Below are 142,505 nucleotides of genomic sequence, written 5' to 3'. Positions count from 1 at the left end.
TTGGAAGGCATCAATTAGATAAGGTGTGATTCCATTCCCATAGTCAGAGTTGTCGTAGACAATGACGACTTCCCTCCATTTGAAAGCTTGTATGATGGAAGTAATTGCATTTACTTGAGCAGAGTCATTTTGAGTTGCTCGGATAAAATAAGGTGATCTGGAAGACACGGATAGACTTGTAGCAGAGAAAGAAATGATGGGCACATGTGCTTTGTCTCCAAGATCTATCACAATATCTGCCTCGGATGATTTTTGAATGCCAATTAAGGCTTGTACCTCTACATTCTGTAACAAGTCTATAACTGCATTGACAATTTATAAAAAAAATCAAAATCAAAATTCATCATTCAATAGAAAAAATCTGCAGTTTCTAGTGATTATACAATATTACGTACAAATAAAAGTGCCAGAAGTCGTGCACTGCAATTGGATTGGCTTTAGAACTTTATTTACTTGATGCACTAACCAGAATTTATTGATGGACGAGAAACTAAACACAGTGGACACATGCTAGTTCCAACATTTTGCTAATCATTTCAAACTAATGGATGTGATTTCTGAATTTCAAAGGACCCTATATTCGCGAGATCATTTTTGTCACAGGCCGGGGTCAGGGCCTTTAAGTTTTATGGTGCTATGTTAGATACTAGATACAGAAAGGCTCACGACTCTTATTGCAGAATCTCTGCGGAGATATCATATACCAAAAATCCAAAATACAAAAACTAACTATATATTAAGTCAGGAAAATAAATGGATACCAGAAAGCACAGCTTTGACATTGTCTCCTTGAGAATCTCTCAAATGAAGGGACAGCCTAGTTCTGTAGTCAGCATTTGTGGTATAGAAATCGGAGAGTGCCATTTCCATGCAGTTCCACCCAACTCTGCCAATGGTTGAATCCATATCAAGAACCACACCAACGTGGAAATCAGATACTCCTCCGCCGTGACTAATATTCCTACCTGCTACGAAATTAGCAAGCAGAGAACAGAAAATAGAGAAGATATAGAGAGTTTGAAGGGTCATCTCTGGTTGTATTATTGAGTAATTTGGACTGCCATGTTATTATAGGAGAACTGAGGCATGGTAAGGAAGTTTACAAGATTGAAGAATCTCTGACCAAGTATCAGAAAACTGTTCTATGCTTTCTGGAGGTTATCTTAGGTTTATCCTAGTACATATACTGCAAGTCAGCCAGTGAATGAGTCCGTCATATGGTATTTTAATCGAGATTATTCAGAACGATGGATGAGTTTTCTCCCGATATATTAGTGAGTTAAGAGTTAACTATTTCTCTACTTGTCTAAAATGTGCCCAACTAGCTGATAACTGACAGCTTTGCAGACTTTGTGCATGACTGGGTGTGGTTGACTACGTGCGTGTGTAATTTAAGGTGTTTGAGTCCATCTTTGTGCGAGGTTGTTTGTTCATGTGTGTGCCAATTTTCATGTGTCTATCTGCAAGTGATTCAGATTTTTTTGTAATGCCAAAGTCAGCACATCAGAAGCTGAATACATTTATATCATTTTTAAAACATTGGCGATCTCATCTATTGACTTCTCGACTATTTGAATACACTCTTCAATAGAAAGCCAAATCCGTAATATTTTTTGGACACAGGATCCGGAATCCGTATACATGCCATATTCCCAGGAAACATGCAGACTAAACAATTTGATCCTTAGGAATTGATATTGTAAGAGTAATCGTTACATCTTTCATTAATATTGCAATCTGCAGCTTAAAATTGCAATCAGTCACATGGATACATTGAACGATCGTAGTGAGAAAAACAAATAAAAAAATTGAAATACCCGTTGAGCCTGTATACCAAAGTTTAGATATAGTTAAGGAAAGAAGTACAATTGTGCAACCTCATTTTTTTCCCCTACCATACTGGAATGAAATCTAATTTACCCAGTCAATCAAGCACAACAGACGGCGGTCGTTCAGTTATACACTTATACATGTGATGGTGAATTTTCTTTTCAGGCATCATCAAATTGCAAAAGTAAATGGTATTGCTTCTAAACTTCAAATTAATGTCAACCCGATCTAATGACGTACTGTATTTAAAATGCTAACGAATATTAAAATATTTCTATTGTCTATTTCTTATAAATGTTATAATATTAATAAATTATAATATATATATATAGAGAGAGAAATGCTCTAGTCAAGACCAGTCCGCACAAAATAAAGTCAGGACCTAAAAACAACACGTGACTCCTCCTATTTTCTCTCTTATTTTTTCTCTCCTATTCTCTCTCCACTAAAAAATAGCCAAACTCCCACTTTCTCTCTCTCTTTGCTATTCTGTACTTTCAGGGGGATTAGAGGATACTGATAAGCACCTCTTGATACTTCACTTCTACTTAACCACTTAAAGTCATAACCAACATAATTTTCTTTTCCAGAGTAATGGGGCGTTGCAATGATATGTTATATGGTCATTTCAGGATGCTTTGTGTTATTATACTGGATCAATGTGAAGTTTTTTGAAAGCATGGATGACGATGGAAGTAGTGAGTCCTTTGGGATCCTCAATGGTTTATTCAGTCCTTGTGTTGGATAATGATATTTGTATTTTCCTCTTCTTTGGACACTTATATCTTGCTTTGTGGATGTTGCTGTAGATCTTAGAAACTGTGGTGAATTCAACATGACCAGTGAGAATGAGAGAAAAGCCACATTGCAAAACCAAACATTTCCCACGAGAATGATGCAACCCAATCATGAAGTCATTGGCAGCAAGGAGAACGAAAGACAAGATATGAGGAAACTGGAATCAGTGAATTGAATAAGCAAACTATGATTATGAACACTGATGTGATAGAGACTAGTACGACCTCCAAAACCAGTACCAAGACCCAAAGTCATGGATGGAACAACATTGCGACAAGAACTGGATACGTACAGTCAATGCTCAAAAGCTTACAAGGTCTGCTCAACAAGATGCAAGTACCTAGGGTTAAAAAGGTTCCAGACCTTGTACTTCAACCCAAAGTCAATTTCTTATGTACTTCACTTTTTGCTTTCAGAAGTTGAAGTGTTTGGATGGAGAAAACTGCACAAAGGATATCAACAAGCTGAGGATGGTCTGTATAGTTCCTTTTATCCTCAAATCATTCTTGGCTTTCAATTAAGCTATATGCCTTCATGTAGATTTAATACAAAATGTTTTTTTTTTTTTTTTTTTTTTTTTTTGAAAACAAAAGAAAAGGACAATACAATTGATAGAGATGCATGAACTTCCTAGGCAGGGCCTTGGGCCAGTAATTCTTCGATCGAGACTGGGGACCCACCATTGAAATGTTCTAGCTGGATGGCGCTAGTTGTTCCAAACAAAAAGAGAAAGTGGGAGTTTGGCTATTTTTTAGTGGAGAGAGAATAGGAGAGAGAAAACAAGAGAGAAAATAGGGGGAGTCACGTGTTGTTTTTAGGTCCTGACTGTGAGTGATTGTACTCTATTTGTTTATCTCTTGATTAGTAAAATTCTCCTTTTTTGCTTGGTGGATTAGGCTAACGCCAAACCACGTAAATCTCGTCTCCACTTCTATTGGTTATTCGGCCAGACGGTAAGTGTTTTAATTGATTTGTTTTTTGTCGATTTCTATCACTACATTCAATCTTCTTTGTCCAATTGTCAAGCTTCCGTGATTCGCTTTTGAACAAATTGGTATCGGAGCCAAAGTTCTACCTGTGGTTTCTTTTGTTGGTTTATTGATTGTTTTGTGGTATATGAAAGTTTGAGAAAGTATGGCGACGGATCCTCCATCTGTACTACTTCTACACATCTAAAGAGAAATCACCTCCTACGACTTTGAATATTAACCATGCAAGATTGATGTGGAGAAATTCATGGATCTAACAATTTTAGTATGTGGCGCTGTGAAGTTATAGATGCACTATGCCAACAAGACTTGATGATGTGTTAGACTTAAAACCATCTGATATAGAGGAGAGTGTTTGGGTTAAGAAAAATAGGCGAGCTTGTGGTATCATAAGATCGTGTTTGGCTAGGGATGTGAAGTACTTTGTTCTCAATGAGACTTCTTGCCAAGGAAATCTGGAGAATCCTTTGAAGAGAAGTACTTAGATAAGACAATAGAAGGTCGTGTCTTTATGAAATCAAAGTTGTATGATATGAGAAAGAAAGAAGGTATTTCATTGTCCCAAAGATATGAACGAAGTTTAACAAGTTACTTACCAATTTATTGAACATTGAAGAAGAAACGGCGGATGAAGACAAAGTTTTCCATTTGTTGAGATCTCTTCCCAAGGAGGAGTATGGGCATATAAAACCACCATTATGTTCTGAAGAAAGCTTTGAACTATTCCGAGGTGCGGCCATATGGCGTGACAAGTCGGGATATGATGAACAACAATGAAAAGGAGTCAAGAGAGTCGACGAAAGCCTTTCGCTTTTGTGGTAAAGAGGGAGGTCTAATGACCGCCCAAACTCCTCGTGGTGGAAGAAGTAAATCTCGCTCCAAGTCGAGAGGCTTAAATCTAGCCCGCGGATGAGTGTGCTTTTTGTCATGAGGTCGACGAAGAAGAAGGATCGCAAGAAGTTGAAACACAAGCGTAAAGATACCGAAAGCGTAAAAAATTAATGTCAACATTGCTCAAGGAGGTAATGATTCCGATAGTTCAAATTTCTTTTCCTATTACATCGAAAGCATTTGTTTCATTGATTCCAACCATTGATTTTGGATACCTGGTGCTACCTATCATGTTTGTCCCATAAGGGAGTGGTTTACAAGTTTCAAGGAGCTTGAAAGTGGTGATGTGTTGATGGGGAATGATCAACCCCGGCCGATTATGGGGATAGGTAATATTCGCCTCAAGATGTATGATGAAACGGTTAAGGAAATCAAGGATGTTCGCTATGTTCCCGCTTTGAAGAAGAATCTTATCTCTCGGCTTGGTACTTTAGAAGCTAAGCGGCTACAAGGTAGTCATCGACAAATGGTGTTCTAAAGATAGTTTCGAGCAATGGTTATCATGAAAGGCATACGCCGTAATAACTTGTACTATTTGAAGGGTAGTACACGCTTAGTGGAGAAGTATTCATCGAAAGCATTCGAGACAAATGCTAAGGAGGCCACCAGATTATGGCATATCGTCTTGCACATGCAGGAGAAGTCCATGCAAACATTAATAAAACAAGGACTGCTGAAAGGTGCTAAGACCTCGAAGTTGGATTTTGTGAGCATTGTGGTTCGGCAAGCGCATGCGGTAAAGTTTGGCACCGCTTATCCACCGTGACGCGCGGAACCCTTGATTATGTTCATTCGGATGTTTGGGGTCCTTCTAGGAATGCATCTCTTGGAGGAACAAACATTATTATGTGACCTTTGTCGATGATTACTCTAGGCGCTTGTGGGTATATACCATGAGAAACAAGGATGAAGTCCTAGATATCTTTGTGAAGTGGAAGAAGTTGATTGAAACTCGACCGCGTAAAAGATCAAAAGACTCGAACCGATAATGGTGGTGAATATACGAGTGATCCATTCTTGCAAGTATGTCGAATGGGGAATAGAGAGGCACTTCACGCTGAAAGGTACGCGCACAAAATGGGGTAGCCGAACGTATGAACCGTGACTCTAATGGAGAAAGTGTGGTGTATGTTGTCCAATCGCCGGATCGGGCAAAGCGCTTTGGTCCGAGGTATGAGTTATGCATGCTACCTTGTTAACAGGTTGCCTTCGGCCGCAATTGAGGTAAAACTCCTATGGAGGTTTGGTCCGTAAACCCGCCAGATTATGATTCCCTTCGTGTGTTTGGGTGTCTTGCTTACTTTCATGTCAAAGATGGTAAGTTGGATCCTAGAGCAAAGAAAGCTATCTTTGTAGGTCTGAAAAGTGGAGTTAAAGGTTATAAGCTATGGGATCCGAAAGATAAGAAATTTGTTTTGAAAGCGAGATGTGACATTTGATGAGGCTTCTATGTTGAAGTCTCCACCGACTCTCAACAGTGGAGAGTATGGCCAAAGAGGTATTGCAGCAGTGGAGATTGATGCGCCTTTCACCTAGTCCGATGGTTCTCAGATTCTAGTAGATTGGCAACCATGGGTAGTCAATCGGTTGATGTTCCAAATAAGACACGAAATAGTGATTACGGTGATGGAACAAATGATGATGCAGATGATATGGCTCCATTAGAGGAGCATATGAATGTTGGTCCTTTGGCTCCGGTTCATGAGCCTATCAGCAACCGGTAAATCTATGAGAAATGTTCCCCATTGTATTGGCTAAACGATTACGCTACCTATGCACTTCCCGTTATTGAAAGTCTTGATGAAGATGTTCCTTCCTCATATTATGGAGCAATCCAAAGGCTCCAAGTCAAAAAGGTGGAAGATGGTATGGATGAGGAGATGCAATCTCTTCATAAGAATGATACCGGTGCTTGTAAAGTTACCTAAGGGTAAGAAGGCGATTGGCGGAAATGGGTGTTTGCATTGAAAGAAGGATCTCTAAGAAACGAAGTTACGCTTATAAAGGCAAGATGGGTAGCTAAAGGCTACGCCGAGGGAGGGGATTGACTATAATGAGGTGTTTTCTCCAAATGTGAAGCACTCCTCCATACGCGATCCTTTGGCCTTGGTAGCTCAAGATGATTTGGAGCTAGCTCTAACCTCGATGTAAAAACCGCTTTTACATGGTGATTTAGAAGAGGAGATCTATATGACTCGACCAAGTGGGTTTAAAGTTGCAAGCAAAGAGGATTTGGTGTGTAAACCGAAAAATCGCTATATGGTTTGAAACAGCCTCCCGTGCAAAGGGTACAAGCGGTTTTGATCGGTTTATGCTAGGGCTCAAGCACACAAGAAGTCACTACGATCATTGGTGTCTATTTTCGCGAAACTACATGATGGTTCTTTCATCTACTTGCTCTTGTATGTTGATGATATGCTTATAGCCTCAAGAAGCAAGATCGAGATTGATAAGCTTAAACGCCTTTTGTCCTCCCGATTTGAGATGAAGGACTTGGGTGAAGCTAAGAAGATTCTTGGCATGGAGATTCGAGAGAGATAGAGCAAAAGGCATAGTTTGTTTGTCTCAAAAGACATATTTGAAGAAGGTACTACGAAGTTTGGTATTGATGGGAACACTAAGTCCCAGAAGTACACCTCTTGCCCTTCATTTTAAACTTAGTGCTACTATGTCTCCGAAGTTCCAATGAGGAGCGTGAGTACATGACTCATGTTCCATATGCAAGTGTTGTTGGTAGTTTGATGTATCGCGATGGTGTGTACTAGGCCGACATTTCACAAGCTCGTTAGTGTTGTTAGTAGATATATGCATAACCCCGGGAAGAAACATTGGCAAGTCAGTGAAATAGATTCTACTTACACATTCTTGGTAATCGTAGATGTTGGTTTGATGTTTGAGAGGGATACTAGTAAGCTTTGTGGGGTTATGTGGACTCGACTATGCAGTGATTTGATAAGCGCCGGTCCACCACTACCGGGTATGTATTTACTTTAGCCGGTGCTCCGGTAAGTTGGAGGTCTATTTTGCGCTCTATTGCATTGTTTCACACGAGGCAGAATATATGGCGTGACCGAGGGCTATGAAAGAGGCTATTTGGTTGCGGTTTGTTAGATGACTTGGGTATTGTGCGGGTCAACTCGAGATTCACCGCGATAGCATGAGTGCTATATATTTGGCCAAGAACCAAGTTCATCATGCCCGCATTTAAGCACATTGATGTGCTTTCACTTTGTCGAGAAAATTTTAAAGGAGGGTGATATCTTACTCACTAAGATAGACACCAAGGAGAACCCAGCTGATATGTTAACCAAAGTGGTTTCTGGAATCAAGTTTCAACATTGTTTGAATTTGATTAATATCCTTCATTTGAGATGATTTGGCTCTTAAGGGCATTGGTGAACTACGGTCGGCTTGATCCTTTAATAAGGGTATCGAGGCAGCCACCATGTGGTACGGTCGTGTTTTGGTCCTTCGGACATTTGTTATTTATTTGGTCCTTCGGACATTTGTGCTTTGAAGAGGGGATTTGCTATTCGGTTGATCGGCTCAGATTTGGATAAATCTTCACCGAGGTGGAGAATTGTTGGTATACGGTTACCCACGGTTACCAAATTCATATTGGTTTTGGTTTCCTATTCTAAATAGGATTCCAATTTGATGCCCACGACCTCTATAAATACGAGACCAGTTGGTGGGATTTGTAAGGCTAAAATTTGTGAGAGAGAGTTTGTGAATTCTTCGGGATTCGTTTGTGAGTGATTGTACTCTATTTGTTTATCTCTTGATTAGTAAAATTCTCCTCTTTTGCTTGGTGGATTAGGCTAACGCCAAACCACGTAAATCTCGTCTCCACTTCTATTGGTTATTCGCTTTGCATTGGTAAGTGTTTTAATTGATTTGTTTTTTGTCGATTTCTATCACTACATTCAATCTTCTTTGTCCAATTGTCACGCTTCCGCATTCGTTTTGTCTAACACTGACTTCATTTTGTGCGGACTGGTCCTGACTAGAGCATTTCTGTATATATATATATATATTATAGCTGTACCCTCTTGACTCTATTTTTTTAGCATTCACAGAATCTCCAATATTTGTAAAACTCTTTGGCTAATTACGAAAAAGTATGAGACTAATATAGAAAAATCAGACAATTGGAGCACTCATACAGACTTCAGTTTTTTCTAAACTCTATTACTAATTACGAAAAAATATGATATAAAGAAGGAAACAATCCTATCTAGAGTTTCACAAATTCTTCAACTTTTCCTAAATACTATAGCTAATTACGAAAAAAAATAGGAAACAAAAAAACTAAATTGCTAAAAATAATAGTTTCCACCAAAAACAATTTGCCTAAAACTCTTACGCCACAAAGAATAGTTTCCGCACTAATTTTAGGTAAAGTTTAACATAACAAAGTTTCTTTCTAGAAAATGACAATGAAATAACGAAAGAAAAAATGAATTAAGTTGCCTGAACATTTACTTTCTACATTTGTTAACCTCACATGTGACTGAGACAAAAAATGAAAAATAAAAGTCAACTAATCATAAGCAATTAAATCTACATAGTGCAATTATTTCAATGAAATCACATCTCACAATTAAAAATTGCTTCTTGGAATTGTAGAAGCAGCAAGAAGGCCTCTACAGTGCAATATATTCTTAAACAACATAGTATATATAAGCTTGACGTACGTTTCATAATGGAAACTAAAGCCTCGATCAGTTGAAGATAGTTAATGGAGTACCTTTAAAATGCCTTTCATTCACAAATCTTTTCTTCCCTCACTTAGTCTAAGTGGAGGACTTTGGCTTACGTGGAATTCAAATTAAAATTAACTTAACCATCATTTTCTCATCCCAAAACATTATTCATGCAGAGATTTCCTTACCTAATCAACCTCAAATTATCTTCTTTTCTCCCATACTAGTTTTCGAACCCGTTCTATGAACGGGTGCCATTATATTAAATTATTATAAAAATTATAATATCTATGTGGATCTATGAGGTATAAATATTATATTGGTTTTTACTTTATTTTGTATGTGTGTTGTTCTTTGTCTTTTTCAGTTCGTTTGTGTAATTGTTATCCACATATTCTATGTAGAGCTATGAGATATACATATTATATTTTCTTTTGAGCTATGAGATATGAATATTATATTGGGTTTCACAATATTTTTGATGTGATTCCTATGAATATCATTAATTAGTATATCTCGCTGTCACGTTAGATAATGATACTTGGCTACACTATTAATAAATTATGATTGAGCATTTAGTAATGGTTTCTTGCTTTCTATGAAAAAAGTGTTAATTTTTTCAAGTTTACATCCATTATCAGTTATATTTTGTGTGTTTATGTAAATCAATTGAGAAATAATTGATTATGGACAGAGTAGAGGTGTCAATTAAAGGTGGGCGAAAACTGTAGGATTTAAGGAGAAAAGTTATTCTGGGTTGTATTATCCCACAACTCTTTCGTTGTACATAGAACTTGTTGTTGATTGGAAATGATGTTATTTTTCAGTTTTTTAATGTAAATGGTGTAAATTTATAAAATTTTGTAATGGCTGAAAGTAAGAGTAATGAACAGCAGCTGCACAGAAGAAATGTTATCAATGCATCTCTGTTGCTATTTCTGATTATGTAATAGCTAGATTCCTTCGTGTATAACAAATGATATTGACCACTTCCATGCAATACATACATGTCCGGATTAACAACAAGACTTGTAAAAGCATTACACGCATTGTATGACCGAATGTGCTCACGCGAAATGACCTCGATTGGCATTAGATCCTTCATACAATGATTTAAAGGCAAGGGCAGCCTCAGAAAGCAAAGGCAATTTGATCTTTCCTTGTAAACAAAGACATCCCAAATAGAGGTCTGTTTTTTGTTGACTTTGATACTTGTTGATCTTTCCAATGTAGGGCAGAAACGTAATCCACATTGCACATCCATTCAACCAAGATAATGTTGCCCTTTCTATGGAGTAGGTACATCTACATCTATTGGAGAGGTGAATACTCATTGCATACGATTTTTTCTTTGCGAGCGCGTTGAGCCAATTACTGCCGAAAGTAGCGTAGGTACTACCCCTGGTGAGATAGTATGTTGAGAAAGAGTTGAAGAAACAAACATATACTTTATAATATAAGGAATAAGATGAAGAATATTTTTAGGAAAAAAAAAAAAAAAAAAAAAAAAAAAAAAACAACAACAACAACATGAATGCTAATATTAATACATGCATATTAAAATTGTCAAAAACTGCTTTAAACATTATTAATAGTTTAACCAACAACTTACAAATGAGATAACTACAAAACAAACATAGAATATCAATTCTTTGTTTCACAATATATAGAATAAGAATTAAGCAATGCATCTTCATACTATTAAAAATTGATAGCATGACATGTCCAATAGCAATTACCTCTCAATTATACCTCAATATTCTCAGCATTTTGAACGCGGAATTGTTCCCAAAGTCTTGCTTTATGAATTTCTACTTTCGTTTGCTGTACTAATCCTTATGAGATGGAATGTTGAGAAAGAGCTGAAGAAGTTGAATTATGAGAAACATTGTAATCGTTTTTGTTGTTATTTCTTTTCCTTCTTGAATGCTAATAATAATACATTCGTCCAAAAAGTGTCAAAATTTGATTTAAACAAACAATATAAGGAATAAGATAAATAATATAAAAAATAACAACTCATAATAAGTTTGTTATTTTTAGACTCAGAGATGCTAACAAAAAAAGTACGTAAGAACCGAGAAGTCGTGCTATGATTAAAAAAATATACCTCAATATTCTCAACATTTTGAGCGCGCAATTGGTCCCGAAGTCTTGCTCTATGAATTTCTACTTCTGTTTGTTGTTCAATGATGATTATACCTTTAACTTAAAAAATAAATGGTAATCATACCTCAATTGATTAAAGAGATGTAGTGAAGAGAAGCTAGAAAATTATTGCTATTCACATATTGCTTCAAAATTACTTGCTCTGCTCAGTCACAATGCGGTTGAGTTACTATCTAATTATCTATGATTAAAGAACTACTATAATCAATTGAGAACAAAGAGGGTACCTGTTTTGTCCATTGTTTGAAGACGTTTACTGAAAAAGAGTTGAACTTGGAGTGCTTTTATGGGAGTGTTTCTCTTTTACGTATTCGTGAAAGGAAAAATAGGATTTTTTAAATTATTCTAAAAAATATTGGTACTTTATGTTTAATTTTTTTTTTTCGGTTTATTTTGTTTATTTCATTTTTCATTGTTTTTTAAGTCTAACGAATGGTGGGTTGTTTGAATTATTAGGATTAACAACTATCTTAACTTTGATGTATAAATTTGTACTTATTAGGAGTTCTGATACATTAGTAGATTTAAATAGTAGGTTAAAATGTTAAATAAGTTTCTCGGTGTAAATTTACTGCTTTGAAAATAAGACATATTGTAAACATTTGTCTATAAGCTTTCAAATGGGCTTTGAAGTAGGTTATGCTATCTTGGTTTGGTCTTTGGTTATTTGTTTCAGGCATGAACTTAAGTGAAATCAGAAGACTTCTTTTGTAATGCTGTATTTCGAATAGCACATTAACTACGAATATATTTCAAAACAACATTATTTTGCTACAAATGAAGCAAATAAATGAAATTAATGCATATCTAAAGTTTAAAATAAGTGTTTAACAGAAAAAAAAATACTATGTGACCAACATAATAAAATTTTGGTATTCAAGTACTAATCCTCATGGTTTTATTTTCTTTATTATGGAACTCTCCATGCCCTTCATTCTTTTAATTTTTTCTTCGAGATACTATATTTTATCTTTGTTGTGTTTATCATCAACCAAACAATTTAGCATAATATTTTTGAGGATGTCGAGTTGATTATGTTTTTCTTCAACTTCTGTTCTTTTCTTCATAAGTTTTTTGAAATTGAAGTCTTCAATTTCCATACCACATTTATCCTTTATAAATTGTATTGCGTGAAAAGCTGCTGAATCCTTTGCTTTTGCAACAGAATATGTGGTGCTTCCATCAATTTCTTTAACTATGATGTCTTCATTGTTAAAGAATAAGTATTTCGGTACCTTTAATGTTATAGTGCTTTTGAATCGTCCGCTATCTAATTTTGTGTTGTAGACCGGATCTTGTTGAATGTTAAGTCCTGCTTCTAGAATTTCCTTTAGCATTTTTTTTTTACATAAGCTGTAATTTTCATACGCCATTATCTGCAATAGACATAATAAAATGAAGTCAATAAATAATTGAAAATAATGGAGAAAAGGAAGAAAATAGGCTACTTGGTTTTTCGATATGTGTAGTTCAATTGTTTTTTTTAGGTTAATAGATTATGTTTTACTAAGTGATTGAAAGTTCACTCTATTAGGACCCAAGATTATGACATGTGTTGGGTAATTTGAAATGTGGATTTTTAGTTTTATGGTGTGGGCACGTGTAAAACGTGTGAGTGGTAGTTGTGGCATTTTGAAAGGGCATAACACCAGACACACTACAATAGACGGTCAAACTTGGTAAATGATGGTTAACTAACGATTGGGTTACCTAAAGCTAAAAAATGTAAAAATGTGGGTCTAACGCAAATACCCATATTATTGGGACGACCTAAAGCTAAATCACCTTATTTTAAATTAGATTTTATTTTTTAATTAGGTAGAAGCTTTTGGGTTTTAGAAACCTCTAAGTTTACTATTACTGTTGGGCCTTGGCCCATCAAATTTGGTAACATATGTTTTAAGCGGGTATTGTATTTCAAATTCTATTCAAATTTGACCTGCTACACTACACTACCACTCGATTACTTGAAATCGATAAAAACTTGAGACCAAAGAAATCCTATCCATGAAAATTCATTCTCTATTTTTTGAAACGTCATGACTCTTTAAGTTTCAACATTCATGGCATTTCAAGCTTAAGCTAATGTATCATTTCCTTCTCCATTCGTTCGACATTCTAGATTCTCAGCTTATCCATTGAAATTCAATTTTGAGAGGAAAAAGGCCACACTGAATTCTAAAGCGAAAAAAGAAGACAAAGAGGTATTGGTTTTCACTCATTTTCATTATTACTGCTGTTGAAACTGAAATTGCTAATGATTTTTTGCTAGGATTATTTGATTGATGCACTTGTTTCTATTGGTGATTGCTTTTCTTTCAGTGGATGTATTGCTTATCTTCATGAGGACTGTAAGCATCGTTTTTCTAATTTATAAGTTTTAATTAGTTAACCCAGAAACTTGTGGTTGTTTATACTTTATAATCCATAGGTGGAAGCCTTCACGACCTGATCCTTGGACATGGTTATTTGAACACAGTTTTGTTCAGTTCATTATATCCATACACATTGTACTGACACAAATTAAAAAGATGGAGCATAAGAGTTATACGGTCATATGACCCAATCCTGAATGTGCAATACTTCTTACATTTCCGTGATCTGTGTTTGGTAAAAATAGTTTAAGAGCTGTGTTGCACGGGTACGGCTGAGACACACCGGGGACACTCCAGAGATATGACATTTTCAGTTAAAATATGGAGTGTTTGACTCGAGTACGGCTTCCATTTTGCAAGCATGCAAATGCAACAACACGTTTAAGAGTATGTCTGGGACTCTGGCCTACGTCTCTAGTGATTGCATCTAAAATAGAAACTTATTTTTGTTGTAAAAGTAAATGCAAATGTAGAGAAAAATAAATATTTCATTAAGTTAGGATGAGTATAGATAATTCAAATTGAAAAAAACAAAAACATAAATTTGATGAATCTAACACTGTGCTAATTCTCATCCAATATAGAATTCAGCTTGAAAACACTACACTAATCTTCATCCAAATTTGATGAATTATTTGGGATGCTCAGGTAGTCCATTTCCTAATTTGGTGCTCCTATAAGCAATGCTTCATTTATTGACTTCAAAGAGGCGTATTCTTTTCTCAAGTTTTCAATATATTGATGAAGTTTTTTGTTTCTCTAGTATTTGCTTCATGTAGCTGTTCAGGTTTAGTAATGACTTCTTTCTGGTTGACGTCTAAAACCTCAAATTATTAAATAAGATATCTTGAAAAAATAGTTGACCTTATCCATATTTGTTAACTATTTCTAAAGCTTTGATTGAATATCTTCTATTGTATGGAATGAAGAAAAGAAAAAGAACTTCGCTTATATATGTAAAACTAATGTATCGAATTCAACATGTAAATCGGGAATAAAAAGAAAAAACTGAAAGTTTATCTGTGTTTTTTGTTTTGTGTTAGGAGGATCGTTGGTTTTTTATATATATAGGTTTGTTTAGGTTAATTGATTAGGTTTTCTTATGTCATTAGAAGTTTAGTATTAATAGGATTCTTATTTTTTATATATCCCTAATTAGTGTTTTTGTTTTGTGTTTATATAGATAGGTTTGTTTAGGAAGTTAAGTATTAATAGGATTCTTTTTAGTAGAGTTAGATTATTTTCTGGGAACAGACTAACTCGGTAGGCAAGGGTTTTTATTATACAATATTAAATACCACTTTGTTGTCCTGGGAACCTTGCGGTCTGCAACCTTTTGCCCAACCTCTTCTATTGTTCAAGTATATGGTGCCAAATATAGAATGTATCAAATAGAAACATCGACCGTTCAAGGGATAAATTTCAACCACTTGGCTTAATGTCATAATTGGTTAAGACTCTCTGTAGTCTTAATAGACTATTTGCTACATAGTTATTATAGTATATTGACTGATAGGAATTGGAGCACTACAAAGCGGTAAGAACTCTCTACTTGGGCACACCCAAGGGGAGTCCTCTACTTTCTCTCAAGCTTTGAGTTTGTCCTTGTGCATCCCATTCAGCGATTGTTAATTATAACAGATCACTATACTTATTTATTGAGCTATATCAAAGTATGAAGTATTCCCATCTAAAGTCTGAACTAAAGTTGACATGAATCCCATTTTGGATTGAGTATCCTGCTTCAACCAACCAAATGGTGGTGTTGCTGCATTGTTATGTGCTCTATTGGTGGTCTCAGAACTCAAGGAAGTGTTAGCTCCGTCTGCGTGTGGAAAAAGGTGGATCAATAATCTGGCAAGAGCTCAAGGCCTCACGCTATGTCACTTTGATAAAATTGGTACTGATAGTTACACTTCAAGCAATCGAGGTCTTAGTCAATAGAATATCTAATACGTTGCCAACATTTCTCCAAAACAAAGACAAAAAAAGAAATGAAAGTAAAAAAAAAAGGGGGAAATGTACTAATTTATGCTTGGACTTTAGAGTCGAATCTTTTTAGTCCATTTTGAAGTTGTGAAAGTGTGAAACCGTTGTTTCCACTTTCCAGTTTTAAGTCTTTGTTTTTTTTTTTCTTTGATGAAATTTACTTTGGCTTCATTGCTTGCAACATTTTCAGCAGCTTGTATCTATTTATTTTGCCTTTGAAGGATCTTATAGGGTTGCCAAGTTTTATGTTTTCTTTTATGCATCCAGCTCCTGTCCAGTTGTCCGTCCATCTGTGTAAAAATTGTTTTGTTTTGAGGCACTTCCTCGCTTCACGCCAAACATGCCCTCAAGAAACGGAAAAAAAAAACCGAGATTAAGGCATGTTTTGTCGCAGGCTCGTTAATTGACTGTCTCTTTGGAAAGAGTAGGCACGGAGTTGACTATTTAAGATAAGGTGCTTGTACCTTTTTTTACTTTTGTTTGTGTTCCCCCCACCCCCTGCAAATGCCAGTTTTATAAATTTCATGGCCTCCATTGAATTTATTAGGAGCACCAACAAACAAAAAAAAATAAGAGGAAAGTAGTATCTTTGAAATAAATTGTAGAAAGGGGGAGCATCAGTTGAAAAATTAAAATGAGGAAACTAATATTTTATTTCTAGCTGTTTCCAAAAGAACACATATATCAAATTACGTCCAGAGTTACTGGTAATTCCAACTTCATGGGGGTCACAACAAATAAGTATTTTTGTTAAAGATGATTCCATTGGAGCAGGCAACTATAGTGTACGGCTCGATACTGGGTCACTGGGTGTAAGGATCACCTTTGTGGTAGTCGTCTAGAAGTAGATCCAGGTGGCAGGTTGGCTTCATATAGGAAAGTCTTAAGCTAATTGGTGAATACTGGAATTTTCATCAAGACAGAATGTACGCCCTCTGTAAGCTTTTTAGCTTAACCCACTCAAACTGAATGTGATTCAGCTTAAAGACTTCGAATTCAATAGTGAAGTAGTTCTGACTCATCATCTGCGCTGGTGAGTAACTTCCACCTTGCGATCTAGTGGAGTCCCCGTTTTTCTCAGGACATTAAATAGGCCAATCTTCTATGTCCACCATAGATTGCTCAAGTATAGTGCGAAAGATTGAAGAGAATTTTGATCAAACAGTTGAGAAGTTATACATGTATCGATCTCTTGATAGATGGTGGAGTGATGCACCAAACTTTGTGACAATCTTGTAGACTTGCGTTTTAACAGAAGGGAAAGGAAGAAAATAGGCTACTTGGTTTTTCGATATGTGTAGTTCAATTGTTTTTTTTTAGGTTAATAGATTATGTTTTACTAAGTGATTGAAAGTTCACTTTTCGTAGGGTTCTAGTTTTGTATATGTCTTAAATTTTTTTATATTTTGGAACAGCGAGCTTCTCTTTAAATTAGATTTTTTAAATTATTTTTCTAATTTAAAAAATAAAAAATCTAAATCACCTTATTTTAAATTAGATTTTTTATTTTTTAATTAGGTAGAAGCTTTTGGGTTTAGAAACCCATAAGTATACTATTACTGTTGGGCCTGGGCTGAACAACTTAACATTGACGATTCCTTTGAAAAATTTGAATAGTCAACTTAACAAATTTGAATTGCTACTTCTTTTTCCCCCTGCAGCTTCCTTTGAACTAAATTGCTCCAATTGACTCTCTGATTATACCATTACTCATTTCAAGTACGGAAAGTGGATGTTGTAGCTAAAGCCGAAGGCTAATCTTCAAGAACGTTGTTCTATTTCTATAGTGAAAACACATTGGTTCACTCGCTCACTTCCTCTCAATGTATTCCTTCCTTCGCCTTTTTGATGTGTTCTCAATAATTGTATCTTTAGCTTTTATCTTAATTTTGTCATTTACATTTTTCAGGCTAGGGGAGTCCTGTTATTGAATGGGGAACCACGTCTAAAGTTGCTGTTGTTCAGCTCGTGGAATTGTTTATCTTCATGAGAACTATAAGCATCGTTTTTCTGAGAGGTGGTAAAAAGCTAATGAAACCGTTTGTGAGGTGTCAGTTTCAAATGTTACCTATTTGTTTTTTTTGCTGATGATATAACTATGCTATTTCTTCTCATATTGAGTTGTTTCCGTTTTCTGTGTTGTGATTCCTCTGAGTATTGTTTGAACTGTGTAGCTCGTGCAATGTCTTTCCCCAACCCCTTAGCTGAAACTTCTGTGGTTGCAGGATATGTATTTGTGACAATTGAAACCCACTTAACAAAATGCATATGCCTTAACTATAGGTTTCCTTTCAATTTGGTCTTACTCTCGATCTATACTTGAGAGAGTGAGTGTGTTCCTTTACAAATTTACCTAGCCGTGTTCGAAGAGAGTGCTTGCTTTCTGTTGAGAAAGGTTTGCCGTTAGGGAGTGGTTTGGGTTCGAGTGTTACGAGTGCTGCTGTTGCAGCTGTAGCAGTCAATGAGATTTTTGGTGGGAGAGTTTTTGGAAAGAGAGTGGTTTAGGGTAGAGTGTGGCGAGTGCTGCTGCTGCAGCTGTAGCCGTTAATGAGATTTTTGGTGGAAGAGTTGTTTGGTGTCTAGTGGGGCGAAGTGTCTTTGCTTTGCATACCGTGAAATGTGGAATAAGATTTTTGGTTGGAGAGTGGTTTGGGGTCGAGTGCTGCGGTTGCTACTACTGCAGCTGTAGCTGTGAATGAGATTATAGGTGGGAGGTTAACTGTTCCCGATCTTGTTCATGCTGGGTTGGATTGGAAGCGAAGGTTTCGGGTTATCATGCGGATAATGTTTGCATTTTTAATTCCATTATCTGTAAAACTGTCATGCTACCAATACATACATAAAACTGGCAATTATGTATCTATGATTGCAAAGACCAACTTAGGGTGTCATACATAAGGGGGTAGGCTAACACGGGAAGAGCAAAAGGTTTTGTTTCAGATGACCTTAGGTAGATTCAAGCCAAAACAGGTTCTTAATGTCATCAAAAGAAAATTCTGAACGACTCTGTATATGTCCTAAAATAAATATTTCATTAAGTTATGATGAACTATAGATAATTCAAATTGAAAAAAAAAAAATATAAATTTGATGGATCTAACACTGTGCTAATCCTCATCCAATATATAATTCAGCTTGAAAAACACTACGTTAATCCTCATCCAAATCTGATGAATTATTTGGGATGCTTAGGTAGTCCATATCCCAATTTGGTCCTCCTATAAGCAATGCTTCATTTATTGACTTCAAATAGGCATTTTCTTTTCTCAAGTTTTCAATATCTTGATGAAGTTGTTTTTCTCTAGTATTTGCTTCATGCAGCTCTTCACGCTTAGTAATGACTTCTTTGTGGTTGACGCCTAAAACCTCAAATTTGTATATCTCGCCGTAGAAAGCGGATAAGCGTTTCCTCGCAGCCGCATTTTCTCGAGTCCACTTTCTTAGTTTGATACGTCCCCGAAATAATTGGCTTATAGGATAATTCGGATTTTGAAGATTTCTCTCATTATCGGCAAATCTATTATGACATCTGCGAAGCAGATCGGTTGTTTTCAATCTTTGATATGTAAACCGGTTCTCACCGAAATTTTTTCCTTCATTAGAATTTCTCTCAACGCCTGTCTTGAGTGAAATTTTGTGTTTGGTTTCATACTCCATGAGCTGCATTTTAAAAAATTACATTAGTTTATATTATCCAGAAATATACAAATCTCACCATTGTCGGGGCATATTGTAATTTGGTATTTTTAGAACATGTAAATTTTAGGTTTTGTTTTATTGATGGATCTTTTACTGTTACAGAGGCTTTGTGGGAGGATACCAAATGTGTGTCAAAGTGGGCTATAGTGAATAAGTGCAGGTATATATATACCACTAAACTTGGTTCCAGCATTACATAATTTTGATATAAAAACATGCATTTTGTTATACTCTAGTTACATATATATACTATATCGTACCTTATACACACACACCTTTCCCCTTTGAAATAAATTTTTAAGCATATGGATGATTTGAAAGTTGATATGTTCTCCTTTGGTCTGCTCTTATATTTCATATAATTTCATCAATAATTGTCGTGTTGGATTGATTAACTCAATAGCTTTAACTCGAGACTTGTCTATCCCACAGTCCCACTGATTTCACAATATTGAAAAGCTTACTTTTGAATCAAAACTCTAATTAATGAGCTTCATAGTATCTCCTTCTTCTGGATTGAATCCTGGATAATAGAATCGGAGGCCTGCCCAATTATGCATCTAAATCTCTTTGGTTGTGAGACTCCTAGTATAAGTCTGATTTACCCTATCGGCCGGTGCCTTTAGGTAAGGATAGCTGAAAAAGAAAGTGATTACTATTTCAGCCTTTGGCGCCTATACTCTAAGCGTAGTGATCGGTCCTGCCCATGGTAACATGAAATCCAGAGATGACTAAGAAGCTGTACCGATGGACGCAGAAAGAACTACATAAGTCTAGTCTAGCTAAGAGCACTAAGCCCATCAAATGCGGTCCTCCCTGGCTTATGTTCATAGGCGTTGGGAACTTTACTTCCTTAAGAGGGGGGCTCATGTGACATACCGGAACATCTTTCTTTGAGTATCGAAGTCGTCCATGAGTGAAGGATCAATCTCCGGAGATCCGTCCCCACGCAAACAGTTAATAGTGAGTGGTTGTTACACTAATATAGGTCTTAAGTTCAATATAGTTCAATATAATTTTGAATTAAAAGACGTTAATATCTCATGTGTTTAAACTTTAATATTATCATCAGTTGAATCATAAAAGAGAAATACTGGAAAAGAAATTGTTTACCTTATCCATTTTGTTAACTCTTTCTGAAGCCTTGATTGAATATTTTCTATTGCATGCAATGAAAAAAAGAAAAAAACCTCAGTTATATATGTAAAACTAATGTAAATCAGACTAAAAGAAAAAACTGAAAGTTTACCTTTGTTTTTTGTTTTGTGTTAGGAGGATCGTGGGTTTTTTTTTTATATATAGGTTTGTTTAGGTTTTATTATGTTATTAGAAGTTTAGTATTAATAGGATTCTTATTAGATATGTTTGTTTAGGAAGTTAAGTATAAATAGGATTCTTTTGGTAGAAGAAGTCGTTATGTAGGCCTTGGAATTAGACCGTATACTTCCTTGCTAGTTCAGGATATCTTACTCAGGCAGTGAAGTTCGAGTACAATAATGAATCCAAACTCAAGATGCTTCTTGAAGTAGGATCCAGCTCCACAAATTGGGCCCAGGAAATACACCCATAACCCTTTATAACGTCCATACACCAATGCTCGCCCCAAGCTCCTCGCCGATTCATCGACGCACCAAAATTGGTCATGTCAGAGAATATACATTGGTCATGATTTCATTTAAGTAGTATTGATTCGCATAAGCGGTCAAGATTCAATTCCTGCGACTTGGACTTGAGAAAATCCTCTATAGTGACATACACCAATGCCGCCCCAAGCTCCTCGCCGGATTCATCGACGCTTTTTCAAATTGGTATGTCAGGAGAATATACATTGGTCATGATTTCATTTAAGTAGTATTGGATTCGCATAAGCAGTCAGTATTCGAATTCCTGCGACTTGGACTTGAGAAAATCCTCTATAGTGACATCTGATGCAGAAGCAATATCTCGAACTAATCAGACTTTGTTGTACATTGTCCAACCAGTAATATAAATCAAGCGCCTTCAGTAAATAAGATGTCATTGCAGTTCCAACCTCAGTAGTTCCAAAAATATGAGGGTACTGCTACCTTCACTGCGTGAGATACAGCTCTTGCTGTTGTTATTACCTTGCATTCTTGTAACTGTTGAAATGACACGAAAAAGATGGAAGGCTGATTGCACTGACAGGAAAAAAAACCACTATTGTAGATTGTAACTGTGAAAGTATATGATCGACGGAGGATAATTAAATGTTTTAGAGTTATTGACTTATTGCCATTGAGGTTCCTTGTCTTTTTTGGTTGTATATTTTAACTCTGAAAGTAAAGTATGGAATACGGATATAGTTAAAACGTTCCCTAATTTTTATTTTTATATTTATTTCTTTCCTGGTTATGCTTTTCAACCTTCCAGAACGGTTTTGCTAGCCTCTGTCCCTTTTTCTGCTAGCATTTGTGCGATATAAGTTGATACCAAGAGTATCAAATAAAGGTGGGGATGACTTTAACTTGAAATTTCAGTTAAGCCATCGGTGACACCTCAGGGATTCATCTGAGAGTAAGCTTTAGGCATCTAAAAGACGAAGTATGATGAACGACTCTTATGTTCCTTTGCGTTCTGTAGTCTAAAAACTGTTCTTCTTCAATATTGTGGGAGTGTTCAACATAGTATAGTTTTGTCCGGTGAAGAGAAATCCATTATCCATGACTTTGTTTGACATTTCTTCAGTGAGTAACAAATAAAAGTTTAATAGCCAGATAGTCGAAAACTTATTGGTATTTTTTTTTAGCTTACCCCACCTTTGTATAGTCTTAGTCCATGGAGTGCCTTCTGTCCTTTTCATATGAGAAATCTAAGGATTCCACAATGTTTAGCGTGAGAAGAATGTCAGGACACTGCTTAGAGTTGGTTGAATTTGTTGAGTTACTCACACTTATCCAATGTGTCCGAAAAATACCTACGCTCATATTGCACAAAACAATTAACCGGGAGTTTCTCGTTTAAGCCTAGTTTATCAAATAAAAGTGAGATAGAGTAAAATCCCCTTGAGACTTATTCTCTGTGATTCACTGATTTATACTTTATGCCCCTTTCCATTCTTTTTCTTGTCTAGCAATCATACTCATTCTCTCGATTTCTACCGGAAAAAGATAAAATAAAAAAATCATACACCGAGCTCTAACATGAGTGCTCATCCATCCCTCGCTTTTGCGCTTTAGTTTTCGCATAGAAAATGCAGTCATACTTGTTATCTTTATTGCCTTAGCTTAGAAAGCCAGAGGATGCAACATAGGCAATGTTGGATATGCAGAAAATGTATAATGAAAGTGGTAATCATCCCTCTGTCTAGAAAATAAATTAAAATTTATCATCTCTTCCAAACTTTTTGCCTTGGTTTGTTAACATGTTTATGTGGAAAATTGAATGGAAAGTCATTCCATACCACAATCATTCTTGACATGATATATCTGACATAGGTCTTTTATTCTCATTGGAACAATCATGTACCACCTAACTTTTCCAAGTCTTCTAATAGTTCAATAGGTTATTTCCCTAAGAAGTTTTAATGTTGTCTCTGTAAAAATGTGCAACCAGTTAGATTTAGCTGCCATTTTGCAATGGAGAAAATATTTCCTTCATGACGGTGTAGTGATGCAATACATTGGTAGAGAAGAGTTGAAGAAGGAGAGGGATTAATAGGGGTGCATGCCCATGGCAACTCTTGACTCGGAGGGAAATATGGGTCCGTCGGTGAAGTCAGATAATATTTTGCAGGGCCGACTATTTTGAGGATCGATTCATATATTTCATGCCGAGGTGATTTTTGGAACTCTTTTCGTCATTATTAATGAAACTTAGTAGTGTTCAATTGCCGAGATTTCCATGAATATAGAGAGGAAACCGAGGTTGGCCCGGTGATCACTTGGTTGAATAGTTGAGGTATATGTTGGCCATACATGTGATTGAAATGGTGGGTTGAATATAAAGATGTTAATTCCCATATAAGTAGAATTCGACGCGTTTAGATTGGGAATATTGAAGGCATTGAAGGCTCAATAAATTCTGATGGTGATGATATGGGCCATTCATTAGGCAATGGAGGAATTAGAATTAAGATGGAGGTCCAAGAGCAAGAATAATATTTGACATCTTCGCCATAATTACGTCCTTGTTCTTCCCCGACATACCCGGTGGAGCAGAGTCATTTGAACCGGCTGCCAAGTTTTTATGGGATAAACTTCAAATAAGTACGGATAACATTGCCATGCCTTTGTGCGTGGCGAATATCTCTAGATGACGTAAGACTATGCAGTCGGTGAATGAAGTAGCGATGAATAGCCTTTCGTAAGGCGCCTTCCGTGTTGCATCTATCGAAAGTCTCCTTCCCATGGCGGGGTAGGTGAAACCGATGTGGTCGTTGAATAGACGCCATAAGCGCATATAGCCCGCAAGGATAGTGAATTCTATTTGCCTAGCAGGATTGACAATAACAATGAGAAATATAAACCTATGGACAATCTATTCACCTTCACACCTTGGTAAAGTACATCAATAAGGGGCCATAACCCTCTGTATTGAAAAAATGTAACAACCTTATGAAGTGGCAAGCTGTAAATAATTTAAAATTTGTATATTGAATTCACTCACTACTCTGTGTTGTACTTTTGTAACTTAGAAAAGCATTCCTTTTGAAGGAGATATATACCACACTTTTCAAACTTCTCAGGATACTCTACTAAAACACAATAAAGAAACTCAGAAATCACTGTTTGTTGATGCTTAGATAAAAACCATAAAATCCTACTAAATTTTAGAAAATGTAGGGTAAAAATTAAAAAATAGTACCTCCCCTGCTTCTCCCCTACGGCGTTTACTTTGTGGGACATATTCTTCGCCATAGTTTCCAAGCTCAACCACCGACCGCTCTTTTGTGGCCCGCTCCCTCCCCGGCAACCTACGATCGGGCTTCTTTGGCTTGGCCTCAAAATACTCGGCCCACCATCTCGTGTCCTTTTGTCTTTTTCTTCTTCCCCGGCTTTCGGACGGTCTTCTTCATCTTTCCACATGGCTTCTTTCTCTTTTAAGTTCAGCTAATCTTTGTTGCTCGCTTTGCATCCTTTGTTCCTCGTTTAGCCTCTCGCTTTGCCTTCTAAGTTCAAATTTATCCTTCTCTTTGTCTTCCTCTTCCCACAATCGCCTCTCCTCATTAGCTTTTCTTTTGTTTCCTTCTTTCTTCGGACAACCGCTTGCCTTCCTTTTTTTTTCGAAGCTTCTCACCGCCGACACACAAATCTCTCATCGCCTTAGTCTTCCTATAATTTTCTTGCGCACCCGGAACTACTTTCTTCTTGAACCTAGTCCACACTAATGTTCCCCTTTGGCTGCTTAATTATGAGTTTCTTGTGAGGTGGTCTCTATCTACCTCTGCAGTGGCTTTATAACTAACTTTGGTGGTTCAACCCGAGTATCTTCGTGTTTTAACTTGTTTGAGAAGACGATTCTACTAATCCTATTAACAGATCTAGTCCCAGTTTCAGAATCAACAAAGAACTTGTTTATTGGAATTCTGGGATTCCTCTGGTGCAATTTTCTCACTAATCTTTTCTGCAGGCCCACATTTAACCTTAACCTTGGTTTTGGATCCGGCTTTCTCGGAGTTTTCAGTGCAGATGCTCCTCTCTCAGCTCCAGCAGGGTTTATGCTTATACCGATCATCCGGTCCTCTATCTCCAATGTGTGTAGACCACTCATTCAGTGGCCTTCCTCCTACAGTATGATGAGCTGAATCACCTACTTCATTACTCCCTTTCGGACCTCGTCCGGACTTATTCTAATAACCGAAACTATTCTCGCTTTTACATCTGCGCAGACCTTCTTTTTGTAGTACGTCATTCGCAGCTTCATCATCCCAAGTCGAAAACAACCGGTTTATAGTTATACCTCTGATCACCCCATCTATTACCCTGGACACGGTCAGATCCGTCTAGTGAACTTCCTTCTACATTACCACGTGTGGTGACAGGTGCTTCGTCACCCTATTTTGGACCTCCCCATGATTTATTCTCATCACCCAAATTATGGCTCCGCTGGTCTGCAGACCTTCCTTCGGGTTTATTAAGAACTTCACCTTCATGAGAAAACTTGCAACTTATCCCCTTACGGCAATTTCCAGAATCAAAAATTTTTCAAAGAGTGATGTTGTTCCTGGGTGGGTCACGCGTATGGTCACGTCCTGAGTATACATCTGTGTCCCTCTCATGGATCCTTTCACCTGGTAATAAAAGAGAGAAAAAGATGATACGGCCTTACTTGGTTGAACCACCATGTACATGGGAAGTTGACCAACCTGTAATAGAACCAGTGTTACAGTCATTCACATTTTTGCCTGCAAGAACCTTTTTTCAGCGTTGATTTATAAAATGCTTACTGGCGTTCCTTTGCTCACAGAGGATCCAGAAGTATTTCAAATCCGCGTGTGAAAATAAACTGGAAAGTGATGGTATTTAAGAATACACTTGAAGGATATCAAAAGGACACAGTGTGGTGTTCTACAGTTATACCAAGCTTCACACATTGCACTCCCGGATGAACTGCTTTTTGAAAAACTGAAATCCTACTCCCATCAATATCCGAAACAGAATTGTCTTATCGCCAATGCATGCTTTTACGAAGACTTATGAATCACAATCACAAAAATTCTAAACATATAAGAAACATAAACATGCCATTTACAAGAAAAGAGTTCCTTCGGATTTCACCCCCACCACAGGGCATGGTACTTTATGTACATAGATACATCCCAAATCTAATTGAGTCTAAGTGTGTCGATGCATTTTCATATGTATATTCAAGTCGTCGAATTGGGGATGAGGCACTTGATATTTGTACAGGTGAGGCCCCAAGTCTTGCTTCCGCTCAACTTCCAAAGGCAATCGATTCGACGGTAAATGGAGGATTGTACCGCAAAATGGCATTCTCATCATAAATATGATAATATACATAGTTTGACATGAGGGGCGTGGATCTTACTTCCAGTGCAACCTCCACCGGGCACCCTCTTTTACTTTGAATTGCATATCACTTCTTAAAGCATCCCTTAACTTTACTTCTCGACGCTTAACTTCTCTCATGCGTAACAAAACCTCAGAAGTAATCGGAAAAGGAGATCTGTCACACTCTAAAATTACAGTAATTCAAAATAGCATTTCTTAACTTTACTTCTTGACTTATCTTGTATGGAATGTTTCTCATGTGTAGAGTACAAAATTCTTCAGAGTGGTTTTTGATTCTTGAAGACAACATCAGTGTCATCATAAGAAAATGTTAGTGTTCTCTATGCATATCTAAATTATAAATTATACAGGAACTATACATGAAGATAAGTAAATATCATTGGATATATATTCTGAATTTATAATGTCCAAGTTCTGCTGCACACTAATGACCTTACAATGAATCAGACTAAATCAAGCATTTGAATTGTAAGTTTCGATAAGAACAAACATTTGTTAGAAGTTGCACACTAAAAACTTGTGGCAGGAATTACATGAGACAAACTTTATTTCTCTTATATATATTCTGGTTCTTTTATCAATTAAATGGAAAGATAGGGGAGAATGTTTCTCGTAGATACTGAGCATGAAGGGTTAGGATGTAGATCTGTTTCCAGGGTGGTATTTATGCAAACGAAGAAGAACAACAAACCCGAAAATGCAGCCACTGCAACAATTTTCTTGGGGACTTCTTGAATCCTCACAGAGGGATCCTTGGGCAACGGCAAGTTGGCGCCATACTTGGAAGGCATGACAAATGACATCTTCCACTGCTTCACCCCTCAGTTCCTCCAGCTGATCTTTATTCATACAAAGCATCCCTTGCCCATCCGCATCAGTTAAAACCAAATCGTTAAAGGCCTCGATGCTCAAAGAATTATAGGTCAGAAAATAAATAATGTCCAGTCTAGCAAAGAATCAAAGAGCTAATAGTCCAAACCACTCGCAATTTCAAAACCCCCATTTGTATAAAACGATTCAGAATACTCCCATTATTATCCGAACTATTACCAACAGCCCCAACATTATTCTCCTTAGGAATAACCCGACGACGCCCTAAAATGAAACGATGGATGAACCAAAATCCACTCGCCATTTCAATAAAACAAAGATCGCTTATCCCCAATTCCCAATTCAAGACTACTTAATCTCGTTAAAATTCTTCAACACCTGTGGTGGGTGTTTTACCATTAGTTGGTTTGATAGAACACCTAGTTGATGAAAAAATTGTCAGTTTTTCTGACACTCGATTAATCACTGGTTTGTTATCTAGAGCCTGTGTAAAGCGAAACTTTGTCAAATCCTAGTTAGGCAGAGAGTTATTATTTTTGAAATACAGCCCTGGGTGCAGATTTTTGTTTTACTTTTAGATAAGTTCAGTTGGTTACAAATTGACTTTTCTGTTACCACTTTAGTTAGAGTATGTATTCAAGTATGTTATATTGCTTGGATTGTGGCTTACTGTTAGTTTCTATAAATGCAGAATCGGCATCGAAATTTGGCTCAGGAATGTTTCTGCTTGTTCAAGTTGTTCTCTTGTTGGATTTCATTCACGGATGGAGCGACGCATGGTTTAAAAAAGATGAGCAATTCTGGTTAGTGGAGTTTCTTTATACTGTTGATATGTCTGTAAACCATAAAACGTTTTAATTCTGCTTGATTCTTAAGTTATTATGCTTTAATATTTGCATAGTGAAATGGACAGATTCCAAGTTTTTACTTCTATTTCATGTTTGCAACGTGATTTAAGTATTTATTCTAAATATTACATAAACGTACAACAAAGTCTGATTAGTTCGAGATATTGCTTCTGCATCAGATGTCACTATAGAGGATTTTCTCAAGTCCAAGTCGCAGGAATTGGAATACTGACTGCTTAATGTGAACCCAATCATCTAGTCAAGGTGTAATAATAGTTAATCCTATAAATTATACTCACTTCAAGCATACACTTTGAAATATCCTAGCTGATGGTTCGCCCAGCCAGCCAGAGTAGCGTCCCTATTAAAGTCTCTACTCACGCATCTAAAAAGACTAAAATTATTGAAACTAAATACTGAATGGAGTTTTTAAGGGCTTCTAGTGCCCATTTACATCTTGGTTCATTAAAAGTCGTAATGACCTCCACGCACTCCCTCAAAAGCAAATTTTGTTCCTCCGAATCGTCCAAAAAAGCTTTACTACCACTTCCTCGGTCACATACGTTTCTACTTCTTCAAAGATTTCTAACTCTAAATGTCCTAACTGCTGCCCCTACTCATTTGTTAAGGAAGCATCAAACCTGAAAAGGATGCATTCATTAGGAAATATAGGAAAATGCTAGTTTCTCGATCAAAACTTACAATCACGATCAACAGTTTAGGACAAACTATAGGATTTGTCATTTGTGAAGCCATATAACAGAATGGTGCGACCTGTGGACATGGTTTGTAGTTTCCAAAATCCCAAGCATGTAAACATGTTGGAATTAGAGACTTTATTCCGCTTGATAAATAATTTATTAGGAAACTTGTATAGCGTGGGCTTGATACTCAACATCTTCTTTATCTCAATGACTCGATTTTTTGTGTTTGTTTTGCATTAGTTGCTCTCAGATCCAATTGTAAGTTGCTAGCTTTCAATTATTATCTCATTCCAGTTATTATATACATGTAAGATGGTGTCCCTTGATGTTTTATTGTAAATGAATCTTTATTACTAATTATTCACCTAAAAATTCCCAAATGAAAACTTGTATTGCGGTTTGTAAGTTTATGGATGCTGCTCTCAATGGGTTAACCAAATTTTTCGTTTTTTCTTACTGTATAAGGAGTATCCAAAAATGTGATATGTTGTTTCAAAAGAGGGAGAAATCAGTGGAGAGGATGGATGCATTTCTCAGAGTGGTCACTTCCATACCTAGGATTGACAAACATAATGCTAATGCGGTAATTTTGTTCTGCCATTATGTTTTACTACTGAACTGAATAAGACTTTTACTGTACATGCATGTTTATAAGAGGCAACTGCATCTATGAGAGGAATGATTTTCTTATCTTTCATAGCTGACCTGTACCCCAATAGGGGACTCACTTATGAGTTATCCCCGATGAAGAAGCCATCCTTAGAATACTACGGCAAGTAACTTATCTCTTATATAAAAATTAAACTATATAAAAAAAAATTGTTTAAAAAACATTTGACATACCTTTGTCTTCTTGTTCCAAATGTCGTAGTGGTGTATTGACCTGCATTATTTCTTGCCAATTTTAATCATAATTTATAGACTAACTTAATTATTTATTTGAAATCCTTATACCACACGTCAACTTACCTCATCTGTCAATCCCTTGTAGTCTTCATAAGAAATAGTATTCTGGTTTTTCTTGTAGTAACAGAGTCTATTTTGCTCAATTGTATTCCACGATCGGTTAATGTTTCACTAATCATCATTCCAAAGATTTTATTGATCCGCAATTAGTTAAGGCCCACATCTATGGTATCCATGTGGTTTACCTGCAGTATTTTAAATAATCTTAGTAGCTATTGATAGAAAATTATAATCTTATAATACTATAAACTTAGTACAATAATAATTATTAATTCACAGAAAAAAAAAAAATTTCTTGGTACCTTTGCTTTGTAGCTCTGAGTTTTGTGATGGAGGATTCTGTACTTATGAATGATTGAGTTGTATTTATAGGTTTTCTTCGTCGTATTTTTGGCTTAGTGCAATACTTGTGTTGGACTTGTACTTTGATTAGAAGTTTTATTAATTAAAACTTATCTAAATTAGATAGATATCAAAATTAGTTATTTCACTTTGATTAGAAGTTTTATTAATTAATACTTATCTAAATTAGATAGATATCAAAATTAGAGGTTATCAATTGGTAAAAGATAGATTTAACAATAAAAAAGCTACTTATTGACCTTCTTTCTTTTTCACCTAATTTACCTTCTTTCCTTTTCACCTAAATTCCTAAACCAACTAATTAAAATAGCATCTTTGTATATTATAACTTTGATATTTTACCAATTGGCAGCAATTAATGCAACTGTAGAAGGTAGTAATTAACTTTAGGTAAATATTGTTTGAGCATTGTTTGGGTTATTTTTTGGATTATTTGATATTGAATATTTATATCATAATTTTCCAAGGTTTATGTGTGATAGATAACACATCTTTATTGTCAAAGATGTATGCTACTTATCATAATAGGATCCGAAGTCCGAATCGCATTATCTTTATTTTATATAATGATCCTGACTCGACATTATTATCAAAAAAAAAAGTAATGAATGTATTATAATATCTTAATGATTAAGATAAAATCCTAATAAAAGAAAAAAACAATTATTCAACTAATGAGAATTATTTATTCCTCTCCAAAAGATTCTTCATTTGCTTGATACTCTTGTCCTCATCACTTTACTCTTCATTTTTTTTAGCTTTCTTTGATGGTCTAATTTCTTCATAATTTCTTTGGAAATCTGTCTGCTTCATTTTAACATAACAATATATTGGTTATTTATTTTCTTAAAAATAGTAAATAAAATATTCAAGAGGAATTGTAATAAAATTTGGACATACCTTTGCATTTTCTCACATTGATTCAACATCTTTATTATCTTTGATACCATAGTTGTTATGGTAAATGATGGAAACTTTTCATGCATACTATATTTATTGAGTTTGACTTGAAATATCCAATGACTACCAAGATTTTTTCAAGTTCTTTTCAATGTCATCAAAATCTTGACCATGCAAATGATATATAATAAATAGTTAATAATAATTTAATATTGAAATAAAATTAAACGTGTTTATGCTTTACTTGCCTTTTTCTCTAAATCAAGAACTTTTGCAATTGGTACTTTCACAATATCTTCTGCTTTGTTACCAAAAGCTACGAAAGCAGTCATTTCAGTTTCATCCTCAACCCGTAGTTTTAAAAGGTATCTGTAAATTAAAACATTTAGAATATTTGTACTCAATATCCTTTTTATTAGACATTTGTTGGAAGACTTACCTTTTTTTTGGTATTAAATATTTGGCTCCACAATCTGTGCATGTATGTTCTGAACCACTATCAACGTGTTTTACAATACATTTAACGCAAGTTTCGTAGTACCAGTTGGTCCCTAACAACTTAACAAATTTTCCTCTGCATGTGAAGACCTTTCCCTGTAAAAAGTCATAGATTACAAAACTAACTATATAAATCATATGATATTGAAAATATATGAAAAATAATGTAATAGTAAATGGCTAACCTGATTTGTTGGTTCCATCCCATATCTTATGAGTTCTTCTATTGTTATCCTGTCCTTGCTCATTTTTTCCTCTAATGAAATTGGTTCTTCGTTGTCTGTTTCTTCTATTCCAATTTTTTTATCAGGGTCTTCAAATCTTCACAATTGAAAAAGAGAATCATTATAGAAAATATGAATAATTGAAAATTTTGTAAATAAAACTGATCATAAATTACCTTTTTCTCATTTCATGAACATATTTTAAATCCAAATTTATGTAAAGCTTTGTTGCTGATGAGACACACACTTGGAATTGCACTATTAAATAGGAAATAGTTTAGTATGATAAGAATTATTTTGGAAACTAATACAAAGATGATGTTAAAGCTTAAACTTACTTCCAAACTTTTTGAGAAATAGGGATGTCAGAATGACAATAACATTTTCTTCCTTATTGCTTATATTAGCAATTGTATCGACATTTCTCCCCATAAAGCCACGGTCTTCTCATAACCCCCTCATTAATTATCCCAAATTGTCAAATACAATTTAATAATAGAAGAAAAAAAATTAGCGTATTTATGAATTAATGTTTACCTTTCGCCTACCAAAGTAATTTCTCTGAAACCTTGTGGTTTTTATTACAAATTTTTTCAAAATTGTTATGATATCTGTATTACAAATATTGTTAGATCATTCAATATGCATTATTAAAATATACAACATAATAAGTTTATAAAATACCTTTCAAGTCACATGCTGAGGCATCTTCTGTTGCAAGGAATTTTTCAAATCCAACAAAATTGAACTTGTAATTTTCAATACTCTTGTCATCTTCATTGGTAGGAGTTACTATAGTTGCTTTTGTAAACAAAATTTTGCAGTTAAATCGTACAGGACGGTAACTCTTGTCTTCTTTGTCCACTTCAAATTTCTCAAAAGTATAAATTTTTCCCCTCTTCTAGTTTTTCTCTAAATTTGTCTTTTAGGTCATCCCGCACCTTTGGCATGGATTTGATCTCCCTATGATTACAAAATTAAATTATTAAGTAAAAAAAAGTGATTATTAATTAAATGTATATTTCTGACCTTTTCATCAATGAGAAGCATGTCTATTCCAAAAGTTTGTTTTCTGTTCAACGGATTAAAAGAGAACCACAATCTGCTGACTCGTGCTTTCACTATACACTTGTCTGTTTTTTGGTTGAGCTCAGCAAGTCCTGTGTATTTATTTTCCATAGTGTAATGCCTGCGAAACAATATTATAACATTGTGAATTAGTTCCTTAACAAAAAACTATCAATATATATTGATTGAGAAATTATTGCGTAATAAATCACAAATAGACACTTGGGCACCGCCATCTTGAAGTTTGATGACTGGCATAAGATTCACGTCAAGTTCAAAAAGGTATTATTATTGTTTAGTGCTTGTGCTAAGGAGTTAAACAGCTTGACCATAGGGAAATTAGTGAAACCGATTGAGATGCGGGGGGCATCACCGTAAGAGATTGAACTAATTATAGTTGAATCATCATCGATTAAAGGTATGAGGAAGGCGGGAGTAGGAGTTTACCCAAGTAGTAGTCTCGAACTGGATCGTGTCTTGCTTGCCACGTCTTGTGATAAAACTCACCGCCTTCGACCGAACCGGGATTGATGTGACTCCTTTACGCTGATGTACCTTCAAAGACTGCATCCGATGTGCCACCCGGTATCTGATCGTTTCTAAGACAGGGTATTTATATATGTGTTTCACGGTTTTGCTTTGAAGCCGGGCTAGTAAGCTTTTACACGTCATATTACAACCGGATCCGACACGTTCGATTGGGCCTTAATTTGATATTTCTTTTTTAAGCCCACACACAGTTTGTAAGAGTGACGCAAACTACTAAGGTCACTGTTCTTAAAATCGGTCTAGGTGGTCTCTTGGCGCTAGCGGTGTCCAACCGACTCGCCTATGCCCAAATCATTTAAAAAATTGGTGGACCGATTCGACGGGTCTAGGTCGACTGATTAGGCGGGTCTAGACGACCTCTAGGCGGTCTAGTCATTTTTTTTTAATGATTAAATGTCAAAAATTAAAGGCCCGTGTAGGCATAAGATATATCAGAAATGCCAGCATACTCTTTGAGTATTGCTCCTCTGGATGCTGATCCTTCTGGTCCCCCTATCATATAACAGGGGTAAGTGTTTGGAGAAAGACTGTAAGGGAACATCAAGTTCTTGCACGCTTTGCTCCCTTTGAGACCTTGACTCTGAACTTCAGATCCTTTCTTACAGTCGTTCATTAATCCTTTCTTGAAACTACTATCTGAAAAGGGTGATTGTGAGGCATCCATTATACCTCATTGGCAGCAAGCAATGGCAGAAAAGTGATCAGCGTTAGAGTGGACACAGACCCGGGATCTGGTCCCTCTTCCTGAGGGTAAGAAAGTTATAGGGCTTAATTTGATAATATTCTCACCTATCCTTTATTGGCAGTTTGAGAGCACATTGCAGGAGCACTTTGCGTCCTGTGGGGAGGTAGCAAGTGTGTCTCTCCCAAAGGATTACGAATTCGATGCTTTGAACGGGTATGTAAAATTTATCCTTGTTATTTTCTAGTTATGAGATATTATTTTTACTACAATCTACACTTGCAAGTTGCAATGGTGGCTGTCGCGTGTAATTAAATCTAGGTATGATACAAAGCTCCTCTATATACGTTCATATTGTCGTTGGCCTTACCTCTAGGTTCACTATTGAGTGGATGCTACTCACTTGCTCAACATTATTCTTTTCTAGATAACTTCTTAATCTTCAATTGATGCATAATAATAATATATTAAAAAATATGCAAATCTATTAGAAATTTAAAATAAGTTACATATCCTATCCTAAATAAAAAAAGTTACATAGAAGTTACATAAACAAAAGTTGAAGAAACAAAAGAGGAATATGTTACTTTATAAATTTTGTAAATTAGAGGAATATGTTGTACCTGTATGATTGCTTAACTTGAATTATAGAATAGCCTGCAATATACAATAGAAGAATTTAGAAACTGTCAAAATATTTTGATTAATCGTAGGATTTATATTTATAGTTCTTGTTTTTTCTAATAATACCTTTGTTAATTTGAGGAGAGAAGCTTTGTAGATTAGTGGAGTATGGTTTTTGGTTGTGATTTATAGTTGTTTTTTGGATAAACATCCGTAGGTAGTAATAGAGTTCTAATACTTCTAAGACTGTGAAGTGTTGTGTTAGTTTTAGAGTTTTAATTGTTTAAGACTTCTAATTGTCTAAGAACTGAGCGATAGATATCTGGAAAAACCACGATTCAATTGTAATTTAGGACAGCTTACAATTGTAATACCTAAAGAAATCATTCCAAGGCATAGTAAAAGACCTAGAACCGATAATAAAGACATTATGTCCAAAATAAAAGGGCCAACACCGAACTCAACAATTAGTATAAATTATGCTTAATTAATCGGTTATCGATATTTCAAACATAATGTGAACATGAGAGTAAATTGTATTACAACCAACGGCACTGGATACTTGAATTGATGCCTAAGCCCTATGTAACAAATAAGTGCCTAACAATTATGATTCGAGGAAAGCTCGATTAATCTTTTCTTCGTGAATCATAACAGGCCAAGTTTCATTATTATCACGATACATTTGCTTTCGGGCCTCTAAATACTACCCCTTCTCCAAAAAATCATCTCTCTAATGCTCGTAGAGATGTGTTGGCAGCATCAAAAACTTGCTCAACTCCGTTAACAAATGTGACTTTGATTTCTGGTGGATGGTCATCGGTTCATCTTTGCACTTGAAGTTGACAGGCTCGGTTGGATTCCTTGGCTTTTCTAGCATTGCATTGGGCTAAAAATTCCAAATACTGATAAGAAATTTAAATAAAAACTCACTTACAGGAGTGATGTGCATTCTTGACTAACTGGTTTAAGATGAACAAATTTATTACGATTAGAGAGCTAGGTTATTGGTTAGAGTAACTAATAAAATAAACAAACATTAAAAAATCAAGTGCACTCTCAAGTCGAAACACATCGGATCCCAGAAGGGCTAACCCCATGACAAAGGATTCCACATAAAACCAAGGAATTTCAAGAACTTGTTATCCTGCAGGTACTTGAGATAGTATGGGGATACTTGAGCACTCACATACATAATGTGAGATGAGTAAAAGAAAATGAAATAAAAAAGATATGTGGTTAAGACTTCCTTTTCCTTGAGCTTGTTATGACAAAATATAAACAGACGGGCTTCAGCATTTTCTGAAGAAAGACCTTGACGTGATGATCTTAGCTGTTGAAAAACTTCTTAATCAATATACTTCATAATCAAGTACCTATTCAAGTATATATTATAGTTTCATTAGTATTAGGAAGCTCATTGAGATCATAGTTCAGCACCACACGGTTTGTCTGTTTTGTTTCAATTGATGTCACAACCGAGCTATTAGGGATGGGAGTCTTGGACAATCATTGCCCCGACTCGGATCAACTACCTGTGTTGTCATCGCCCAAGTAGTAGTCGTTTAACTTTCGAACACCGTTGGTGAAGCCGAATGACTTGGCACACACTTTGCCTGATAACTTACTTCCAGGACCTCTCACTTTTGTGATCATTTGAGGTGTGATTCTTATTAGTGTGCTTATTTATTATGTAGTGGGAGAAAATATTTGTTGTCGGCAGTTTCGATATGCATTTGCATAAGAGTACTTTTTCGCAAAAGTGCATTAAGTAGAGTTGAATAAAAATATTGACACATTGTCGCCAGAGCTATGAATTAAGGAAAAATATGGTAACCTTGTATAAGATGGTAAACTTGGACTATCGCCTAAATGTAACTAAAATTGAGCAATTGTGCTTAACCCATCATTTTGACCACACGTGAAAACTCAGAATTTGTCACCTCCGGGTCGGTTTTCACGCCTAGATATCTGCCTCATGTACTTGTCGGTTGGTACTCTAATAAGAGTGTCACTACATGCCACACTAATATTTTGCTCATAGTGTGTGAAAAGACTCTACTTCGAGTCATTAACTCATTACTTGTTTAACATAGACCTTGCTTAGTAATTACTTAAGGTTTACCATTAATCTAGTATACTTGAGAAATCATTGAACCCGTGGATTGGACAAAGATAGGAGTTTGTGTCCCGTGATTCTAAATTTTTTGAGCCATTGCCCGTGGTTCGAGGAGTGCATTAGTCCTTACCGTGCGAATGTAAGTGGTCACTAGTGTATGCATCCGAGATTTCGTGAACCTTTGGGAGCACTGCATGTGTGTATGATGGTGGTTTGCTACCTTTGGGACGCATTCGACCAACTCTTGTGGTCCCGCTGCCGTGGGAAATTCAAGATTCTCGAGACTTGGAAGGTAAAACCAAGTAGATTAGTTTAGAAATTTGTCTCATTACCCGCTTAAATTTAAGTTTCTTTATTTGGATATGCATAACACCTTGAAAACACAGCTTCTTGATGTCTAAATTGATTGGGCAAGGCTCGGTTGAGTACCGGTCAAGTTATTGAAGTACTCTTTTGAGTTCTTTGATTATCTAGAAACCATAATAACCTCGCCCCGTCCCCTTAACTATCTTTCGAGAGCTATAAAAGTAAGTTGATTAGAATGTTTTCTTGCTCTTTGCTTTAGAACTGTGCTTTTATCCATTGCAACATGAAAGGGAGAAAATAATAAAACAAAAAGTAGTGGAACCATTTTGGTTTCACTGCCAAATGAATAAGAAGTCGGAAGTTGTTGAGTTCAACCTTATGTAATCATCCGCTTGTTATTAATTCAATTAGAGCATAATTCACTGTTACGCTTCAAGAAAAGCGTAAAAGTACCACTACTACTGCCCTCTGCAGCATATGCACTTTGTAGAAGTTAAATTAGTGGTGGTACATCTTTTTGTAGGTCAATGATGAGGAAGTTGAAGCCATCCCCTCTTGTCTGCGGCATATATGCACTTGCAAAAATTCATATGCATCTTGTATACAAATGGTTAAGACCACCATGAGTTAGGGGTTTTCGCCACTTGCAGTAGGGCAACACTTTTCTCGAAGGTCTGTTTTCATTGTAGATAGTGACATGACCTTATCGGGAGAGCATGATACGTTGTCACCGATTTTTGGTTTCATCGATTTCATTTACATTCCATCTTCTTTCTTTTTCTCGGTACCTATTAGATTCTCTACATACGTTAAGGGGAGGGTTCTACTATTCAAGAGAATGTTTTCGAATTTGGCACGGTAACATCCATTTTCCATCTTTACTTATATCTTCTATGTGGTCCCATGTATCTTAGAAATTAGTTTTACCATTTCCTTAAATTGTTAAGCAAGGGCATTGGCTTCCAACTTGAAATAACAAATCGTTACAATAATACAAATTTACAATAAGGGTTTACAATATAATTGATCGGAAAAATTAACTATTCAAACTACTGATATTCTCTCGAACAAATAGTTAGAACTAACTTCAACTCTCCAAAAGCCATGTAGTTGACATCCTTGCAACCCTTTCTATAACTTCTAGCTCCCGAAAAGAACATAATTCCTTCCGTAACCAAAGACAAAAAGCCAAGACAACTTCAACTAGATGGTCGCTTGCAGACACCACCATATCCAACGCCAGAGACCTGTTTAGATTAAAGTAAACACTTTTTACAAATTGTATCCTAGACCTACGTAAGAGACAATCAATCTAATTCCCGTGAGATCTCGTGCCATGCCATTGTATTATGCAAGAAATTAATATATATTTATTTAACTTGTTTTTATTTTAATATTGTATGTGATTCATCTTGAATGTAAAATAGCTATATTAGGACATACCTTGAGTTGATATGTTCATATTGAATTGAAAACTTCTTTATACACGATGTTCTTTGTGCACCCTTCGGTTCATTTCCGCCCTTTTTATTAGGAATTTCAATCCCTTTCTTGAGGTGGTTCGCGACAAAGAACATATAACCGGCCATGTGTGAAAATTGGTCTTGGTAAATAAACACCAACCCTTATCAAAAGTCTGACCTTGACTTTTGTTTATAGTCATAGCTTAAACAAACTTTGACAGAAAACTGTTTCCTCCTCAAGACGAAATGCCATTTTGTGTCACTTGGAGACATAATCATTCCGGGAATAAAACCGGTTCTCCTATCTTTGTTCCAAAGTAATAATTGTTGCTTCTATGACTTTTGGAGCAATATTTGTCACTTGTGAGTCTAGTACCATTACACGCCCTTCACTTTGATTCATGTTTCAAGACGATAATAGGGACTCCACGCTTAAACTTCAGATTGTGGTTTGGTACTCCGGAAAATTCCAAGCTGTTTAAAAATTCTGTTGGATACAGAACATCTTGTTCTGCACACTTTCTTGGGATTGGACATAGAGAGTCTGCACTTAAGTAGCTTTTTAAATCTCTAGGAATTTTTTAAACAACTGCAGAATTTATTTCGTCTACCGTGTCATTCTTCGGTGCTAGAATACTCCTCTCTTTCAAGTACTTAACTTCTGTATACTTATTGACCAAATCTGGATAAATGGTGCCGATGATATCTTCAACCGAAGTTGTCACTTTCTCGAATGAGTAAGTCATCGTATTTTGATCCAAGTCGGCTCTATTTCTTCGTTCATCGCTTTGCAGGTAGGTTCCCATCTCCTAAATCTAGAACCCATTTGCTAAACTCATCTACGAAACAATAAAGGGCATAGTCCATCACGCCACTCTTGAGTCTCATGTTTTCACTCAAGTGAAAAAACTTGGCAATTTTTCAAAGTTTTGATTTGTTAATCGAGCTTTAACAACATCAATTCTTTTACCTCTTGGTATGATGGCAAAATTTGTCCGAAATCTCCACCCATGAGAAATGTCTTCCCACCAAAATCTCTAGTATCCGGTTTCAATAAGTCTTTCGTGAGTACGGTCCAACGGCTTCAAAGCCGTGCCTATGAGTCATTGGAGCTTCGTCCCACACAATAAGGTCAGCTTTTGAAATAAGCTTGTGTAGTTTTGAACCATGAGAAATGTCACAACTTGTGGTCTCATATGTAGGTATCATAATTTTAAACCTTGAATGTCTTTGTTAGTCCCACCGGTAAAAGAAGTTATGCTATTCGAAGAAGCAACTGCAAAGAACAATTTTACTTTCGTAAGGGAGTTTTGAAATGATAGTCTTGTAGAGATATGTTTTCCCAGTTCCCCACTTCCAGAGACAAAAAAAAACACCTCCAGTTGTTGTCTCAACCGCATCGCCATACAGTTGTAAACATTTTTCTGTTCATTGTTGAGACCGTTATAGAGTTTGATATGTTCATTGTGCAACTCTAAGCGGTTGTAATCCAATTCTTCAAGAATCAATTTGTTACCATAAGATGCTTGTGAAGAAATATTGAATTTAGGAAAACCTTCAATATCTGTAAGTGTTTTCCCCCGAACCATGATATTCTCAATCTCAAAGAAAGAGTATCATTCTTTATCCGGTCATAACTTAGTCGGAGACTTTGGTTGTGGTTGGTTTTTCTGTAACGAAACAAAATATCTTCACCAAGGCTTTTCTGATGATTTTCAAAAAGTATTTCTGGAGATGTAACCTCACACAGCAAGATTAAAGTGACAAAAAGTTCTCTTAAAGAAGCTGGATTTGCCCACTCGCTTGCTTGCTTCATACCATCATTCCATTCACTGTCGTCCTCTAGCAAACCGTATGCCTGTAATCCAAAAATGAAGGATTACATAATATAAAATGAAAAACTTGATATTAACAAATAAATTTTCAGGAATGCCACATTTCAGGCAGCAGAAAGCAAGAACGGAAGTGGGTAAGGCCATGCCTATTAAAGTAAATGCAAGTTCATATTCTGATCCAATAGTTTCAAGAGTACAGGTTGCGCAGCAAGTTATTGGTTTTGCAAAGCACCTGCAGTTGGTGCTTCAGGGGCCATTTTTGGAGTGGTATGTAGTCTTGATTCAGTTTTGTTGCATAATTCATACTTTGTTTTATGAGAATAGGAGATATCATTAAGTACGACAGAATATATATTTTGTTGTCAAATGACATATAACTTTAATAATAATGTTAGACTTTTATTGGAATATAATAATGGTCGAGAGGGATACTGCTTAATATATCACAAAAATATATCACAAAATATATCACAAAAAAGCTATTAGTAGTAGATGGACAATTGAAGTAGTTGAAAGATTACCTGACATGCTGCTTTAAAAGTTGGATGTGGGGTTCCATTAACTGTACGAATATCTTCATAACTCCTAGGTCCTTTAACAATATTAAGCAACATTCTTAAGTAGAACCTTTCACCTGATGTAGGATGTGCGTAGTAAACTCGTCCAACTGATATTCCTCGTTTTCGTAGAGTCCACTTATTATACTTTTTTTTCCAAACAAATTTAGTTGGGAAATCAACATACGTAAGTGTCCTGGCTAATTCATACTCTTCATTTGCCTTGAACCATTCTGTAAACTTTGTTCTGGACGCTTTTTCACGACGCACTACTACTTTTGGATCATCTTTCTCGCTGTAGTATACCATATTCTGACCTTCAAGATGGAATGGCAACCGCTCGACACTCGGATTTCTGTACTGTATATCAAAATTTAAAAGCCTCCAAACTCCTTCAGAAGAAGAAAGAAATCGACAGTCTAAGAAGTTTGATATTTCATCAACATCCCTGACAATTTGTTCCTTACTGTTACTGTCAGTTACTACATTCTCAACAATCATTGCAGATGCTCTATCCTTTCCCTTGTTAATATACTTGAATAGGTACTTGATTGACCTTGCTTTGTTGCAATGTTCAACATTTATGTGGGCTTGAAACTTCACAATCAAGTCCACATTGTGTGGAATGACCCATTTGTTATCAAGAGTTATTCCGTCTTTTTGTGCAGTTCGACCATTGTCTCTCCTCATATAGACTGTGAAGTCATTTTTGTCAATCATTGTCTCGCTACAGAATGGTTTCGGATAGTGCCTAGAGCATTTTTTATTCCCATCATCAGTTTTTACCATGCAAGGAGAATCTGGTTTAGACTGGCCACATGGACCATGAATCATGAATTCCACAACTGCATTATACTGCAACTTTGTTAGCGGGTCGTCGGCAATTCGCGATATAACTCTGTTGAGTTGTGAAGGGGTGGAAGGCTTTGCTGAGTTCTCCAAAAACAGCAAGATATGAGCATGGGGCAAGCTTCTCTTTTGGAACTCTATTGTGTAGAGAGCTGCAATTAATTGTCATGGATAGTAGAATAAATGAATTGTTTTCAAGTTTGAAAGGATAAGCCTTTAATACTTGAAAAGAGAAAGAACGGGTACAAGACCCTTCTTTATATGACTAAAGCGGAAATAAAACTTTCATAGTTTCAATATATGAGGGTGTCCACGTAATCAAATTTTAAGTACCCTATTTACTCACGATAAATCAGGAGAGGATTACGATAAATCAGGAGAGGATTACGATAAAAATGGAGAAAAAAACTGCCATAGATGTCTCCCACCAAAAAAAAAAAAAAAAAAAGGAAACAATGAATCGGAGCTTGAAATCAGCTACTTTTCTTCTTCGCTCGGCTTTGCTTTCTCATTCTTCCAAATCATTCTCAGCCGATGCTTTAGTCCCCGAGTATAGCCGCGGCGAGATCGGCTGCGTTTCTGGAATCGTGAGACGCTAGATAAAGGTCTTCAACCAACAATTGTGACGTTTATTGTTGGGGATGAATGGGTTTAAATGCGGGGATGCGAAGATGGTGGTGAGAGACGACTACTAATAAGGCTGGATTGCATCATGCCTAACTCAACCACCTACGATTCTCTTATAAAGCAGCTGAGTTTTTTATGCGATTCTCTTATAAAGCGACCTAAAGTTTTTGTAGAACTCGCAGGATTCACGATGCAAAAGGCATGACTTGGAATCGGGTTTCTTGCTAATAGGGGTTCCTCCTCCCTTGCTGCCTTATGATCCGAGAACCATATTGGTGAGTTTGCTCTTATTTCAATCATGTGTTTTCTTTAAGTCATCATATTATCTAAATTCGATTAATGAGTTCTCCAAAGTGTTGAGTGTTCTACTAATTTCTACTTGATATTTTACCAAATCTATGATTACCACCAAATGATCGAATCGGAGTAAATTAGCATCAACTCAAATATAGTCACCAGAAATCGAGAAAAAGAAGAAGAAGGAAACAATGAATCGGCAGAAAAAAAAGGGGGAAATAAAGCTGGCAGAGGTCTCCCCTCTTCGAATGGAAGGTTAACTCTAACCTCAACCGCTCTTGAACCTGGTAAGAGAAACTCTAAAAAGAGTTTTTGTTTTGTTTTGTTTTGTTTATTTTTCACCGTCGCGATAAAAATTCATTCGTGCACGAAGTTCGATCAACTTTTCTAAATTCGAGGATGGCTCACTCTCTATCTCTGCAACGGAGCTTCAAATCAGCTACTCTTCTTCTTCGCTCGGCTTTGCTTTCTCCGTCTTCCAAATCATTCTCAGCCGATGCTTTAGTCCCCGAGTATAGCCGCGGCGATATCGGCTGCGTTTCTGGAATCCCTGATGAACATCTTCGTAGAAAGGTATCCCAAGATCCCCTTTCATCCACCAATTGATATTTCGATGCTCACTCAAGTTTGGTTTACAAATTATATATCTATCAGGTTGTCATTTTCTCGCTAGCCCGAACTGCGTCACAACAAGGTTCTGGAAAACTTGGCAAGTGGAAAATCAATTTTTTGTCAACCCAGAAGTATGTTCTATTGTTTTCCTTCATCTAGAATTAGTCGATTTTATCAAGATTTATTCTTCTCATTCTATCTGCTTTTATCTCTGTAGATGGCAAAATCCATTGATGGGCTGGACATCCACAGGGGACCCATATGCCAATGTTGGTGATTCAAAGACTTGATTTTGATGAAAGGAAGAATCTGCCAAGGCATTTGCTAACAATCATGGATGGGATTATGTGGTACGTTATGCTCTATCACTCTTTTCTTCCTTTGTGTTGTACATTTCTCTGAGTGTTGAATATATTAGAAAATGTCTTCCAAGAGACCAATCTAAGGGATTAGCTATTACTACCATGCAATTTACTACCTCATTTCCACAAAGAAAATAAGTTTTTCATGGGACAAAAGGCTTTCAATCGTATATCAAAGTGAGAATAGTTATTTAGCATGTTCGTTAATTAATGGTGTGCATAACTAAGTTTCTGAAATTCCTATCTTTATATAATAGCAGTCCCTTTTCCTGGTCTGTGAGGGTGTCCACGTAGGCAAATTTTAAGTACCCTTTTTACTCACGAGAAATCAGGAGAGAGAGAGATGTGGGGACTTCAATATGGGCAAATTTTAAGTACAAATTTTATGTAAGTTAGCTTTTGAAGTTGGAAATGAAAAACGTAGCCTATTACATTTTCTTATAATTGAAAGGATAAGCCTTTAATACTTGAAAAGAGAAAGAACGGGTACAAGACCCTTCTTTATATGACTAAAGCGGAAATAAAACTTTCATAGTTTCAATATATGAGGGTGTCCACGTAATCAAATTTTAAGTACCCTATTTACTCACGATAAATTAGGAGAGGATTACGATAAATCAGGAGAGGATTACGATAAAAATAGAGAAAAAAACTGCCAAAGATGTCTCCCACAAAAAAAAAAAAAAAAAAAGAAACAATGAATCGGAGCTTGAAATCAGCTACTTTTCTTCTTCGCTCGGCTTTGCTTTCTCATTCTTCCAAATCATTCTCAGCCGATGCTTTAGTCCCCGAGTATAGCCGCGGCGAGATCGGCTGCGTTTCTGGAATCCCTGATGAACATCTTCGTAGAAAGGTATCCCAAGATCCCCTTTCATCCACCAATTGATATTTCGATGCTCACTCAAGTTTGGTTTACTATGAGCCCATACTTCGAGCAGAGAAAGTCTCGAAAGTCGCAGAACAAGAGGCGATGAAGGAGTTGGGGAAAAAACGCTATTTTCTCTATAATAAAGAGTCTATCTAAGATGGAGGTGGCCTTCCATTTAGTTAGAGGTGAGGTTCTTAGGAAATTTCCATTTAATAGTGGAAAATCAAGGTCCCAAAGTTGGTTCTAAAGCTGTGTGCAATTTGGGTCCACCATTTATGTTGTCTCTAGAGATTGGAGGCTCTCATTCAGGGCCATCGAAGAAGTAAAGTATGCATTTGCAAAATGGATTCAGGGGAGAGACGGAGAGTATTGATCTTAGATTCTCCAAGATATAAAGATAAGTGAAATAATTCCCACCAGTCGGGTGTTGTGCAGAGACTAAGGCAAGAAACATTACACTCAATACGATATATCTTTGTATATAAAGGGACTCGATGAACATCATATATATCTTGTATATATATGATGCATCAGATATTGTATTTAATGTGACATAATGTTGAGATTGCCGAAATCGGTACCTTACTGCTTTTTACGCTTCTTTATCTAAGCTCACTAGTCTGTGAAGATTGAAATTAGATTTCAGTTTCAGTGAGCCGCGTGCCAGTGGTAATTTCATTACTTGACATCCGTTTATTCAAAAGGAAGAGAATAAAGTAGAGAGCATTAAAAGGGACAAGGCCGGTTGAAAATTTTCTCCAAAAACTATCGAGAAGCACCAAAGCGAACTTGCCGGGCAAAAGGAACATTACACAAATCTTTGTAAAGTGCAGCCAAGGAGGTCAAGCATTTAGGCGCAGTTAATATCTTGAAACCCAGACTGAACTGGAAAGTCGTTTGAGAGAACGATGCTCTTTTATTAGTCAAGTTACGGTTAACAAATTATAAAATTTCTACTGAATTAATTTTGTAGGCAGTGTTTAGTGAATAAATGCTTTCATTAGAGACATTGGTGATCTTCAAAATCGATATCAAGTATGTAAAGTTCTTTTGACTATACACCGTCTTCATTTTTTATTGTGTTGTAGTCACGATGGGAAATGACATTTTCCGATAATTCTATTTAACATTGTCTTACATTGTTATCGAGGCAAGTGAGCGTCGATGTGAAGAGCTAATCACACAAGTTCCGGAATCTACTAGGCCACTTTTAAAGGCAAATTGAAGCTATCGCGAGTTATATTGATTATTTGAGATGAATTTTCATACACATTCTACAGAGTTAAGCCTAAATTTTTGTGTTTACATTTTTGCGTAAGAGACTGGATTTAAATAGCATTCACTTTCTCAATGGTAACAGGAGACAAATGACGGGAGGGCGGATGCTTGGGCTGGTGTTGAGCAGACCCCTCAATTCTAGGCTTTAGGTTTGAAATTTCTAGAGAATGATGTGCCCATAGTGATTGCTTTGACACTTATCATATGCTTTGGTGTTCTGAATTTACTTCACATTTGAGTTTGTAGGAGGCGTAGCCAAATCTGCAACAAATGAGGAAAATGAGAGAGCCATGAATGAGCGCCTTTTCAAACTTTATCTCGAGTCAAGGCGGTCTTTGGAAGCTCAGGTTATTTTCTGTTAATGTCTTTGTCATAATAATGAATATAACAATATACACTTAACCTATCGAGATTTCCAGGTATTATGATAAATATTATGTTAATTTGTTGATATTACGTAATATTGCATTAGAAATTAATTTTCTCTATAGGTTATTTAATGATAGTGGACCTTCATTAAATTTACATAGGGTGGTGTCAATGAGATATGGCGCAACAATTTCAAATGTTGATTTCAAGAGGAGCTTAAATGATTTAGAACCGGTTCCTTTAGGAGGTGCTATTATACAAGTTTCCTTAGTTCAGGCCAAATTAATACCCCGACCGAGTTTTTTAGATAATGAGGTTATCGTGTTTCTATTCCATGAATAATAATAAGCTTATGTAAGTCAGCTTTTGAAGTTGCAAATGAAAAACGTAGCCTATTACATTTTCTTATAATTGAAAGGATAAGCCTTTAATACTTGAAAAGAGAAAGAACGGGTACAAGACCCTTCTTTATATGACTAAAGCGGAAATAAAACTTTCATAGTTTCAATATATGAGGGTGTCCACGTAATCAAATTTTAAGTACCCTATTTACTCACGATAAATCAGGAGAGGATTACGATAAAAATGGAGAAAAAAACTGCCATAGATGTCTCCCACAAAAATAAAAAATAATAAAATAATAAAATAAAAAAGGAAACAATGAATCGGAGCTTGAAATCAGCTACTTTTCTTCTTCGCTCGGCTTTGCTTTCTCATTCTTCCAAATCATTCTCAGCCGATGCTTTAGTCCCCGAGTATAGCCGCGTAGATCGGCATGTTTGTTTCTGGAATCCACGATGAACATCTTAAGTAGAAAGGTATCCCAAGATCCCCTTTCATCCACCAATTGATATTTCGATGCTCTCTCAAGTTTGGTTTACTATGAGCCCATACTTGAAAGCGGAGAAAGTCTCGAAGTCCTTGAGAACCGAGCGATGAAGGAGTTGGAGAAAAAATGCTATTTTCTCTATAATAAAGAGTCTATCTAAGATGGAGGTGGCCTTCCATTTAGTTAGAGGTGAGGTTCCTAGGAAATTTCCATTTAATAGTGGAAAATCAAGGTCCCAAAGTTGGTTCTAAAGCTGTGTGCAATTTTGGTCCACCATTTATGTTGTCTCTAGAGATATTATTTCATGGAATATTAGTTAAGTGATTGACTGTTCAAAGTACTCCATGGCTTTTAGTTCATGTCGTAACACCTTAGGTTAGTTTTTATGCTTTGGACAGGAGATGCTTTGCTGTAAGCTTACCCACCCCTCCCCTCATATCCTCTGTTTTCATAAACAACGTAGGACACCAATCAAATTGTAGAAGTTCAGAATGAGGAAAACTAAATAAGAAGTTCGATTCTTAGAATGTATAAGGCTAAGACAAAGTTTAAGTTTTGGAAGTTTAGTCTTTTGGTTTCCTTACCAAGAGTTGGGGATTCAACCTACTTGGACCGGTTGGATATGCGAGGCGAGTAGTTTAACATCACGCTCGCGCATCTCAACTCAACGCAACGTGTTGGGAACTATATAATATGGGGACTGACACATCCACAAAGTTAACGTATCTGTCAATTTACTTGCTGACACGTAGCAACAAATCTCATTTCATTGACACATAGCATCTAACCTCCTCCTAAAAGTCAGCAGTCCCCATTTAAAGCTCAAGATCTATAAAAAACATAAATAACCTTTCGCATCCAAGTATCCAACATTCATTTTAATACAGCTTATAAACTTTTTCCTTCCAAATTCAACCTCATTTTTTTTCACTCAGATTTCTTCACAATAAAAAAAAAATTACTAACGGAAGAATGGAACTCCAATAACTTTAATTTCTAGGTTCTCTTGCTTCCCTAAAAATCAATAAGAGATTTCCAGTTACAGCAAAGCCCAAAACCATAGCTCAGACATCTTTTCATATCTTCAAAGTATTCCTGAGGGATTTTTGAAGGAGATGTCATTGTTGCCACACATTTGAACTGTTTTCAGAAAGCACTCAGTTAGAATTGGATTGAGTTCTTATTGGGCTTCATGCAACAAAAAGAATCAACAAGTGAAACAAAAAAAAAAACGCATCCAGAAATTCACACCTTATGCTGCTTTTATTTATCTCTTATTGATCGATGCCAGTGTGCTTCCTTTTCTATACAATTGCAAGTCATGAATCGCAAGGACCGCAAATCCTTGGTCGTGACGACGGTCTATAACCCGATTGGAGCTGCGGGGTCGCTTTCTGCAAAGTGTTGAATAATGTTACTCAGTATTATTTTTAAACATAAACACTATTTTAAGTATCAAAGTAAAATTAACTACTTACCCAAGGGTGCATCTTTGGTAGAAGTGTAAAGTTGGTAAGAAAAATCACTGAGCTTGGCAATTCTATTGAGAAATCTCAACCTACATTAGAACAGGTATCAACTTTAACATCCACTGTCGTACCACTGCAAGCTCTTGTATTGCATGCAAATATCACCGACAAAAATTTGATCCCTCACCGAACCAGCAGTGACTAACTCCCCATCTAGAAAATGAGCCACATGCTGGTGTGCTCTTTACTTGCCCACACAATTTGGTTCCTAGAATGTACATCACAAAATGGAGGTAATTGATATTTGTTCTAGCATACACCAAATTACAATGAATAAAATCAATCAAGCAGAAGAAATCAATTACAATCAAATAAAAGCATATACCGCTCCATCGGGATTCGGGATTTAGGAGCATCACCACATAAAGCCTAACATGACAACTTGAGATCTACAATGGGACTTAATCAACTAACCATAGATACAATTTCAATGATGATGGACAAACCTTAATTGTGTTTTACTTCCAAACTCAATTCTAATATCTATTCACATATGTAAGTTATGGGGAAGCATATAGCATAGTATCTTCAAATCATGAATTCCTAACCAAATAACATCAATTCAAAATAACTTTGAATCAGGCTTCCACACACAATAAATTAATTAAATTACCAAGTACATAAATGACATATTAAGCAAGTAATGCACAGCAAAAGGAAATAGAAAATACTTAATGAATTCCTTCTTGTCCAAGTCACTCATCTCCTTGAACCTTTTAACTACGACAATGGGACCCAAGTCTACTGTAACTTTGTATGTGCTTCCCATCTTTCTTTTCCCCAATCTGAACTTCTACAATTAGATTGGTGTCCTACGTTGTTTATGAGAACCGAGGATATAAGGGGAGAGGTGGATGAGCTTAAAACTATGAAAGCAGTAAACATGAAAATTAACTACGCTTAGCTAATTAACTATTGATTAATTATACAAAATAGGTATAATCAAAGAAAGATTGGAACTTCAACCCCCAAGTTAGGTTGAGATGCGCGAGCGTGATGTTACACTACTCGCCTCGCACATCCAACCGGTCCAAGTAGGTTGACTCCCCAACTCTTGGTAGTCAAAGACTGGAACATCAACCTCCAAGTTAGGTTGAGATGCGCGAGCATGATGTTACACTACTCCCCTCGCACATCCAACCGGTGGTTAGGTTGAGATGCGCGAGCGTGATGTTACACTACTAGCCTCGCACATCCAACCAGTCCAAGTAGGTTGAATCCCCAACTCTTGGTCGTCAAAGACTGGAACTTCAACCTCCAAGTTGGGTTGAGATGCGCGAGCGTTACACTACTCGCCTTGCACATCCAACCGGTCCAAGTAGGTTGAATTCCCAACTCTTGGTAAGTAAACCAAAAGACTAAACTTCCAAAACTTAAACTTTGTCTGGGGTTTCTACATTTTAAGAATCGAACTTCTTATTTAGTTTTCCTCATTCTGAACTTCTACAATTATATTGGTGTTTTACGTTTTTTATGAGAACAGAGGATATGAGGGTAGGGGTGGGTGAGTTTAAAACTATGAAAGCGGTAAAATGAAAATTAACTACGCTTAACTAATTAACTAATGATTAATTATACAAAATACGTATAAGCTTGGAAAGTCTTCGTCAAAGAAAGATTGGAACTTCAACCCCCAAGTTGGGTTGAGATGCGCGAGCGTGATGTTACACTACTCGCCTCGCACATCCAACCGGTCCAAGTAGGTTGACTCCCCAACTCTTGGTCGTCAAAGACTGGAACTTCAACCTCGAGTTGGGTTGAGATCTTGTGGCGTGATGTTACACTACTGCGCCCGCGACATCCAACCGTCCAAATAGGTTGAATCCCCAACTCTTGGTCGTAAAAGACTGGAACTTCAACCTCCGAGTTGGGTTGAGATCTTGTGGCGTGATGTTACACTACTCACCTCGCGACATCCAACCGTCCAAAGTAGGTTGAATCCCCAACTCTTGGTCGTCAAAGATTGGTCAAACTTCAACCTCCAAGTTGGGTTGAGATCTTGCGAGCGTGATGTTACACTACTTTTAACCACATCCAACCGGTCAAGTAGGTTGAATCCCCAACTCTTGGTAAGTAAACCAAAAGACTAAACTTCCAAAACTTAAACTTTGTCTGGGGTTTATACATTCTAAGAATCGAACTTCTTATTTAGTTTTCCTCATTCTGAACTTCTACAATTATATTGGTGTTCTACGTTTTTTATGAGAACAGAGGATATGAGGGTAGGGGTGGGTGAGTTTAAAACTATGAAAGCGGTAAAATGAAAATTAACTACGCTTAACTAATTAACTAATGATTAATTATACAAAATACGTATAAGCTTGGAAAGTCTTCACAAAGAAAGACGAACTTCAACCCCATTTGGGTTGAGATCTTGTGGCGTGATGTTACACTACTAAGCCTCGCCGACATCCAACCGGTCCAAGTAGGTTGACTCCCCAACTCTTGGTCGTCAAAGACTGGAACTTCAACCTCCAAGTTGGGTTGAGATGCCCGAGCGTAATGTTACACTACTCGCCTCGCACATCCAACCGGTCCAAGTAGGTTGAATCCCAAACTCTTGGTCGTCAAAGATCGGAACTTCAACCTCCAAGTTGGGTTGAAATACGCGAGCATGATGTTACACTACTCGCCTCGCACATCTAACCGGTCCAAGTAAGTTGAATCCCAAACTCTTGGTCGTCAAAGATTGGAACTTCAACCTCCCGTTGGGTTGAGATCTTGTGGCGTGATGTTACACTACTCGCCTCGCACATCCAACCGGTCCAAGTAGGTTGAATCCCCAACTCTTGGTAAGTAAACCAAAAGACTAAACTTCCAAAACTTAAACTTTGTCTGGGGTTTATACATTCTAAGAATCGAACTTCTTATTTAGTTTTCCTCATTCTAAACTTCTACAATTATATTGGTGTTCTACGTTTTTTATGAGAACAGAGGATATGAGGGTAGGGGTGGGTGAGTTTAAAACTATGAAAGCGGTAAAATGAAAATTAACTACGCTTAACTAATTAACTATTGATTAATTATACAAAATACGTATAAGCTTAGAAAGTCTTCGGCAAAGAAAGATTGGAACTTCAACCCCCAAGTTGGGTTGAGATCTTGGCGTGATGTTGTTACTACTATCACCTCGCACATCCAACCGGTCCAAGTAGGTTGACTCCCTAACTCTTGGTCGTCAAAGACTGGAACTTCAACCTCCAAGTTGAGTTGAGATGCGCGAGCGTTACACTACTCGCCTTGCACATCCAACCGGTCCAAGTAGGTTGAATTCCCAACTCTTGGTAAGTAAACCAAAAGACTAAACTTCCAAAACTTAAACTTTGTCTTAGCCTTATACATTCTAAGAATCGAACTTCTTATTTAGTTTTCCTCATTCTGAACTTCTACAATTTGATTGGTGTCCTACGTTGTTTATGAAAACAGAGGATATGAGGGGAGGGGTGGGTCAGTTTAAAACTATGAAAGCGGTAAAATGAAAATTAACTACGCTTAACTAATTAACTAATGATTAATTATACAAAATACGTATAAGCTTGGAAAGTCTTCGTCAAAGAAAGATCTGGAACTTCAACCCCCTGTTGGGTTGAGATCTTGGGCGTGATGTTACACAACTCGCCTCGCATCATCCAACCGGTCCCAAATAGGTTGACTCCCCAACTCTTGGTCGTCAAAGATCGAACTTCAACCTCTGTTGGGTTGAGATCTTGTTTAATGTTACACTACTCGCCTCATTATCCAACCGGTCCAAGTAGGTTGAATCCCAAACTCTTGGTCGCCAAAGATCGAACTTCAACCTCCAAGTTGGGTTGAGATCTGCTTGAGCATGATGTTACACTACTGCGCCCGCACATCTAACCGGTCCAAGTAAGTTGAATCCCAAACTCTTGGTCGTCCAAAGATTGGAACTTCAACCTCGAGTTGGGTTGAGATCTTGTGAGTGATGTTACACTACTCGCCTCGCACATCCAACCGGTCCAAGTAGGTTGAATCCCCAACTCTTGATAAGTAAACCAAAAGACTAAACTTTCAAAACTTAAACTTTGTATGGGGTTTATAGATTCTAAGAATCGAACTTCTTATTTAGTTTTCCTCATTCTGAACTTCTACAATTATATTGGTGTTCTACGTTTTTTATGAGAACAGAGGATATGAGGGTAGGGGTGGGTGAGTTTAAAACTATGAAAGCGGTAAAATGAAAATTAACTATGCTTAACTAATTAACTAATGATTAATTATACAAAATACGTATAAGCTTGGAAAGTCTTCATCAAAGAAAGACTGGAACTTCAACCCCCAAGTTGGGTTGAGATGCGCGAGCTTGATGTTACACTACTCGCCTCGCACATCCAACCGGTCCCAAGTAGGTTGACTCCCCAACTCTTGGTCGTCAAAGACCGAACTTCAACCTCGAGTTGGGTTGAGATCTTGTGGCGTAATGTTACACTACTCGCCTCGCACATCCAACCGGTCCCAAGTAGGTTGAATCCCAAACTCTTGGTCGTCAAAGATCGAACTTCAACCTCCAAGTTGGGTTGAGATCGCTTGAGCATGATGTTACACTTCTGCGCCTTCGCGACATCTAACCGGTCCAAGTAAGTTGAATCCCAAACTCTTGGTCGTCAAAGATTGGAACTTCAACCTCCAAGTTGGGTTGAGATGCGCGAGCGTGATGTTACACTACTCGCCTCGCACATCCAACCGGTCCAAGTAGGTTGAATCCCCAACTCTTGGTAAGTAAACCAAAAGACTAAACTTCCAAAACTTAAACTTTGTATGGGGTTTATACATTCTAAGAATCGAACTTCTTATTTAGTTTTCCTCATTCTAAACTTCTACAATTATATTGGTGTTCTACGTTTTTTATGAGAACAGAGGATATGAGGGTAGGGGTGGGTGAGTTTAAAACTATGAAAGCGGTAAAATGAAAATTAACTACGCTTAACTAATTAACTAATGATTAATTATACAAAATACGTATAAGCTTAGAAAGTCTTCGTCAAAGAAAGATTGGAACTTCACCCCCTGTTGGGTTGAGATCTTGTGGCGTGATGTTCCACTACTACTTCCGCGACATCCAACCGGTCCAAGTAGGTTGACTCCACAACTCTTGGTCGTCAAAGACTGGAACTTCAACCTCCAAGTTGGGTTGAGATGCGCGAGCGTGATGTTACACAACTCGCCTCGCACATCCAACCGGTCCAAGTAAGTTGAATCTCAAACTCTTGTCGCCAAAGATTGGAACTTCAACCTCGAGTTGGGTTGAGATCTTGTGGCGTGATGTTACACTACTAAGCCTCGCACATCCAACCGGTCCAAGTAGGTTGACTCCCCAACTCTTGATAAGTAAACCAAAAGACTAAACTTCCAAAACTTAAACTTTGTCTGGGGTTTATACATTCTAAGAATCGAACTTCTTATTTAGTTTTCCTCATTCTGAACTTCTACAATTATATTGGTGTTCTACGTTTTTTATGAGAACAGAGGATATGAGGGTAGGGGTGGGTGAGTTTAAAACTATGAAAGCGGTAAAATGAAAATTAACTACGTTTAACTAATTAACTAATGATTAATTATACAAAATACGTATAAGCTTGGAAAGTCTGTTACACTACTCGCCTCGCACATCCAACTGGTCCAAGTAAGTTGAATCCCAAACTCTTGGTCGTCAAAGATTGGAACTTCAAGCTCCAAGTTGGGTTGAGATGCGCGAGCGTGATGTTACACTACTCGCCTCGCATATCCAACCGGTCCAAGTAGGTTGAATCCCCAACTCTTGGTAAGTAAACCAAAAGACTAAACTTCCAAAACTTAAACTTTGTTTGGGCTTTATACATTCTAATAATTCTACAATTAGATTGGTGTCCTACGTTGTTTATGAAAACAGAGGATATAAGAGGAGAGGTGGGTGAGCTTAAAACTATGAAAGTGGTAAACATGAAAACTAACTACGTTTAGCTAATTAACTAATGATTAATTATACAAAATATGTATAAGCTTGGAAAGTGTTCGTAAAAGAAAGATTGGAACTTGATACCCCAAGTTGGGTTGAGATGCGCGAGCGTGATGTTACACTACTCGCCTTGCACATCCAACCGGTCCAAGTAGGTTGAATCCCAAACTCTTGGTCGTCAAAGATTGGAACTTTAACCTCCAAGTTGGGTTGAGATGCGCGAGCGTGATGTTAAACTACTCGCCTCGCATATCCAACCGGTCCAAGTAGGTTGAATCCCCAACTCTTGGTAAGTAAACCAAAAGACTAAACTTCCAAAACTTAAACTTTGTCTTAGCCTTATACATTCTAAGAATCGAACTTCTTATTTAGTTTTCCTCATTCTGAACTTCTACAATTTGATTGGTGTCCTACGTTGTTTATGAAAACAGAGGATATGAGGGGAGGGGTGGGTAAGCTTACAGCAAAGCATCTCCTGTCCAAAGCATAAAAACTAACCTAAGGTGTTACGACATGAACTAAAAGCCATGGAGTACTTTGAACAGTCAATCACTTAACTAATATTCCATGAAATAATATCTCTAGAGACAACATAAATGGTGGACCAAAATTGCACACTTTTTAACCAACTTTGGGACCTTGATTTTCCACTATTAAATGGAAATTTCCTAGGAACCTCACCTCTAACTAAATGGAAGGCCACCTCCATCTTAGATAGACTCTTTATTATAGAAAATAGCATTTTTCTCCAACTCCTTCATCGCTTCTGGTTCTGCGACTTTCGAGACTTTCTCTGCTCGAAGTATGGGCTCATAGTAAACCAAACTTGAGAGAGCATCGAAATATCAATTGGTGGATGAAAGGGGATCTTGGGATACCTTTCTACGAAGATGTTCATCAGGGATTCCAGAAACGCAGCCGATCTCGCCGCGGCTATACTCGGGGACTAAAGCATCGGCTGAGAATGATTTGGAAGAATGAGAAAGCAAAGCCGAGCGAAGAAGAAAAGTAGCTGATTTCAAGTTCCGATTCATTGTTTCCTTCTTCTTTTTTTTTTTTTATTTTTGTGGGAGACATCTATGGCAGTTTTTTTCTCCATTTTTATCGTAATCCTCTCCTGATTTATCGTGAGTAAATAGGGTACTTAAAATTTGATTACGTGGACACCCTCATATATTGAAACTATGAAAGTTTTATTTCCGCTTTAGTCATATAAAGAAGGGTCTTGTACCCGTTCTTTCTCTTTTCAAGTATTAAAGGCTTATCCTTTCAATTATAAGAAAATGTAATAGGCTACGTTTTTCATTTGCAACTTCAAAAGCTGACTTACATAAGCTTATTATTATTCATGGAATAGAAACACGGTAACCTCATTATCTAAAAAACTCGGTCGGGGTATTAATTTGGCCTGAACTAAGGAAACTTGTATAATAGCACCTCCTAAAGGAACCGGTTCTAAATCATTTAAGCTCCTCTTGAAATCAACATTTGAAATTGTTTAAGCCATATCTCATTGACACCACCCTATGTAAATTTAATGAAGGTCCACTATCATTAAATAACCTATAGAGAAAATTAATTTCTAATGCAATATTACGTAATATCAACAAATTAACATAATATTTATCATAATACCTGGAAATCTCGATAGGTTAAGTGTATATTGTTATATTCATTATTATGACAAAGACATTAACAGAAAATAACCTGAGCTTCCAGCACCACAGCTCGAGATAAAGTTTGAGAAAGGCGCTCATTCATGGCTCTCTCATTTTCCTCAGCTGTTGCAGATTTGGCTTCTGCCTCCTACAAACTCAAATGTGAAGTAAATTCAGAACACCAAAGCATATGATAAGTGTCACAGCAATCACTATGGGCACATCATTCTCTAGAAATTTCAAGCCTAAAGCCTAGAATTGAGGGCCCGTTCAACACCATCCCAAGCATCTGCCCTCCTGGCTGTTGTCTCCTGTTACCATTGAGAAAGTGAATGCTATTTAAATCCAGTCTCTTACGCAAAATGTAAACACAAAAATTTAGGCGAACTCTGTAACATGTGTATGAAAATTCATCTCAAATAATCAATATAACCTGCATAGCTTCAATTTGCCTTAAAAGTGGCCTAGTAGATTCTGGAACTTGTGTGATTAGCTCTTCACATCGACGCTCACTTGCCTGATAACAATGTAAGACAATGTTAAATAGAATTATCGGAAAATTTCATTTCCCATCGTACTACAACACAATAAAAAAAATGAAGACGGTGTATAGTCAAAAGAACTTTACATACTTGATATCGATTTTGAAGATCACCAATGTCTCTACGAAGCATTTCTTCACGAAACACTGCCTACAAAATTAATTCAGTAGAAATTTTATAATTTGTTAACTGTAACAGCTAATAAAAGAGCATCAGGTTCTCTCAAACGACTTTCCAGTTCAGTTCTGGCTTCAGTATTAGCCTGCGCCTCAGCCAATGCTTCAGCCTCCTTGGCTGCACTTAAAGCATTTGTGTAATGTTCCTTTTGCCTAGCAAGTTCTGCTTGGTGCTTCTCGATAGTTTTTTGGAGAAAATTTTCAATTGCGGCCTTGTCCCTTTTAATGCTCTCTACTTTATTCTCTTCTGCCTGAATAAACGGATGTCAAGTAATGAAATTACCACTGAAGTACGTGCTCACTGAAACTGAAATCTAATTTCAATCTTCACAGCTAGTGAGCGAGATAAAGAAGCGCGCAAAAACAGTAAGTACCGATTTCGGCAATCTCAACATTATGTCACATTAAATACAATATCTGATGCATCATATATATACAGTATATATATGATGTTCACTGAGTCCCTTTATATACAGTATATACTGTATTGAGTGTAATGTTTCTTGCCTTAGTCTCGTGCACAACACCAGACTGGTGGGAATTATTTCACTTATCTTTATATACTGGAGAATCTAAGATCAATACTCTCCGTCTCTCCCCTGAATCCATTTTGCAAATGCATACTTTACTTCTTCGATGGCCCTGAATGAGAGCCTCCAATCTCTAGAGACAACATAAATGGTGGACCAAAATTGCACACAGCTTTAGAACCAACTTTGGGACCTTGATTTTCCACTATTAAATGGAAATTTCCTAAGAACCTCACCTCTAACTAAATGGAAGGCCACCTCCATCTTAGATAGACTCTTTATTATAGAGAAAATAGCGTTTTTTCTCCAACTCCTTCATCGCCTCTTGTTCTTCGACTTTCGAGACTTTCTCTGCTCGAAGTATGGGCTCATAGTAAACCAAACTTGAGTGAGCATCGAAATATCAATTGGTGGATGAAAGGGGATCTTGGGATACCTTTCTACGAAGATGTTCATCAGGGATTCCAAAAACGCAGCCGATCTCGCCGCGGCTATACTCGGGGACTAAAGCATCGGCTGAGAATGATTTGGAAGAATGAGAAAGCAAAGCCGAGCGAAGAAGAAAAGTAGCTGATTTCAAGCTCCGATTCATTGTTTTTTTTTTTTTTTGGGAGACATCTTTGGCAGTTTTTTTCTCTATTTTTATCGTAATCCTCTCTTGATTTATCGTAATCCTCTCCTAATTTATCGTGAGTAAATAGGGTACTTAAAATTTGATTACGTGGACACCCTCATATATTGAAACTATGAAAGTTTTATTTCCACTTTAGTCATATAAAGAAGGGTCTTGTACCCGTTCTTTCTCTTTTCAAGTATTAAAGGCTTATCCTTTCAATTATAAGAAAATGTAATAGGCTACGTTTTTCATTTCCAACTTCAAAAGCTAACTTACATAAAATTTGTACTTAAAATTTGCCCATATTGAAGTCCCCACATCTCTCTCTCTCCTGATTTCTCGTGAGTAAAAAGGGTACTTAAAATTTGCCTACGTGGACACCCTCACAGACCAGGAAAAGGGACTGCTATTATATAAAGATAGGAATTTCAGAAACTTAGTTATGCACACCATTAATTAACGAACATGCTAAATAACTATTCTCACTTTGATATACGATTGAAAGCCTTTTGTCCCATGAAAAACTTATTTTCTTTGTGGAAATGAGGTAGTAAATTGCATGGTAGTAATAGCTAATCCCTTAGATTGGTCTCTTGGAAGATATTTTCTAATATATTCAACACTCAGAGAAATGTACAACACAAAGGAAGAAAAGAGTGATAGAGCATAACGTACCACATAATCCCATCCATGATTGTTAGCAAATGCCTTGGCAGATTCTTCACTGTCAAAATCAAGTGCTGAATCACCAACATTGGCATATGGGTCCCCTGTGGATGTCCAGCCCATCAATGGATTTTGCCATCTACAGAGATAAAAGCAGATAGAATGAGAAGAATAAATCTTGATAAAATCGACTAATTCTAGATGAAGGAAAACAATAGAACATACTTCTGGGTTGACAAAAAATTGATTTTCCACTTGCCAAGTTTTCCAGAACCTTGTTGTGACGCAGTTCGGGCTAGCGAGAAAATGACAACCTGATAGATATATAATTTGTAAACCAAACTTGAGTGAGCATCGAAATATCAATTGGTGGATGAAAGGGGATCTTGGGATACCTTTCTACGAAGATGTTCATCAGGGATTCCAGAAACGCAGCCGATATCGCCGCGGCTATACTCGGGGACTAAAGCATCGGCTGAGAATGATTTGGAAGACGGAGAAAGCAAAGCCGAGCGAAGAAGACGAGTAGCTGATTTGAAGCTCCGTTGCAGAGATAGAGAGTGAGCCATCCTCGAATTTAGAAAAGTTGATCGAACTTCAGGTACGAATGAATTTTACTGCACGGTGAAAAATAAACAAAACAAAACAAAAACAAAAACTCTTTTAGAGTTTCTCTTACCAGGTTCGAAGAGCGGTTGAGGTTAGAGTTAACCTTCCATTCTGAGTGGGAGACCTCTACAGCAGTTTTGTTATTTCCCCCTTTTTTTTTCTGCCGATTCATTGTTTCCTTCTTCTTCTTTTTTTCTCCTGATTTCTGGTGACTATATTTGAGTTGATGCTAATTTACTCCGATTCCCAGTCGCTGGTGGTAATCATAGATTTGGTAAAATATCAAGTAGAAATTAGTAGAACACTCAACACTGGAGAACTCACGACACTGAATTTAGATAGTATGATGACTTAAAGAAAACACATGATTGAAATAAGAGCAAACTCACCAATATGGTTCTCAGATCATAAGGCAGCAAAAGGGAGGAGGAACCCCTATTAGCAAGAAACCCGATTCCAAGTCATGCCTTTTGCATCGTAACACTCGTGAGTTCTACAAAAACTTTAGGCTGCTTTATAAGAGAATCGTACAAAAACTTCAGGCTGCTTTATAAGAGAATCGTAGGTGGTTGAGTTAGGCATGATGCAATCCAGCTTATTAGTAGTACGTCTCTCACCATCTTCTGGCATCCCCGTACGAAACCCATTCATCCCCAACAATAAACGTCTCAATTGTTGGTTGAAGACCTTTATCTAGCATCTCACGGAGGAGCTTGAGGCCCGGCTCAAAATCACTCACCTAGCCTGTTAATTAGATCATCAAGTTTCCTATCCAAAAAAAAAAAAAAAATAGATCATCAAGCCCTCCAAGGAAAGTGGACGATAGAAAAGTTGGGGTGGGTTTTTTTGTGAAGAAAGGAAAGTGGACGATATAAAAGTTGGGGTGGGTTTTTTTGTGAAGAATAGAGGAATTTGTTTTGTTAGGGTTTAGTATTTTGTTCACTGTGAAAGTTTTATTTCCTATATTTAGTCTCCAGATTTGGGATCATGCATTACGGTGGGTTTTGCAAACTTTTTAAGTGGTTCGGCCAGTTTTTTCTCCACTTTTTTCTTAATCCATCCTGATTTCTCGTGAGTAAAAAGGGTACTTAAAATTAGCCTACGTGGACACCCTCAGAGAGCAGGAAAAGGGACTGCTATTATATATATATAAAGATAAATGAATTGTTTTGTCATGGGTACGCCTAATAAAAAAAGGGTAATCTTAGTCACACCCAAAGAAACTGTCGCATATATAGCCCAAATGTTTTACAAATTGCCAGTTCTATCCTCTATTTCTTGGGGTATGGCCAAAAATAAAAATAAAAATACTAACTGTTTTTTTTTATTATTATTATTCATTTAAATATCTTCTCAAAGCGTCATCACATCTACAATTTTCAATTGCACCTGCTTCTTGTCCTACCTAACCAATTTCGATGACGACACTAATATCCCTTCTTCTTATTTCTTCATTCTCAATTTTTTTCTCTTTTTAATAGATCTCAAAATAGGGTTTTTAAATTCCACAAAAGAATATTATCCTTTTCAATTCCCATCTACAGTACAGCCCAACAAATTAACTTTTAAGTGTTTTTCTTCCAAGTTCCCACATATGAGATTGAGTGAAAATTTTGAATGGGGTTAAACTTAGTTGTATGGGAGGGGGATAAAAATGGGGTTGATGGGGGAAGAGGAGCAAAAGATAAAGAAAGTTTGAGAACATAGATAGTAGTTGTTGGCTTTTTTTTTTATAGCCACACCGCAAAATAGAAAAATGATAGAATTGGCAGTTTGTAAAACATGGGACAATTTATTTGGGTGTGACTAAGATTACCATAAAAAAAGACAATTTAGAAATATAAGCGTGTCTAAAACAATTTTATTTATTTATTTTAAAATTGGGGTATGGGAGTGTTTTTATGGGTGTGTCCAAGATCACCCTTCTGTTCTCAATGTTGGTTAGTTTTTAATAAAAAAAAATGAAAACATACATGACAACTATTCTTATCCGAAATAGAAAATAACAATTTTATCAATTCATATTGATACATAACGGCTGATGTCTCACGATTTTTTTTAGCAATGCGTTGTGATGTTCTGACAGACGCTATTATCTATGTATGTACTAATGTACATGACACCATTGATTTCGCTACAACAGAGTCGAGACACCACAAAAATTAAATCTTAATTAATTAAGATGCTTATGGAAGTCTTTGTGCAAGTGTGATATTGGACACACCCATAAAAACACTCCCGTACCCCAATTTTAAAATAAACAAATAAAATTATTTTAGACACATTTAGATTCCTAAATTACATTTTTTTTATTAGGCGTACCCAAGACAAAACAAGTCATTTACTTATTCTTCCTTCTTTCAAAAAATAATGTTCTTGAATTCTTCTCCAATAATTTACCGCACTCTCTAGCAACATTTCTCTCACCAATAAGCATAAGCATGAATCAACTATACCAAAGTAATGAGGATGAAAAAACAGAAAAAATCAAAATTGAATAAAACAAAACAAAATCAACTTTTGACGAATGGGAGAACTCAGAAAATTATTATACTTTGGATTACTACAATGGACAAGTACAAATACCCACGTTTTTTGTCCGGCCTAAGTCTCAATCAACAATTAATGATTTTGAATTCTGAAATGCAAGATTACAAGGCCGTGTGTTGTTGTTTTTTTAAAATACCCCAAATGAATTTGGGGGATATTATTGGATTGAGACGGTTATTGGGTTCTCACGAAAACAACTTTAGTTAGTTATGGGGTATGACCGTATGAGAGTGGTTTTATGGGTGTGTGTCCAAGATCACCCTTGTGCAATAAAAAAAATGGTATTATTTCGAAGTTGACACCTAGCAAACTACTAGACACGTTTAAAGAAACCAAATGATTACTTAAACCTAAAATGGAACTAAATATTAGAAATCTTGTCTTAATTTCATATTCTTCCTTTAACAAAAAAAAAACGGCTATATTTAGTCAAACAGCAAATAACAAAATAAAACAAGCGCGCTTTTTTTGCAAATTCAAAAAAAACACACCTCACCTCATTCAATCCACTTCCATTTATAAACCCTAACCCTGACACTAACAAATCCAAATTCTCATAACTCAAGACCACATGTTCTCAAACCTCAAAGTGTTTTGGTTTTGAGAAAATTTGTTGATCATTTCAGCTCTTTGAAACTTTCTTGATCAAAACTTGTCATTTCAAGGTATGTTTTTTTATATTTAGTTGTTGATTTTATGTCTTTCTTGTTCAATTCTGATTAGTTTTGTTTGTTTTGATTGGTAGGTGATGGGGGAAAAGAGGAGTGATGTGGAAACAGGAGAAAAATCTGAAATTTTTAAAAGAATCAAAACTGAAGATTTAGAATCTGAGTTATGTCCTAAAGGTACTCTAAAGTTCAATGTTTTATTCAGTGAAATGACTTGATCTTGTTATTGATTCATTTGATTGATAGTCTTGTTTGAAAATTTTGTTTTAGAGGTAATATTTGTTGAATGATTCATAAACCTAATCTTTTTATACTGATTTTGGTATGAGAAAATAATTTGTTCATAGTGGGATTTTGTAATTCTTTATACTTGAATGATAGTTGTGTTTTGATTGTAACTCTATGCTTATATATGTATGATTACTGAAGTTGGTATAGTTAGTTGGCCATTGCAAATTTATATGGTGGAGTAAGCCCTAATAGTGTTTCGTAATGGAGTTTATGATGAAATGAAGAAATTATATGAGAGAACAATGATTAAATTTGGAACAAAATGAATAGTAGGCATGCAGGGGGCGGGCTTGATACTTGAGGGTTTCAAGTTATTACCTAGTTTAATTCAATTAGTACCGATATTTCTACTAGCTATAATTACGTAAAATGCATTATAATAATAAGTGCATGCTCGTTACTTTGTCAATAAAATTATGCATGTTGAGTTGAAGTTGTTTATAGCGTCGGGTAATGGAAGCATTTTTATAAGTAAATTCAATTTTCTTAACATTGTTAATGTGAATTCCAGTATTCCTATAAATGGGAAAAAGTAAGGTAGGGAAATTATTGATATCAACGTTGTACACAAGAGCCAAATTTCAAGGGATAGCATTGGCAAATGAAAGTGATAACCTTACAAAATCAAATTCTATCATCAGTGTTCATCAAGAAACAGTTACTTAGGGATGGCATTGATAGCATTCATATATCCCCTTGGTGGTTGATTTTCAAAGGGACTTGTCACGAATTCCCAACCACCACTCCTTAAGCATCCTTCTTTACCATATGAGATAAGTTTTCATGTAAGGGGGAAAGTTTACATCAAGACGTCCATAGAAGCCTCTAGTATCTTCCTAAATAAATTTGAAATTTATACTTTTTTCAAACTTCTCATTTTAGTCCATATTATATGAAGTGTACTGAGGCTTTCTCATGGGGGTTTCGCTTACTTCAATATCAGTTTTACTGATCTAAAAGAATCTATAGCCACTGGCTCTCTTTGAAACCCTTGGACAAAGCTCTTCTGAGACAAGCATACTTCAAGCCATTCTATATTGCTTGTAGTTCCAAGTTAATTACAGAACAGTTTATTACTGGTGATCTATCACCTTGTCATAGGAGCCTTCCACAGCTTGCTAATCCCAGGCTAACTCAGTTCCACCGTGTCAAATTCTCTAACAGCCAACAAACTCTGCACAGGGATGAGTCCAGGAATCCGAGTTTGGGGGAGGGGGCAGTATAACTTTTGAGAAAAAAATAAATTGTGGGGGGAGGGGGAGTGTCAAATCCTTCAAGATTCAAGCATTCCTTATAGTAGTTTAAGTATTACTACTTCATATTTGGGGGGCAACCCTTAGGGTGGGGGTGGGAGGCATCATTGACTATGCATGATTTTTCAAATAATTAGAGTGAACTTAATGTTACGCTACTTACCACACGATGCGAATTTCCAGCTGAAGGGGCAAATTGTTTCATATATGATAAAAGTAAAACCTTCTATATGTACCATAGAAAGCTTTAGATAAACTCTATTCAATATTACACATACAAAGAGGGATAATGCCAAGTATTACACAAGTGTCTGTTTGTGTCGGACTTGGACAAGTGTCCGACAACCTTTTGGAAGAGTTCCAACATAGCTAAATGCTTAACCTATACAAAAGGAAAAGGAAATTACGAGTCAAGATTCCCGAGTCATTTATTATTTGTCAAGTAAGCAAGTCAGCGAGATCTTGTCTGTGTCAATGACCAGTAATGAGCTAGCTCTTTTATCTGTGGACTTTGCAGGAATAGAGGTGTTCGAATATTGGGAGAGGAGTTTTATTTCACCCCAGAGATCTAGTAGTGCACAACTCTGAATATTATTCTTTAATGGTAACTGTAAAATGTGGTATTAGAGCCATAAATGGTTGACTAGAGCCGAAGCAATATTAAAGCTCATAACTCTAGTTAATAAAATTTTAAATTGAGAAATCTAAGGAAATTATCATGAACAGGCTGTAATGACAAAGTGGTTCCTAGAGGTACTGCAATGCATACGATCTTCTTTAGGCAAAGTTTTGAAGCACCTTTGTGCTAGGAGCATGCTCACGGTGTTCTTGACAAAAACCTGTTACTTGTCAATATACAGAAATTGTGTGGTGTGCAATTTAAACATTAACTATTTAGATCTGCAGGAAGATGGATTAGGATGGGTGACCAGGTTGAACATTTCACTAGCATCACCAGAAGGACCAAAGGATAACAATTAGCTTATCACCTGGATGATCATCCTTTGACTAGATACACTGGGCCACTGGGGCAACGTAATTATCGAGAAGATTGGAGTTCAGTAGTACCTGCAATCTCATATAGGATCTGCCTGTTTTGAATGCCCATGGATTTACTTCTAAACTCTTCAAAGTGTATTTAAGATGTATTGTACTGCATCGCATCATAGTCAGTGTGAACGCTTACCATAGAGAAAGTATGTGATGTCTATAGTAGGTGTAACGATAAGGGTAGAATTTGTCAGCCTCCATAGCTAGAATATCCAAAGTATGATAAATTTATAGTCATTAAATTTAGGATATGGAGGTGTCAGTGATGCTCACATACACAAATGACAGAAAAATATGTGCACTAATATTATTGGCAACAAAATGTAATGATGATGCTGAATTGCTGATGGTAATGATCATTCTACTACAAGTGAGTTTTTATTTATGTATGTAGCTACTCAAAAAGCATGCGAGGAATAGATTGACATTGGAATTTGGGAGTCAAATCTAAATTCAACGGTTCAGATTAAAAGTCGACTCAAGTTGAATAGAATCATCCTAAAGTTATTTGTTCTTGAAACAAATTTGGTTGGAGTCACTCATCCAGAATCCTGAGAACAAAGAATCAACAGCTGTGCACTTGAACCATCTCAGCATATAGAGCTTTAGGCTCTCGACTTCTCATTCAGTGAAGACAATTGTTGCTCTATCGTCTACATTGACGAATCAGTGCTATTGTAGTCTTACTCTATGTAACACTCTCGGTCATTTTTCCATCCTGTAACATTGTACAGTATTCCAAATCTGGGTCTAGGCGTTTAGAATCTAGTTGGTTACTTCCTCTTTATATATTTTCTTCATTGTTGTTTTTCTTTACGTTGTTTATGCAAGTTGTTCTACAATTCTAATTTATTGGTGCTGGAACTGAAATAGAATCTTCAATACGTGAAGCAGCTAAGGACCAACCTCATTCTGATAAAGATGAAGAGATTACAGAAATTGCAAAAGAGTCTTCCAACTTGATGTCAGATTCACAACAAGCAGAAACAACAGGGCTGAACAAAACTTCCCTCTTAAGGCATACCAGTTCTTCAGGTTTTCGTGATCTTGATACTGGTAAGTGTTTGAGTGCTACAGAGCTGAATGAAGAAACTGATGTTGCAAAACCAGTCTGCAATGTCACAACTGCACATGCATATGATGGTCTTAGTTCTGTAATCTCAAGTCACTCTGGTTTAGATTTTATTACAGAAGGTATTGGTAAGTCAGAATTTGAAGATCAAGCTCCATCTGATCTTTGTAATTTGAACGGTCACATGAAACTTAGAGAGGCTTCTGAATGTGGGGAGCTCTACTTTCCCTTTGGAGAATAATGATACGCTCATATTGGGGAAAGTGGTAAAAGAAAGTGATCTTGCTTTGTCGCCAAGTCTACATAAACAGATACTGGTGCAACAAGTGTGGAAAAGTAGAAAGGATGTACTGAAAGAAAATATGGAGATTAAGAGAAGGTAGAGCAGGCCATCAGGTTCAGAAAGATAGCAGCTCCTAGTGGATTGCTTAATGGACTTAATCCTGGGATCATAAATCATGTGCGAAACAGTAAACAGGTACACTCTATAATTGAAGCGCTGGTGAAGTCTGAGAAGCGTGAAATTGATAGTCAGAGTGCGTTAATGGGTCAATCAAAAATAGGAATTAAGGAAGTGAGAGATGGAAAGAAATACTTAGAAGGTATGAATTATATGGAACTACTAAACTCTTTCTTTTATAAGAATGAATGTCGGAAGTACCTTAGCAAGACGGTTACATATGCCTTTAAGTAGATCTTATATAATTTGACTGCAGGGCAGAAGGGAGGATTTGGTGACTTAGATGTTGCCGCAGAGCGGACTTATGGTGACACATACGGTGCTTCACAATTCACTTCAGACCAGAAGGATGAAAAACTGATGACATATAACAAAGGGCCAGAAGACCCAACAGATATTTCTTTCCTTTCTGTACAAGGTCAGTTTAATTCTAAGATGTGCTTATATTTGCGTAGGTTCTATATCATTTCCTTATAGGTCAAATAAATTATGAACTGTAGCATGGGTAAAACAAGTAAGTTTGTCTAATTTCAATGAAAAGAAAGAACAACGAAATGGTACTTTCAGAATGGTGGTGGTTCCTCTCTGCTTGTATGTCAATGCACAGAAATATGTAAGGGATTTCTGTATTCTAGGTAGAAGCTTTGGCTTTTATGTTCGTCGACGTTGTCATAGTACTATATTTAAAAGTAATTAGCGGTGCTAATATACTAATATTCTTTCTTTCCACTTCTGAAGATATGACAAATAAGGTGACACTGATTTAGGCTAATTTGGATGTATAATCTTGAGCTCAATTTTCCTCTCTTTTCAGCTGCAAATGTTTCTTCACAATGGCTGGGACTACTGTGTCAGGATATCAACAACCGTCTTTCTGGTAATGAACTATTGATCTGTTTTTTTCTCCAAATATTGCTGGAGATCAATGATATAAATCCGTCCGCCCTTCAGTTTCATAATTTTCTCTTTTATTGCAGCATTAAGGCAGTAAGAAGAGAGTTCAAGGCTGTCATTCAGAAGGAGTTGCCTTCTCTACTGTCAAAGAGTGTGGCACCTAAACAAGAGAATGGCATTCACTCTAGACAATCCTCTACTGCTCTATTTTCAGATAGTACAACTTCAGATTTGCATGGGAAAAGATGGGCTACCCTTTTCCATCAGATGGAGAATAAACTCCTTGAAGAGGAAAGACATCTGGTGAGTTTAGCTACATAATGTTGGTGATTAATTAAATTTATGTTTTGCTGCCATATTTTCCATGAGAGAATATAATGCCTTCTAATGGGAAAAGGATGAATCAATGTTGCCCCTCCCACATCTGGGACAAGCCATTGGAACGTCTCAGAATAAAATTGAGGTCAAGATTTAATTGATCATATCATCATGATCTTATGATTATATTTTGCTGTCTTTTTCACTGTCTGTGCCAAACTAACCAAATTTTATAGGTTGGATAAATACCCTCTACATCAGTTTGTTACCTTTGAGTTTCCTCTTGGTCGATACCTGTTTGTCAATTTCACAAACGCAATCTGCGGACTAGTTTTTTCTTTTTGAAAAAATGGTGATGTAACTGTTTCCTGAACTCTGATTCAGGTAAGTTCTTTGCAACAAATGAAAGAAATGCAAGTGCACTGCGAATGGGGTCTTCAATGTGCCAAGCAAAATGGTTTACAACTAGACAAATCAGGAAATGCTTCTGGCAATGATACTTTCTTATACTTGTAGTTTTTATTTGAAATTTTTTACATTTTCAAGCTTTAGTAACTGATATTAGTTGTTATTGGCTTTCTAGTGGATAGGCCTGTTAGCTTTGAATTACATAAAATAAACTTGCCATAAATGTGCACATAAAGCTTTGAATTACATTTCATGAACTCATTTAGTTGTACAATTTCATATATTGCATATGGAGAGGTTCACTATCTTTAATTATTTTTGGAAGTTTGGAAGGGGTTCCTCTCCAAATAAACCATATCTAAATTGAGCTTCTTGGACGCTCCTCACTCTGTCCTTCTAAGTTCATCTGCTTCTGGATCCTTACTGATTTTACTTAGTACATTCTTATGGTTATTCTAATGATCAAAATTTGTCAAAACTGTCAATTTCTCATTTAGATTAGCCTTGAAGGTGATTAGGTTGTTTGATATTTCATCTTCTATAACTTGAACACGACTTTAATGACAGCATATCTTTCTGCCATAAAAATTGAATTTACAACAACATTTTTTTTATGTAGAATGAATTACAGCATAATAGACTAACAGTATAATAAACCAATAGCTTGCCTTGTCCTCGATATATATTTTTGCAACGAATTCATATTTGGTAGGCAGAGAACAGTTCTGCTTCTCCATGGGATATTCAGCTTTTCATTGGATATTTGCAAATTGCATATGCAGATCAAAAGAAGCTGAGAACCGGGAGAAAGAATTAGCAATTAGGGCAGCAGCGGCTTCCATTTATTCAACATCTAACTTCATCATGCCTAGAGATGGTATATCTTGTTTCAGAGCTTAATATATCTGTCAGTTTGATAATGAGCTTCTCCAAGGACAGCCTTACTGATCCCAGTAACTGTTGTATGAGATACTGATCTTCATGTTCTGCTTTATTTGTTGTTGTTGTTGTTGTCAGCTTGTTGTCTTCCTTATTTTTTTTACCAATAATGCTAGTTTTTCCAGCACATGAACAGATGGTTGAGTATGAATAAAACCTCAAGTGTTGGATAACATGTTTCGAGAAATATTAGAAAACCAAACTCTCTTGTATGATTTGACATAATCATTTCTTATTCAAAAATACATGCTATAGTTTTGGTTATTTTCTTGGTCTCTGATACTGATAACCTGAGCTCCTGATCCTTTGTCAACTTGGAATACTGGTCAGAAAACTAAAATCAGTGACATTTCTAATCCTGTGTCAGCTCAAGTTCAGAACTGGGTAGTTCACTTCCTGTTCTACAGGATAATTAAATGAACGAATTCATGCATAAATAACAAGTAAAGTTTTATCTATCTACAATATCATCTACTTTTTCTCTTACAAGAGATGGCATAGTTTCTCTCACTGATCATAGTAATATCAGAATCTAGTTTATCAGTTATTTGGAAGAAAGACGACAAAAACACAGCATAACTACTTGAGAAAACATTCCTGTTATTGCAAGATGAATGTGAAATTGGTGTTTCTTAAAGGGTGATCTTGGACACAATCATAAAAACACTCCCATACCCCAACTTTGAAATAAATAAATAAAATTGTTTAAAACACATTTAAGTTCCTAAATTATCCTTTCTTTTATTAAGTATATCCAAAACAAAACAGAACAAGTGTTTATTCTTCCAGCAAACACAAACCTTGCACTTATTTTTCTTTTTTTTTGTCATTTTTTTTCTCCTTTACTAAAGGAATTAGAAAAAGATAAAATTATAGAATTTAGTCTTCCTCTTCTCTATCATCAACCATTAATGTATTTTTTCCTCATTGCTGTCTTTCTCATTTATGCTTGAGAAATAAACTCCTTTAACCCTTCTACAATAATGAAGAAGAAGTAATTGCAATAAGAAAAAAAAAAAATCAAATTTGAAGCAACTTCTAGAAAAAGAAAAAGACAATTTGTTTTTTGAACATTCTTTTACCTTTATTAGAAGTTCTAAAGATTCTTCAAGGTCAAGAGTATTATTTTCAATTTTTTATATTTGTTGTTTCTTTTTGAAATGAGTCTCTCGTCTCTTATCTTGTTTTACTCCTATTGAAAATATCTCAAATTAATTTTGGGAGATATTATTGGATTGAAGCGGTTATTGGGGTATGGCAAAAACTTAGTTAGTTATGGGATACGGGAGTATTTTTATGGGTATCCAAGATCACTCTTCTTAAAATCTTTTAGATAAGGTGGCTCACAATTACTTGAAAAACAAACATCGCCTATCATATTCCATGGTGCACTTAGCAAAAATCACGTACATCCATTCTTTGGATCCTAAGCCACAGAATCCGTTTTGTTGGGGAATAAAATGCAAATCAAATAAGTGGAATAAAGCGATTCGTAGAAAAAAATGTTTCAGGTATGAAAACATATTCGCATTGTGAACTTGTGAACAGAAGCTGTGTGGAATATTAGAGAATAGGCTTTAGGCCGTTTGTTAGGGGATAAACTGTTTATCACCTATTACGGTTCCTCATCTATACTAACTTTGGCTATTCACAATTTCACAGACTGAAGACGACTTCATCGGCAGCACATCTTTCTGCTATAACAAATGAATTGACAGCTATATGCACTAATCGTTGGTGAAATCCAGTATTCGGCTGGTGTGACCGTTGTATGTAGGAACTCTAATGGTGAATTTATGTTTGTGTATAGCAGAAACTGATAAACACTGGGGTGATAACAAACTTTTTAGCTCAGTGCACTGTTAGTCAGGAAGGCATACAGGTGGCAGTGATAAGCAAATGATGGACATTAGTATAGGTAGAGTCAGACTCGAGAGCAGCTGTAAATGCCTACAATAAATGGGAAATACAACTCAAAGTCTTACAACAATAGTGTTTTCATAAAATGTTTTTAACGAATAAAGAGAAGATGAGCTCTCAAACTTGATCAATACCGACAAAGACAAAATCAACGAGTCGGCACAAAAGAAATACAAGAGTGATCATCTTCATCATAAAAAGCAAGAAAGTTCTGTAACTTCTACAATGTATACAAACCCTTGAGAGTGGGGAGAGAATGTGAACACAGCCATTAACTTGCTTCCATTTGCAACATTACACATCTCCAACAAGAGGAGTTTCAAATTGGACAAAAAGAAAAGTCATAAGTCGTGACTTTCACAACAAAGCCTCAGCAGAAGACAGACTCAATAATGAACAACAGCAAGGACAGGTTAAACAGTACAAGGATACCAATTTGAACAAAAAAATAAAGTAGTACCTTAAAAAGAAAGGAAACGTAATGGAAAGAATGGGTAGTCAGTCTATGGACAATCTAACAAACAAGGCACAAGAATTGGGACGTGAGGGTCAGCACGCGAGTAGATAAGTTATCTCAGTCAATGGCGTTGTTGCTTCAGCTGGCAGATATGGAGGGGCCTTCAGATTTCACAGAATGTGATTCTCTGTTGGTACTGATATCCAGCCCCTGGAAACGGCCAAGTTGGTCCTGCTGCAACATTTCTGAGAAAACACGAGAATTGGCCCCTAGCTGGGAGTGATTCATCATGTTGGACTGAGAAGGATGGAACTGAGGGAACTGCATATTCTGGTGCCCTCCTGGTCCTGGTTGTTGTGGAAGTGAGAAGATGGATGATGAATTATCGGCATATAGTGCATTCCCATGTTGAATGCCTCGCTGTGACCCCCTGCTTCTCCTGTTGCAACCTTGAGCCTCTCAACTTCCTGTTTTAGTGCTTCATTCAAAGCTGCATGTTATCATCATTATGAAGACAGGTAGTCAGTTATGCAGTGCAGACCCCATATACCATTGTAAATATTGCAAGCTTTTTGAGCTGAGGCTGAGCTATGAAGGTGCAGATAAAATCAAACTGTCTATATTCATCTTATTATGAACGCTCCTTTTCTTTGCTAAGTTCTTATATCAAAGCTCCTGTTTCATTTTATTAAAACATCTTATTAACATGTAACTAGAAGTCTTAGCCACCAGGTAGTCAAAAGCATTTAGTTCTTATAGCTCATTTAATCTCTTAAGCACTACACTGAGATGAAACTCTAAAGGTTAGATTAATTAATACATGCCCCTCATGTCTTTTGCATAAACAGTGGCAATATGATTCCCTAACAGGACTACTTAACATACTATTTGACTTAAATTAAAAGAACTGGCTCAAACAAACTATAATGCCGGAAAATTCAGTAGTCCGCTCACGAAGTCGACAGCATTTTGTCCTGGGATTAGCCATCACTGTCATCTGAACAAATGGAAGATATGAATCAGTGTGTTGCTTCGTTATCCTTTTCATAATTGGTCATCTTCGTTCCTGTCCTAACCTTTCCCTTCTCTCTACCCTAGTATCACTGGAACTTCTTTTGCGAAAAGTCCTTCTAAAAATTTCTTTTCTTGGGCATTATCTTCCTTAAAAATCTCAGCAATTACATACTCGGAACGCCAAGAAGAAGATCACATGGACTTTCTTCCTATCATGTTATTCTTAGGAACTTTGTGTTACTTCCTAAACTCGTCTTCTTTGGCTTCTTGGGTTTAGTAGGAGTCAGTGCAAGCTCTCTTTATTGGTCCATCCTACTTGCTCTATCCACCCCCACCCCAAAACATAACCAAAAAGACATCAAAGAAAATAACAGTGCCAAGCCCATATTTGCCAGTAATAATCGCTATAGTGTAATGGTCGGAATGGTTATAAGGTGAAGGTTTCTACAAGAAAAGCATTACTAACTTGCTAGACATTCACAAGCATGACATACTGGCATAAAATCAATGGGTGATCTTGATGACCAGATATATAAACATACATCAAATTAAATAAATTTGATATCTTAGCATACAAAAGGAGCAATCATCTCTCAGTTGAAAATTTGTCAGAGTTTGTGGAATTCTGAAAATTATTTCAGTTTTGAGTTAGACAAGATGCGCTATATCTTATACGTTGACACGGTTCCACGATATTTTCTGTATGATAATGTCAAATTTTGCAAAGTTTCTAGTCTCTCGGAGTTTTGTCAACTTTCGAGATTCCCTTATATGATCAAACTTACATGCATTTAGACGTAATTATAAGCAAAAGCTTAACAACGATATATCTTTTGTTTACTTACTCAGACAAATGAAATGCCATCATAATTAAGCCCATTGTCATTGAACTATTATGTGTATCCCATACAGAGAAAGAAACAACCCATACAAGGTTACACTAAGGATCATCCACAAGGAATTAAATAAAAAGATAATCTTTGACATTGTAGGCTCAGCAACATCACAAAAACTTCTTTAATAGTTTAATACAATCCATTACAACACGGATTTCTCAAGGCACAATCAACCCCCAACTGCAAGTACCAAATTACCTATACATAATGTATTAATCCTAACACGAACAATAGAACATAATGGCATGCTTCTAAGTTCTAACACAATTTCACGAAAAAATAGATACATGAATAAGAAGTTGTCAAAATATAATTATTAGATTATATATATATTTTAAATATAATAAAAAAATTGTGTGAATGGAGCCTACCATCGCGTAACTGAGCCTGCTGTTCCATAGCTTGTAACCGAAGCTTAAGCTCTGTATTTTCACTAGTAAGACCTGTTGTATCCCTCTACAAGAAAATCAACACAGTCAGGCAGTAGCTTTGACCCCTATAAATATGACATAAGAGGACTTAAGAAATGAAAGTAAGAGTCGACCAATTTGAATGGAGTGTTTTTTTCTCATAGTTTAACATTAAGGCAAAATATAAAAGTAAAAACCTTGATGGATACATTAAGGAGATTTGGGGCTTACACTCCTGGTTTAACATAAAGCTTGTTGTGAATGTGGGACCTTTTTCTATAAATTTGAGAATGCACAGAAACATCTAAGGAATGACCATCCGGTCTTAAAGGATAAATGCTTGTTTGGTGCCTTGGTGGCATATGATAGATTTTTATATACTATTATTTTTGTGTGCACCTAGGTGGGTTATGTTCATGAGTGTACATGCTTGTAAGGCTTATAGCCTAGTGTTGTTTAGTGGGGATTCTCCCTCTAATGATCATACTCTTAGGGAGGTATGTAACTCTTTGAAGTTTAATCAACGGGTGGGGGTCTGCCTTAGCCCCGTAACTCTTTCAAAAAAAAAACATTAAGAAGTTGAACCATTTAGCAAGAAATAGAGCAAAGACAAAAAAGAGAGGCAAAATCAAACTCAGTAGTCAACACTCAACAGGTTAGTGAGAATAGAAGCAGGTATCAATGAACTGGTAGAAAATAGAAGAAGTCAAAAAAAAAAATTGTGAAAGCACGTCCTCAAATTTTGGTATACCAAGGCCACAGTCAAGTACAATCTCACATCAAGTGAAGATTTCTAAAATGAGCTCTAAAGTCCAGCCGTATTCTATACATATATAGAGATATCAAAAAAAGAAGTCACAGGGTCATAAATAGTTTTCAATGAAGAAAGGAAAATCATACAAACCCAACATCTTTCATGGTAATATATGAGATAACCATTTCAGAAACATGCTATGATTATAAGCTCATAAATACTTTTTATTTTTGGACGAGTAAATTTTCTATATAATCTCAACAATACTGCATTAAAACAAACCTGGAATAGTGTAAGCTATGAAAAGAGTAGTTGCTTCAGTTTGAAGGGTCTGAACTTTTCTCTCAAGTTCCAATATATAGCGAGCCTTACGCTCTTTTGAGCGAGCAGCAGACTGACGATTTGCCAAAATCCTACATATCATTACAAAAAATGAGACACACGGACACAAACTTAAGAAAGAAACTTCAATCGATAATATAAATATAAAAATGCTGTCTCCAGTTGATGTTTAAAAGTAAATGTTAGCTTACAAATTAAAATTCTAGACAGATATACACATGATGAGACTACTAGCATCTAGAAAATCATGCAACAACAACATATTCTTTTAATAATATCACATAGCAATGAAGCAAAATCCATGGAAGCCACTCAGATAAAAGTGTAGATAAAAAATCATGAAAGATTTGCTCATTGTATCTCAAACAATTGTAACACATCCTCAAACACTAAATTACACTATGTCACAGAGAAATACCAGGAAACAGACATATCAGTTGCAACTTACTAAGTCTGCATATATAGATCTCAATTACCACTAAAGAGTAAAAGAATGAAGAGGAATAACAGGCCTATAAAAGTAAAGCCACACAATAAGATATAGATCTTTTGACCTGAGCATCGAAGTGGAAACAGTTTGGGAGGGGAGAATAAAGAAGGAATACCATAAAATCCTCAGACAGACTGTGCGGTAAAATCATTTCATTTCATGTTTAAGTGTTTTAGTTCTCAAAGCGTTGAATAGAAATGTCATTACATTGAGAACATCAATTGATTGTAGGTGCCATTAAGAAATGTAGACACAATAACAGGGTCCAGGTTTGCAATCAAAGAAAACTGAGAGGTATGGGATCTAAGCGGATTTCCCACTTATGTTAGTAAATTAGTTAAGATTTACAGCATTACAAAATTTAAAAGCAATTTGGTTTTACTTAAGTTTCTTATAAAAATAACGGTGCATTAATATGAAAGCTAACATGATTAATTAAAGATTGTGACCATCTGAAGGCCAAAATTAGACATCTTTATATGCCACAAGACTGGTTTTCAAAGACAGCACACATTCCAAATGATCATCTCACAATGAGAAATGAATATCAAATCAGATGCCTTTTTTTTCTCTCTATGAGACTTGGTGTAGTAGTGTGGTGATTCACCACCCCTACAACCTGACTGATTCAATTGCTTAACATGATTGACCACATCCACTTATAAATGCCAAGAAAAACCACTATTGGTGATGTAGGCAATGTAATAAGCCTTCCCACTGCGGTTAGTTCTTACGATGGGATGGAGTGCCGGGAACCCACTAGTATCAGTAAGCGGCATTGATACTCATTAACTCACTCATTTTTTCATGCATATTACCATAAAATAGCAGGCGGGTCCCAACATAGCTCAATCAATTCTTAGGCTTAGCATTAAGTAAATGTACACTTAAAGCTCCTACATATACTCATGAGATAATCACCTAAACTCATAAACAGCAACGATACTCTTGCCTTTTAACCATTTGCCTAACTGCATTCAATAGCATATAGGATCTTTTATACATTATTGGAAATGCATTCAATACTATACATCTATAAAGATTCTGCGTAAACTCTTGTAACTAAGAAATTTCAGAATGGGAAATTGTGGAATAAACCTTTTGGTTGGAACTATTGAAAAATTGACAATGTACTATTAACGCGAAACGGATAATCTTAATTCTCCTTATTCATACTTGAATTATTGAATATATCTAACATTTACCTTGACATTTCCATATAAGCTAGATTAACATTCAAGTATTCAACTAAAAACGAGATAAAAAACAAAACTTTACCTCTTGGCACGCTTAGGATCTAAAGCCCAAAGCTCAGCAAGTTTATCAGGAGCCATAGCTTTCTTAGCATCCATAACATCACCAAGTAACAACAAATTCTCATCTCTCAACAAACTCTGTGAAGAAGAGCCATCAACAGAATTACTATGTCTATGCCTAGACCTCATTGGCCCACCATTCCCACCACTTCCATCAAAACCAGTAGTAGTAGTAGCATTACCATCAATCTCAGTAGCAGCAGTAGTAGATCCAAGTTTTTCAATATCCATATAACTAAACAAATCATCCTCAGATCCCATTTCTTCAAAACTAGTCGTAGTCGATACATCAAATGGATCTGTTGATATATCTAAATCATCTGGTAAACGAAAGTTTACCTCCGAATGTGCTCGTCTATGCCCTTTATACGACGTACTACTATTTCCATTTTCAGCATTACTGTTTTGTGGGTTTGTTTGGTCTTGCATTTTTTTTTTCTTGTTTGTTTCGACAGAGAAAAAGAGGAAGGATCTCGTTTTGTTTGTTATAATATTTTCTCTCTCTTCTTCTTCTTCTTCTTCTTCTTCTTCTTTGTTGTTGTTGTTCAAGAAGAAGTGTAAAGAAGAGAGAACATTTTCACGTGATGTGTGTTTTGTTTTTTGAGGTTTAGTTAAATGTCCGAGCGCGTTTTGAGTTCCAGACTTAAGATCAGGTTTCAAACTCAACTAGTTTTCAAAGGTTGACCGTTGACCATAGCCCTATGTACCAATATTATCTTTTGATTCTACTCCAATTTTAGCAACACACGTCACTATTTTTTTTTGTGTATTAACTGTTTTTAAAATTTCTTATTTCTCTTTTTTACTTTTTTATTTGTAACTGTCAATTTCTTCTACAAATAAATAATACAAAAATATAATGTGTGCAGACTGTACATGTGTGTGTCAATCGAGACCACTCATCAGACAAGGGTCCGTGTGTATTACTCCAAGATGTACTGCAATCAAATAATACAATTGTCTTATAAAAAAATCATTTGTCTTTTTACAATTTAACAATTTGAATTACATCAAGCTTAAACATGTTATTCAAAATTATCAGATATGCATTTTAAATTGTTAAAGCTGTATTGAAATTAGTTGTAATCAACATACATTTTTTCCATTTTTGAAGTTGATGTTTTCCACATTGTTTTGATCTCTCCATAAATTCACCTCACTTTTAATTAGAATTTTGTAGATTTCGGATGAATTTTAGTTATTTTGATTAACTCACTACTCTTTTGGTAACTAATTTAGTACTTAATTTTTTTTTTGTTAGTAGTTGGCTTATTTAGTTGGGACTAATAAAAGAGGTCAAAATTGTAAAAGTCAGTCTGAAATTTGCAGATGTCAAATTTCAGTTTTTATAAAACAAAAACAAAAAAAAAGTTTACTATTTTCTCTAAACTTAAAAAATTTGGTATGTGTACCTATGCCCATTTTCCTATAAAATATATAATATTCCAACTTGGACGGATAAACCCAAGACTTGAAACGTGGCAAAAGGTTAACCCCTGCTGACACATTTGAGTTACAACCTCAAAATAACTGAAACTAACCATTCCTAACTGAAAGCAAACATGGCTGCTGCTTCTTCTCTGTTTCTCCCTACTTCAACACACTTATTACAACAACAAAACTCAATGTCCACATTATTCCCTTTATCTCCTACAAAGCTCACCTCTCAATGGCCAGTAAAGCTACCTTCTTCCACAACAAAGTCATGGAGCTGCAATGCATTTCTTCAGGAAGACCTTCTGAATAATACTCTTCATATAGATGAAACTTTAGCTTCATTCCCATTTCTGCAAAATGGGTATTCACAGTTTTTGAGTTTGACTGAAGAAGTCCCAGAGGTGGAAAGGTGGTGGGTTTTTGCTTTAGCTGGTTTCGGTTGGGCTTACTTGACAGCTAGACCTGGTGTACTTCTAGGTGCTATTGATGCTTATGTTTTAGCTCCTTTGCAAATTGTGTTTGATAATTTGTTGGGCAGGAGAAGTTTGAAAATGACTGATTTTGTGATTGGGGATAAATTGGGGGAAGGGTCATTTGGAGTTGTTTATTCGGGTGTGATTGTTCCGAAGAATGTGAGTGTCGAAGATCGAGTACAGAAGAGGGGAAGGGCATTGGAGATTGATGGGAGGTTCAAGGAAAAGGTCATTCTCAAGAAGGTAATTATAGCAATAGTCACTAGATGATATATATGGCTTCCTTTTTAAATTTGTGAACATTTCTGATGTGTGTTAAGTTTGTGTATGTTAACCAAGTTTATAGGTTCAAAGCCGATATTATGTTATTGCCAGACCTTCTTAATGATGACTGTTTATTGGATATACAAAAGGGAATCACCCGAGCTACACTTATGTTCTGTGTGGGCAATAGAGTAGAAATGTGATTCCTATTAGTCTATTAGGTATTATGTAGTCCACTCAACACGTTTTTTTAAATTATTACGATATGGTTGAGTAACCATTTAGTTAATTGTTTAAATCAGATCTTTGGTACTAACCTTAACTCATATCGCTGTCGAGTTTTCTTTTACTCGTATTGGACATGGTTTTCTCTGATGCATGCTTATTGCATATACCAAAATACATGTCCACAGTATATGTGATAGAGTATCTTTGGTAAGTAGATCAAGTGATCTTGCAAGATCACATATGAACCAAAGAATGTATGTATTACAATTTCTTCTGTTGGATACTTGGCTTAATATGCTTTACCGTTTGTATAGTTAGTTGTTGAATTTCCATTTGATGGATCATGGAAGATTTCAGGTTAAGGTTGGAATTTTGGGGGCAGAGGAATGTGGCAATTATGAAGAGTGGTTTAACTACAGACTGTCGAGAGCAGCGCCTGAAACATGTGCCGAGTTCCTAGGGAGTTTTGTGGCAGATAAAACAAGCTCCCAATTCACCAAGGGAGGAAAATGGCTTGTATGGAAATTTGAGGTATTCTCTCAAACACAAATGCGCAGACACCCAACTGTACATCTTTTTATTCTAACTTTAAAGGCAACATATCAGAAATAGGTGGTGTGTGTGTGGGGGTGGGGACCGAAAATCTCAAATACGTACATCTCACTTTAATACAAGGAGTTCAATTCTCATTCTTCAACTGTGAGTATGTATGTATATCTGGCCAATCTAAAAGCTTGGCCTGACAAGAAGACGTTCCTAATGGTCCGTTTGTCAGTTTGTGGTGTCCGATTATAAGGAAATGTATGCAAATTGTCTACTCTTATCAATAGAAACTGAATTAGTATGGAAACATATATATTGCAAGCTTTATATATTTATTGTATACAGAGATCTACTGGTATTGATGCTGCAAAAGCCTACAGTATTGCCAACAATATTGACTATAGGCTTTTCAATATTTCTAACAATAACCAGTTGCCTATTGACAAACCTATATACACACAAAATACTCAAAAACAGAAACAAGTATAGGGTACTTATGTCCTGTATATGAGAAAGAGAGGGTGGGCACCTCCCCTCCTGTCAGCTAGGATCTGTACAAGGCTTATCTGCTATTTTGTTGTGAAGTATGGAGGTGCTTTTGTGTATCTACATTTTATTAACTGTTGTGTGAACAACTAACATGGAGAAGCCATGTACCAGGGAGACCGAGATCTGGGCAATTACATGAATGAGCGCAACTTCCCACTGAACTTAGAGACCATTATGTTTGGACGTGTTTTACGTGGAGCAGAATCAATTGAGAGAAATGCATTGATCATAAAACAAATTATGCGCCAAATCATAACTTCTCTCAAGAAGATTCATGACACTGGGATAGTTCATCGTGATGTTAAACCAGCCAACCTGGTTGTGACAAGGAAGGGACAGATAAAGCTTATAGACTTTGGGGCAGCTACTGACCTCAGGATTGGAAAGAATTACATACCCAACCGTACACTTCTTGACCCGGATTATTGTCCTCCTGAACTATACGTTCTTCCAGAAGAAACACCAACACCTCCTCCAGAGCCCATAGCAGCTTTGTTTTCTCCTATACTTTGGCAGGTAAACTTCCACCGTTCTCATGTGGATTATTTCGCTTGTTGTGTTCTTTTAAATGCTAAAGCAGTGTCTTTCATTAACCCAGCTAAACAGTCCCGATCTCTTTGATATGTACTCTGTGGGAATCACACTCATGCAAATGGCTGTTCCCTCCTTAAGGTCATCAGCGGGTTTGAAGAGTTTTAATTCAGAAATAAAGAACGTTGGATATGACTTGAAGAAATGGAGAGAAATCACCAGATCGAGGCCTGACTTACAAATTCTTGATCTTGATTCTGGTAGAGGCTGGAACTTGGCAACCAAGCTTATTTCCGAAAGAGGATTCCTTAGAAGAGGGAGGTTGTCAGCTGCTGCGGCTCTGCGACATCCATACTTCCTGTTGGGTGGTGATCAGGCAGCTGCAGTTATCTCAAAACTAAGTCTAAGCAAGGAATGAGTATCCTGATGATGTAAGTACTAGATTTTTCCCGGCTTTTTCTTTTTGTTTTTGTAGTTCTCTTAGGGGTTTATCAGTGTATGTCATAAAACCTATCCTTTTTTCCATCAGAGTTGAATGTTTTAACAAATTCAATTAGAACTTACAGATGTATGCTCGTTCAGAGGTCTCCAATAAACGATATTGACTGGTAAGGGCAGCCGGACCTTGGAGCCTGGACGCGTTATACTCTAGATTCTCCGCACTGGCACACAAACAACTGAGTTCAGTCACTTTCAGTTATTTAATTTCTTCCAATTTCCTCTGAGGTCCATCACATACTACCAAAGACCCGATTCAGAATATAGTTGTTTGAATCACGAGAACCAACATCTGAACTACCAATCAGCATCATCATATATACTGGGGTTTCAACAAACTTCAGGACATCTTCAGTCTTACAGACATCTCAGATTCTCAGATCAGAAGGGGGAGTCCACAGCTGTTTTCTTTCTTTCATGCTATTTACAGATTTGTTATTGCCATTGTCCAAAAGCCTTATTGCCATTGTGAATCAGATAGTCTCTTTTACATTGTCTCCCTGCATGCTTGTGGTAAGTTTAGTTTTTAACTTGTAAATTTTGTTGGTAGGCTGTCTACTTTTGCACAAACAAACACAATATCTAACATTCTTATCGATAAGGAACACTACTGTGAACCAATAGCCAGTAGCAAAGAACGCTACTAAGAACAGACTTTTATATTCTGTAAACCTCTTCCATTGCAGTCGTGGGTAGGGACCTCTGTACGTAGTAGTCCTAGTGCTGGATAGACATCCTTCTGAATGAGATTGAGGTGATAAAAAGCGATATCCATTAAAAACCAAGTGGTTCTAGTACCAAGAAGGAGAATTCCGTGTCTTCTGAAAACTCCTTGGAGAATAACCCGGCTTGGGATCTGGAGTGGTAGTTGGAAGTTTTGATTTTGAATCCTCAACCCGGATGGAAAACGTTTGGATCACGAGTGTAAATGCTATATCTGACTGTCACTGAGACTCTGAGTGATCCAATTCAAATCAGTTTAATAGCATTTAAAGCTCTAGATTGTCATTACTCCTAATTGACTACTGACTACAGGGTTCAACACCAACTTGTACTTGCACTTGCACTTGCATAAACAGAAGTACAGAACTGGGTGTTTCCGTATAGAAAGGGGGTGGGTTCGAGTTGCAGTAAATCTTGTAAGAATCCTTTATAAGATTTTGTATTTTGTTTCCCAGCCGACTCAGAATAATGTTGGACGGGATTGTCAAAGGATTCATATGAAGGAACCAAGAAAACCCGACATGATTAGCTCTTTGCCCGAACCTATCGGTAGTCACAGTCTCCTTTCTTCCAATGAAAGAAGCCATAAGTCATATAGTCTCCCTTCGGGGTTGATGAACCTTCCGGCAATGAAAGCCTTCGGGTTAGAGTCCTTCAATGTAACCAGTGTGGGTCTGCCTTAACCCTCTAAGAAGCACTTCTAAAAAGAAAAGAAAAAAGCAGCCATTCTTTCTACAAGTTGGAGAAACATTTCCTCCTCTCTTTCTAACTTGGAGAAGCACTTCGACACTCAGGTTTTCAGTCGCTTTCTCTTTCACACACTTGTTTGTCACAATGCGTCAGATGTACACAAGTTCACACTCGTAGCTTATTACCTTGATCTGTCTTCCACCCTTTCCCAGTCTTCAGTGATTGAGTGGATCTCTTTTGTTGTACAACACAATGTTAAAGAAATCTATATTACGTTAGTTTCAATGAAACCTGCTAGTCTTCCATGAACTTGGTTTCTTTTAGGATAAAGGTGAAAATATAGAGTATATTGTCATTTAAGGTAATATAGAGTATATTGTCCAAAATTGTTAGATTGATTATCCACTTTCGATTGAGATCTTGTTTGGATCCAAATCCTTAAATCATATTTAACTCTTAACTTTGTTGGATTGCTAGTCAGCTCAGCTCAGGGTGCTCTCCCCTAGAACTTCAACATGACAGAAACAAAGGTTCAAATTAATCAAACTATCTAAATTTAATTCACACCCTTTGAACATAGAAGCTATGTTTGTTTCACAGAATCCAAATTCATAGCTAACTAGAAAACTCATCACTAGTCAATTTCTTGCGTCAACTGTGAAGTCGACTGTGTTACGTCTTCTGGCTCAGAATGTTCAGTGACAAGTGCACTAAAAAAAACCCGTATTGCTATATAGCTGAACAGAGAACATTTAGGGAATACTTTCAGAGTATCTATCTTTTGGTGAGGAGTCATTTCTCAATACAAATCTTTTACAGTCTTACTACTATGAAATTTAGTAAACCACATTTGCTCTATAAAATTTAGTAAACATGTTTTTAAGTCAAGCAAGACCCACGATCGAAAGTCAAAGCTTTTGGTATAATGTGAACTGAATAGTACTATATGTACCAACTACCAAGAGATTGCACCGACAGTCTACCAAATGATGTGAACAATGTGAGCAATACAAGCTATAAAAGGTTCGGAACAACCACCTTGGTATTGCTTGAATATTCTTATAACAATTTTGAGTCTTATTCCATTGTTTGAGGTGATAGAGTGCACATATACAGAGAATCAAATATGGTTACAGACCACTTGGCTTCTCTATATAGTACTGGTATGGATACAGGTCCTTGTGTAATGTTGTTTTCTCCCCCCTCTTACTGAAACTCTTTCTAAACTTGTAAGGGAAGATAGGGAAGGAAAAGTGTACTATAGATCTTTATATTAATGGAAGCAGGGGAGGCTATAATCCCAACTACCTAACTTTCAAAAAAAAAATGATGTGAACACCTGTTTTTCAAAAGATTCCTAGCTGACTAGTGGGTTTCATTTCTAAAAATAGGTATCCACATGGGTTTCATTTCTAAAAATAGGTATCCACATCATTTGGTGCAATCTATGTGTAGTGTAACTGGTGCGACCCTGTTGTATACCTACAATATTACTCTACACTCCATAGCTTATACATCTAATCTACTAGTTCATTTCACTCAATCATTTCAGATATGTAGATGGCAAATGTAAGCGAGCAAAAAAACAAGAGAGCAGTAACTTGTTATATATGTACTCAAATCTGCAGAACTTAAAGAACAAACCCATGTTTACTCAACACATGGCATACACAGAAACATACAACTCATAAGAAACAAAGCTACTCGTCCGTCCCACGTCTTATTATCCCCTTTGTAAAACTTGAAAGATTTTAAGATCCATCAAAGCGTAACTTGGAGAATTCTTGCTGAAGATGCTTATTCAAGGACACTCTTTCTCATACACTTCATTGGAATATTTCCAGTTGATCACCTTCCATATATTTTTTTCAGATAGTCTGGTCTCACATTTTTTGTACTGCAACATACTGAAACAAAATATTTCAAAGGATTAATTTACAACTACAACAGTTTTGACTATATTTAACTAAATTAGGAAGATAAATGTGTAAACATCACGGAAATGCTTCACACAGTTTTGAGTAACCTTGAATCTCGATAGACGTATTCTAATATATTTTCAAATACAACTACAGCATCGTGTCATCTTAATATCTAACCAACTTTAGTGATCCTGACACTCGGTATCCCAAACTAGCCAAATAAGAAGACGGAAGTACCATGATTGTTAGATAGGATCTCCTGAGTCCAGACCAGCTGAGATAACACGATATCAAGAGTTATCACCGCTCATACTGTTTCCTTCTATTCTCACTTTTCCCAACCTTTTTTTTTTCATTCATATGGTGTAAACATTCAGAAAGTTACTTGGCGCCAACCGTCATCTGACCTAGAGGGGAGATGTGATAAGGGAGGAGGAAAAAAACAACCATCAATTGACCAACAGATACCCAGCCGTTTTAAACCCACCTTATGTTCATCATGTGACAAACTGCACAAGGGTGGGATCAAATTGATATGGACACAAAGTGCAAAAAGCCTCAGCAATAAAGCAAAAGATTCGAATCATCCTATTAAAAGGATAAGAGGGCCAACTGAAGATATACAATCATCCAAAGGGGCCCCCATCTGCTTGTTGGTGGATGAACTAGCCCATAAGAGGGAATTTTCATTTCATAATTGTGTACTCCTTTTTAAGGTCAAGAAGAGTGGCCTATACACTTCTGGAAGGACTTTCAAACTCCTTTAGCTTAATTACAAAAAAAATTGAAGGGACTCATCAAACCGCTCACACTTCCTTTGGACAGTATATGGAAGAGCAGTTCGATGGAGTAGGTCACACTACAACCCATTCTACAAGCAAGTTATATCATAATACAACCATCAATACAGTTTCCCAGTTGAACATAACATCATCACATCTAATGTACTTCAATGCAACATAGACAAATGCCCAAGTCCCAACCATAGACTTGATGTTGCTTACTATGTGACCAAATATTCCTCATATTCCAAATCGCCCACCAGTTGGCATGAAAGAGGAGAGCCCACATCAAACGACTAGCATTGGAAAGTCTAGAACAATTCCAAGTTTTAAGGACATTCACCAACTTATAGCCACCTGATCTTAGTCACCAGACTGTCGAGCAGGAGTGAGACGGAAGCAGGGCCAAAGCATATATTCGAAGCTCCCACATTGAGGAGCGTCTAGGGGCACCTTTATATCTATAATTTTAATCAATTATTTACTACCATGTCACTAATTTTTTTTTTTTGTCAAGTGGTCCAATGTTAACTGTTTTTACCTTATCCAAAGCAATATTTATGGCAAAAACAAAATGGGGAGCTAAATGGCTCCAATAGCGTGCTTTCAACTCAAAATAAAAGTATGAGCATAAAAGTATATTTAATTAGGAGTATGGTAACACATTGTTGTTAGGAGCACCTTATCCTCTACTTCCACTGTTATCTACTCTTTCTTTTTGAAAATAAATGCACACATTCCCCATGACTGTTTTGATGAAACTTCTTACTCCAGAAAAACCATTTCAAAGTTTAATAATCTTCACCTTAAACAATGGGTTTCCAAAACACCCTTCCTTATTCTCTCTGCTCTACACTTTCTTCATGTTAAATTTCTTATACCAATTTACTCAATTGGGGAATTCATTTATATCTATTTTGATCTCAATTTCGGTCAAATTAGTGCACATGTTCTTCATATAACTGGAATTAGGTTATAATTGTTTGCTGTAAAAGCATACTTGTAGGAAAACCCAATGATTTCTATCTCCAATTCTAGAGCCGCTTAAATTTTTAAGAGCGAGAGTTATGGAGGCTTGTGCACAAATCGCCAAACCGGGGTTTGAGAGAGAGAGATGGCTACCCACTTCAGATGGTTTGTGTGACTAAGCACCTGACAAGGACATCAAGAAAGAAACCATCTCCAAATTTCAGAAGTAAAGAACCATTCGTGAAGAGATGCTGGACATTTCCTCAGCCTGGCAGCACATGACACTTATTCACCCGTTATGATGCCTCTTTTCATCAGACTATCAGCAGTTAAAGTCCTGCCCCAAATCTATGACCGAAGGAAAGCATACTTCCCAGGGAACCTTAGGATTCCACACCTTCTTGTATGGGATTCCAATTAATATGAATACCAATTTAGAGTTCTGCAATTCTCCAACCTTCAAAGCAATACATGGATCTGGAGGTGAACCGGAGTCTTGAACAGGGTAAAGTTGAAAATTAGTAGCCAGTATGACATCTTGACCGCCCGTGGTTAATGGCGTCGCCATCGGCACAAAGCACCAAACCGTCAGCTTCATGTTTTGTGTTTGAAGTATATTTTATTTTTTTATTTCAGGTGATCTTGGAAAGTAGTGTTCTAATTGGTGTTAGATGGGGTTGTTGGTGTCGCGAAGTGGGCTAACAAGCTTTTGGAGGAGCTTGATGGCGACCAAATCAACACCAAACCGGCCCAAAGGCTTGATTGTTGGGACTAAGGTTGTTTTGATTAGTGTTTTTGTTTGGTTTTGAGAATTTGTTGGGTTGAGGTGGATGTATTTGCGTGGATTGGTGTCTTTGGAGAGGAACGCAAGCTCCAAAGGTTTGTTAATGGCGTGGGGATGCCATTTTTAAAAAGATAGCTAAAATCATGAATTGTTAGATAGGTGTGTAGAGAGGGGTTTTATTGGGGATGAAAACCGCTGGGTTCCTTTTGTTTTAGAGGTGGCCGGTGGTGGCTGTTGTGGAGGTAATGCGGGGGTCGGAAGTGGGATGAGGAAGGAGATGAAGAAGTGAACTACCGATTTGGGCTTGGCCAAATCGTGAAGATGGGCTTATATGTTTTGTTTGGATTTTTTTTGGACTTACCTTTGGGCCAGGCTTTGGGCTTTTTGGGTTTTGGAGTTTAGGCCTGGTTGACCAATGTTGATTTGACCGGAGTTGATTGACTTTGACCGGGGTTGACTTTTGACCAGTTGACCCAAATTTGACTTTTACCTAAAATTATGATTCGGTCTAATAGGATAAGTCTAGGACTATTAACGTGTTTGACTTTAGGCTAAGACCTTCCTAAATATACTTGTGTACATGTATTTACTACTTTGTGATTTTTCGGTTTTACGATACACAACGTTCTGACGCTTATACATCCGTGAAATTATAACAGCGTAAACCAAAAATAATTGAATCAAGATTTTTCCTTCGTTCTCAAATAAGTTATGCAATAAAGTTCAATAATCGTAAAAGAAAATTTACACGCACCCTTTTTTGAACTCTATGCCAAGTTTGGAATTGAGTTTATGGTATGAAGTCATATGTTAGGTGGGCATTTATTGAATGTGCCATAAATGGCCCCGTTAGCGTTATATAGCATTAAATGTCATGAATGGGTATTCATTGAATATGCCATGAATGACCGGATGGTTTGGGTATACTAAGAGGAACTAAGGTATTTGCCTCTGGGTTAGTTGTATTCCTTGAGTGTATGGGAATGTAGGATTAGGTATTCCTTGAATGTGGCGAATGAACGACCCAAATTCAATGAATGCCATGAATGGCCGGATTAGTGATGAATGGGTGATAGGTATTCATTGAATGTGCCATGAATGACTGAGTTTTGTGCCCAAAGAGGCCGTGAAATATGTATGAAATCCCGCAGAGATGGCTATGATATTGAGGTATTCTGGGAGAGAGAGGCAAAGGAATGTGTGATTTGGCAAATGTGTGGAGTGCAAATCGTGGAGTAGGTACTAAAAGGTGGGTGTATAAGAAAAAGTAATTGATTAATTGACAAAGAGAAATTGATTTGATTATGCGAGAGTGTGTTTGGGCTTACTTTGAATCCATATAGGATATCTACATATATTATATACAAGTTCTAACTTTCTTTGTGAGGGAGGTAGGACTTTAATAATATTTTTGCAGGGACGCGGTCCTACCCTTATACAGCGGCGGACATCGGTAAGTGTAATTTAATTATTTAGATATTAAAAGGAGTTATTAGAATGAAGTTTAATAAAATGGAAGTTTTGCTTGGGAAGAAACTATGCCGATAAAGAGATTACGAATTCCCCCTGCCTTCCATTTCGAGAATGATTAGGTTATGATAGATTTAAAGTGTTAGTTGGATAAGTAAAGTTTGAAATGTTTATATGTAGTTAGTCTACTCATACCAAAGAAATTCCATTTTATTTCAATCCATGTTTGCTTTGTTTTGGCAACGTGGGTGTGTTCTTGGGAACATAGGTGGAAGGTAGGGAACATGCGGTGATTAGGATTCTTGCCCCGAGCAGTCCGTTAGTTTAGTTTTCAGTCGGGATTCCTATGGAAGGATGTAATAACGTAGTTTACCTTTTTGGCATGAGAACATGGTAGTGAGGAATTTTATTCCGAGAGTTTGTTTGATATTTTATTTGGAAGGATGTTATCTTAATAAGAACTTGCGGATAATTATCGGGATTATTTTATTTTAAGTTGTTTCTTTTATGACATGGCTATTGTGGTTTGTATGTGTAGTATCCTCCGGTCATTATGATGCAGTTTTTAAACAAGTGAACCTAGTGATGTTTGAGATATTTATATTTCAAATATTCACTTTGTTATTGTTTAGAAATTCAATACGGGCACTCTCATAGCTTCTTTACTCTCTCCAACATCGAATATCGCAAAAACCAAATGTTGAAAAAAGTCTACCAATAAATTAGCACAAAGCAAGGAAATAATGAGAAAATATGTTGCACAAGTAGATCAACAAGACTTATAAAAGGAAATGCAAAACAAGGAAAAAGGCATGAGAGGGATGCAACAAATAGTTCATATGAGATTGAAGTACATATATATTAAGTACCTTCAAAGATCAACTAATTATGAAGTGAATGGAGATGATTGCAGCATTATACACAATATGTGACAAATATCTATACAAGACCTCTGGATCTTTATTGCCATTGGGTCGACTCAGTAGGACCTAGAGATAACAAAGAAAACTTATCAAGGGGGACACTCCTAAGAATAAGGAAATGGCTTCATTAAAGTTAGACCACCACCTTTTCCTAAAAGTTGCGTTCGACTTCCCTTTAGTTGAAATCTGCATTAACAATTACTAATAAAACATTTAACGGGTGTTTAACCATATGTGTATGCTATCTTATTTAGTATACGGGAACAATAGGATGTGCAAGAATTTCCTTCATTGTTTTGATCATGTAGTAGTTAGATTTCTTATGAGTTTGTTAGAGCATTTTTAGCAGAGCAACCAAAAAAACACTAAAATTTTGAACCAAAAAAACACCAAACCAAAAAAACACCAAGCAACTACGCAGTTTTGCCAAAACCGCGCCATATAGTCCACGCGGTTTTGGCAAAACCGCGCCACTAAAGCCCAACTAATGCCCAAGTGTACCATGTATCGCACATAAACTTTTTTCTTTTTTTTCTTTCCCAATCTCTGGCGCGGTTTTGTGAAAATCGCGCCATATAAGCCCAATTAGAAGCCCAAGCCCACGCGGTGTTGGCAAAAGCCAAAACCGCGTGAGTGATTTGATACAGCACCAAACCTGGAACCAAATATTGGTCAATTTGGTGTTTTTTCTTGAGAATTTGGTGTTTGATGCTAGGTTGATATCACTGCTAAAGATGCTCTTATGTTTTTTCTGTTTTTTTTTAAAGGATAATTGTATTAATAAGAAAAAGTTACATAGTACAATGAATGGATAGGATTGATAGTTATCACTACCACATTAGATACTAAAATCAGTTTACAAATCTTTAAACTCCCGCTGCGAGATCGAACCCGGGATTATGTTGGTTTGTCCCTAGCCACAGCACATTATATTATGTTGGTTTGTTAAAAAGTAAAATGTCTTTCTTTTTGTATTTTATTATTGTTTACTATTTATTGGGTTCAATTTCTTGATTTGTCATAAATTGACAACACAAAGTTTGACGATTTTTTTTTTTTTTTTTTTTGCCATTCTGATTACCATAAGGACGGAAAGGCTTGTGAACTTGGAAAGTGGAAAGGCTATATATTTATCAATAAGGTGGTATTTAATTGTTAAACTCGAAGGGAAAAAAAAACTTACATCACACATTGACTCAAAACAAAAATTTCCTTGCCATATTTTTTCGCTTGGATACATCAGAAATTTTGAAGCAGAACCTTATGTAAGAGGGGAATATTTGTGATTCTTTTAGATCATTAAAGAATTTCTACTTTGTCCTTTGAAGAACACGAGGAGGTAAACATATATATGATAATGATCTCAATCATAGTTTTGGACTCCATATAAATATGGATATTTATTTCTTGATGAATTATAAGTATCCATATTGAATGTGGTAGAATTCACTTGGGATTGACAAAATGTTGGCATAGTATAGGTAACTAATTGTTGCATAGTGTGGTGATGACCACCTATTCCAAACTTAAGGACAAATTGAATATCTCTACACAATAATAATTTTAAAACATTGTATGTGATCGACAATTAGTAAAAATATTTTCTTCAAATATTTTCACCCCAATAATATAACACAAACATGCAACATCGATTATACCATGTATTTAATACCAGCTATCATATTACATGGTACTAGCTTTCAATCATGTGCATCACACGTGCCCTCTACCAGTAATAATAATAATAATAAGGAATAAGGAAGCAGAAATCCTCTACATGTTACATAACTTGATTTCCTACTTTACTTATTTGAAGAAAAATTGAAGGCTTAATAAGTGAGTAGAAGTGCCTCTAAGCAAGAAGTAAAAGAAGAAACATCCTCAGTGAGCATCTGCTCTATTACTTCTAGGATCTGCAACTTACTTTTGACCTCAGCTATGGAGAGAGTGTTGTGTGTGGTGTACTTTTCAAACTCTAAGGTAATTTCTTATTGCTTAAGATTTTAGCATAGCCTAGAGCGTAATGATGAGAAGATAATCCTCATTTCAAGTCAACTCTAGACTCATCTCTATTTATGCCAGACCTAGTTATGGACAACGATGGACTCCCTTCTCTGTCTCGCTCATTACTTACTGTACGAAGATTAATTTTCAGGACCAGAGGTAAGAGCAGTATCCCAGACTTCAAACTTGGTAGAGACTTCAAAGTATCATCCCAGACTTCAAACTTGGTGTAGAAACATGCTTGCCTCTCAAAAATGCAGTATTGAAGGAGATCAATAATAGAACTTATCCTACAAGATTTCTTCTAAATATAGATTAGCCAACAATCATTGCAGACCATAAGGTAATTTCTACAGACTCGGGAGTTGTATGTCTTATCCATCCACATTGTAATCTTTCCCTTTCCAAATTGACAAAGTCTACAAATGGGTTTCTCAGTAAGTTTTTATAGAACAACAATAAAGATACTTGAATGCATGCTAACGAGCAAAAACAATCCCATATTGTTATATTCTATATATTTTTGTGAATAGTGAAGAGCTAAAAGGTATTGAACATTCCCTGGAAATATCCAATGTATATACAGAAGAGATTCCATTAATGGGAAAATTGAGGTACAAATAGTCAATGTATATAGCTTTAAGCGCGAAAGTTCCAAGCGATAACAAAAAATACAAGTTTGACATTGAAGAATTTAGTGCATGTTAATGAAACTTGATCAGCATTCCTTTCTGTTTACAAATGTGATTCGTGACAACAATGCAAAAATATAGAAATTTAGAACATCAAATGCAAAATATAAAAAAATTAGTGTTCATCACTATTGCTACGGTGCATAATCAATTCATACATTGTTGCGAACGGGATTCCACAGCATTCGTAATTATGTTCTTCCCCTAGTTCCTGGGTAATCTCCGACTCGATTCGACCGGTCTTGCATTACGACATTTTGGTGGCCTAAAGCAAGACAATAAAATGTGGCCCTATATGCGTTAATGTTATCAATTTTTTTTTAACGTGTGTTATTCAATATAATCCAAGAGAGAGCGAGTGAAGTGATTTTGTTATTTGAGAGAAGAGTTTTATTTGTTTTTTTAGATATAGATAAAAGTTTGGGTTTTTTAATTGTGACTTGGTTTAATGTTTTTTGTTTTTTTTTTAATTATTTGTAACTAGTGGGGTAAATATTGCCAAAGAGTTTAATAAGGAGTTGGGTTCTCGGGGATTGTGAGTGATTTTGTTATTTGGCGGAGGAGTTTTATTTGTTTTTTTTAGATATAGATAAAAGTTTGGATTTTTTTAATTGTGAGTTGGTTTAGTGTTTTTTGTTTTTTTTAATTGTTTGTAACGAGTGGGGTAAGTATTGCCAAAGAGTTTAATAAGGAGTTGAGTTCGCAGGGATTGTGAGTGATTTTGTTATTTGGCAAATGAGTTTTATTTGTTTTTTTAGATATAGATAAAAGTTTAGATTTTTTTAATTGTGAGTTGGTTTAATGTTTTTTGTTTTTTTTTAATTGTTTGTAACGAATGGGAGTGGGGTAAATATTGCCAAAGAGTTTAATAAAGAGTTGGGTTCTCGGGGATTGTGAGTGATTTTGTTATTTGGCAGATGAGTTTTATTTGTTTTTTTAGATATAGATAACAGTTTGGGTTTTTTAATTGTGAGTTGGTTTAGTGTTATTTGTTTTTTTTTTTATTGTTTGTAACGATTGGGGTAAGTATTGTCAAAGAGTTTAATAAGGAGTTGGGTTCCCGAGGGATTGTGGAGTGATTTTGTTATTTGAAAGAAGAGTTTTATTTGTTTTTTAGATATAGATAAAAGTTTGGGTTTTAATTGTGAGTTGGTTTAGTGTTTTTTTGTTTTTTTTAATTGTTTTTGTAATGAGTGGGATAAGTATTGCCAAAGAGTTTAATATAAAAAAGTTGGGTCTCAAAAGGTATTGAGGGATTAATTGAAATCATATGTTTATTTTTTTTTTTTTTTTTAAATATGGTTGGTTTATTTTTTGTCATAATTTAAATAAGTGGCAACTAACTGAACTCTTTATTAGAAAGTTTATTGTTTTGTAGCCGATAATAGTGTGGCCCTATTTTTTGTTTTGGTTTGGTGGCCCAAAGCAATTGTTTGGTCTGCTTTGCCCGAGGGCGAGACCGATTCGACTCGATTCTTTCACCTAAAAACTCAACTGACTCGGATTTATATCAATTTCATCGTGGGCCTCGCCAAAGACAGCAGGGAACTTCCTCGTCGGGTCGGCGGGCTCACCATAGGCGATACCACAGTTAATCAGAAACAGAATTACCACTAGGGTAAGGAAGGCAATTACTGTGGCCGTTCCATCAAGTGAAAGGTCTCTAAACGGCACTGAAATAGTGTGGACCATAGTATAAAATATCCCGATATATCCCGATATTTGGGGATATCTATCCATATTCCAGAAAAAGATATATAAATATCACGATATGTTCAGAGATATATACGACTGCAAATATCGGTGATATTCAACGATATTTGCGATATTTTGCGATATTTGGAGATATTTTACGATATTTTACGATATTTTGTGTATATAATAATTTTATTTAATATTTACTATTATATTTCAAATAAATATAAATAATGTATCATGATATATCAAGAAATATCCACAATATCCACGATATTTTTCGATATTTTAGATATATCCACGATATTTGCATGTGAAACAATGTCAAATATCCCCAAAGAGGGGGATATATCCACGATACATATCCATAAATTGAATATCGATAAATACCCATATCCTGATATTTTGTACTATGGTGTGGACTGCAATCTTGAGATTACAAATCAGTTCATACACTTCAATTCTTACTGTATTGATCCTCATCATCTTACCACTATCATTTCCACTGCTTACCTTCAAACTTTTACCAGGATCAAGAGTTGGTAAAGAGGTCCCAGTTGGTAACCTCATTAAATCAGAGCTCAACATCATCTTATTAGGAACAATATGGAAACGGAAGTTACTCAAATAAGCATGACCACCTGAGAAGATGGATGCATCATCCAAAGCAAAAACAGTCATGTTTTGGAGATTCACTATTTCTGGATACTTGGCTTTCAATGCTTGTGATAAAATACTGAACCCATTGTAATGAAGACGAAGCATAACATCTTTCAACATCAATCTCATTAAAGCAGGAGAAGTGTTTTGAGGATTATTCGATGATTGTGATGAAGAAGAAATGGGACTAGTTCGATTATTGTTGTTATCAGTTTGTCTTAAAGGAGGAAACGAGAATGAATTCATCCGTTCAATGTTACATGATAACGGAGACACAGGAGAAATGAATCCTTCCAAACGGTGAACAACAACCAAACCATTATTGAAGAAATCAGGATGTGTTATTTCAACACCACCAATATAAACAATCGTACTAGTATCATTATTTGATGAACTAGAAGAATCATGATTATTATTATTAGTAGTAGTAGAAGAAGCAGTAGTAACAGTAATACATCTACCAGTACTCATAGTTTCAAGTTTAGTACCAAAAGCAAGCTTGTTCAAGTAATCATAAGAGAATATTCCCGGAACTATGTGCTCACGAAGGATCTGAGGTACAGAACATGAGCTACTTACTGAACCGGAACCGATACATGACCGAATCGAATCATCTGTTGGTGCGAACACTGTTGAAGGACCATTCCATGTATAGTAAGCGGAATCTGATAGTGATGGAACTGCTGCTGCTAGTTCTTGAAAACCTAGCGTTGTTAATATCGACTCCAAATGAGCCATTGGTGATTGCACTTCTTTACTATTACTGTTACCATTCGATGAAGAAGAAGGTGGTTCGGCTGGTGGTGGTGAGAATGTAGTAGTAGCTGAGAAATCTGATGGTGGTAGCGTTGTTAATATTGACTCCAAATGAGCCATTGGTGATTGCACATTGTTACCATTCGATGAAGAAGAAGGTGGCTCGGCTGCTGGTGGTGAGAATGCAGTAGTAGCTGATGATGAATCGTCTATATTCTTGGAAAAATCAGATGGTGGTGATGAAGATGATGAAGAAGAGGAGGAATCATCGATGGTTGTTGTTGTTGTTGTTGATGATGAAGATTCATCATAAGAAATGTTGGGAATAATGATGATGAGTAAAGCGAGAATGGTGATGAGATGAAAAAGAAACTTCCTTATCACCATTGTTGAGTTTGTTGAATTGAGAGAGAGTGTTTGAAAAAGAGAAGAAATGAAGAAATGAGGAGATGGCTAGTGAGTGAAGGGAGGTATTTATAGATGAGTGACCAGGCGTGAAGTGTGTTATGTGTGACTGTGGTTTCAGTTGTGGTGAGATATTGACCTTGGTTAGGTTATATTTTGTGACTGATTTGACCCTGTAGAAGTTTCCGGATATTTGTTTTAGTAGGTGAGATTTTTTACTGATGAGGGGTATTTGTAGTAGAAAAAGTTTTGGTTAAAAGTGTGGTTGAAATGAAGAAATGGGGAGTGACGTCAAGAGTGGAGGGAGAGAATTGAGTTTGTTAGAGAATTAGTTATGGTTTATTACTGATGAATACCCCTTCTAGAAGAAATGAGGTGAAGGAAAAAAAAGTGAGGTGTGATTTGTGAGAGTTTCTTTGTACGAATTTTTACGGGTGAGTGTCTGAGTGAGAGTGATTCTGCGGTTTGATAGTTTGTTAGACAGTTATTTTGGGAGTCAGGGAGGTGTCACTAGTTTATTTACTGAAGTACCCTTGTTGAGTTATCACATTTATAAACACCATAGTTATGGGCATGTGCCTTGTGGCTTACGAGTACTTTTGGGGGCATGTTAGCATGTATGGTATAATAAATTAATAACAATGGACGGAAAAATAATGGTCATGTGGGTTGTACATTTTCTTACATTTTCCCTCCCCGTCTTCAGAAGTACCACAAATTAAGTCCAATTTGCTAATGGCACAATGAATCCATCTCAATGTAGATAAAGAATTTGGCCCCAGTTTCAGTAACTTTTTTTCTTTTTGTGAGCAGTAATATAATTACACATTTATTAACTCAAATCATTTTAGATCCAAGCCCATGCCCAATATACTCAAATAGTCAAATATAATTCGGACTGGCACATGATTTATGCCCAATATCTCAACACATAGGCACAAGCCTTTCGCAAAAACACTTGATTACACTAGTACGATAGGCCATAGCGCTATGCAAATTACAAAATGCGTAGGGAGCATCAATTACGGATCCTTCAAGGACTTCTCCCACCACCACAAGCTGCAACATATATGTTTTCAAAGGCTTGTGATTTGTTAACTCAAATAAGATAATTACACATTTATTAACTCAAATAAGGTATTTGGTGTGATGTTGAAATGAGTTGGTTAGTTTCTTTGTTATAGAGAGTGATGGTTTGTTTTTTGGGTTTTGGTCAATGACGGCTATGACGCAAAGCAAATACTCAATGCAATTGCTTGACTTTCCTTAATCAATTATAGAGAGTGATAATTTGATTGTCCCCGTACATTTTTCCTGAATCAATCATTTGATTGTCCCCCCCCCCCCCCTTACATTTTCCTGAATCAATCATTGGCACAATTTGATTGTCCCCCCTCCCCCACCAAAAGGTCAAATAAGTCAAGTCCAATGAGAAATTGCAGGATGAATCCGAACTCATAATTTAGACCCAAATACCCAATATCATAACGTCATAAATCATAACCTACAATTTAAATTCAGTTAGTTTGGATTTAAAATTTTTGTAGTCAGTGCAAGACTGCCAAGGGATTGAACTTGGAATTAATGTTTTATCATAGTGTTTTTGTTTTTCATGTCTCTACACTATAATATAGCTCAGTTTTCAAGAACCTCTTTCCAGTATCAAGTAGGCAATTTAGAATAATTTAGAATAACTTATCTAATACTAGCCATTTTATTCGCCATGCCGGGATTGTTACATTTACAGAAAAATACCTTGATCTTAGTCAAAAATCTCATTGATACAAATAAATATACATGTCCGTGGATACAAATATATGTCTTGAAGTTATGCAATAATAAAATGCATCAAGAATTAGCAATGATAAATCATGTCCTGCACCATTGCATATTCATAGTTATGTTTCAGTCTTTGCCTTCAGATTTTTCTTTAGTGGTATCATTGTATGCACCATCTCAATACTTGACATTCAATCTATTAGGACCTGCAATGCTATCGTCATCTCTTAGTAAACAACCATGCAAGTAATTATAACTTAGAAATTAGGCTTAGAATTGTCCCTTTCTAGCACTTGATCGTACCATTTAAGAAGTGCAATTTATACTCATCTTTGTTCTTCAAGATAGCTCCCTGTCTTCTTCTCTTTTCTTTTTGTAACCAAACCTATATGTCTGCTAAACCACAGGGTTAAAAGTATTTGAAAAAATCCATTCAATACACTAAACTTTAAAAAAAAAACCAAAAAAATAAGATGAAAAAAAAATATGTATCTTTATCATCCATTTTGTTTCTCAATCGAATATTCAAATAGTTTTCTTAACTAACAACTCAAATTCACTAAGCTAAGCATGTACTGTAACATAAATCCATAGCTTCCCACAACTACTTTGCTAATCTGACTCCAAGTTCAATAGCTTGCTACATTCATGCACCAACCACAACAAAAGAGTAAGAGGTTGAGTACCAACTGTTGGCTTTAAGACATGAATTGAATCATCACTCCAAAGCAAGCTAAGAAATCAACTTTTATACATTGATAGAGAAGAAATTGAATATATGAAGCATATTCTAAATTTTATCAAGCTAGGTTAAAATTTTAGCATGATCGAATGAACATGAATTTTTTTAACTATCATATAAAATTAATAAGCAAATTAAAATGATTCAAAGATGTTAGAGACTTCTTTGTTTCTTTGAATGTGTTAGGATGATGGTGCTCTCCTTTGTATGTGATGATCAACGTTGTTGCTTTATCTCAAGCTCTTTCAATTTGTTTACGGGCTTGACAATTCTACACACTTATGCACATGTAATACCCCCCTAAAATCAAAATAACTGACATAGTCAACGCCATATACATTAAAAAAAGAAAAATAAAAGAAAGATTGATCTCAAATCCATCCAAAATATTAAGACTTTATAATGCATTACCTCAATAACTTTCAAAATCTTGCCTATATGAACCACGCCTTTATATCTTCATACATTACATTTGAAACCATTGTCTCTCATTGTACAACTTAGTAGTTAGATCTTGATTCAAAAGAAAAAAAATATGGACTTATTTATCACCTGTTGTGTCCTTTTATTAACAGTCTTAACCCTGGTACTATACCGAAAAATCAAAATAACTACGGTTGATTTTCAAATTATGGTTGATTTTCAAATTACAATTGTATATCAAAACCAAGAGTTATTGCTCCATCAAAAGAAGGTTACTAATTTTATTGAACCATCATCAAGTGCTCTTCCATTGAGCTAAGGATCCATTTCAAGATACATCAGTATAGTGTGCAAGACAACAATGCTACTAAAAAAAATATAAACATAGGGCTTAATTTATTTACAAACGTAACATAGAAACCAAAATAGATATAAATAATACCAAATGCAAATATAAAGCCAAGCATTTAGTTCATTTAATTTTAAGTCGGAGAAGGAAAATTCCTTTAGGCTGCAAGAGATACTCTAGATATCCATATGGTATTCAAGCACTCATATATAAGTACTTAAACTATTATGTGCGGCACATGTACTAAAACAAATAAGGAAAAGTCAAAAAAAACAGACAACATTTCATATTCAAACGGACTTTCTTTGCTTCAAGTATTACCCAATGATTACATGCCCTTCAAAAGAAACACTATATCTACAACAGATCGCCACTATTAGCACATGCATCTTAGGAGAAATGCACCAATGGGACCAACCTGACAATATGCAAACTACTAAAATAAATGAATTAATCATATATAAGAATGACAATACTAAAAGGTAATACCTTGTCAAGTGGAATTGAGGAATTGGTGTGGGAAAAACAGAAATGGTGAAATCGGCATAATCCATGATCATTATTAGAGCTTCTTGGGAGCAAAAACTCTGGAAATGGTGAAATCGGCATAATAACGGTTAAGCACATGAATACCATCAAATAGTGATTGCAAATGTTAAAATTCTTCGTTCAAGATCAAAACGAACAAATAGTGGTTTCCGTGATGCACGCAAGCACCTACAAAGCATGACATATATCGATAGTCTTAGTGCGCAATCCAATTCAATAATGCTTCACACTTTCATTTTCAGTTCACTACGAATATCAAGTTGCAAAAGTTGTGAAATATCACTATCACCACAACGAAAACAGAATCATAACTCATACTTGGTGAGACATTGTAACAAACAATTAGAACCCAATTTAATTTAACGCAAACAAATTGTTAACTATTACTAATTGAAAATAGAAAAGGTAACATATAATTTGTAATTTCACACTTTCATTTTCAGTTCACTACGAATACCAAGTTGTTGCAAAAGTTGTGAAAGATCAACAGAAAATTCAAAACACACTAAAACCAAAATAAAATTATTGAAAATTTGATTCAAGCACAAACCCATACTAAGATCGATTCGGATCTGATCCTTCTCCTCCCGAAGGTAACCCCAACCTTTGATAATGCTCCTCCGTCGGCTGTGTAGATTCCGAAATTCGATAACTGCATGTTCTCCATCTCAATCACCCGGCCTGCAGACCTCTAAAGCTTACCCTGTACCTCAAAATTTTCTTTTTGAACCCGATGTTTGTTTGATGGGGTTCGAATCGCTCACGATGATATATATATATGCTTGTTGAGGTCGGTGCTTCACCTTCCTAATTGAAATTTGAAGTGGAATTCTAATTTGATAGGATTTAGTCATACTTCTAATTTTGGGAACCAAGTAGAGGTTTTAAGAACGCTATTTTTTTCAGTTTATAAGGAACTTGTATGCATCATGTGACAATTGAGTTTCCTGCAAACAATTATTGAAGCCAATTCAAATATGGGTATCTTAAAACTCAAAACAATGAAGTAGTATCATCAAATTAAAGAGAAATCGCCACCAAACTTACACCAATATAGAAAAACCTGCGCAAAAACTCTATTGTTGCCATCAGACCACAAAAAACTCATACCTGTGATTTCTTCTTAGTGTTCTCTCGACAGGTTTTGAGAAAAGAGATAATTCCTATAGAGCAACGATTAATAACACCTCGTTCTTAAACTCGCTGACACCTTGTATAGAGTTCCTTGATAGCCTCTTTACAGCTATCTCTCGTTCTCCATCCAACTTGCCCTAGTGATATTAGTTGTCCACATAGAAAATCATATTAAGTTTACCTTCTAAATTTGTGAAGACTATATGAGTAAGACTTACCTTATATACAGGACCAAAGCCACCTTCTCCCAGCTTTTTGTCTTCTGAGAAGTTATTTGTTGCTGTTGCTATTGTACTTAAATCAAAAAGCGGCATTTCTAGGTCATCTTTCTCACATTCACTTGATCAGAAGATGATCATCGTTATACAAAAATTTTGATGTACTACAAAATACTAAGGATATGCACTTAGCATAAATGAACCACTGCACCTTCATAAGATGTCTGACATATGGATTTCAACAATAAAGGCATGGTTTGGTTCTGATGCCTTAAAAGCAAAGAACAATGGAAACAAAAAATCATGAACAATACCTTTGGGTCTTCTCTTCTTCCACAAACACCAGGTTCCCAAGCTTAACACAATCATCCCAGCAGCAAATGCAATGCATATGATCATTATCACACATTCCCTCCTTGAATTGCTTTTAGAAGCTTTGAACACACATTACCCGACAATAGATTATTTGAGCATGCAATCGGGGAACTATGAAGTTAGACATAAATTTTATAACACGTAAGATGAGCATTAGACCACTACATGTATGAAATGAAAAAATGTGTTGGCTTAAAGCATATCGCAGTGAAACAGAACCAGAGTGTTTCATTGTAGAGCTATTAGTAGAAGAGGAAAAACACAACATCAAGGTATACAATTCATTGTAGAGCTAATAATGGAACGTGAATAGGTGAAATGGTTAAATAAACTGTGCGAATTAATATTGTACACAAAGAAGTTGTGAGTACATACCTAGCTCAGAAGCCGCCATACGAATGTAGAGATCTTGCCCTGCCCCAGTCAATTGTCTCATATCGATTAGATCCTTAAACCACATAACACAACCACTTCCATCTCCTATAATATTAGAGTTAGTATAAGCCATACATGAACAATTATTCAAGCACTTCACCCTGCATTCCTCAAGATTCATGCTGCTATTAAGCCATGAGTTTGTTGTATCACCTGTTCGGGTTAAAACAAATATAAGTCATCACCTGTTCTTCACCACGACGACCACGTTTAGAATTAAGAAAAACAACCATTGGAGCTTGAGCAGTTCTTCTTCGATCTCTGGCCCTTTTTCGAATTCAGATATAGATTTGAGGCCATCGCTATTTTTTGAGAGAGAATGTGTGGTTGGGGTGTTTAAGCAGATTGGGGTTTTGTTTATTTATTGGGTTGTTAATTAATTTGTGTTTTTTGTGTGTGTGTTTTGGTGAAGGCAAAAGTTTCTTTTGAAGAATCAATTTGTGTGTTTTAGTGTTCCGTAGTTATATCACTTAATCAAAATTGTAATTGGCATGTAATTAGTTTGTTCTTAATATATGTATCTCGAGAACATCTAAACAATCTCGAGAACATCCCGCATCCAATGAAATTCAAGGCAATGATCAATTTGTAATAAATCAAAAAAATCTTGCCCTCGCTTTGTAATTAATTTTGTGTCCTTACTTAAAAATATTGCTGATGTGGCCTCCTGAAATTGCAGATGAGCATTTTCGCCCACTGTGCAATAATGGTTTTAGATCACTTAAATTATATAATTATATCTTATTTCTCTCATTTAAATTAAAACAAGTCTTCTTTTATTGATAATTTAGAAAAACATTCCTAATGTCACTTAAATAATATAATTATGTATTCCCTATATAATTATAATTACCAATTAGAATTAGAATCCGAATAAACCATGCCTAACTATCGATCTCGAATAATAGGCTTCGAGACTTTAGGAAAAAAAAAAAAAAAAAAAAAAAAAAAAAAAAAATCGCTATGTGCACTTTTTCGATTTGGCTTCGATTTATTTATACTAATTTGGTAAATGCGGTTAGAGAGTGGTCGAAGAGAGAAAAAAGATATAATGGAGGCTGAAATTGGTTAGTGCCAGTTTTTTTATTTTTGGTGAATTGGGTGGGGGTATACAGGACTTGTATAGTGCCCAATATAAATATATACCCTAAATTGGGCCTAGTTGGGCAGAGTCTGCCAATCACAATTTGGGGGTGTCAATAGTAGAACCCAAAAAAAACTAATGCGTAACATGTACAAAATTTACGGGTGAGAGAATAAGAGTGCGTGATGGGGAGGAAAGCTGGGCCGTTGATGTTTATCGGAAAAAAAAACGAGTTGGGCCGCTGCGGTTGATTAGTTTGTTCTCCATGGTGGTTTGTTGTACGAGAGGAACATTAGACAGAGAGTCAGTGAGTTGTCAACTTGTCACCCGTATATTTACTCAATTACCCTTGTTGAGTTCTCACATTTACAAATCCCATAGTCCTTTCACTCCTTTGGGATTTATGGGTTACAAGTATTTTGGGACATGTATGATAAAGAAATATAATCGATCATAATCACAATGGACTAGAAATAATGGTAATTTGTTCGTACATTTTGCTGAATTAATCATTTGCTCAATTTTGATTGTCTTTTTCCCCGTTTAAAAAAGATGCAAGTTAAGTCAAGTTTCCAAATGGCACGATGAATCTCATATTCTCATCTCACTGTACATAAAGATTTTGACCCCATTTTCCGTAACATGGTCATGGACTCGTGGTGTACTCCGCCAACTTAACGCCAATACAATAGCATTCAAAAGCATTTATATCCTTGGGAGAGGTTTTAGGGACATATTTGGCAAGTTTAAATTTTTTTTATTATTTGTGACAATGTTTAGAATAGTTAGAAAATCATATCTACAAAAAATTAGTCTAATCCAAAACTTACAAATATCCTAACGATTTTGAGTTTGTTTACGTGTTAAGATAAGATATGTCCTTAGAATCCCTCCCTATATCCTTTTTGATGCAACTCCAATAAATGCAAACAGATATATCCTTTTTTTTTTTTTTTTTTTTTTTGGTAAAGATGCAAACATAAGATGAGTTCTGAATTAGACCCAATACCATAACGTCATAAATCATACTCTATGCAAATTTGCTTGCCTTGGATTTAAAATTTATATAGTGAGTGCAAGACTGCAACAGATTAAAATTGGAATTAGTTCAGGAATTGAACTTGGGATTTTCATTTTTTTGTAATCTGATTGAACTCGGCTTGTGACCAAATATCTCAGTACATTGAAAAATATGACGTCGATTGAACAACAAATTCTATGTCCATCTCAGTATATATATCGGGCTGGCTACGTCGGCATACAGAAATGGTATAAGGAATTGACATACGCAATCCTACCTACCTACACAATGAACTAAAAACTGATTTTTTTTTATGGGGATTTGATCTCCACAAAAAATTAGCTCTTTTGAACATGTCTAGCCCTACTAAAAGTTGAGTTCAAGTTAGAAATTTATCTAACGGTCCAGAATTTTAGCACTCTTTTGACAAGACTAGACACATCTGATTGGGCTGATTTTTTGTGGAGATACTATCCATGGTAGATGACAAGCGTGGTTTTTATGTATGGAATGGAGATGGAAAGAAAATATGGATGAGTGTCGTTGGTCAAAACCACACAAGATCAAAACCTAATATCTCTTAATGAGTAAAAGATGAGTAAGTAGGGTATCAATCCCGACTTGTATCACTTATGAAGGACGAGAGTGGAAAGGGGTGTTGAGGGATTAAAACTATTGTAGTAGAGATTATGAATTAAACTAAACTATCTAATTAAACTAAACTATCTAATTAAACTAAAGCTAAGAATTGGAAATAAATATAGAATATGATAGAGAGATTCAAGAGATTCAAATCCACCAGTACTTTTGATTCAATGACCTTTTGCTTTACGTTGTTCTCACAAATAGACTACAATTGGGCAATCAAGCAAGTGTTGATGCCTTCTTGGGTGAAACATCGTTAAAGAATTATTTTTATTTCTATGTTATTCCTATGTATATGTTATTAATATCTTATTTACTTTTATGTGAGCTTGGGTAGCTATTCAATGAATCACCATCTAAGGCAAACACAAAGAATACTCCTTTTACTCTATAACAATACACAACTAGAAGAAAAATAGAAAATAGTAGTATAATATTCAATTACAATAAATAAAACCCTATTACAACACTATATTCAGTTGCAATAAATAAAAGTCTGTCACTAGTAAATATTTAATTGCAATACATAAAACCATAAACTAGCATGATATTTAATTGCAATAAATAAAAACCCTAATCTATACTCTCATCCCCTGGTCTGGGCAATAAAACTAATAACTAAACAAACATAAATAACTAACATGATTATAGAACACCATGAACCAAAAAAATCACCAAACCCTAAGCATTTGTTAGTTTCATCTCTTCCCTTGAAGGAGAAGATTAGCCTTCTATGAAGAATAAAGAACACGAAGAAGAAGAAGAAGAAGAAGAAGAATAAAAGAATAACGTAAGACTAATTAAAGAGATTAACTTATTAAGACGTGGATAGCTAGTGAAAACCGAATCTTTTATTATTAACCTCTCTTTGTCTCAAATTTCGGAGGCAAGAATAATGTGAATTGACAATTACAACAAGTAATCGAGGTGCTCCTTATATAGGGGTTACAATGAGCTCTAGAAACATCTCAAAGCATGGGATATTGGACCTAATTTCCTATTACATATCGACCTCCTTCTCGATTCCATCTTCATTTCCAAAAGTGTTAAGAGGTGGAGTCTATTGTGTCGGTTCTATCGTCTAGACTTGCGGGACAATATAAATCCATGCGTCCCAGGGCGTATGAGTCTGTTTTTTTCTTTTGCTCCATCTTTCGTTTTTCTCTTTTGTGGGTTTTGGTCCAAGTAACTAATTCTTTTGCCTTGGGATTTCAAGTAAGCTCTAAAATAGGTCCAATTCCTATCTTTTTATAGCTTCAAAACCTTGGGCTTTTTTTCATAATTATTTATGAACTTCCATGTGATTCTTAATGCCCCAAATTGCTCATTTTTACCCCTTTAACTCTAATATTTGGCAAAACTCTCTTTTTCACCTGTAAAGTCATAAAACACAACTTACAAGTACTATTGGTCCAATAAGATGGCTAAACAAGAGGTATAATTGAGGGTTAAAATATACTTTTTGAGCACTTATCATAACCCCCAACTAGCCTTTTGCTAGTCTCTTAGCAAATAAGATTAAAAAAAAAAAAAAAAACGATCGAAATCACATTCTAATAACAAAAAAAATAAATCCTAACTCACTTTTGTAGGCATCACGATTGCATTTATCCTATGCAACAAGGCTTTAAACCTTTAAGTTCCCCAAAAATGACGAGTTATAGTCTTATGAGAGTTTTCAGGTGATATACCCACAAAATCCAAAAAGGACGAGTTATAGTATCGTGAGAGTTTTCAGGTGATATACCCATAAAATCAATCAATATCATGTTCAAGAATGATAATATTTTTCAAAGAGAGAAATTTCTTACCAACTTAGTGCTAAATCCAATGGATGGGTCTCCATTGCTAACTTTATTGCTGCAAAGACTCATAGATTATGTTGGGAGATAGTAAAAATTTACGGAACTCTCGATCAAAGCCTATGTGTGTACTTAGTCAATCTCCTATACTCTCCTATCCAAGAAACGGAATTCCTAGTTTACTTTTAGATAGATAATCTCGACTTTCAATCCTCACCAGTCATACTTTCAGGAAAAAAAAATCTCTCAGAAGATGGTTTACTATTTTACCTGATGTATATGGAGAAAATAATAAATAATACGAACATCCCACATATTACCTTGAAAAACGGACTTCTGGATGAAAGTAGATAGTCTCATGGCACTACAACAAATATGACATATGACATCACTAATTTTAGATCACTTTCAGCGAAGTGATGTCATATGAAAACTATGACATCACTTTTCTCAAAGATGTGATGTAATAATTATCACAATCTTTTTTTAACATCACTAATTTGAAAGGCTGATGTAGTAGAGTTGTACAAACATCATTTTAATAAGTGATGTCATTGATAGTGATATAGTAACACCTTTTTACGTCACTTTCGCCGTGTCACTTATAAAGTGATGTAATATCTATGTATTCAACATCACTTTAAAAATGACTTTGCCAAGTTTTCGAAATCACTTGTGATGTGACTTCCACAAGTGTTATTATTAATATACCTATTAATTATTAAGTTAATTAGTTAGAAAAAACCATAAAAAAAAATTAGGTTAAATAGAAATGAAATAGGCGTGTGATTGGTTTGCTAGACTAGCCGCCCTTAAACGAGAAATAAAAAATAAAAGACTGCAATTTTTTCTACTGAATATATTTTGGTTTCCCTAGTTAGAATTGAAAGACCATCGAAAAATTAGTTTAAGTAGAAATTAAACAGCCACTGGTTTGCTCGACTAGCCTTAAAGTGATACCAAAAACCACGCAAATTTGATACTGAAAATTTTGGTTTCCCGCTGAGAGAACTTGGTATACACTACAACAAAAGGGATCTGTTACAGCGCACCCTTTTGCAGAGCCCAAAAATCATTGGTAAAGGACATCAATTGCCGCGCCTTCCAATGTCGCTAAACGTTTTGGCATGGCCTTAATTGGATTTACTATTGCCAGCACTTCCAGCGCGGCAAATGGTCTCATTATATTTTTTGAAAGGAAGAATAAATATATTTTTTTGAGGAAATTAACCTTATGCAACGTAGATTTCTCTCTCAATTAAAACTATTGACTTCTTGAGAAACCTAAAGACCTCCAAATTGGCAAAGCTTTCTATACTGCCTCCGTTTATCTCTCTCTCGAGTCTCGACTTATACATATTTTCTTGACGGGGTATAAAATATTTAATACGTTGATAGAATTAATCTGTTGGAAAATACCAGCCGATTGATGCTGAGGTTTTTTTTAGAGACAATATATAAGAAGATTCAATTGATTAGATGATACTCAATGTTGATGATTAATATTCTCTTGGTGGCCCTTTTTGCATCTTACTCTAAAGAAACACCGTCTGTTTTAGCAGTGGAAGTAGTCATCCAAAGTGAAGCTATGGATATCAGATGGGCCAGTACCAACTCTGCCAATAGACATACACGCACTAACCTCAAATAATATTTAACGGGAAATCAGAAACTGGATACAAATGCAAGCATTAAACTAATCTTAAAAATTAATTAATAGAAAATTGGAATATAGATACAACTGCATTAAACTGACCTCAAAGAATAATTAACGGAAAATCAAAACTTGAATGCAAATACATCAAACAAATCGGATTAGAACCCCAAAAAAAACTAGAGCTATGAATTATGTCACGAGGATAAAAATGCTTGAACCTCAAAAAGACCGAGTACCATTCACTGGAAGCAGGTAAAACTCTAAAAAAAATAGATGAAAAACTATGAACTTTTGGTATGGCGTACACTCAAATACCTCTTATTTATGGTACTATGGTGAAACTTGAGTTTCCCAACCTTTAATAAGTCTTCAGTGTACTGAACCATATAAAGTGAGATCCAAGCATTAGTTTCCTTTCTAAACCAGAGAATGTTCCAATGACCAAGTATGTGTACTATGTGAAACTGTCATAATATAGCTTAAATATCTGTACTATCTAAAACTACTAGAATATAGCCATCTGAACCATACATACCAGATTCAAGGTAACCAACATTGATGAATATGCTAGAGAATCAAATGGTATATCATCTAGAGCAAACAGTTGACAATTTAGAGACTTGGGGCCTGACGAAAAGTGGGGAGTCTTCAATTTCGCTAGGAAAATTATATAAGTTTGCTCCATATGCAACATCAGTAAATATACATAATCTTTACAGAGTCCACAACAAGTCAGTAACTAACTCCACTTTGAAGAAAATAGGTTATGTACAACACAACACACATAGCTTCTTTGAAGAGTTTGAGTGTATTATGGTATTTTCGGTATTTCAACTTTCCATAAAATAGGTTTTGTACAAGTCCAATTTCTCTTTGGACACAAATAGCTGAGGAGTTCGAGTATATTTCGGTATTTCCAATTTCTATTCTGTACAAGTCCAATCTCTTTTCCGTATTCATTGACAAACAAAATAATACAATTGAAATTTCTACTCTCAAGAAACGACAATTTGCTCTTGCATAGGTGAGATAATAAGCGCGCTATATAAGATCCTTGAATGTGTGAGCTATAGATTGTATATATATAGTAAGAAATTGCAACTTGCTCCTGCAAAGGAAAGATAATAAGCTATAGAAGATCTTTGAATTTGCAAGCTATATATTGTCTACAGATAGTCGATATGTATTTAAGAACATCAACACTTTGAATGGGGTTTTTTTTAAGAGATAGTTGTGTAACAATAGAATTTTAACTTGAATCCTCAGACTCCCTAAGAAATCTTTCATAATCTACTATCAACAGAACAAACAGTTCATAAAAATTTCTCATATGCTATATCTTAGACGTATATGATGGCTTAGAGTTGGGACAAAATTAGCTTTTCCGATCCCTTGAACCCGCTGAGAGATCTCAATATTATCCCCCTTTGTTGCCGCAAGAATCATCTAACTTAACTCTTCAAATAAGCACAAGGACTCAAAGTAAGGCACTGGAACTACCTAAGCTTCAAACAATAACTCTAGCAAACTTGGAGGTCAACCATGGGAATAGGCAAAGTGACAAACAGTTGGTCCTCCCCGAAGTCTGAATAGTCCATCAAACACAGAAGTCATTGGCTACATTTTTTTTAAGAGGCAATGTTTATGAGCTAAGAACTTTTTGATATAATCCTTTACATGGGAGAGTATGCATAAACGTCTATTGGGATCCTCAGAAATTGTTGACCTTAACTCTTCAGAATTTTGTGTTTTTATCTTCACCACTGGTAATGCATAACCGACGACAAAGAAGAATTTATTAATATTAGCGATGATTATTGAAGATTTGCATTGTTTCAATTATTAGTTTGTTTGTTTACTTAAATTTACCCAAAACAAGAGTCAATTAAAAAAATTATATTGTACATTCAAAAATAGTCTAGACACTATATATGTTCTCTCCATTAATTTTTGTTTAACATGTTATTATTCCCACTCAGTCCAACATTACATGAATCACACATTATAAAAGTGATACTTGAGGAGAGATTGCAGCAGATGAAGCAAATTGTTAGTAATGTTAGTAGTGGGTCACTTTGGGTTTAGTAGATATGAGACTTTTCGTGAAAGAGCCATATAATTTAAATTTTTTCCATCAAAAGTGCTAGACCAAAACCAAAACTGGAAATGGGCCTTTACCGGACTACATAGGACACATGTGATAGATTGTTAGAGTACGCATTGGAGCATAGAACATATTTGATCTTAACAGTGTTTCAGTACATAAACAATATTCGAATATTGCGATTTATATATGCAAAATACCTAAAAGATCTCGAGTGTATGCCCGGGTTCAAAATCTAATTCTACACTATATGAACCCCCTCTCCACTATAGGAGTATCATGTAGGCAATTTGTAATCTCCCGATTTTCTCAATTTAGAAACACCTCCATCACAAAAATTAAAACAAACTCCTCCTTCCCTTTATTAATAATTTAGAAAAACTTCCCTAATGTCACTTAAATTATATAATTATCCTTCATTTCCCTTACTGAAATAAAAACAATCCCTCTTTTATTGATCATTTAGAAAAACCTCCCCAATGTCACTTAAATAACATAATTATATTATCCCCTACTTTATAATAAAAAATAAATAAATAAAAAATAAATAAAAAAAAAAAAAAAAAGATGAGCTTATGCATCTCCTATATAATTACAATTACCAATTACAATTAGAATCCAAAGAAACCATGTATAACTATCGATCTCGAATGACGGGTTTTAAGACTTTAGAAGAAAAAGAAGACAAACAAACAAACAAACCAAACCAAACCAAATCGATGTGTAGCAGGGTTTGCATACTTGTATATCTTTTCAACTTTACAACCCTCGTTAAGAAGACAAGGTTATCCTGTGGAATGGGGAAGAATATAATAATTAGTTGAAGCTAACCTCATGTAGTCCTGTTGGCCTTCTTTCCATCAAATATCATACGTCGAATCAACTATGTAACATGGCGTTCAAAGGATATATTAATTTGACTTATAGTATACTGGGTCTAACTACTAATATTATTAGTGCACTTACGTTAAAAATCTTATCCTAGCTAGTGTAAGTAGGAATACTTGGTTCAGGATTTACTAAGTTCAGAGCTAACAATGCTTTTGAAGCAGAATATCTTGGTGCAGAATTATCATGCAAGCTAGTGATGAAGTTAAGCTTATCCCCATAAGGGATTATTGTCAATGGTGATAACAATTAACAAAGTTGTCACAGGAAGTTTAGAAAAGTAGCTGGAACCTACTGACTGGAGCTGCTTTCCCATTATGCAGAACATCAATGCTTTCAAATCTTATTTTGATTTCCTTGTAATTTTTAACTGGAGTAGTTGAACCTTAAATGGGGAGGCCAACTCATTAGCCTAATGGGCTATGAGGTTTTCTGGGGCCTCCACCAATCTGTCTTTTACATGAACCAATGTATTTTGATATATATATATATATAAGCTTGTGCATAGTCTCTCTCCTCACCATATAGCTCTATTTTCCAAACCAAGTAATATTAGAGACTCCGAAAAAAAATGAGAGGTTAATATTTAATAACACCTCCCTAAATTTGTTTAATTCTCTCTCTACTATTCTTATATTATTATGATCTCCCCAAATTCTAATTTTATAAACAAATAATAATGAAATATAGCAAAACAAAATAACCAAAAAAACCTAAACCAACAAATCCATCGCCAAATACAAAAATAACAAAAATGAAAAACATTTTATCAAAACCCACAAAGTCTACCTTTGAAAAGAACAAAAAAAATAAAAAAAACAAAAACAAAAACAAAAAACAAAAAACTCCACCCACAAAGCCCTTTCTTTTCAATCACTCGGTCTCGATTATCCATATCCCTATTTTGATGCCTTGCCAAAAAAAATATGAATCTGATCAAGTCATTCTATTTCACTTTTAATTCGAATAACAATTGGGTATGTTTTTATTAGAATTTCTTGGTTTTGTATTCCTTCACTTAACTTTAGAGTTCTGAATTATTTTGCTGCACCCAATTGATTTGCTACATGTTTGATTATTTATTTGACTTTGTGTTTGAAAATTTGAAGTTCTAAAATCTAATTAGTTCTACTAATAAATTAGTTTGACAGTTAATAGTTGCACCGGAGCTTTAAATTTGGGTGATCTTGGACACACCCATAAAAATACTCTCGTACCCCATAACTAACATAAATTTTTGCCGTACCCAATAACTGCCTAAATCCAATAATATCTCCCATATATTTTTGGGGTATTTTCCATAAGGGCAAAAGGATTAAAAAAAAAGAAAAACAAAATAACAATACGTCTATTTTCCAAGTATTTTGTACCCTTTTTTTTTAGTGTAAGTTTCTTTTCGCATTCTTTTTCATCCTTTCGCTGTATCTTCTACCAAAAAAAAAAACCTTTTGAGCCTTGCAAAAAGGAATTGGGTTTGTTGTATGAATTGGGCGTAGTCATTTTGGTGAATGGTGAATGGTTGTTTGAAGTGGGCGCTGGTGACACGCTGAAAGTTATTCCTGGTTTAAAGGTTCCAGTTGATGGTGATGTCGTATGGGGTTCAAGTTATGTTGACGAGAGTATGGCGACTGGTGAATCTTCACCTGTTCTGAAGGAGGCTAACGCTCATGTTATTGGAGGCACAATCAATATGCATGGCGCTCTTCATATAAAAGCCACAAGAGTGGGATCTAATACTGTCTTGAGTCAGATAATTTGTCTAGTTGAGGCAGCTCAAATGTCCAAAGCTCCCGTTCAGAAGTTTGCTGATTTTGTAAGTATTAATTAGTTAGTAAATTTTATAAGCGTTTTGGTTGAATTTTTGGGCTCCATATTGATCCAATTCTATTATATGCTCAGTGGAAGGCTGGAAGCTTTTCTCTTTCTAGTACTTGTTTGATTCATATTCTGGGTAGTATATTAGATTACTAGTACATGCTGAACTTGCATGTCACTATTCACCAGTTCCTTTTTGAATGAACGCATGATTAAAAGCGGGCATCATTGACAGTATGATAGTTTCATAGGAAAGTATTGAGAAACTTAACAGATCAGCAGTTTGAATATCCATATTGGTGATTTCATACGTCTTCTGTTAACGTTTTTAGTCTTTGTTCGACTTTGTAGTTTAATTTTCTCGATGTCATCGGTACTTTAATATAAATGTGTCACCTTATCCTTATTGTAGTTATTTTTACTTTAACAGGTCGCAAGCATTTTTGTTCCCACTGTTGTTAAGCTGGCTTTGCTAACTTTTCTGGGGTGGTAAGTTAACTTGATATAGTGTGAAAGTAGTCAACATTCACCAGCAAATAGCTTCTGTTTTGAGATTTTTTAACTTGAAGAGCAATCATGATTTTGCAGGTTGGCATTCAAGATGTGAGAGCTGAAGTGATGCCTGCTGGAAAGGCTGATGTTATATGTTCATTTTAGAGGGATGGAAGCATAGTTGCAATGGTTGGTGACGGTATCAATGATTCTCCTGCCCTTGCAGTAGCTGATGTTGGGATTGCAATTGAGGCAGGGACTGATATAGCCATAGAAGCTGCTGATTATGTGTTGATGAGGAGCAACCTAAAAGATGTTATCACCGCCATTGACCTCTCAAGGAAGACATTCTCCTATATCCGTTGGAACTACGTTTTTGCCATTGCCATCCTAGTTGCTGCTGGTGTATTCTTTCCATTGCTAAGAATCTAGTTACCGCCTTGGGTGGCGGGGGCATGCATGGCCCTTTCATCTGTTAGTGTTGTATGCTCTTCTTTACTTTTTGAGAAGATGAGGTTGTTTGTAGTTTTACATTGTCCATACCTGGGGTTTGCATCTGTGCGTCCCATTAATGTACATGCCTCTTGTAACACGTGTCTGTTTTCATAAAATTTTCCAATTGAGTGAGAAGGAATTAATCAAAGCATTTTTTTTGTTTTCTTCTGACTCCGTTTCTCTTTTAAAGTTCTGAGGCGATGGACATAAGTTGGGTTGCCAAGGGAGAATATAATCGGTCAGATAAAATTTTGAGACCTGAGAGCTATGAAAGTGACATTCCTAAGGTACATTGAGACTTGATACTGTGATAGGTCTGAAAGTGATACTAAAAAAACTTAATAGTTTGGAATTGGTATGATAAGCGCAACGAATTATGACAAACCAAACATTAAAATATTCAAGAGTAGTGCATTTATTTCACTAGAGAAGCTGAATAGCAGTCTATTATACAAATCGTGAAAGAGGGAAAACAAGATAACAACATAAGTAGAAGTAGCAAAACTTGGTGTTTTTAGTTTTCCAGCATATGCATTTACTTCAGTGGAGTAGCTGAATTGCAACTTTACACATTCCAGGAAGGAGGGACGCTAAGATAAGAGCCGTAAACAGAACTGACAAACTTGGTGTTTAATAGTCAGATTCCTGGGCTAGCATGGAGCAGGTGACCCGGGTAGGAACTTGGTAGTTGGAGACACCACCTAGACTTGACATCTTCACCATTGCACGAGCAAATTCCCTCCTAAAAGCCGAACCATCATCAGACGCATAGGCCTTCACCAATGCTGCAGTTTTCTGTGTCGCCATCAATTGTTGATCAGCAAATAGGAGTCCTCTCCCTCTCATCAAGCTCACATAGTAGTGAGTGTCGAAACCAGCTTTTGAGGACATGGATGGTAATAGAGTCTGGTAGTACATCATTCCTAAGTCAGGTGACGGTGGAGAGAGCCGACTAGTACTATTGTTGCAGTATGCTCTCAACTGAACTAGGAAATCAGTAGATTCTCCCAAGTATAATAGTCTTCTGTGTTCTCCCATCCATTAAAATTTGATTTTGAATTTTTTTCTTCATCCTCATTTGGTTGGTATTCATCCTCATTACTTTGGTATGATTGATTCAAATCAAAAGTGGGAATTTGCATGTTTATTGATGAGATAAAAGAATAAGAGGTTATTGGAGAAGAAAAAAAAATGCAATCTTTTTCTTCTACAACTGAATCACGTAGAGTAAATGACTTGTTTTAGTCAATAAATATTTTGGGTATGTCTAATAAAAAAGAAAGGTAATTTAGGAAGCTAAATGCGCCTAAAATTATTTTATTTATTTATTTTAAAAATTGGGGTACGGGAGTGTTTTGTTGGGTATGTCCAAGATCACCCTTAAATTTTGTGTAGGCATACCATAAAGGCAAAAACCCATAGATAATCGTGTGGTTAGTATCTTTGGCCAAAAGATTTTGATCATACTGTTGTCTGTTTGAGTACTAATTAGTTGCCCATCGATGCTACAAAAAATATATTGAGTTTGGATTTGGTCTTTATTCTACTATGTTTCATTGTTATTTTTTTATTTGCATTTTTTACTAGTGATTTGTAAGGAATAGGTGCTTCACATGTACAACATGGACTTGATTGATTATTTGACATCAGCTGTGCAACAACTTCTCTTAGCTGTTCAACAGGACGCTTGGGACCCAATTGATTGAAACAACAGTTGAGGTACTCTTATCAGTTTTTTATGGTTTACCCTATATTGGTTAAGATTAGTTGGAACTTTTTTAGTAATAAAGATGTAATATTGGTACATCAACCATGCTATATATCCAAACCATTTTATAAAGAGAAAAATATAAAAAAAAACCAAGTTTAACCATTTGCAAATAAATGTTTAATAGATTGGCTTTTCGTTTTTCATTCAGTAGATAACAACAGATGGTTGTCATTGCAAGGCAATGGAAGTCAAAGACGTTGGTAGCGAAAGACACGCATTTACTTAAGATCAACTTTGTAGGTATGAGTAATGTTACGAATTTGTATGTTGATTGTTGATTTTGCCTTAATTTATGTTTTGATGCAAAACGAAGTTGGTATGCGCCTTTGGTTTGGTGGGGTTGAGATAAATTACCTAATATCATGTTTCTTCTTTTTGTTGACTCCCCCACCTTCTTCATCAGCAATTCTTATTTTCGAAGTCTCACATTTAGTTCAAAGGTTCGTTAAGCAATCTTGAGCCATTTCTTATCTTCCCCTCTTTTAATATATTTGTTTCGGCATTTTTTTATGGTTCTTTGAAATATTTTCACGGGGTTTTGAGTTCTTTGTGAGTGCGTGATTTGGGGATTTCTTTGCAATTTTCAAAGCCAAATTGTGTGTTTTTTTTTACATTTTCGATCTTCTTTATGATATTGAGTTTTTAGGAATTGCAATGGGAATTTGGGTTGCTTCAATGTAGGACTAAAGGTAAACAAAAAACACACCATCCACATCATTCTCTTCTTTTAACGTTAATATAGCTTAGTGTTAACGATAAGGTAGCTTACTGTCGTAAATCCCATATATTGTCTAATGTATCAAAAAAAAAAAAAAAATGCTCTTAGATAAAGAACTTTAAACAATATTATATTGGATTTACAGTTAATACTACACCATTTGGGTGATTTTGCAACATTTGGGTTTTTTTATTAGTAACACTTATTAATCCGTTAGCAAATTATTCACATTTATCAACCGTTAGAAATACTATCAACCGTTGCTGAAATGCTTGAATTATTTTCAAAGATTTCTTTAGATATTTAGTGACGTTTCTCTATATGTTAGAAATTGAGAAATGGAAAAAAGAAAAGAAAAATCAGATTGTTAAAAAAAAAGGAAAACTTAAGCGGGAGTTTTTGACCTCTCGCGCTCATCGAAAAGTGGAAAAGAGAAAAACCCTAAACCGTAAGGTTGTGTTTTCCTTCCCCCTCCTACAAATTGTCTAGAATATTGATTTTGGTTTTGGGTGGCTAGGGTTTCGAGATTCATTTTAGGCCATAATTGTTTTTAAGTGTAACAGTTTTTGACATTAGGCTTTTAGCTCTTGGGTTGGTTGAATTACTTTAAATTATTATGTAAAAGATTGTATCTTTATAGCTTCATATATGGTCCTTTCATGTTTAGTTTCTAGTGGAAAAGGTAGGTAATTTTTGTTCTTTTTATGGTTGGCAGTCATATGGTTATTAACTTTATTATATAGCTCATATAAGTTACATTAAATTTACACAACATGCATTTGAAATGCACTGTCTGATCAATGTTGGGGCTCAAGGATTAAGATATCTTCCACAACTTCCTTTATATGGGGGTGTAAAAGCAAGAAATGGTATGAAGAGACTCGTGAGTTTTCAGGTTTGGAAAGTTATTTGTGTTGTGAAGAGAAGCTGTGTCCTAAATGTAGTTGGGCATTATTATTAGTTAAGAGGCTTAGGCTGTTTATTAGGGACTGAACTGTTTATTGACTATTAGGGGCCAACTGTTTATTAGTGTGGCACTCAAGGAACTTGCCATCTTCTACAGCTTCCTTTATATCAGGGCATAAAAGCAAAGAAGTGGGATGGAGAGATTCGTGAAATGGTTTCAGGTTTGAAAAGGCATTTGGGTTGTGAAGAGAATCTATGTCTTAAATGTTGTTGGGCTTAGTGAAGAGGCTTAGGCTGTTTATTTGCCTGTTTATTAACTATTAGGGCTACCTGTTTATTAGTGTGGGGCTCAGGTAACATGCCATCTTCTACTGCTTCCTTTATACTGGGGCATAAAAGCAAAAATGTGGGATGAAGAGATTCGTGAATTGGTTTGAGGTTTGAAAAGGTATGTGTTGTGAAGAGTTGTCCTAAATGTAGTTGGTCATATTTGGGAAGAAGCTTAGGTTGTTTAGAAGGGGGCTAAATTGTTTAGTAACTATTGGGGGCTAACTGCATACTAGTGTGGGGCTCAAGGAAACTGCCATCGTCTACATTGCTGAAAGAGGTAATTGATGTACCCAATTATTTAATTATCGTTCTTTACAAGTTCTGATATGCATACAACAGCTCACTTTGTATGGGAACTAGCTTTCCTCTCTCTCTCTCTTTGAAATTAGACATAGCCGCCCACTTGAATTTCAAAATAGATTGAACAGAATGAATTAATGGCTTTTCTTTGTGGATACGATCTCCTCACAGTGGTGATCATTCCCAGAAAAAATAGCTCATTCTACTGTCTCTAACCTTGGCCGAAGATGCATGTACGTTTGGAAGGCCCATGTTTTTTGTACCCTCTGACAAGGTTGAGATATCCCAATGAGCTGATTTTTCTAGTGAAGGATCACCATGGTGAGTAGATCGTACTTTACTTGCCTCTGGTACACTGTATAGGTCCACATGTTGTCAGGAGCGATGCAAGGTTGTAGTCGTCCCAACTGGCGCCTTAAGGCACCTTGGCTGCTCCTCCACTTAGCGCCTTTGATAACAAACCCTAACCATTTTCACTAATCTCAGCCTCGGAGGGACCGACTCCTTAGCTACGCCTTTGATGACATAGATTTATATAGAGGCTGAAGTTATGTATGAAAGATGGGGAAGGCTGAAAAGGAATTTCATATGCTGTAGGGATTCCGGTATAGGAAAGCCGTTGCCTTTGGATGAGAAATGGTGTGCAATAATAAAGGGAGGATTGGGTATCATGTAGCTTAGTCAGTGGATCTTGATTAAAACCACATTTTTTATTGTAAATATCCAATACCGAGAGCCTAAAGTCAAATGGAATTATTGATGTAGCTGTTTTGAAAGTCAATAGTTAAGTAGACGTTGGAAATTGAACTCTCTTATCTACTGCCACATCTATACACACGGTGTGAAAGTGACACCAACTACCTTCTAGAAGAGCAATGCCAGAGATAGGTGAGTTGGGAGATATTTGACATGGGTGTCAGGGCTAAGTCATCCATCACCTTTTACGTAACTACTTCTTGTGTGTGGGCTTGGAGACATCTATTTGTGATAGAATACAAGAATGCAATTGTAATTTTCTGTTATTTACCAAAAGAAAAAAAGTGAAAAGAAAGGAAAACGTGTTGTATTTAGGGTTCATCAATCATAGGGCCCATTCTGCCTTTTGGGTACCATATTTACTTCTTTAGGCTTCTATGGAATAGAGAAGTAGGTTCGATTGTGCATCTTTTTTATGTTTTTTTAATTATTGCTTGTATTTAGGAAGATGATGATTTAGTGTAGATTTCTGATGCCTCATATTTCTGGTTGAGTGGCTTCCTTTGTCTTTGATGTCTGCGCGTCTGCGATTTAGGGTTATCTAACTGTCATTTTAAACTTGAAATTTATTAGTGCTAACCTGATTCTTCAATTTCTAATTATGTTTTAAGACTACCCTTTGGTCTCTCTCTCTCTCTCTCTCTCTCTGTTTTGTGTCTTTTGGGAGGCCTTACTTGCAAGAAATCTTCTTTGCATCAGTGAAATTTTATTATTGTTAATGGAGAAGAAAGTTAAAAGAAAAGAGAGTTCGGCTTTGTTAGTTTCGGCCTCCTCTCACTTTTTGTATATAGAAAAATAGTTTGTTTACAATATAGAAAACCTACTTCAGCTGGCTACGCGTCCCACTTGTCATGGCTTACAAGAACTCTAACAGCATCCTCTGGAGTCGCTTGATGAGTCGACTGTGATATGTCAATTTTCTAATTCCTTGGCATCGATATGTGAACAGTTGGTCTACCAAAAGGGGGGAAATCAGTAGCCTAGCTTTGCAAGAACATTAGGTACCTCTGCCTAGGTGGACAAACTGGATTATGCAAGATTGGTTTATTATAGTCCATGATGATTATAGTTAAAATTGCATTGAATTATATGTTAGGTTTGAAACTTGTTGGGGTAGTGTGGCCAGCTTGTGTGCTTACTTACATTGTGATTTTTTTTTTTGATTGGTAAGCTTGCTTTAAATGAGATCAGTAACTCTTTGATGCTGGCGAGGTTCAGCACCCAAAGGTTTTACCGACTTTGCTAACAGCAAACCCCAAAATGGCTATTTCTTTTGTTTTCAGAGTTGACATAAATTCCATAACCATTTCAACAAAATTAATTTTTGCCTCATTAGCGTAATCAACCACTTTCTTGAAGAACTCTGCTTCCTTTCTCATTGGAAGATTTTCTGCAGCATAACACATGTACTTAAGATCTCTCAATTAGGGCCGGAGATGAAACCCGATAGTTATTTGCAGATTTGAAGTCATCGGGAGAGGCGTTCAAATCTGCAAATAGATGATTTATGAGTTATTTGCAGATTTGAAAATCTTAAATCACAAAAATCTTCCAAAGGAAAGGAAAAAAGTTCTTCAAGAAAGTGGTTGATTACGCTTAATCCAGGCAAAAAATTAATTTTGTTGAAATGGTTATTGGAATTTATGTCAACTCGAAACAAAAAAATAAATAGCCATTCGGGGTTTGCTTTTAAGAAGGGTACATCCGATCTGAGATATTCTCCAGCCATAGATGTGCATTCGGAAGCTTCTAGAGCATGGTGCTCATTTGAGAATCCATGATCCTCATGTTCGACGAGCATATATTCATAAGCATTTTCAGGCGTGGTGTATCGGTGGTGGAAACTCCTTCACAAGCCACGAAGGTGCGGATGCAATTTGTATCCTTTGGCAGAGTATTAAGATGACTTCTTCAACTTTATGAAAACATCGTCACCCCCTCTTATATTTTTGACGGTAGATATCTAGATGTCAACTGGGAAGCTGTCACGTTTTATTGGTTTTCAGTGCACAGATGGGGACTTAAAAGCTATATTGTAAGTTACTTCTTTTCTGGAGGTTTCTAAAACTATGTTCACCAAAAGTTGTCCACTTTCTCTTAAAATACTAACAAAAGTCGTCCACAACTAACAATATACACTTACTTTGTGTGCAGGGTTAACCCTGTTGAGGCGCATGCTCCTGGAGAGGAGCACCCTGGTGAGGCACACCCCTGATGAAGAGCACCCTGATGAGGACGACTTCAATGAATATGACAGTGATGAGGACCCTGAGTGGGTCCCTTGATGAGTAAGTTACGAGTTGAAAACTTCGTTTGATTAGTTTCATAGTTTTTGTCGGTTTTATCAGCTTATAAAGAGTGATGTCTTATCTGAATATTTATGTTGTGGTGTGCCTCATATAATTAACATCATGTCCGCTAAATGATATTTGAATGGAGAGGAAACGAAAAGGAGGGGTCCTTATTTATATATGTAGGAGGAGTCTGCTTATTTAAGTAGATTAAAATGGTGAAGAAACTAAAGTAGAATTAGGAGTTAGCTTAAATTGTCAAGTAGTGGGATTCTAAAGTAGGCTAATTCAGAATGAGATCCGTGTTATAAAGGTGTTTGATTGAGTAAACTCCGCTGCATCCGGTAGCGTTAGAAACACAGGTTTCAATAGATATGGAAAAGCACAGACAAAGGGTCTTATCAGTATTTCAAAGCAGAATTCTTTTCTACAATATCGTTTGTATTTTATGCATTGCAAAAAACGTTTAGACATTTAAATGTTCAGATTTTTTGTGAGGATGATGTCCATGATGTGGAGAACATACACAAAGAAAATCAGCCATCAACTGTTCTCCAAGTACCCCTTCTAAAAGCGTGTGTCATTTTAGTGTCATATTATCCTTCCTCATTCACAAGGGGATTCACTAATACCCCATCTATAATTTTCTTTTTCCTTCTATGTATTTATTTGTTTGCTTTGATTTTATTTTTGTGAGATCGGAATTTGGGTTTTGTGAATTGGTTAATGTCTTGAATTAGTTGAGTTGGTGAATTGGTTAATGAAAGTATTGATTTGAATGTTTGGTTGAAGGAATTTGTTGGTTTAAGGTGGGGCTTTGTGTGTGTGTGTGGGGGGGAGAATCTGATACAAGATGGTTAATGGATTGAGAAGTGGTGATTACTGTGTAATTAAATTGGACTAGAAACTGAACTTTTGTTACCAATTTATCTAAGTTGGCCTTCAGTATTGACTATTGAGTGAATTTAGGTATTTTAGAGATCTGTCAAAATCTAGGGTTTACTTTTGATATTGGCGTATTTAGTTGGATAATGTGTTTTTGATTACTAAGAGAAATGGGAACTTGTCTGGTGTAGAAGAAATCTGTAGATTCTGGTAGGACTTGCGAGATTGGTATTGCTGACCACGTTGTGAACTTTGTGAATTTGATACTTTATTGGATGAGTGGTTGAGGTCACTTCCTTTTAATTAATTTCGTAGCTTTTGCTGCTCTTTTCCAGCTTAATTTTTTGCGTAATTTATAGACTGCATGAAAAGTGAGTCTTCTTATTTGAATGTACGCATTGTGCTGTTTACCAATATTGGCATCCTGTTAGGGAAAAGCACTTGAATTCTCTATTGGGAACATGTTGGGATCCTTAGTTATGCTTGTTCCATGTTCTCTTTTTCCTAGATAGAGTAAGATGGTGAAGTAATTAATGTAAAATTAGGGATTATAATATATACGCGTTACAAATTAAAATGATGAAGTTCTGTTATATACTATATAGAGATGTTTTCTTGAGTAATTTCCACGACATACATCCGGGATGTCAGATACCTAGGTGGTGTCTTGCTGTTCCGAAGATTCACTATGTGAGAAAAGCACAAACAAAAGCTTTTATCGACTTTTTAAATAGGAAATGCATGTATCATGTGTATCATGATTTATGAGTTAGCAAATACATCTTTATACCATATATTAGTAATGGTACAGGGATCATACAAAACTAAGTAAAATATTTATATCATGTACATCTTAACCCTGTTAATCGGGTCCTGTGTTATGAATTTATGATGTAACTCAACACGTTAGTCTTGATATTTTTATGGAACTTACCTATTTCTTTATGATCCAATATCTGAGGACATGTCCATCCTACTATCTGATCTGGAAAGCTTCCATCAGTCTACCCCGTATTCCTCAATTTCCTGTGCAGAGGCAGAGTGTTACTAGGGAATCATCTTGATCATCCCTCTGCAGTCTATGCTAACAGTTTCACCTATTGGATGCAGCTACGTCCAGAACTGCGAAGAGAAGGAGAAGTTGGAACATCAGTACTAAAGTATTACAGCAGCTGCGTCACTTGGAATGGAAGACTTCATATTTTTCTTGGTAGTTCTCAAGGTTTTGTGTTCTAAGCGCAGCAGAGCAGAACTGCAGTTCACTTTCTAGCCATGTTAAGGCATTTGAAGTTTAAACATATCTTGTATGTGTTTGCAATTAGAATAAGTAGATATTACTTTATTACAACTTTGAGACATCAATTTATAGTTAAAGTATTTGATATGCAACTTTGCACCTTTATTAGATTTTTGGTTTTGGAATCACCGATCCAACCTCTCTGCATGGAAAACTCTCATCAGCTTAAGTGAAGGAAGGCAAACTATATCTCTCGCACTAAGCTAAAATAAGCTTAAAAGTTACAGACAAAAAAAAAAAAAAAACCTCCCAGGTGACTAGGTGAGAGAATACATGACTAAGATGTGCTCTGATGTAAGGTAGGCATAATAACACCACCCAGGTGTCACGTCTCGATATTTTTAATTGGCTATATCGACGTTTCAGGGGTAATAATAACCGAGATTATGCAAAAAAAATGTAACAAAAAAAAAAAACATTTCACCATCTTTTGTATCTATTCTCCAACAATGGAAGCACTAGTATGTCAGAAATTAGGAGACCCAACACTCCCAATCACGTCCACGTCACCAATAACAATCTCAAAATCACACCCAATCCCAAAACTCAATTCCCCAACATCAGTTTTAGTTAAAGTCAAAGCAACAAGTTTAAATTACGCTAATTATTTACAAATTCTAGGCCAATATCAAGAAAAACCAACATTGCCATTTGTTCCTGGGTCTGATTACTCTGGTGTCATTGAGTCTGTTGGTGCCCACGTGTCCAAATTTAAAGTTGGTGATCGGGTTTGTTCTTTTGCTGCTCTTGGTACTTTTGCTCACTTCATTGTTGCTGATCAAAATGATCTGTAAGTATTATTATATTATATTATATTATATATTGTAAGTAAGACACACGTGTGCACAATGACATATGTTGTTGTGTTGAGAAATGAAGGTTCTTGATTCCTGATGGATGTGATTTGGTCACTGCCGGTGCGCTCCCTGTTGCGTTTGGAACTTCCCATGTGGCACTTGTCCATAGAGCGCAATTGGGCTCTGGTCAGGTACTCTATTTTTCCTTGGGGTTTTCAATAGGTTGTTATCAGGCAGGACCTGGAATACCAATATTACACACTGCATTTGAGGTGTGAAGACTACATGTAACAGCGGTGATGTAAAATGCAGGTGTTGCTTGTGCTAGGTGCTGCAGGGGGTGTTGGCCTCTCAGCTGTCCAGATTGGAAAGGTGTGTGGATCTGTTGTTATTGCTGTTGCCAGGTAAATTTTTGCCTACTTAGCTATCGATGAATATCTGGATAATCATTTTAGTCTGTTACATATGCTATCCTTGAGTGCTGAAATCAGAAAATTTGGGATGGATTTTATTTGATCCTTGTACCTATTTGGGTTTCAGGGGAGCTGAAAAAGTGCAGTTTCTCAAGTCTCTGGGTGTTGACCATGTTGTTGACTTGAGCAAGGACAGCATCATTGAAAGTGTGAAGGGGTTCTTGAAGGCAAGAAAGCTGAAAGGGGTTGACGTACTATATGATCCTGTAGGTGGCAAGCCCACAAAAGAAAGCATGAAGCTGCTGAATTGGGGGGCAAAAATATTGGTCATAGGATTCGCTAGTGGAGAGGTTCCCACTATACCAGTGAATATTGCTCTTGTCAAGGTAATAAAAATGATAATTAAAGTTCTTTACCCAATAATTTTGGTGGTTGTTCCTATCAACTATCCTTTCTAGATGAAATGGCTAATCAGATTTTCATCTAACCTCAAATAATAGTCTAAATTGTCATGCTGTTTGGATGATGAAAACCTCAGTAGTCAATATTAATCTGAACACTCAACTGAGAAAACTTATGGAAGGTATCATGAGTTGCAACATTTCTCAGAATGATTATACATATTTAAATAAGAAATTAAACGTTAGGTTCATATATGGTTGTAAGTTATAATGATGACTCAAATGTCATTTTTGTGTAAATGTTTTGACCCGACGAGTTTGTGAACGTGTGTGTGTGCCTATATGATTGAACGGCGAGAGGGAATGCATTAGAGAAAGCTTATTTTCAAATTTGTGATTGGATGTTGTAGGCCCAAGGGCCAATGTTCTTCTCAAAGAATGTTTCCCTGCATGCATATCCTTTCAATAGTAATAGATTATTGTGTCCGTTATCTTTTACTTTGAAAAAGGGTTTTGAAAGTTGAAACTGGTAAGTTTGGAAAGACGGTTTGAAACAAATTTAGCTGTACTATGAATGTCTTGGACTGCTTTTCAACCGACAAATTGAGTTAGTAGATCTAGATATCAACTTCTGCAGTAAGATAAATATGTTTTTTGTTGAAAGAACTTGTATTGTATTGAGTTGGTTTCCTTCATCTTTTAGTTTCAACTAATAGTGCAGGACACTTCTTGCTTATTCATGTCCCCCCCCCCCCCCCTTTTGTATGTGTCAATATTATGAAGCATAGAAGCCATAGAGTCTTAACGATGCTATTCTTATATACTGTGGTGCTTACTGGTCTTCAGAACTGGACGATACACGGACTTTATTGGGGAAGCCACAAAATACACAATCCTGCTCTTCTTGAAGATTCTTTGAAGGAGCTGCTTTCCTGGCTAGCTAGGGGTTTAATAACCATTAATGTCTCCCACGCCACGGATTATCAGAGGTAAAAGGGACCCAGAAAGGTGCAATTAATCATGTTTGTTTGTAATATTACTATTTTAATTTTGCTTCTTACCTCCATTGATCTCATCCTATTGAGAACAAATATGATAGAAAAAAACTAACCGACTTCTGAGTGTAGCATGGATGTTGTAGTTTTACTTTTGGATGTAGAGGATGTGTGCCCTTATACTTTATATGAACACGAAGCATTTACCTCATATTAATAGTGTCCATTTTTTGTGACAGGCCAACCTCGCGTTTGCTGCGATCAAAGAAAGAAAAGCCATTGGGAAGGTGATGATTGCTTTTGATGATCACAATGGTGTAAGATCTAAGCTTTGATTAGAATCGACGGTATGAATCCATGTACGAATGTAGATAGGATGGTGAGTTAATAATCAGCTCTAGATGTTACCAGTGAGATCTGAATTTTCTGGCAATAAGTCGTGGACAGTAATGCAGAACAATCAGCGTGTAAACTTAAGCATAACCTGAATAAAAATGACATTACCAGGTACCTCTTATTCATGTTTTTTGGATGGGACTATATTAAAGCCAGTTTTGACGAAATGGAATTGTGACTTTTATTATTGTAAAGCCCTGGACAGTCGCATATGGTATGGTGCAATGTAATGGCCTGGTAAGTATACACATACTATTCATAGCTCTTTGAATTGATGATAGTCTGAAATTTTTGCCCGTCATTTCCCCAATTGCAGCTACATTCTAGTGTCATACTGAAGAGGGTTTGTCTTGCCATCTTCCTTCATTGTGGTGGAATGGACTCTTTAAATCTAAAGTTCCAAGTGGCTTGTTGTGTTTATCTAATGGGCTTAGGCATTAATGCCCAATTACACACTTTGACAAGCAACCACGAGAATACTCTTCTCAAATTTGTGGTGTTTACTGTGCGGCAATTTTAAATCCTACTTGCTGGAGAATGAACAGAAATAGGAAGCGTATATAGAGAGGTTGAAGGAGAATGATGCCACCCTTAAAGGCAGGCCATTCTTAAACAAAGCCCAGAGTATAAGTAACGCCCTTACAACAATGAGAAGCCCATATCAGAAAGGTCCAACAAGAAAACATAAGGATAGGGACTTGTGGAGTTATGGAGTCTGACCATTGAGACAGTAAAAATCCATTAAACTCCAAGAGTTAGCAGCGTTCTAGCATCAAACCATTAGCCCGCAAAGCATCAGCCGAGGAGGGCATCTCATTTGAGTTTCAGAGTCCCAGAGATAAAATCTAAATCAACACAATGAGAGTGTGAATGCTTACAAATCACACTCACTAACCCGTCCAAGGTATATACTCTACTTAAAGTCAATGACAACATATAATTTTCGCAAGGGTGCGATGTCAGCAAAGTGTAAACTACTTGCTCAGAGTCAATGCCAGGTAACAAACTTACACAAAGGTGCCATTGTTATAGACTTATAGCAACTGTGCGTAGTTAAAAATTTTACTTGCCTCAATGGCATATAAAGTTATAAACAATTTACACAAACGTGCAGATGTGCAATGTTAGCAAATTTTCCTTTTAAACTACTTGCTCCGTTGCTCGTATTCAATGACAAACAGCTACCTTGTTAGCAAATGTTTAATTAATAGACTAACCTCAAGTCAAAGCCAAACAACAATTTTCAGAAATGTTCAATGTTAGCCAATTTTCTTTTTTGAAATTACAAACTATTTTCACAAAGTCAAATTCCGAATAATTCGTGATGAAAAGCTGGCGGCATATACTATTTGGTGGGAGCTTTTTCCGGCATCCAAAGGCATTATAAAATGCTCAACTGAAGAAGTGGAAAATAAAAATAAGTGGATATTGTTGGCCGGCCATTTTTAGAACAAGAATAGAGTAAGTCATTAAGCACTTAATCGGATATAGTTTTTGGCTTTATTAGACTAAACTAAAATCTGACTTTGGAAAAGAGTGGGAAGTTTCCACTTGTCAAAGTTTCAGTGAAAAGCAAATTGTATAATCTCAATTGCCTATCTGCTTGATGAAGTGCCCTATCCCTTCTGATTACACTCTCAATTGGGTGTGTGATTATCCAGAGGGTGAAGCAGTAGCTAATTAATGAAAGTTCAGACATGAGTTGTTATTTATCTCTCTTTAAGATTCCTTCCCTGTAAACCAAATGAAGATTCACAAGCAAGGAAACTTGGTTGGTATTATTGACCTCTCGAAACTGAATGGCTACAACTTGCTAAATGAATTTAATTGAGCGACTATTTAACATGGAAGGTTTCTTCCACTTTTACACAGACAGCAAAGATGATATGATGATATGGTTGTTGGGGATGATCCCTGGAAGTAAGTGTCTATCTGACACTGAAATCATTGAATTATTTAACACTATCATTCCTATGATATGGCAACTTAATTGCGTGTTGTCTTCTATTACTTGGTCATTTCGTAGGGAGTTGTACAAAATTATGTCAAAGATCCACATTTTTACACAAGAGGAGGTGGATAAGATGACAATTGGTACAGGTAGTGATGACACTCAAAATTGTTTGGAAGAAACACCAGTGTAATCTATGTATTGACATCCTCCTGTGTTGAACTAGTTCCAGAAAGGTCACAGTCGCATGGTTGTGGTCGGCATCAGATCATGACATGACATTAATGGAGCAGTCATCCAGGCCAACAAACTCAACTGCGAGAAATCGGTCTATAAGTCTGTCCTACCACCCTGTTTACCTTTGAGCTTAGCGAGTGAAACTTGAAGTTGAGTTCTAAATGTGCGAAACAATCTTCTTGTGTAACATCATACCCGTGGACTTTGGATTCGTGTGGAGTAAAAAGAACAATTGTCGTGCCGATGTCTTGATGAACAAACCTGCCACTTCCACTGTCACAAGTCACAACAAGAAAAAGGGATGGGAAGACGAAAAAGGACGTGGGTAAAACAGAAGAGTAGAACGAGCCCACACACGAAATCTTTCCATTTTTTGTAGTGATTTGTTTAGATTTTTTTTTTATCGGTTTTATCTAACTCCATTACTTGCCTTTATTTTGGGTGTTAACCAAGTGGACATGTGTCAAAATAATCTTATAAGATATAAAACGTTAAGTTTTCCACCAGGATGGAGAAGATCCGGCATCTTAATTTAATTTCTTGACATCAATCTCTAAAATGTAATAACCAATAGTCCAATACTAAGTTACAATCGGTCTTTCTTTCTATAATATTTAAAAACAAATCTGCTGAAAAATAACACAATCAATAATAGCTGTCAAACTACACTTATGTAGTATGTACTATGTAGAGATGTAGAAAGCATTTCTCCCCAGTCCAGGTTATTATTAGATGGTTCAAAATTTTAAAGGTGATACCGAGGGCACTCATGATTCATGCGATTACCATTAAAAAAAAAAAAAAAATCATGCGATCATTTTGAATTGATTGTGAGCTTAGAAAATTTTCGGACATTTGACAATTTGTTGTGTGGTTCCAAATTCCAGGTTTAAGGTTTGACACCTACCCTCAGATCGAATATTGCCACATGCGCCTTTTGGTCTAGTTTAACCAAATACTTTTTGTCCAAACTTTTATTTTGTTAAATTCCGAGATGGTGATAATGCTTCTTTTTTTTTTGTCGAAATTATAATGCTTCAAACTCAGTTAAATTCATAGAGATGAGGTATATTGAAGAGTGGTAGGGGTTTAACTGTTTATGACAAAAAAATTGAAAGAAACAAGATATGGATATTTTACTTTGTTTTTGACAAAATACATTAACATGCTTTTGCTTGTGTATCTGTTTAATTTACAAATGAAAAGAATTGGTCGTATTCAATTTCCTAACACAAGGGTCCAGTTATCCAATGTCTGGACTTAAAACAAACTGGCGAATATAGTTGAATAAGTAAATCCCAAATCACTAATAAATATTGATTATACCGACAACATATTTATTTAATCCTAGCAATCATCACTAAACAATAAAACATACCTTTCTATGCCAGTAGAAACGTTGACAAATCTCCATTTCCAAAGATTTACATATTCATCACATTAGTAGGGTAGTGTTTGTTTTTTTGAAATTGAAATGTTATATTTTTTCTTTGTTAATGATTTCTGTAATTGGATTGCATATTTTCTCATATATAGCTAACTGTTTGATTCACATGATCAGACTGATTTTCGATTTGAAGTTCCATAGAATAAGCATTTTCATCCGTTAATTAATAGTCAATTTGATGATAACTATTGTTGTAGATAGTGCTATATAATGATTTTGTAATGTAAGAATGATCTCATTAAGCGGTTATAATTTTTGCAAAATGATTTCATGTCCTAATCACCTAAAAGATAACATTTTATATTGCTTCTATAAATTGTATAATTTGATATAATATAACACGAGTGATTTCTCAAAGAGGACGCAATAATGTCATTTTGTTCGCATTCCGGAGAATATAATAGTAGCAGACTGCTGACATAGACGTTTATAGTTGCTGAGAATTGAGCGTTGTTGCTCTCCGTCCGGATTGGAGACACGCACTCTCGCATTTTTGAGTCCTGTTTTAGAAATTACCCCTAACAGCATGCATCAACTTACCCAGTTGAACCACTATGGAATATTAACGCCGCAAAAGGTTATAAGTAGTAAAAAAGAGTTTCAAATGCCTGTGGTAGTGTAGTTGGCAAATGGCAATCTTTGCCTCATGAGCAGTCAGCACATGGTGAACATGTCTTTCAAGTTTCAAATCAACATCCTAGACGCTTATTTTCCATTTTTCTATTAACCGATGTGCACTTTTTTTTTTGGTAACTTAACTGTACACTGTTCAGGTTTAGCTGTACCTTCTCTTTTTTTCGTACCTATATATATAAGCAGCTGCAAGCCTGGAAGGAACCCAACTTGTTTGCAACCCAAAGGAAAGCAAAGAAAAAATGGCACCAGTGTCTGATCTTGAAGATTTTTCAAGAGAACAGTCACAAATGACCAAATTAAGCACCATTCCACACTTCATTTTGGTGCATGGCGTAAGTGGTGGGGGTTGGTGTTGGTACAAAATCCGCTCTCTGTTGGAAAGTAGTGGCTACAAGGTATCTTGTGTTGATCTCAAGAGTGCTGGTATCGATCCCTCGGATCCTAATTCAGTCCTTACTTTTGAAGACTACAACAAGCCTCTCATGGACTTGTTATCGACGTTGCCAGAAAACGAAAAGGTATGTACATTTCTATACTAATACATAGTAACAGATTTGATAAATACTGATAACTCGTGTGTCGTATTACAATCGAATAACAACAATGAACTTGTCGGTGGTCGAGATCGTCCACCGGATTGATTCAAGGCAGATTTAGCTATTTTTGTTGTCCTCATCAACATGCATAAGTTTATTGTTAATTTTCTTGTTTGATCAATATAAGTTTGTCTACCTTCTAATTCTATATTTATTACTTCAGATAATTATAGTCGGACACAGTGCCGGAGGTCTAAGTGTGACACATGCTATTCACAAATTTGGGAAGAAGATCCATTTGGCTATCTATGTTGCAGCAACCATGCTAAGGTTGGGATTTTGGACTGAGCAAGATGTTTTAGACGTAAGTTTCTTCTAATCCTTTATTTTTCACTAAATAATAACCAGAGACTTGTGCACAACCCGCCGGCCTCTGAAATGGTTAGGTTCAGTAGCTTTGCGAAATTGCAATAATAAACTGATCGAAAAATTACAATTTATCAGGCCAATCTTTGCCTACCGACTAATTTCACTAATTAAGAGTGAGACTAGGCAAATCAAAATGCATGATCAGATTGATGATAATATATTGGTTACGTAATTACGTTGATTAATAAACCAGATGCATGTGGTAGGGTATCCACACGCACTGATGTACTACAAAAGTCCAAACCATATGGTTCATCATCCACATCCAGATGTGTTAGGATATATAGGAAAACAGCTGGTTCAACATTTCAATGATTTTTGGCGTTTTTGGTAAAGGATGTGATGTTACAACAAATTTGTGATGGTAGATGACATCGAAATAACTGTAGAACAGGCGCAGCCCATGCAAGTTTTCTATATATATAAACAGGCTGAACCTTCTTGTCGTCTTCCTTTTGAGACCTGGCCTGTCCAATTAATCTGGCTAGCTAGGGGACCGGAGTTCTGGAGCACTAGTCCTTCGGCCCCTTCGGGGACATCCAATAAAAAAGGATTTCTGGATCACAGTCTTTTTCTCCAGACGTGCCATGTTTGCTTAATAATGTCAAAGCGCGCAAATCTTTTTGGTTGCAATTACATATTAAGCTAGTCTGCCGTACGAATAGAGAAAATAATATATAAGATGTAGTCCATGGATCGCCGTGAAAAGTTTTTGGTCCACAGTGCTTTTCCTGAATGGATCTCTGGTCTATTCAATTCGTGATGTACAAAATGCTTTTGTGTATGTATGATCAGTAGCTTCAAAGAGCCGATGAAACCAGAAGCCTGGAAAATAATCGATTTGTTACTATCAGAGAATCAATATATGAGTCTTCATTATATTCTCTAAGGATGTGTTCAGTCGTTCGCATGCAGTATTACTGAAAAATGAGATGTTGACATATTTTCGTTGTAAAGAGGAAAAAAACCAAATAACTCAAAGTGGGAGACATGAATGCATGTGTATTTCAAAGCATTCCCTGTGTACTAGAGATTCCTTAAACTTTTGATGTGGGTCGGCAGGTAGCCCACTTCAAAGTGGTGCTGGATTGAACCCTCACATTTTAGTGTGAGAGGTCAAGCACTGACTGCACTAGTGCTTTAATTTGATACGTCATTTTAACATTCTCACTATTGTTGGTCAATAGTAATTCTATCAAAAAAATAGTCTTTTGTGGCTTTGTGCAACTATTTGTTATACTTTTCTTGCATATCACATAGATTCTGGTTCAGGTTTTGACTGAATATGACCATGAAACATCACTAATAACTGTTTAAGAAAACCATTATTGGTTAAATGTCACAATTGTTATCCTATAATGTCGAACAAGCAGGGGGTACCAGATTTATCAGAATTCGGCGATGATGTACATGATCTGGGATTTGGACTGGGATCAGATAAAGCTCCAACGAGTGCGATGGTCAAGAAGAAATTTCAACGCAAAATCATATACCAGATGAGTCCTCTTGAGGTAATCCAAATCATAATGATGAGATAAACTGTATCTAATATAATTTATGTACAAACATCTAGTCCATCAATGTCGAGATAAACTTGGCTCGCACGCGCTTAAGCAGTGCAAGAACAAGGTCGATGTGTAATATTTATGCTGAGAATACAATACATTTCTAACCTGAGTACTTTTGATATGCAGGACGTGACCTTAGCTGCAATGCTCTTGAAACCAGGCCCACTTCGAGCACTCCAGGGTGCACAGTTCACCGAGGGAAAGGACGTCGACTTAGTGCAGCGAATTTACATCAAGGCGATGCACGATAATGTTGTAAATCCCAATCAACAAGATGCCATGATAAAGAGGTGGCCTCCATCTGATGTTTTCTGTTTAGAGAGTGACCATAGTCCATTTTTCTCAACCCCCATTGAGCTCTTTGGTTTGCTTGTCAAAGCCGCAACTTCTAAACAATGTCAATAGAATTATGATTGTTATGGATATTTGTTTTACATTTTTATTGTGTAACTTTTTGTTTCATCAACCAAGAACGTTATGTGAAAATATATAGCATAATTGCTTATCAGGGGTGGCCCTGAGTTTCAAGGGGCCCTAGGCGAGTTTCGAGATGGGAGCCTATGTAATATAATAAAAAGGAAAAAAAAACACATCTCAATTTGACGGAGAAAATGATCTAGTTGACGTTTTTGTACTGTTAAAAAAAAAGTATTTATGGTTTGAAAGTATAACATAAGCCATATGGGTAACTTTTAGTCAACCATGAAAGCTGGAGTATAGTACAAATAAATGTAATTGTAAAAATAATCACAGGTAAATGGCTTGTCAAAATTGTTTGTGGTCAGGCTTATTACATGTAGACATATGACACAGAGTAAGACTAGAGTTTATGGGACTTAGCGTGGCAGAGGGACCAATTTTGGGCCTAAAAGTATTGAAAATATTGAGTAGACTTGAAACAGGCTTCGAGTTGGATAGTATACTTGAAATGGGCTTTTGAGTGGGATATAGTTGGATCTGGGCAAGTTTGGCTGACTGGGGGCCTATTTTGGGCAGAAAGTTTGGGGGCCCCAGTTAGCCGCCTGTGTGGAATGTCCTCAGGCCGGCACTATTGCTTATGCATACACATAAACATCTACAAATTGTTTATCGAAAAAAAAAAACAAAAAATGAAGTACTAGCATAGTGAAAGCATCATCAATGCGTTGCTAAAAATTGTTTCTAATGTTACAGCTAGCAATTTTTTTTGGCAATTTTCCGGTCCAATGCGCTGCCAATTTAGGATTTCTATCTCATCAATTATTAAATTCACAACCATTTTCATCACAATTATAGCAGCGGGTTGGATTGGACAATTTTTTCCGATGGGTCAAGTTTTCTCGTTTTACTTTTTTTTTTAAAATAAAAAATTTGAAACGAACGGGACAACTATTCCCTTCGGGTGATCTTGGACACACCCATAAAAACACTCTCATACCCTAGAACTAACTAAAGTTTTTGTCATATCCCAACAACCGCCCTCAATCCAATAATCTCCTCCAAATTAATTTGGGGTATTTCCAATAGGGAAAAAAATAAAAACAAACAAACAAACAATACATGCCTTTTTTTTTTTCCAACAATCTTCTTATTTCCCCATTTGTCAAAATTTGATTTCAATTTGATTTTTTTTTCTCCATCCTCATTAAGTTGATATTCAAAGGTGGGTGCTTGCATGTTTATTAGTGAGAGAAATGTTGCTAAATAAGAGGTTATTGGAGAATAAATGAAGATCATTTTTTTTTTTATAGAAGAAAAACATGTTTTTGTTCTTTTTCAGTTACAAGTGAAAAACTTAGTATTAGGTTCTTAATATATTCTAATAAATGAATTGTTTTGTCATGGGTATGCCTAATAAAAAAACTTAGTATTGGGTCCTTAATATATTCTAATAAATGAATTGTTTTATCATGGGTACACCTAATAAAAAAAAAGGTAATCTTAGTCACACCTAAAGAAACTGTCGCATATATAACCCAAATATTTTACAAATTGCCAGTTGTATTCTCTATTTCTTGGGGTATGGCCAAAAATAAAAATATAACTACTAAACTGTTTTTTTTTCTTTCTCCACCAAATATCTTCTCAAAGCGTCATCACATCAACAATTTCCAATTGCACCTGCTTCTTGTCCTACCTAACCAATTTCGACGATGACACTAATATCCCTTCTTATTTCTTCATTCTCAATTTTTTTTCTCTTTTTAATAGATCTTTAAATAGGGTTTTTAAATTCCACAAAAGAATATTATTCTTTTCAATTCCCATCTACAACCCAACAAATGAACTTTTAAGTGTTTTTCTTCCAAGTTCCCACATATGAGATTGAGTGAAAATTTTGATTGAATGGGGTTAAACTTAGTTGTATTGGGGGGTAGGATAAAGATGAGATTGATGGGGAAGAGGGGCAAAAGATGAAGAAAGTTTGAGAACATAGATAGTTGTTGTTGGCCCTTTTTTTTTATAGCCACACCCAGGGGCGGACCCAGGATTTCAACTCTCTCCGGGCTAAAGGCCTAAAAGATGATAGCCATGTCATTGTGTAATCCTTCAAGCCCAAGTTCTAAGAGCATCTCTAGGTGGTGGTAGTATCACCTGCAGATTTGCCTCCGAAATTTGACAAAATTTTTCTCAAAATCTGACCAACTGTAGGTGGCCACAAATTTCACCCCGCGCGTCATTGGTACTATCGCGACAAACTCCCAATGTAAAAAAATTCCAAAAAAAAAAAAAAATTGACATTCCCAGTCGCGGGAATGTCGTGCTAAATTGAAAAAGTTAAAAAAAAAAAAACCCCACGCGACATTTGGAATGACGCGTGACATTACCATTGTAGCGCCGCATCCACATCCGAAATCGAAAATTTGTATCTAGGGATGCGGCTAGACAGGTGATACTACCATATTTGTTTCCATCTAGAGTTGGTTTTTCGCAAAATTCTGAGTTTTGGAAGTAAATTTGGAGGTAATACTACCACCTAGAGATGCTCTAAGTATGTGGGCAGACTTTTTTGCCTTGGGCAGTTGGGCTTTAGGTAGTTTATGTAGTATAGTATTTTTTGTTTTGTAGCAAAAGGACCCCGGGCTGAAGCCTGGTCCAGCCCTCTCTTAGGTCCGCCCCTGGCCACACCGCAAAATGGAAAAATGATAGAATTGGCAGTTTGTAAAACATGGGACAATTTATTTGGGTGTGACTAAGATTACCATAAAAAAAGACAATTTAGAAATATAAGCGTGTCTAAAACAATTTTATTTATTTATGTTAAAATTGGGGTATGGGAGTGTTTTTATGGGTGTGTCCAAGATCACCCTTCCGTTCTCAATGTTGGTTAGTTTTTAATAAAAATAAATAAAAACATACATGACAACTATTCTCATCCGAAATAGAAAATAACAATTTTATCAATTCATATTGATACATAACGGCTGATGTCTCACAATTTTTTTTAGCAATGCGTTGTGATGTTCTGATAGACGCTATTATCTATGTATGTACTAATGTACATGAGACCATTGATTTCGCGCTGAGAGTCAGAGACGCACCACAAAATTTAAATCCTAATTAATTAAGATGTTTATGGAAGTCTTTGTGCAAGTGTGATCTTGGACACACCCATAAAAACACTCCCGTACCCCAATTTTTAAAATAAACAAATAAAATTATTTTAGACACATTTATATTCCTAAATTACCTTTTTTTTTATTAGGCGTACCCAAGACAAAACAAGTCATTTACTTATTCTTCCTTCTTTCAAAAAATAATGTTCTTGAATTTTTCTCCAATAATTTACCGCACTCTCTAGCAACATTTCTCTCACCAACAATCATAAGCATGAATCAACTATACCAAAATAATGAGGATGAAGAAACAAAAAAAATCAAAATTGAATAAAAGAAAACAAAATCAAATTTTGACGAATGGGAGAACTCAGAAAATTATTATACTTTGGATTACTACAATGGACAAGTACAAATACCCACGTTTTTTGTCTGGCCTAAGTCTCAATCAACAACTAATGATTTTGAATTCTGAAATGCAAGATTACAAGGCCGTGTGTTGTTGTTGTTTTTTTTAAATACCCCAAATGAATTTGGGAGATATTATTGGATTGAGACGGTTATTGGGGTCTCACAAAAACAACTTTAGTTAGTTATGGGGGTATGAGAGTGGTTTTATGGGTGTGTGTCCAAGAATTCCCTTGTGCAATCAAAAAAATGGTATTATTTCGAAGTTGACACCTAGCAAAATACTAGACACGTTTAAAGTAAGCAAATGATTACCTTAAACCTAAAATGGAACTAAATATTAGAAATCTTGTCTTAATTTCATATTCTTCCTTTAACAAAAAAAAAACGGCTATATTTAGTCAAACAGCAAATAACAAAATAAAACAAGCGCGCTTTTTTTGCAAATTCAAAAAAAACACACCTCACCTCATTCAATCCACTTCCATTTATAAACCCTAACCTTGACACTAACAAATCCAAATTCTCATAACTAAAGACCACATGTTCTCAAACCTCAAAGTGTTTTGGTTTTGAGAAAATTTGTTGATCATTTCAGCTCTTTGAAACTTTCTTGATCAAAACTTGTCATTTCAAGGTATGTTTTTTTATATTTAGTTGTTGATTTTATGTCTTGCTTGTTCAATTCTGATTAGTTTTGTTTGTTTTGATTGGTAGGTGATGGGGGAAAAGAGGAGTGATGTGGAATCAGGAGAAAAATCTGAAATTTTTAAAAGAATCAAAACTGAAGATTTAGAATCTGAGTTATGTCCTAAAGGTACTCTAAAGTTCAATGTTTTATTCAGTGAAATGATTTGATCTTGTTATTGATTCATTTGATTGATAGTCTTGTTTGAAAATTTTGTTTTAGAGGTAATATTTGTTGAATGATTGATAAACCTAATCTTTTTATACTGATTTTGGTATGAGAAAATAATTTGTTCATAGTGGGATTTTGTAATTCTTTATACTTGAATGATAGTTGTGTTTTGATTGTAACTCCATGCTTATATATGTATGATTACTGAAGTTGGTATAGTTAGTTGGCCATTGCAAATTTATATGGTGGAGTAAGCCCTAATAGTGTTTCGTAATGGAGTTTATGATGAAATGAAGAAATTATATGAGAGAACAATGATTAAATTTGGAACAAAATGAATAGTAGGCATGCAGGGGGCGGGTTTGATACTTGAGGGTTTCAAGTTATTACCTAGTTTAATTCAATTAGTACCGATATTTCTACTAGCTATAATTACGTAAAATGCGCACATAATAAGTGCGTACTCGTACTTTTGTCAATAAAATTATGCATGTTGAGTTGAAGTTGTTTATAGCGTCGGGTAATGGAAGCATTTTTATAAGTAAATTCAATTTTCTTAACATTGTTAATGTGAATTCCAGTATTCCTATAAATGGGAAAAAGTAAGGTAGGGAAATTATTGATATCAACGTTGTACACAAGAGCCAAATTTCAAGGGATAGCATTGGCAAATGAAAGTGATAACCTTACAAAATCAAATTCTATTATCAGTGTTCATCAAGAAACAGTTACTTAGGGATGGCATTGATAGCATTCATATATCCCCTTGGTGGTTGATTTTCAAAGGGACTTGTCACGAATTCCCAACCACCACTCCTTAAGCATCCTTCTTTACAATATGAGATAAGTTTTCATGTAAGGGGGAAAGTTTACATCAAGACGTCCATAGAAGCCTCTAGTATCTTCCTAAATAAATTTGAAATTTCTACTTTTTTCAAACTTCTCATTTTAGTCCATATTATATGAAGTGTACTGAGGCTTTCTCATGGGGGTTTCGCTTACTTCAATATCAGTTTTACTGATCTAAAAGAATCTATCGCCACTGGCTCTCTTTGAAACCCTTGGACAAAGCTCTTCTGAGACAAGCATACTTCAAGCCATTCTATATTGCTTGTAGTTCCAAGTTAATTACAGAACAGTTTATTACTGGTGATCTATCACCTTGTCATAGGAGCCTTCCACAGCTTGCTAATCCCAGTCTAACTCAGTTCCACCGTGTCAAATTCTCTAACAGCCAACAAACTCTGCACAGGGATGGGTCCAGGAATCCGAGTTTGGGGGAGGGGGCAGTATATCTTTTGAGAAAAAAAGAAATTGTGGAGGAGGGGGGGTCAAATCCTTCAAGATTCAAGCATTCCTTATAGTAGTTTAAGTATTACTACTTCATATTTGGGGGGGCAACCCTTAGGGTGGGGGTGGGAGGCATCATTGACTATGCATGATTTTTCAAATAATTAGAGTGAACTTAATGTTACGCTACTTGCCACACGATGCGAATTTCCAGCTGAAGGGGAAAATTGTTTCATATATGATAAAAGTAAAACCTTCTATATGTACCATAGAAAGCTTTAGATAAACTCTATTCAATATTGCACATACAAAGAGGGATATTGCCAAGTATTACACAAGTGTCTGTTTGTGTCGGACTTGGACAAGTGTCCGACAACCTTTTGGAAGAGTTCCAACATAGCTAAATGCTTAACCTATACAAAAGGAAAAGGAAATTACGAGTCAAGATTCCCGAGTCATTTATTATTTGTCAAGTAAGCAAGTCAGCGAGATCTTGTCTGTGTCAATGACCAGTAATGAGCTAGCTCTTTTATCTGTGGACTTTACAGGAATAGAGGTGTTCGAATATTGGGAGAGGAGTTTTATTTCACCCCAGAGATCTAGTAGCGCACAACTCTGAATATTATTCTTTAATGGTAACTGTAAAATGTGGTATTAGAGCCATAAATGGTTGACTAGAGCCGAAGCAATATTAAAGCTCATAACTCTAGTTAATAAAATTTTAAATTGAGAAATCTAAGGAAATTATCATGAACAGGCTGTAATGACAAAGTGGTTCCTAGAGGTACTGCAATGCATACGATCTTCTTTAGGCAAAGTTTTGAAGCACCTTTGTGCTAGGAGCATGCTCACGGTGTTCTTGACAAAAACCTGTTACTTGTCAATATACAGAAATTGTGTGGTGTGCAATCCAAACATTAACTATTTAGATCTGCAGGAAGATGGATTAGGATGGGTGACCAGGTTGAACATTTCACTAACATCACCAGAAGGACCAAAGGATAACAATTAGCTTATCACCTGGATGATCATCCTTTGACTAGATACACTGGGCCACTGGGGCAACGTAATTATCGAGAAGATTGGAGTTCAGTAGTACCTGCAATCTCATATAGGATCTGCCTGTTTTGAATGCCCATGGATTTACTTCTAAACTCTTCAAAGTGTATTTAAGATGTATTGTACTGCATCGCATCATAGTCAGTGTGAACGCTTACCATAGAGAAAGTACGTGATGTCTATAGTAGGTGTAACGATAAGGGTAGAATTTGTCAGCCTCCATAGCTAGAATATCCAAAGTATGATAAATTTATAGTCATTAAATTTAGGATATGGAGGTGTCAGTGATGCTCACATACACAAATGACAGAAAAATATGTGCACTAATATTAATGGCAGCAAAATGTAATGATGATGCTGAATTGCTGATGGTAATGATCATTCTACTACAAGTGAGTTTTTATTTATGTATGTAGCTACTCAAAAAGCATGCGAGGAATAGATTGACATTGGAATTTGGGAGTCAAATCCAAATTCAACGGTTCAGATTAAAAGTCGACTCAAGTTGGATAGAATCATCCTAAAGTTATTTGTTCTTGAAACAAATTTGGTTGGAGTCACTCATCCAGAATCCTGAGAACAAAGAATCAACAGCTGTGCACTTGAACCATCTCAGCATGTAGAGCTTTAGGCTCTCGACTTCTCATTCAGTGAAGACAATTGTTGCTCTATCGTCTACATTGACGAATCAGTGCTATTGTAGTCTTACTCTATGTAACACTCTCGGTCATTTTGCCATCCTGTAACATTGTACAGTATTCCAAATCTAGGTCTAGGCGTTTAGCATCTAGTTGGTTACTTCCTCTTTATATATTTTCTTCATTGTTGTTTTTCTTTACGTTGTTTATGCAAGTTGTTCTACAATTCTAATTTATTGGTGCTGGAACTGAAATAGAATCTTCAATACGTGAAGCAGCTAAGGACCAACCTCATTCTGATAAAGATGGAGAGATTACAGAAATTTCAAAAGAGTCTTCCAACTTGATGTCAGACTCACAACAAGCAGAAACAACAGGGCTGAACAAAACTTCCCTCTTAAGGAATACCAGTTCTTCAGGTTTTCGTGATCTTGATACTGGTAAGTGTTTGAGTGCTACAGAGCTGAATGAAGAAACTGATGTTGCAAAACCAGTCTGCAATGTCACAACTGCACATGCATATGATGGTCTTAGTTCTGTAATCTCAAGTCACTCTGGTTTAGATTTTATTACAGAAGGTATTGGTAAGTCAGAATTTGAAGATCAAGCTCCATCTGATCTTTGTAATTTGAACGGTCACATGAAACTTAGAGAGGCTTCTGAATGTGGGAGCTCTACTTTCCCTTTGGAGAATAATGATACGTTCATATTGGGGAAAGTGGTAAAAGAAAGTGATCTTGCTTTGCCGTCAAGTCTACATAAACAGATACTGGTGCAACAAGTGTGGAAAAGTAGAAAGGATGTACTGAAAGAAAATATGGAGATTGCGAAGGTAGAGCAGGCCATCAGGTTCAGAAAGATAGCAGCTCCTAGTGGATTGCTTAATGGACTTAATCCTGGGATCATAAATCATGTGCGAAACAGTAAACAGGTACACTCTATAATTGAAGCGCTGGTGAAGTCTGAGAAGCGTGAAATTGATAGTCAGAGTGCGTTAATGGGTCAATCAAAAATAGGAATTAAGGAAGTGAGAGATGGAAAGAAATACTTAGAAGGTATGAATTATATGGAACTACTAAACTCTTTCTTTTATAAGAATGAATGTCGGAAGTACCTTAGGAAGACGTTTACATATGCCTTTAAGTAGATCTTATATAATTTGACTGCAGGGCAGAAGGGAGGATTTGGTGACTTAGATGCTGCCGCAGAGCGGACTTATGGTGACACATACGGTGCTTCACAATTCACTTCAGACCAGAAGGATGAAAAACTGATGACATATAACAAAGGGCCAGAAGACCCAACAGATATTTCTTTCCTTTCTGTACAAGGTCAGTTTAATTCTAAGATGTGCTTATATTTGCGTAGGTTCTATATCATTTCCTTATAGGTCAAAATAAATTATGAACTGTAGCATGGGTAAAACAAGTAAGTTTGTCTAATTTCAATGAAAAGAAAGAACAACGAAATGGTACTATCAGAATGGTGCTGGTTCCTCTCTGCTTGTATGTCAATGCACAGAAATATGTAAGGGATTTCTGTATTCTAGGTAGAAGCTTTGGCTTTTATGTTCGTCGATGTTGTCATAGTACTATATTTAAAAGTAATTAGCGGTGCTAATATCTTAATATTCTTTCTTTCCACTTCTGAAGATATGACAAATAAGGTGACAGTGATTTAGGCTAATTTGGATGTATAATCTTGAGCTCAATTTTCCTCTCTTTTCAGCTGCAAATGTTTCTTCACAATGGCTGGGACTACTGTGTCAGGATATCAACAACCGTCTTTCTGGTAATGAACTAT

General features: G+C 36.0%; 12 protein-coding genes, 3 long non-coding RNA genes and 2 pseudogenes across 23 annotated transcripts in view; 9 read left to right on the top strand and 8 right to left on the bottom strand.

Moving 5' to 3' along the window:
• Positions 1-1,252, bottom strand: part of LOC147483685 (glutamate receptor 2.7-like) — a 5,104-nt gene extending 3,852 nt beyond the window's left edge. The window contains exons 1-2 of the mRNA XM_086577781.1: positions 762-1,252; positions 1-302 (exon numbers count right to left, since the gene is read on the bottom strand). The exon at positions 1-302 is cut by the window's left edge and continues 1,008 nt beyond it. Of these exons, the coding sequence (XP_086433907.1) occupies positions 1-302; positions 762-1,029 (570 nt within the window). The 5' untranslated portion in view covers positions 1,030-1,252. The remainder of the gene's footprint in view (positions 303-761) is intronic.
• Positions 1,253-31,514: 30,262 nt separating this feature from the next.
• On the bottom strand, positions 31,515-32,006 carry LOC147483684 (uncharacterized). The gene is made up of 3 exons (XR_015204010.1): positions 31,949-32,006; positions 31,734-31,869; positions 31,515-31,644 (listed from the first exon to the last, which is right to left on the bottom strand). It is a non-coding gene; the product is annotated as an uncharacterized LOC147483684 (long non-coding RNA).
• Positions 32,007-40,087: 8,081 nt separating this feature from the next.
• Positions 40,088-41,809, bottom strand: LOC147483683 (uncharacterized). The gene is made up of 2 exons (XM_086579618.1): positions 40,940-41,809; positions 40,088-40,441 (listed from the first exon to the last, which is right to left on the bottom strand). The coding sequence occupies exons 1-2, from the start codon at positions 41,807-41,809 to the stop codon at positions 40,088-40,090; spliced, it is 1,224 nt and encodes a 407-aa protein (XP_086435744.1).
• Positions 41,810-43,123: 1,314 nt separating this feature from the next.
• On the top strand, positions 43,124-43,650 carry LOC147483682 (NADH dehydrogenase [ubiquinone] iron-sulfur protein 4, mitochondrial pseudogene; annotated as a pseudogene). Its single transcript, XR_015205532.1, has 3 exons — positions 43,124-43,321; positions 43,403-43,491; positions 43,578-43,650. The product of XR_015205532.1 is annotated as an NADH dehydrogenase [ubiquinone] iron-sulfur protein 4, mitochondrial pseudogene (transcript).
• A 12,631-nt stretch (positions 43,651-56,281) lies between these two features.
• LOC147483681 (NADH dehydrogenase [ubiquinone] iron-sulfur protein 4, mitochondrial-like) lies at positions 56,282-60,502 on the bottom strand. 4 transcript variants are annotated; one of them, XM_086577668.1, is made up of 8 exons: positions 59,735-60,150; positions 59,416-59,598; positions 59,132-59,306; positions 58,962-59,050; positions 58,746-58,875; positions 56,839-56,898; positions 56,640-56,723; positions 56,282-56,517 (listed from the first exon to the last, which is right to left on the bottom strand). In XM_086577668.1, exons 3-8 carry the CDS (start codon positions 59,303-59,305, stop codon positions 56,452-56,454), a joined length of 603 nt encoding a protein of 200 aa, XP_086433794.1. In that variant the 5' UTR covers position 59,306; positions 59,416-59,598; positions 59,735-60,150; the 3' UTR covers positions 56,282-56,451. The 4 variants fall into 4 exon arrangements, with proteins under 4 accessions (XP_086433794.1, XP_086433793.1, XP_086433791.1 ...); XM_086577667.1 differs by lacking the exons at positions 56,282-56,517; positions 56,640-56,723; positions 56,839-56,898 and adding an exon at positions 56,907-57,175 and having other exon boundaries at positions 59,132-59,331; positions 59,735-60,502; XM_086577665.1 differs by lacking the exons at positions 56,282-56,517; positions 56,640-56,723; positions 56,839-56,898 and adding an exon at positions 56,907-57,175 and having other exon boundaries at positions 59,735-60,502.
• Positions 60,503-62,283: 1,781 nt separating this feature from the next.
• LOC147483680 (uncharacterized) lies at positions 62,284-66,470 on the top strand. The gene is made up of 3 exons (XM_086579617.1): positions 62,284-62,560; positions 62,641-62,740; positions 66,031-66,470. The coding sequence occupies exons 2-3, from the start codon at positions 62,644-62,646 to the stop codon at positions 66,468-66,470; spliced, it is 537 nt and encodes a 178-aa protein (XP_086435743.1). The 5' UTR covers positions 62,284-62,560; positions 62,641-62,643.
• Positions 66,471-66,610: 140 nt separating this feature from the next.
• Positions 66,611-67,680, top strand: LOC147483679 (uncharacterized). Its single transcript, XR_015205531.1, has 4 exons — positions 66,611-66,831; positions 66,946-67,107; positions 67,504-67,566; positions 67,667-67,680. It is a non-coding gene; the product is annotated as an uncharacterized LOC147483679 (long non-coding RNA).
• A 4,062-nt stretch (positions 67,681-71,742) lies between these two features.
• Positions 71,743-77,434, bottom strand: LOC147483678 (transcription factor RF2b-like; annotated as a pseudogene). The gene is made up of 4 exons (XR_015205530.1): positions 76,810-77,434; positions 74,982-75,112; positions 73,907-73,991; positions 71,743-72,115 (listed from the first exon to the last, which is right to left on the bottom strand). The product of XR_015205530.1 is annotated as a transcription factor RF2b-like (transcript).
• Positions 77,435-78,363: 929 nt separating this feature from the next.
• On the top strand, positions 78,364-81,867 carry LOC147483677 (serine/threonine-protein kinase STN8, chloroplastic-like). 2 transcript variants are annotated; one of them, XM_086579879.1, is made up of 5 exons: positions 78,364-79,000; positions 79,607-79,780; positions 80,453-80,857; positions 80,940-81,303; positions 81,455-81,867. In XM_086579879.1, the coding sequence occupies exons 1-4, from the start codon at positions 78,410-78,412 to the stop codon at positions 81,288-81,290; spliced, it is 1,521 nt and encodes a 506-aa protein (XP_086436005.1). In that variant the 5' UTR covers positions 78,364-78,409; the 3' UTR covers positions 81,291-81,303; positions 81,455-81,867. The 2 variants fall into 2 exon arrangements, with proteins under 2 accessions (XP_086436005.1, XP_086436004.1); XM_086579878.1 differs by having other exon boundaries at positions 78,365-79,000; positions 81,439-81,867.
• A 9,807-nt stretch (positions 81,868-91,674) lies between these two features.
• Positions 91,675-95,560, bottom strand: LOC147483676 (uncharacterized). The gene is made up of 2 exons (XM_086579616.1): positions 94,415-95,560; positions 91,675-91,941 (listed from the first exon to the last, which is right to left on the bottom strand). The coding sequence occupies exons 1-2, from the start codon at positions 95,558-95,560 to the stop codon at positions 91,675-91,677; spliced, it is 1,413 nt and encodes a 470-aa protein (XP_086435742.1).
• Positions 95,561-100,850: 5,290 nt separating this feature from the next.
• LOC147483675 (G-type lectin S-receptor-like serine/threonine-protein kinase SD1-1) lies at positions 100,851-102,207 on the bottom strand. The gene is made up of 4 exons (XM_086579615.1): positions 101,790-102,207; positions 101,354-101,473; positions 101,040-101,161; positions 100,851-100,958 (listed from the first exon to the last, which is right to left on the bottom strand). Exons 1-4 carry the CDS (start codon positions 101,968-101,970, stop codon positions 100,851-100,853), a joined length of 531 nt encoding a protein of 176 aa, XP_086435741.1. The 5' UTR covers positions 101,971-102,207.
• A 10,256-nt stretch (positions 102,208-112,463) lies between these two features.
• On the top strand, positions 112,464-113,799 carry LOC147483674 (copper-transporting ATPase RAN1-like). Its single transcript, XM_086580096.1, has 3 exons — positions 112,464-112,863; positions 113,296-113,354; positions 113,454-113,799. The coding sequence occupies exons 1-3, from the start codon at positions 112,672-112,674 to the stop codon at positions 113,470-113,472; spliced, it is 270 nt and encodes an 89-aa protein (XP_086436222.1). The 5' UTR covers positions 112,464-112,671; the 3' UTR covers positions 113,473-113,799.
• A 683-nt stretch (positions 113,800-114,482) lies between these two features.
• On the bottom strand, positions 114,483-114,890 carry LOC147483673 (peroxidase 40-like). Its single transcript, XM_086579614.1, has one exon. The coding sequence runs from the start codon at positions 114,888-114,890 to the stop codon at positions 114,483-114,485; it is 408 nt and encodes a 135-aa protein (XP_086435740.1).
• Positions 114,891-115,719: 829 nt separating this feature from the next.
• Positions 115,720-123,231, top strand: LOC147483672 (uncharacterized). The gene is made up of 4 exons (XR_015205024.1): positions 115,720-115,863; positions 116,027-116,794; positions 120,788-120,921; positions 122,920-123,231. It is a non-coding gene; the product is annotated as an uncharacterized LOC147483672 (long non-coding RNA).
• A 282-nt stretch (positions 123,232-123,513) lies between these two features.
• Positions 123,514-126,222, top strand: LOC147483671 (uncharacterized). Of its 2 annotated transcripts, none has more exons than XM_086577978.1 (6): positions 123,514-123,896; positions 123,986-124,094; positions 124,216-124,307; positions 124,444-124,702; positions 125,564-125,706; positions 125,952-126,222. In XM_086577978.1, exons 1-6 carry the CDS (start codon positions 123,556-123,558, stop codon positions 126,001-126,003), a joined length of 996 nt encoding a protein of 331 aa, XP_086434104.1. In that variant the 5' UTR covers positions 123,514-123,555; the 3' UTR covers positions 126,004-126,222. The 2 variants fall into 2 exon arrangements, with proteins under 2 accessions (XP_086434104.1, XP_086434105.1); XM_086577979.1 differs by having other exon boundaries at positions 125,564-125,725.
• A 3,863-nt stretch (positions 126,223-130,085) lies between these two features.
• LOC147483670 (methylesterase 17-like) lies at positions 130,086-133,524 on the top strand. The gene is made up of 4 exons (XM_086577754.1): positions 130,086-130,897; positions 131,139-131,279; positions 132,718-132,855; positions 133,039-133,524. Exons 1-4 carry the CDS (start codon positions 130,619-130,621, stop codon positions 133,315-133,317), a joined length of 837 nt encoding a protein of 278 aa, XP_086433880.1. The 5' UTR covers positions 130,086-130,618; the 3' UTR covers positions 133,318-133,524.
• A 3,685-nt stretch (positions 133,525-137,209) lies between these two features.
• Positions 137,210-142,505, top strand: part of LOC147483669 (uncharacterized) — a 7,223-nt gene continuing 1,927 nt past the window's right edge. Inside the window, exons 1-5 of one of the 2 annotated variants that reach the window (XM_086577742.1) lie at positions 137,210-137,493; positions 137,574-137,673; positions 140,981-141,757; positions 141,872-142,033; positions 142,431-142,493. In XM_086577742.1, the coding sequence (XP_086433868.1) occupies positions 137,577-137,673; positions 140,981-141,757; positions 141,872-142,033; positions 142,431-142,493 (1,099 nt within the window). In that variant the 5' untranslated portion in view covers positions 137,210-137,493; positions 137,574-137,576. Of the gene's footprint in view, positions 137,494-137,573; positions 137,674-140,959; positions 141,758-141,871; positions 142,034-142,430; positions 142,494-142,505 lie in introns of both variants that reach the window. The other variant, XM_086577741.1, reaches the window with a different exon arrangement.

Source organism: Coptis chinensis, chromosome 8 (genome assembly GCF_015680905.1).
Source record: "Coptis chinensis isolate HL-2020 chromosome 8, ASM1568090v1, whole genome shotgun sequence".
Taxonomy (NCBI): Eukaryota; Viridiplantae; Streptophyta; class Magnoliopsida; order Ranunculales; family Ranunculaceae; genus Coptis; species Coptis chinensis.
Note: the sequence above shows the minus strand (reverse complement) of the source record. Positions and strands in the feature narration are given on the sequence as shown.

Coding starts and splice junctions, on each gene's coding strand:
- LOC147483683 (XM_086579618.1), bottom strand. CDS start 41,809: ATGATTCATGGTCCATGTGGCCAGTCTAAACCAGATTCTCCTTGCATG. Junction 40,442..40,939: donor CTTTTAAAGCAGCATGTCAG/GTAATCTTTCAA, acceptor TTTGGATTACAG/GCATACGGTTTGCTAGAGGA.
- LOC147483681 (XM_086577667.1), bottom strand. CDS start 59,305: ATGGCTCACTCTCTATCTCTGCAACGGAGCTTCAAATCAGCTACTCGT. Junction 58,876..58,961: donor AATTTTTTGTCAACCCAGAA/GTATGTTCTATT, acceptor TTATCTCTGTAG/ATGGCAAAATCCATTGATGG. Junction 57,176..58,745: donor ATCATGGATGGGATTATGTG/GTACGTTATGCT, acceptor CCGTTTATTCAG/GCAGAAGAGAATAAAGTAGA.
- LOC147483680 (XM_086579617.1), top strand. CDS start 62,644: ATGGGGGAAAAGAGGAGTGATGTGGAAACAGGAGAAAAATCTGAAATT. Junction 62,741..66,030: donor ATCTGAGTTATGTCCTAAAG/GTACTCTAAAGT, acceptor GAACTGAAATAG/AATCTTCAATACGTGAAGCA.
- LOC147483677 (XM_086579879.1), top strand. CDS start 78,410: ATGGCTGCTGCTTCTTCTCTGTTTCTCCCTACTTCAACACACTTATTA. Junction 79,781..80,452: donor GGCTTGTATGGAAATTTGAG/GTATTCTCTCAA, acceptor GCCATGTACCAG/GGAGACCGAGATCTGGGCAA. Junction 80,858..80,939: donor TTTCTCCTATACTTTGGCAG/GTAAACTTCCAC, acceptor TCATTAACCCAG/CTAAACAGTCCCGATCTCTT.
- LOC147483676 (XM_086579616.1), bottom strand. CDS start 95,560: ATGGCTCATTTGGAGTCAATATTAACAACGCTACCACCATCAGATTTC. Junction 91,942..94,414: donor TACAAAATATCAGGATATGG/GTATTTATCGAT, acceptor ATCTATATTTAG/AAGAAATCTTGTAGGATAAG.
- LOC147483675 (XM_086579615.1), bottom strand. CDS start 101,970: ATGAATCTTGAGGAATGCAGGGTGAAGTGCTTGAATAATTGTTCATGT. Junction 101,474..101,789: donor TATGGCGGCTTCTGAGCTAG/GTATGTACTCAC, acceptor GTGTGTTCAAAG/CTTCTAAAAGCAATTCAAGG. Junction 101,162..101,353: donor GAAGAAGAGAAGACCCAAAG/GTATTGTTCATG, acceptor TCTTCTGATCAA/GTGAATGTGAGAAAGATGAC.
- LOC147483674 (XM_086580096.1), top strand. CDS start 112,672: ATGGCGACTGGTGAATCTTCACCTGTTCTGAAGGAGGCTAACGCTCAT. Junction 112,864..113,295: donor TTCAGAAGTTTGCTGATTTT/GTAAGTATTAAT, acceptor TTACTTTAACAG/GTCGCAAGCATTTTTGTTCC.
- LOC147483673 (XM_086579614.1), bottom strand. CDS start 114,890: ATGGGAGAACACAGAAGACTATTATACTTGGGAGAATCTACTGATTTC.
- LOC147483671 (XM_086577978.1), top strand. CDS start 123,556: ATGGAAGCACTAGTATGTCAGAAATTAGGAGACCCAACACTCCCAATC. Junction 124,703..125,563: donor TGAATATTGCTCTTGTCAAG/GTAATAAAAATG, acceptor ACTGGTCTTCAG/AACTGGACGATACACGGACT. Junction 125,707..125,951: donor CACGCCACGGATTATCAGAG/GTAAAAGGGACC, acceptor TTTTTGTGACAG/GCCAACCTCGCGTTTGCTGC.
- LOC147483670 (XM_086577754.1), top strand. CDS start 130,619: ATGGCACCAGTGTCTGATCTTGAAGATTTTTCAAGAGAACAGTCACAA. Junction 130,898..131,138: donor CGTTGCCAGAAAACGAAAAG/GTATGTACATTT, acceptor TTATTACTTCAG/ATAATTATAGTCGGACACAG. Junction 132,856..133,038: donor ACCAGATGAGTCCTCTTGAG/GTAATCCAAATC, acceptor TTTGATATGCAG/GACGTGACCTTAGCTGCAAT.